Below are 144179 nucleotides of genomic sequence, written 5' to 3' on the forward strand. Positions count from 1 at the left end.
TCTGTCTTGCATTAGGGAGGGCAGTCTTTTTGTTCTCTGCAGGCCTTCAAATGATTAAATGAGGCCCACCCACATTATGGTGGGCAATCTGCTTTACACAAAGTCCACCAATTTAAATGTTACTCTCATCCAAAATACCCTCAGAGAAACACCCAGAATAATGTTTGACTAATTATCTGGGCATCCTATGGTCCAGCCAAGTTGACAGATGAAATTAACCACCACAAGTCCACTCCTTGCCAAGTTGGCACCCATATGCATCTCCTTGAACCACACTTAATCATCATATAAAGACAATAACAAAGTCATATGTATTAGGCTGTTCTTGTGTTGCTGTAAAGAAATACCAGAGACTGAATAAAAGAAAAGAGGTTTAACTGGCTCACAGTTCTGCAGGCTGTACAAGCATGGCACTAACATCACTTGGCTTCTGGTGAGGCCTCAGGCAGCTTTTACTCATGATGGAAGGCAAAGCAGGAGCAGGCATTTCACAAGGCAAAAGCAGGAGTGAGAGGGAGCGAGAGAGAGGTGGGGTAGGAGAGGTGCCACATACTTTTAAATGACCAGATCTCAAGAGAACTCACTCACTATCGCGAAAACTACCAAGCCATGAGGGATCTGCTTCCATGACCCAAACACCTCCCACCAGGCCCCACCTCCAGCACTGAGGATTACAATTCAACATGAGATTTAGGTGGAGATAGACATCCAAACTATATCATCATACTTCCACCTAAAATGATACAACTACCCTATGTACAACCAAAAATACAGCCTTTCCTCAGAAAAGGATGCAAAGTCCTTGGATGATGTTTTCTCTTCTCCTCTGTATCCCGTAACCTAAATGCTATAAAGTTAACACTACTTAAATACTATGATATAAAGTCAATACATCTTATATTACATGATAGGGAGATAACGGGAAAAAAACACAGATGTTTGCTACACATACACATATTCAAAACAATATGAGAAAATAGACATGACAGTTGTCCTCATTTCTGTAACTGGTCATGTGGTCATAGCTAGTATTCATAACTACCTTATTCCACTACCCATTCTATATTCCCATTGCTTTCAGCAAGCATCTCAGCTGGTTATAGTTCTTAACCTGCTTGGGTGGCCCAAATCTTTATTCCTGAAGTCTGGGATATTAGTAGTACTGCTATATTGGGTTGCTTTGTGTTTCCATTGACCATAATCACAGAGCATGGTAATACTAAGAGCCAGCCCTAAGGGGTCTTCCAGACATAACCTTCCTTACTTCCATTAGTAGTCCAGTTACCCCTTGGTAATCAGGATCAATCACCCCAGCCAACATTACAATGCCGTTTTTTGTCTGTTGACTCAAAGGCATACGGAACCTCAAAGGGCCTGGTGGCAGTTTTGATTTCCAGTTCAATGGAATAATTGTTGTTCCTCCTGGTGGAAGCCATCCTCCTTTTAAAAATAAGACCTCCAGGCCAGCAGAGTATAAGGTCATAGAAAGCAAAAATTTTGCTAATGGGTCATTGGGGGTAAAAGTGAGCAGTGCTACTTCCATTTCCCCCCATTGATTCCTGGACCTGTGTATCCTGGCTATGGGAGAAACCGGACCATATATTGACACTGATTCAGAGCATACCCAGCCTCCTGGAGAACCCTGCTCCAGTCCTGCAAAGTATTGCCACCTAGCTGGCACTCTAACTGACCTTCAAAAGGCCATTCCACCACTCTATCAAGCCAGCTGCTTCAGGATGGTGTGGAACATGGTAAGGCCGGTGAATCTCATGAGCCTTGTTTGATCAGAAGTAATGCTTTACGGAATACTATGATGGCAGATAAGGCATTTCGTAAGTCCACAGATGGTAGTTTTGGCAGAAGCACTGTGTGCGGGGAAGGCAAATCCATATCCAAAGTGTTTATTCCAGAAAGAACAAAATGCTGCCCCTTCTATGACGGAAGTGGTCCAATGTAGGGAACCTGCCACTAGGTATGATTACATAAAAGCTGGAATCTTACGTGATAATTTAGGGTATGTCTACTGGTAATAAAATGACACAAGAACCAATAATATTTTGAGGGAATTGACTTTTCTGTGTGCTAAACATAGGAGATTCCATAGCTGGGTCTCATTGGACTCTAAAGCTGTACATCATTTGGAGAAACTGCTGGGTCCACGACTCAACTGTTTGGTGCTGAGCTTAACTTCTTAAGACAGGTGTTACTTGAGCATTAGCCCAAGCAGATCTGTAGGTCATTTGACAGTGTATAGACACACGGGCATTTCCAAGCACTAGAGCAGGTGTAAAGTAATAAGCAAGAAAGTCTGGGCCACAGAGGGAGAAATGTCCTAAAAAGTGAGTCTCCGTCTCAAAAAAAAAAAAAAAAAAAAAAAAGTGGACAGTTTTAATGTGGTTCAATCTTATTTTACTAAAAATATTTAATACAACAGCTACTTTTTTTCCCCTTCAATTTTCAGTCCTTTGAACCTTTTGTCTAAATAATCTTGGTTTTATTACAGACAGGAATATCTTTATGGCATAATAACCTCTACCAGTACATATGCTGGTGTTAGAGTGCATGTATCAGAGGATGCTGAGGAACAAATTCTTTTTTTTTTTTTTTTTTGAGACAGGGTCTTGCTCTGTCACCCAGTCTGGAGTGCAATGGCGTGATCTCACTGCAACCTCTGCCTCCTGGCTCAAGCCATCCTCCCACCTCAGCCTCCCCAATAGCTGGGATCACGTGTGCCACCAGGCCCAGTTAATTTTTGTATTTTTTTGTAGAGACAGGGTTTCACCATGTTGCCCAGCCAGTTCTCAAACTCCTGGGCTCAAGCGATCTGCCCCCCTCAGCCTCCCAAAGTGCTGGGATTACAGGCATGGGCCACTGCACCTGGCCAAATTATTCTTTTAGTCAGTTTTTTAATCAAGAAGATTTGTAGTTTTCAGAGGAAATCCTGAATGTTATTAGCCATCCATACACCTTTCCCATATATGTATGCCATGAAAGTCAAGTGCTCAGTTTTATGGGAATGTAAATCTGGTGCCTTTCACCAACATTGAATTCATAGTTGGAGTTTCATATTTCAAATAAGTAATTAAAACCTGTTGAAATTAAATATCAACTTTCAATTGCCATAATTCAAAATAAATTATCTCATATATCTGAAAAACAGACAAGAAAAAGATGGAAAGAATAGAGTTTGCAAAAGGGATGATGACTCTGAAAGTAATAAATTAAAATGACTTTCAAAATAGATGGGAAATTAACAGAAAATAAAACTGCCTTTAAAAACATTGCCTACTTTATAAAATTTGGATTTTAATAGCCTTGCCTTATACTGGAGACAGGCCAAGCTGTGGATAATCACCAGTATTTGTCAAACAATTATTTATTGAGTACCTACTATGTGCCAGATACTATTCTAAGTTCTGGCAATATAGCAGTGCCAAGACAAAGTCCTTGTGCTTGAAGAGCTTAAAATTATAGAGGAGTGGACACAAATGAATACATGTCGAACAGTCATAAGTGCTATAAATAAAAATACAGCAAATTACAAGGGCTAGTGATTGATGAGGAGAGGGGAATATGCTGTTTTATTTTGGGTGGTCAATAAAGGCCTCTGTGCATAGGCAATATTTGAGCAGACACCTGAAAAAAGTGAGACCTGGAGTGGTGAAGATATATGGGGAAGAGCACTTTAAGCGGAGCATTTCAGCAAGGAGCATGGTACAAAGGGCTGGGGGTGGGGATGGGGGTAGGGGAAGGAACTGTGGACATACGGTCTTACAGTTAGCAAAGATAAAGGGCTTTCGTTTTTATTCCGAAGGGTTTTAGGCACAGAAATGACATAATCTGACTATGTTTTAAAAGGAGCACTAGATTGTAGGGAAACAAGGAAGAAGCAAAGAGATTGGATGTAATATTTAACAGTAGTTCTCATTTCATAGTATTTCATTCTGAGATTGACCTACCCTGTATGTTTCTGGGGAATGCTAATACTAATCGAAGTACTTTCATTTCAAAGGAACATTAAGGTATTTTGGTTTCTACATTTCTAAAATTTATATACAAACATAATACCGTCACTTATAGTGATAATTTATAGCACTGGACTAGTGTTTAGTGCAATACACTAAATGTAGTGACAAAAATTAATTCATAAAGATAAAATACAAACACCAAATAATGAGACACATGGTATTAACAACTAATTTTAATTATACTAAGTATGTAGTATCCCAGCATGTGAAAGTTTTTTTTCCCCACTGTTACCAAAATAATTTATATGGTTTGTACTGCTTAGGTTACTTTGGAAACCTGGGGTACTTGTTAAAAATGTAGTTTTCTGGGTTCTTTGTAGTATCAGAATCTCCAGGGGTTTGTGGACTGGAAATTTACATTTTAAACAAGTTTCCACATGATTCTTACACATACATGTTTAAATCAGTGACTCTCACGGGAAAGGAAGAGTATTTTAGTGACTTGACTTTTTTAAAGCTAGGTTCCACTATTTGAATACTAAGTAAAAACAAGGAAGATCATATCTTATTACTTTATCTCAAATCCATTTTTGAATAAAGAGGGATATGAATAAAAGAAAATTAAAGTTTTATTGCTCTGCCATAATTCTAAGAAAAACTGAGTTAAACTATAATAAAAATTGCAGAAGGATATGCTTTGTTAATTACGTGACAATAAAAAAGCATTAGAATGAGACCTTTACACTGAGAATGACCTCAGAAAGCTTTTTGGAACAATTTTTTTTTATTATAAGTTTTAGGGTACATGTGCACAACGTGCAGGTTTGTTACATATGTATACATGTGCCATGTTGGTGTGCTGCACCCATTAACTTGTCATTTAACATTAGGTATATCTCCTAATGCTATCCCTCCCCCCTCCCCCCACCCCACAACAGGCCCTGGTGTGTGATGTTCCCCTTCCTGTGTCCATGTGGTCTCATTGTTCAATTCCCACCCATGAGTGAGAACATGCGGTGTTTGGTTTTTTGTCCTTGTGATAGTTTGCTGAGAATGATGGTTTCCAGCTTCATCCATGTCCCTACAAAGGACATGAACTCATCCCTTTTTATGGCTGCATAGTATTCCATAGTGTATATGTGCCACATTTTCTTAATCCAGTCTATCATTGTTGGACATTTGGGTTGGTTCCAAGTCTTTGCTATTGTGAATAGTGCCACAATAAACATACGTGTGCGTCTTTCTAGCAGCATGATTTATAATCCTTTGGGCATATACCCAGTAATGGGATGGCTGGGTCAAATGGTATTTCTAGTTCTAGATCCCTGAGGAATTGCCACACTGACTTCCACAATGGTTGACCTAGTTTACAGTCCCACCAACAGTTTAAAAGTGTGGAACAACTTTCTTAGTTTACAGATGAGAAAGTTGAGATGCAAAGTTAAATAGTCAAAATGTAGCACAGTTGATTATGGATTCCTCATGACTCTTGTTTCAGAAATATTTCCATTAGTTTATCCTATTTTTTATTTCCCATGGAATTAGGTGATTATTTGGGAAAATCTTACAAACAGTGAGAATCTTTCTAAAAATTCTGAACCTAAACCAGTGTATTCAATATTATACTTTTTTAAAAAATTAAGATGTTGTTTTGTTTTATATTGAGATATTTTGGCAACTTACAGAAAGCTGAGATATTTGTAGTACGTTGTAGTACCTCGGGTATTATTATTCAGAATTATTTGTTCCCAAAACCTTTGGATGTGACTTACAATGGTTCCCTATAGGAAGAGTAGCTTTGCTGACCAATGACTGGGTTTAGCCACATGACTTGCTTGGTCAACACAAAGCAAACAGACTTGATGAGCTTTTCAATGCATTTCACAATGCTGCCACTTCTCTTGCTTTAGTGCCCTCTGCCACTAGAAGGGCATAGCCCAGGTAGGGCCTTCTCTTTCAGCCTGGGGCCTGAATAGAGTAAACCTGAACCTGAATCACATCCTGAAGTGCAGCCACAGCAATTAACCCACAGTAGCCAACAAGCCACACAATGAAAAATATAAGTTTTTGAAAGCTACTGAAACAGTTGAGGTAGTTTGTTACCCACTGTACTCTAATAAAAGCTAATACATATATGCTCCCAAATCTGGATCAAAAGTCTGGTACCTGAAACAGAAAGATTATCAAAAGTAAAAATTCTGAGGTTTTTCTGACCAAGAATCGTTATAAAAATGGGCAAATATCTTATTAATGTGCCTGCAAATACATTAGTGATAGAATGTTTTTATACAGTTTAGAGCTTGGTATATGATAGGTACATATTTGAATTATGGTCATTTTTGTTTGGAAAATAGGTATAATGAATCTACATGACAATTTCATAACGTAAAATTGCACCAACATGCACAAAGGAAATGCCACAATTTATCTGGGGATATAATTTTCAAAGCCATGGAAATAAAGGGAAACTCTTTAAAAACTTATAATCCCATAAACATACAATGCTCTTGTCAATGTATATGATTTATGTCAGATTTAAATCAGCAAAACGATTTGCTTCTTATAAAATTTTTCAAAGCTTTTCTTAATATGCTTTTCTTACATGATTATTGAATGTTTAGAAAATTTCTTTTAATTGTATTCTTATAATGTATTCGATGGCAAATAGGAATTTCATAGATTTTGAAGGACCATTTAACTACACATAATACCACCTCTGAGGGAAAGCTAGCTATAGCTTATTATGCCTCTTTTTCAGAAATTATGGGATCAATGTTTAATAACTTTATCTGGCAGAGGGGACCTGGAGCCAGTTCATATCATCTCAAAAGAGCGAAGTATATGCGTCTCATTCCAACTCAGCACTAAGTGACTTCACATTGATAGCTTGAAATCAGACAGATGGGAGTATTACATGACAAAAATTGGGAAGCACTACAAACTGGAGCTTTTTTTCTCCCAAGAGTTGGTAGCTAACCACTTATCAGTGTACCACTAGGCTTAAGAAATTCACCTTCTTTGACACTTGGTATTTTAATGTTTAAAATATTTTTTTAATGGCCCAGATGGTTTATGAGGGGAGATTTAAGGCTACGGAGAACTGAGGCTAGTGGCTTGCTACACAAGTTTAGAAGGGCTGAAGGCACCGAGGAATGTGGCCTGATGATGCTCCAGGAGCACTTTCCATTCATACTCTAGGACCCAGTAAAATGGGTGCTTCTAGAGCAGGAAATGAATAAGACTCTTGATTTTGCAAGGAGTGTACATAGATTGTAAAGCGGAAGGCACTTTGAAAGACAAAGGCAGAACCGTCCTCAATCTAAGTGTTTCTCTTTTCTGTGCACATGTCCAGACATACCCTGCTGGCAGTGAGGATAACATATGATAGGGACACACATTGTAAATTCTTTCAATTTGACAAATATTTCTGATTATTAGGACTTAAGAACATTTATTTTAGGTTTTACTGGATGGAGTTATTTTACGACTTTCAAATGAAGTTACTAGGGCTTCAACAATATTGACTCTATGTGGGGTATCTGTCAGCAAAAAACGTATCAAGTAAGAAGAATGGTGTGTCAGAATTTATGTTAGTATTAACAGTTCTCTTGCCTTGGTTGTTGTAATCTTAGCAGCAATTTATAAATATGCTATAGAAATATAACTTCCCACTAAAAAAAAGTTTAACAAAACTAGCATATATTTACTGGAGAAGAAATAAGTAATTGTAGGTGTGTATATATACATGTGTATATATATGTATGACTATACATATAATAGTGTTCACATTTAAAGTATTTATTTGTAAAGAAATGATTCTCATGATAAACTACCCATTTTCCTTCATTCTCAGACTTTAGCAAAACAGATGCTAGCAGTGAATTTTTACTATACTTTTTTTAAAAAGTTACATATTAAACATTTAAAAAATAGTCACTTGTCAGAAGTTAATCTAAAATTTCTACTTCTTTCTATTACTATACAATGGATGGTTAAAATAGTTTATGGACCAGCACAACATATAAATATTAATTAAAGCAACTTGACAGTTAAATCCTACATACAAATATTCATATTAAAATCATCAGCTGGAACAGCAGGCCCTTAAGGTATTCCCAATTACTAGGCTATGAGTTGTATTTCACAGAATTTTATGATACTAAAAGTAAATGAGTATTCTAAAAATCTAATACATTAATACAAATTGGACTCGGAAATTAAGGGTCAAAATAAAAAGTAATCAAGCTCAAAAATATTTTTAAAATTACATCACCAACGTATTAGTAACTTCCAAGGATTCTTCTTAATAAAAAACACTTTTAAAAGAAACAAAATTACAATGCATAATCTTTAACAAGAAAGTTAAAAGTTACCTTAGTGAATACTTTTCATAATACATCCTATAATGTTGTTAGTGGCATTTTCCGAACTGTGCTCTGAAAAACTAATTTCTAAGAGAAGTTGATAGGTATTCACAGAAGTCTGGGAAACAATACAAATCTTAACTCACCTTCACAGTGTCCATTAGCCTTTTAAAGTCCCTGAAGTTCAGCAGTAAAGAAACCTAAATGTCTTGATACACAACCATTTTGGGAAATTGCTCTGTGGTTGTTTATATGCCTTTTCTATACCCAGCAGCCTTACCTCAATCTGTGCCTAACTCAAAGCTATCAATGTATTTTTGTTGTCAATATATATCGACTAAACAGAAGGATGGGTGTTTTACCTTGTGTCATTCATTCCATCCTAGCTCACCAAAAGTAGTCTGGGCCTAAGAACTGTGGAACAACTGAAGAACTATAGTAATGAAGGGATTGGTTTCTACAAAAGGCAAATACATGATACTTTATGAGTAAAAGGAGGAAAACATTTTATCAAATTTTGGTTTAAGTAGCAAATCAAACTTTTAAGTAAATCTTAATTTGGAGGAATTATTGAGAAGGCAGAAATAAATAACAGAGTGAACTCAGTTTAGAGTGTAGTTGCAGACTCCTGTAATCTCAGGGTTTAAAATGCACGCAAGTTGATGTCATTTCACAGCATGTGGATGGATTGTTAAGAGTTCTGTACACAGGCAATGGCTCCTCATCTAGGCTGGTAATTTCATAGGGGCTGTGACGCAAACCTATTTACCCAAACCTTCCATTATATTCAGCGGTGTCCTGAAATGATCAATTTTGAAAGTGAACTAATGAGATACTCAAACTTATTTTATTACTCTAAAGTACCGAATACAAACAACAGAAATCATTAGATATTGAACAGCATTTTTGTGTAAATAAAATTAAAATATCTCAGTTGTCTGTACAGACAACTTCATTTGTAACAGAGACTTGTTTTATCTTTGGTATATTCTACTCTATTTATCTGATATGACTATTTTGCTCTTAAATGTTTTCCTTAAAATTTTTATAACTAATACTTCACTAATTACTTTACCAAATACATAGATTAAAATATCCCTAAATGTCTATTTTAGCAGGACCTTTTTCCTTTCAAAATGTAGTCAAATATACCTTTAACAGTATTCATATGTACAAAATTTAAGCCAAATATTCAAGCTTACAGGCAAAGATCTTGAGCACACTTACTGCTGTGCCAAAGGAATAATCTTGGCCCCGTCCCTACTTATAAAAAATATATAATAAATCATGATCTTTGATTAAAGCAAATGACTCTTAACAGAATGTGAGCTATTGCCAAAAAAATGATTCTAACAGCTATGGTTTTATACTCACAGCCTAGGTTTCTAGTAGTATGTTGTCAAAAACAGCAAATGAGGTGACGATTGGCAGTTAATGGTCATTGACAAGATTTTAAGGGTACTTAAAAAAGTTTCTCTGAAGTATCAATATCAAATGTGCTAAAGGGAGAAAAGTAGATGCAGCACTGATGTGTCAAAAATGACTTTGAAAATGAAAATTCCTGTGTCTGTAATAGGTATCCTTTAATAGCTGAAAGTAACAAATGAAAAGCCAAACATTCACTATTAAGATACATGGGGCCTGACACAGTGGCTTATGCCCGTAATCCCAGCACAACAGGAGGCCAAGGTGGGAGAATTACTTGAGCCTAGGAGTTGAAGACCAACATAGGCAACATGGCAAGACTGTGTCTCTATAAAAAATAAAAAAATTAGCCAGGCGTGGTGGTGTCTGTAGTCCCAGGTACTCGGGAGGCCGAGGTGGAAGGATCGCTTGAGCCTGGGAGATTGAGGCTGCAGTAAGCTGAGATCATGCCACTGCACTCCAGCCTGGGGCAACAGAGTGAGACCTTGTCTCAAATATGTAATACACACACATACATACATACATATATACACACATACATGGTAGCCAAATGGAATTTTTACTGACTCTTTGGTTAGTGTCATTACACTTGCACATATGAGTTTTTAGTCTTCAGTTAATTCCTGGGAAATGCCAAAAAATAAAAATACTGCCACAGAGAAATTAGTTTTTCTCTGCTACATATTGGCTCAAAATTAAGCACCTGAATATTAACTATCTACATTTTGTATTTTTAAGATCTTATTTCAAAACAATTTACATTGAGAGTATTATTCATGCTCTTAAACAGGATCTCTTTATTTCTAGACTCTGGGAAGATAATTTACCTGAGCAAAATGCAAATATAAATAATTATACAAAAATTTAAGTCAGTTGTCAAAGCTAACAATGCATCATCTGGCTTCAAAATTTAACGAACAAAGAGTCTACATAAATATCTTTCTTGTCTACACATCTTTCTTGTTATGGTAAACACTTTGTTTTTTCTAACAAAACACTGCTCTTCATTTTAAAATCTAAATGGCAAAATGAGAAAAATAACAGCGGATTAACAGGTTTGAATGTGGTTTATAAAATTAGGAATGGGCAAACATGGATTAACTGACTCGAAAATACTCTGGAACAGGGGTCACAAATTTGGTCTACGAGCCAAATCCAGCCAGCTCATAAGAATAGCTTTACATTTTCTAATGGCTGAAAAAATCTAATGGCCAACACAGTAGTATTTTGTAACACATGAAAATTATGTAAAATTCAACTTTCAGTGCTTGTGAAATTTTATTGGAACATGGCCACACTCCTTCGTTTAGGTATTGTCTATGATTGCTTTCACATTAGAATGGCAGAGTTGAACAAATGCAAAGGAGACTTAGGTGTTGCTGTCATCATTTTGCACTGCTACTTGGCACACTAAAAATTGCAGTAATGCAGTTACCAGCATTTTGAGTGCCACATATATTGTCATACCACAATATTTTTAAATTTTTTATTACTAGTGCTTACCCATAACATCAAAACAAGAGAAAAAAAGGAAAGTAGACTTGAAGTGACATTTTTAAGGCACATTAGTATATGAATTTTTAAAAATCAGATTAGATGTCAGAGTATGATGTTTAATATGCAATGTTATTATAGCTGTTCTTAAAGAATATTATGGGGAGGTCAGGTGCGGTGGTTCATGCCTGTAATCCAAGCATTTTGGGAAGCTGAAGTGGGTGGATCACTTGAGGTCAGCAGTTCAAGACCAGCCTGGACAACATGGTAAAACCCCATCTCTACTAAAAACATAAAAATTAGCTAGGCGGGGTGGCGTGTGCCTATAATCTCAGCTATTCAGGAGGCTGAGGCAGGAGAATTGCTTGAACCTGCAGGGTGGAGGTTGCAGTGACCCGAGATTGTGCCATTGCACTCCAGCCTGGGCAACAGAACGAGACTCAGTCTCAAAAAAAAAAAAACTCAAAAATGAAAATAAAGTTGCAGCCAAAGTGACTCAGATGTTAACCAAGCAAGGAAAACATTTTACTAACGATGACTAAATTGTGTTTGATTCCATCGGCTGAAGGACCGTGTCCAAAGTAAACTTAAGACTATTAAATTAAGGTGGAGTCAAGATGGCCGAATAGGAACAGCTCCGGTCTACAGCTCCCAGCCTGAGCGGCACAGAAGACAGGTGATTTCTGCATTTCCGTTTGAGGTACTGGGTTCATCTCACTAGGGAGTGCCAAACAGTGGGTGCAGGATAGTCGGTGCAGTGCACTGTGTGCAAGCCGAAGCAGGGCGAGGCATTGCCTCACTCGGGAAGCGCAAGGGGTCAGGGAGTCCCCTTTCCTAGTCAAAGAAAGGGGTGACAGACGGCACCCGGAAAATCGGGTCAGTCCCACCCTAATACTGCGCTTTTCCAACGGGCTTGGAAAATGGCACACCAGGAGATTGTGTCCCGCACCTGGCTCAGAGGGTCCTATGCCCATGGAATCTCGCTGATTGCTAGCACAGCAGTCTGAGATCGAACTGCAAGGCAGCAGTGAGGCTGGGGGAGGGGCACCCGCCATTGCCCAGGCTTGCTTAGGTAAACAAAGCAGCCAGGAAGCTCGAACTGGGTGGAGCCCACCACAGCTCAAGGAGGCCTGCCTGCCTCTGTAGGCTCCACCTCTGGGGGCAGGGCACAGACAAACAAAAAGTCAGCAGGAACCTCTGCAGACTTAAATGTCCCTGTGTGACAGCTTTGAAGAGAGTAGTGGTTCTCCCAGCACACAGCTGGAGATCTTAGAACGGACAGACTGCCTCCTAAAGTGGGTCCCTCACCCCCGAGCAGCCTAACTGGGAGGCACCCCCCAGTAGGGACAGACTGACACCTCACTTGGCCAGGTACTCCTATAGGACAAAACTTCCAGAGGAACTATCACACAGCTGAATTTGTGGTCTCATGAAAATCCACTATTCTGCAGCCACCACTGCTGACACCCAGCCAAACAGGGTGTGGAGTGGACCTCTAGCAAACTCCAACAGACCTGCAGCTGAGGGTCCTGTGTGGTAGAAGGAAAATTAACAAACAGAAAGGACATCCACACCAAAAACCCATCTGTACATCACCATCATCAAAGACCAAAAGTAGATAAAACCACAAAGATGGGGAAAAAACAGAGCAGAAAAACTGGAAACTCTAAAAAGCAGAGCACCTCTCATCCTCCAAAGGAACGCAGTTCCTCACCAGCAACGAAACAAAGCTGGATGGAGAACGACTTTGACGAGTTGAGAGAAGAAGGCTTCAGACAATCAAACTACTCCGAGCCACGGGAGGAAATTCAAAACAATAGCAAAGAAGTTAAAAACTTTGAAAAAAAATTAGACGAATGGATAACTAGAATAACCAATGGAGAGAAGGGCTTAAAGGAGCTGATGGAGCTGAAAGCCAAGTTTCGAGAACTACGCGAAGATTGCAGAAGCCTCGGGAGCTGATGCGATCAACTGGAAGAAAGAGTATCAGGGATGGAAGAATGAAATGAATGAAATGAAGCGAGAAGGGAAGTTTAGAGAAAAAAGCATAAAAAGAAATGAACAAAGCCTCCAAGAAATTTGGGACTATGTGAAAAGACCCAACCTACGTCTGACTGGTGTACCTGAAAATGACGGGGAGAATGGAACCAAGTTGGAAAACACTCTGCAAGATATTATCCAGGAGAACTTCCCCAATCTAGCAAGGCAGGCCAACATTCAGATTCAGGAAATACAGAGAACGCCACAAAGATAGTCCTAGAGAAGAGCAACTCCAAGACACATAATTGTCAGATTCACCAAAGTTGAAATGAAGGAAAAAATGTAAAGGGCGGCCAGAGAGAAAGGTCAGGTTACCCACAAAGGGAAGCTCATCAGACTAACAGCTGATCTCTTGGCAGAAACTCTACAAGCCAGAAGAGAGTGGGGGCCGATATTCAACATTCTTAAAGAAAAGAATTTTCAACCCAGAATTTCATATCCAGCCAAACTAAGCTTCACAAGTGAAGGAGAAATAAAATATTTTAGACAAGCAAATGTTGAGTGATTTTGTCACCACCAGGCCTGCCCTAAAAGAGCTCCTGAAGGAAGCACTAAACATGGAAAGGAACAACCAGTACCAGCCACTGCAAAAACATGCCAAATTGTAAAGACCATCGAGGCTAGGAAGAAACTGCATCAACTAACGAGCAAAATAACCAACTAACATCACAATGACAGGATCACATTCACACATAACAATATTAACTTTAAATGTAAATGGGCTAAATGCTCTAATTAAAAGACACAGACTGGCAAACTGGATAAGGGGTCAAGACTCATCAGTGTGCTGTATTCAGGAAACCCATCTCATGTGCAGAGACACACATAGACTCAAAATAAAGGGATGGAGGAAGATCTATCAAGCAAATGGAAAACAAAAAAAAGCAGGGGTTGCAATCCTAGTCTCTGATAAAATAGACTTTAAACCAACAAAGATCAAAAGAGACAAAGAAGGCCATTACATAATGGTAAAGGGATCAATTCAACAAGAAGAGCTAACTATCCTAAATATATATGCACCCAATACAGGAGCACCCAGATTCATAAAGCAAGTCCTGAGTGACCTACAAAGGGACTTAAACTCCCACACAATAATAATGGGAGATTTTAACACCCCACTGTCAACATTAGACAGATCAACGAGACAGAAAGTTAACAAGGATATCCAGGAATTGAACTCAGCTCTGCACAAAGTGGACCTAATAGACATCTACAGAACCCTCCACCCCAAATTAACAGAATATACATTTTTTTCAGCACCACACCACACCTATTCCAAAATTGACCACATAGTTGGAAGTAAAGCACTCCTCAGCAAATGTAAAAGAACAGAAATTATAACAAACTGTCTCTCAGACCACAGTGAAATCAAACTAGAACTCAGGATTAAGAAACTCACTCAAAATCGCTCAATTACATGGAAACTGAACAACCTGCTCCTGAATGACTACTAGGTACATAATGAAATGAAGGCAGAAATAAAGATGTTCTTTGAAACCAATGAGAACAAAGACACAATATACCAGAATCTCTGGGACACATTCAAAGCAGTGTGTAGAGGGAAATTTATAGCACTAAACGCCCACAAGAGAAAGCAGGAAAGATCCAAAATGGACACCCTAACATCACAATTAAAAGAACTAGAAAAGCAAGAGCAAACACATTCAAAAGCTAGCAGAAGGCTAGAAATAACTAAAATCAGAGCAGAACTGAAGGAAATAGAGACACAAAAAACCCTTCAAAAACTTAATGAATCCAGGAGCTGGTTTTTTGGAAAGATCAACAAAATTGATAGACCACTAGCAAGACTAATAAAGAAGAAAAGAGAGAAGAATCAAATAGATGCAATAAAAAATGAAAAAGGGGATATCACCACCGATCCCACAGAAATACAATCTACCATCAGAGAATACTACAAACACCTCTACACAAATAAACTAGAAAATCTAGAAGAAATGGATAAATTCCTCAACAAATACACCCTCCCAAGACTAAACCAGGAAGAAGTTGAATCTCTGAATAGACCAATAACAGGTTCTGAAATTGTGGCAATAATCAATAGCTTACCAACCAAAAAGAGTCCAGGACCTGATGGATTCACAGCCGAATTCTACCAGAGGTACAATGAGGAACTGGTACCATTCCTTCTGAAACTATTCCAATCAATAGAAAAAGAGGGAATCCTCCCTAACACATTTTATGAGGCCAGCATCGTCCTGATACCAAAGCCTGGCAGAGACATAACCAAAAAAGAGAATTTCAGACCAATATCCTTGATGAACATTGATGCAAAAATCCTCAATAAAATACTGGCAAACCGAATCCAGCAGCACATCAAAAAACTTATCCACCATGATCAAGTGGGCTTCATCCCTGGGATGCAAGGCTTGTTCAACATATGCAAATCAATAAATGTAATCCAGCATATACACAGAACCAAAGACAAAAACCACATGGTTATCTCAATAGATGCAGAAAAGGCCTTTGACAAAATTCAACAACCCTTCATGCTAAAAACTCTCAATAAATTAGGTATTGATGGGACATATCTCGAAATAATAAGAGCTATCTATGACAAACCCACAGCCAATATCATACTGAATGGGCAAAAACTGGAAGCATTCCCTTTGAAAACTGGCATAAGACAGGGATGCCCTCTCTCACCACTCCTATTCAACATAGTGCTGGAAGCTCTGGCCAGGGCAATCAGGCAGGAGAAGGAAATAAAGGGTATTCAACTAGGAAAAGAGGAAGTCAAATTGTCCCTGTTTGCAGATGACATGATTGTATATCTAGAAAACTCCATTGTCTCAGCCCAAAATCTCCTTAAGCTGATTAGCAACTTCAGCAAAGTCTCAGGATACAAAATCAATGTACAAAAATCACAAGCATTCTTGTACACCAATCACAGACAAACAAAGAGCCAAATCATGAGTGAACTCCCATTCACAACTGCTTCAAATAGAATAAAATACCTAGGAATCCAACTTACAAGGGATGTGAAGGACCTCTTCAAGAACTACAAACCACTGCTCGATGAAAGAAACGAGGATACGAACAAATGGAAGAACATTCCATGCTCATGGGTTGGAAGAATCAATATCGTGAAAATGGCCATACTGCCCAAGGTAATTTATAGATTCAATGCCATCCCCATCAAGCTACCAATGACTTTCTTTACAGAATTGGAAAAAACTACTTTAAAGTTCATATGGAACCAAAAAAGAGCCCGCATCGCCAAGTCAATCCTAAGCCAAAAGAACAAAGCTGGAGGCATCACGCTACCTGACTTCAAACTATACTACAAGGCTACAGTAACCAAAACAGCATGGTACTGGTACCACAACAGAGACACAGATCAATGGAACAGAACAGAGCCCTCAGAAATAATGCCGCATATCTACAACTATCTGATCTTTGACAAACCTGACAAAAACAAGAAATGGAGAAAAGATTCCCTATTTAATAAATGGTGCTGGGAAAACTGGCCAGCCATATGTAGAAAGCTGAAACTGGATCCCTTCCTTACACCTTATGCAAAAATTAATTCAAGATGGATTAAAGACTTACATGTTAGACCTAAAACCATAAAAACCCTAGAAGAAACCCTAGGCAATACCATTCAGGACATAGGCATGGGCAAGGACTTCATGTCTAAAACACCAAAAGCAATGGCAACAAAAGCCAAAATTGACAAATGGGATCTAATTAAACTAAAGAGCTTCTGCACAGCAAAAGAAACTACCATCAGAGTGAACAGGCAACCTACAGAATGGGAGAAAATTTTTGCAACCTACTCATCTGACAAAGGGCTAATATCCAGAATCTACAATGAACTCAAACAAATTTACAAGAAAAAAACAAACAACCCCATCAAAAAGTGGGCAAAGGACATGAACAGACACTTCTCAAAAGAAGACATTTATGCAGGCAAAAAACACATGAAAAAATGCTCATCATCACTGGCCATCAGAGAAATGCAAATCAAAACCACAATGAGATACCATCTCACACCAGTTAGAATGGCCATCATTAAAATGTCAAGAAACAACAGGTGCTAGAGAGGATGTGGAGAAATAGGAACACTTTTACACTGTTGGTGGGACTGTAAACTAGTTCAAACATTGTGGAAGTCAGTGTGGCGATTTCTCAGGGATCTGGAACTAGAAATACCATTTGACCCAGCCATCCCATTACTGGGTATATAACCAAAGGACTATAAATCATGCTGCTCTAAAGACACATGCACACGTATGTTTACTGCGGCACTATTCACAATAGCAAAGACCTGGAACCAACCCAAATGTCCAACAATGATAGACTGGATTAAGAAAATGTGGCACATACACACCATGGAATACTATGCAGCCATAAAAAATGATGAGTTCATGTCCTTTGTGCGGACATGGATGAAACTGGAAAACATCATTCTCAGTAAACTATCACAAGGACAACAAACCAAACACCGCATGTTGTCACTCATTGGTGGGAATTGAACAATGAGAACTCATGGACACAGGAAGGGGAACATCACACTCCGGGGACTGTTGTGGGTTGGGTGGAGGGGAGAGGGACAGCATTAGGAGATATACCTAATGCTAAATGATGAGTTAATGGGTGCAGCAAACCAACACGGCACATGGATACATATGTAACAAACCTGCACATTGTGCACATGTACCTTAAAACCTAAAGTATAATAATAAAATAAAATAAAAATATAAAAAGAGGATTAAATTAGCCTTTTGGCAAGAATGATTGCTTAAAAAATTGAGAACACTGGGAACAACATCAACAGTCAATAAAAAACAAGGCAAATGACCCTGAGTGGTTTTCCTTGGCTCTTGATGAGTCAACGGATGTTACTGATACTGCCTAGTTATTGCTTATTTGATAAGTCAATGCCAATGTTGAAGTGACTGAAATTAGTCTCTATAAATTATCTGTGTGGAACAATTACAAGCATGAATATTTTCTAAGAAGAAAACACAAATTTCATGCAACCTGAAGTAGAATCTGCTAAGATGTGTTACAACTGGTGGTGTTAAAAATGTGTGAAGCAAAATGATTACATTTGTCAAATTTATAAAGCCTGTGAAAAGGTAAGAAGGTATTTAAATCTATGGTTATTTACTGTATTATTCATCAGCAGGTTCCTTGTGGGATATATTTGACTCAATTTTGTATTACTGAACTACTAGTATCAATGGTGAACTTCATTTGCTCTCATAGTTTCTGATAGATTAAACATCAATGGTTCAGTTATCTTTTGTCAGATACAGAAGATGAATATGCTGATTTGCCCAACCACATTGGCATAATCGTGTGAATTCTATTGTGAGCTTTTGCATTCAGGGCTGATATTGACATTTTTCTGAAAAAGAAGACAAGTCCTCAACCACTATTATGGAACACTGAATGGCTTTGGAATTTAGCTTTTGCTCAAGACTTAATAAAATTTTGAAATGAATTCAAGCCAAAATTACAAGGCAAAACAAGTGTTCACATGCGAAACATAAGTCATTTTGATGACAACATTGTTTGAATTACAAGTAACAACAAGCTGCTTTACACATTCCCCGTGCTATCAAAAGGTAAGACAAAGAAGCGGGATCTCCATTCTCACACAAATATGTAGCTCACACTATAGTGCCCACAGTATTTTTTGGAGTTTGCAAATGTAAAGGCAATTTCCATTTTTCAAAATCAATTTAACAGTGCACCTGAGGAGCTTCTACCTAATCTTCAATTGGAAGTGATTAAGCTGCAATGTAATAACATGCTAAAAGGAAAATATCCAGAGAAGAAGTAACCTTCCAAGTGATGAATATGCTCAACAAAAATCATATTCTCATGGATTAATATAAGTATTTGACAATACCTATCTGCAACGAATTTCCGAAGTAAAATACATAAAATCTTATTACAGATCAGCATTAACAAATGAGTACTTATAATCAACTTTAATGACACGAAACATTAACTTTGATCCTCCCCGTAAATATTTAATTCTTTTCATTAGTAAACCCATATTACAAAAAAAATTGTTCTCAATTATTGTTTTGAATTTTGTCAATAAAATTTTCATGCAAATTTTATTTTTCTCTAGTTATTTAAGTACCTACATAACAATCTCAGTTTTACCTCTTAGCCCACAAAGCCTAAAATATTTACTATCTGGCCCTTTATAGAAAAAGCTTCCTGACCTCTGCCCTAGAGTCAGAAGCTACCCTGAACACTTAAAAGCACAGGTTTAATGCAATGCCTCAGAAGCCAGATGGCCTGGCTTTATATGTTGGCTCTGCCACTAGCAGCTGTATGATCATGAGTAAATTCTTCAATCTTTCTTTGCCTCAGTTTCCTCATCTGTAAATGGGGGTAAGTAATGGCATTTATCTTATAGGGTTGTTGTAAGAATTGAATTAGTAAATGCAAAACACAAGAAACAGTGCCAGGCACAAAGGAAGCATTCTCCTCATGTGACTACTGAACACTTGACATGCATTGTTTTGTTAAAAAATGAATTAATTCTGCTACTCAGAAAGTAGACAGAAAATATTTTGTGGCATGAAAAGGCAAAGCTGTTTCGAACAGAAAACTAATATTAACTGTAGTATAACAAAATTCATTGTCCTGTTCAGTGCAAAATGGTTATATTCCAGCATCCACACACCCTAGCATGATATATATCTCTCTCTATATAATATATATAATTATTTTATATATACATTTATTTTATTATATATAATATTATATATATTATGTATATATTATATATTATGTATATATATTTTATTATATATACATGTATATATTATATATAATATATACATATTACAATATAATATATATGTATATATGTATATATAATATATACATATATACAATATAATATATATGTGTATATATATAATATATACATATATACAATATAATATATATAATATAATATATATAATTATATATAATATATACATGTATACATAATTATATATATAATTATATATGTATATAATATATACATGTATATAATATATAATGTATACATTATATAATATATATAATGTATACATGTATATATGTATATAATACATACATGTATATAATACATGTATATAATATATATATTAAAAATCATAAATGTGGATCTATATTATATATGTATGTATAAATATATACATATGTGTATATATATAATATATACATATATCTGTATATATAATATATACATATATCTGTATATATAGTATATACATATATGTGTATATATAGTATATACATATATGTGTGTATATATAATATATACATATATAATTATATATAATATATATATCCACATTTATGTTTTTTTAGTATATAAAGAAAATCCACATATAATTCAGAAACCTCAAAACTTTACCTTTCACAAAATGTTAAAGCATCTGCTTCTAACAGTTGGAAAGCTTTTTTTATTTAGTAGTTTACCTCTTATTCTTGATTATACCCAAATTTTTATATTGGCATTATCCAGTAGTGAAAGAGACAAAAATATCAGAAGAAAAGTGGAAACACTACAATTTTTTTTAAGAGAAAGGGACTTGCTATATTGCCCAGGTTGGAGTGCAGTGGCTGTTCACAGATGCAATCATAAGTACACTGGAGTCTCAAAATCCCATCTCAAGTAATCCTCCTGCCTCCACCTCCTGTGTCGCTAGGACTACAAGTGTGTGCCACCACACCTGGCTAGAAAAACTACAAATTTTCCAGTTGAACAGTTAATCCAGAGAAATAACCAAATAGCTGGAAAAGCATGTCTCTTTCTCTAACTAGCTCTGACCATTTTGTACATACCGAACAAAACACTTGCCAGGTCACAGGCTTAATAAGACATCCTTACACGGAGGTGTAAAAAATTAACTTTTTTTTGCATAAATGCCACGATACTTTATTGCTCAGCGTTCCTTTGAAAATAAGTTAGCATGTTTCCATGTTATTCTTTTATCAATCATATTATTGACTAAAGCATATCACTGATTAACATAAGGTAAAAATAATATCATCCACTCATATTCTTGAAGAGAAGTGCTTGCAGTATTTTATGAAAACATTTGTGCACATTTTTACTTGATTTAATGGACAATTTCATATTTTTCTTTACAATCTGCAAATGTCTTAATTCTTACCATTAAAACAACTAAAAACAAAACCCAAAACCAATCCCAAAATTAAACCCCAACAAAGCACATTAATTTTAATACAGAACATATATTAAGTCACTGAGTAAAGCTCTTTTTTATGAACACTTTTGGAAAGGTTGCATTCAGTTCTAGCACAGCTCTGTTATCAATCTGCGAACAGAAGGACACATCAAGTAAAGAAAGATCTTTACAAGATTCCAGGAGTTTTCTTAAGGATGCCGGACTTACCATTCTTGTTCCTATTTAAGGGGAAAAAAAAAACAAAACAAAACACCTTAAGTATAACATTTATATAATGTGCTAACAATGAATCCATCCATGATTTATTGTTTGTAATGAACTTAAAATAACCCTTTACAAATTAAAATCATTTTTTCAAATGTGACTTCATATTGAAATGGTTGTTAAAAAAGTAAAAGTTGAATTTTCCAGCCAATTTAGCATCTAGGACCTGAATCTTGCCAATATCCTACCCACTATCTTCATTCCTACCTCCTACCCCTTCAAATCAGCTCCTCCAGACTTTCCTATTTCTTTCACCCCAGTTCAAAATGGTTTTCACCATGCATTTGATGTAAAATGTGCAAGTGCGATGTGACTTCACAAAGTATCAATTGTGTGGACAATGATAACTACTGTGACACTGCTAGCACCCCTGGCTAAAAGTAAGAAGTAACAAAATTACACAGGGTTCCTTTCTGATGAATGCAGTAAGGATTCAAGAAATCCCAGAGCTGGAAAAGATTTTCAATAGATCTGCCTGGGGTAGAACTATTCCTAAACGCTAGAATTATCAGGGATAAAGATTTCACGATATTCCTTAACCAAGAATTTAAATTAAGAAACTTAAAAAAACTAGCTTGAATTCATTATACAAATGAATTAATTTCTTTTCTCTCCTTAATAAAAACAGAGAGCGCAGCTCATGTAAATTCTCACTCTTACAAGTAGACCAAGAATTAATGGTTATAGTTTTTTACAGTTTCAACTATAAAGTTCTGTTACTGTCCTCACTATTTTATTAAAGTACATATATAATTATTCCCTATATTAACTGATCTATCTTGCATTTCCTATCAACCCAAGCAGTCTTATCAGCACAAAATTCTTATTGTATCCAAATTTTTTTTTTTCCTTACAAAAAGTCTGAGATTGGCTTTTATGTCAAGGAAACAGACATTTAAAACAAATTTATATATTGTATCCTTACCTAATATGTCCAGCTGCTGTAACCTGGTACAATTACATGCCAATTCTTCAATGTCTGTGTCACATACAGATCTGTTAGCTGTAAGAAAGAGTTTTTGCAAGTTTGGGAGCTGGCGTGCCAGTCTGGTGAAGCACCCGGTGCTGCTCTGCAGAGTTGGGCACCAGCCAAGGTCAAGTTCCTCCAGAAGTGGACACCCAGAAGCCAGTTCTGCTATTCCATTCTCAGTAATATTCTTACATCTCCACAGATCCAGGGTCCGGAGTTCTTTACACTTGGCTCCTATCATGCTAGCTATCACATCATAGTCTTCAATCTGGAAATCAAATAATTCCAATCTTTTACGTGTTATGCTCAGACATGCAAATTGTTTAGAGTAAGTCAGATTCTTAATTATAACCTATTGCTTTGCTTCCATGTAAACAAATCCACATCCTTGTTAATACAGATCTGCCCACTCACCTCACGGATCTGCCACTGTTTCATAAAACAGCCAGGAGTACTCATTTATTTAAAAATCCATTTAAGAGAACTCCAGACAGAAGATGTTAATGAATTAAATCCCAAGGCAGTCTGATGTCTTCAGTCTCTCATGAAGAATTAAAGGATTATGTGTTCTTCTTTTATGCCCACCATTTCAACCTTGCTGCTGCTACTCATTGACAGCATCTACTTTCCTCCATTTTATATATGGCTAATGTACTTTGGCAGGTATATAAGATCTCCTTGATGTGCATCTGGTAGGCTCTAAAACACTATGTGGAAATGCTGATAATACTAATAAGGATACTAGTTTTGGTTTAAATGAGGCATTTGGGGACTGCATATACAACATGAAAATAATTTAGATTACAATATGTTAATCAACTGTCAGTTATTGGAGGTGTCCAGTGCTTACCTCATGATTACAGGATAAGACTCTACTAATCAAGGATTAAACATTTCAGTTATTGGGCTTTACATGCTTTAATAATGTTTCTTTAAATAGGTTATTTTAAGAGGTTCATTTGATTTTGCTAAAATCAGATATTAAAATTATCACAAGAAATCAAAAGGAAACAAAATAGTAAACAATTACAATGATTATTTCCTTTTGTTCTTTTGTTTAATTGTATTTTCAACAAACATCTATGCACCACTCCAGATGCTAGGACCAGCAGTAAACTGAAAAAAGGAAACACTGTCCACATTTTTAGGAAAGACACACAGACTAATTAAGGAAAAAATACATTCAAAGAGTGACATATAGTGGGAAAATAATAAAACAGAGTGATGAGAGAGTGATCAGAGTGTCAGGGGTTGAGGGAAGAGGTAGTAATTGCTGAAATCTCCAGGAATAAGGTTGATGCATTCGAGGAACAAAAATGAGATCCATATAGTCCAAAGGTGGTGAGGGAGAGGGCGGGCTATGGAGGGCAGAGTCACGCAGTGGCCATGCCACTTAGACCATGAAGGAGTTAGATTTTTCTTTCAAGTACTAACGAAGTCAATGGAGGGTTCTAAGCAAAGGAGTGACATATTATTTACATAAAAACTGACAAAACCACCTCTGGCTTCTGTCTGGAGGATGGGCCTATAGTGGGGAGGAACAGAGGAGGAAGCTCATTGAAGAGGCCTGCAACAGTGTAAAGGACAGATGACAGGGACTTGGATTAAGGTGGCAATGGTGGAATGGAGAAATCCGACAGATCTGGGGCTGCATTTTTGAGTTAGAACCAAAGGCTGACAGATTAGATATAGCGGTAATGATTTCTAAGGTTCTGGATGTCAGTGTATGTATGGTGGAATCATGTGGAAGTCTATGAGAAACAGGTTTGGGGGAACATATCTCCTTAAGTGAGTATACCTGAACAATACAAAACTGTGGGTTTGATAATTAGGGCAGACAATAAGCTTATTTAGAAAAAAAAAAATTAAAAAACTTTCTGAAACCCATGATTCTGACTGTGCCCAATTTGTGCCTGGGCAATCTCAGTGGCATTTGAACAAATTCTCTACCAGCATAGAACACAGTGAGAAATTCCTTCAAGAGTTTTTTGTTGTTGTTGTGAAATTTTCACAGCACTACTCATGCCAAATTCAGAGCTGGGAAAATAAAAATGAAACTAAATACTTTTTACTGGAACAAAGGCAACCTCCTTTATTAACTATAATTCCTTCTAAATTTTAGATATTATGCAGGACTCTTTTTTCCCCAAAAATATTAGACGTATTTATTTTCTTATTCATTATCTAATTTTAAAAATAAGGCAAATGTCACAGAGGAACTATCAGCAAGAATTTAAGTGACCTGACCAGGATCACATAATTAGTAGGAAACTTAAGAAAGTAGCAGGTAGGTCTCAGGATTCTTTAATTTAGGCAACTTTAAATTACTTCAATCAGCATTATATAATAGTGGAATTTAAACTTTTAAAAGTCATTTTTAAAAGTAAAAAGAAATAGATAAAATTTGTCTCTTTCCCAATCAAGAGGAAAAATAAATATTTCTAAGTAGTCCTAAAATATGTAAAATGTTTACGGCATTGACTAGAATATTCAGGTTTATTACAGGTGAGACATTACTCTTCAGAAGTTCTTGTCACTGCAAATCTGTCTAACTGGCACTTGTGGCCAAAGATTAGTTTCAGAAAAAAAGTGACACAACTAATTTAGTATCTACATTAAACTCACCACAGAGAAAGTATGCCATAAGGTGAATACTCAGTGAAGGTATATAATAGATCACGATCACCATGGGAAAGTCAGCACAGTGCTCTATGCATGTATACTGTGAACAGTTGCTTCATAAATATCACAAATCTAAAAATTGCTATTATATTGACAGTCAACAATAAAATGTAATATGGAAAATGTAATATAGAAAAATGAGTTCAGTAGTCAGCAAGGTTTGAAAACACTGGTTTTAGCAAAGGTAAACAGTTTCTTTGTTGTAGGACACACCACTGTAAAACTCTAAGACCAGGCTGGAGTGCAGTGGTATAACCATAGCTCACTGCAGCCTCGAACTTCTGGGCTCAAGCAATCCTCCTCCATCAGCCTCCAGAGTAGTTGGGACTATAGGTGTGAGCAACCATACCTGGCTTCCTAATTTCATTAGGAATCTCCACTCCACCCCCAAATACACAGCCTTTAAAATTGATTATCCTTTAGAGCTAATTTTCCATGGGTCAACTCTGGAAAATGCTAATTTAAAATAATATAATTTCAATTATAAGCATATATATAATTCCAACATTAAAGAGTCTATGGCCAGAGGCTTGATTTTCTAAGGAATGTTGCTCCAGTTTAACAAGCAGAATAAGGTACGTTTAAGCAAAGTTAAACGGTCCTTACCAATCTAAAGAGGGCAGGCTAGCAATAAAGAAGATCCAAGTGGCAGTAACTGGCTGGTTTGTTGTGGCAGAAACTGCCATCAAATGTCACTAGGCCCATCAAGAAGAGTCACTAGAGAGACCCACAGAAGCCTATCAAATGGCTTACTATGGAAAGAATTTGACCAGAAGTGAGGAAAATCTAGTGGGCTCCCAAGACTGTTTCTAGAGACTGAGATGGCCTGAGCCCATACTTGGGGTTTAATAAGACCTAACCACAAGATTTTAAAGACCATGGGGACACGGAGATAAATATGTCATCATAAGAGGCCTACTTAGTCTACACTGCCAAATCTTGGGGCATTTCTGAAGCCACACTGAGCTCTAAGAGGTGTTCAAATGGTACTTATTTTAGGTCAGGGACCCTGTCTATTGACTCTAATAAAGTATTTCTCAAAATGTAAGGTTACTTAAAGCAAATACTCCCTAGCATACCAGAAGTTTTCTAGAATCTTGCAATTATTTTGCTTATTCAAGTCTTCCTACTAAGTGAATGCAAGGCAGAAATTGAATGGTCTGGGGATCCCCTAAACCTACACTGTTTTAGGGAACCGGGGAGGAAGTGAGGAGGAATGAATTCTTCCAGTCAGTTACACTGGAAGATTCACTTATGCTATGTGTGCACACAAACACACACATGCACACCTTCTCCACACAAGATTTCTATTGTCCTTTATGTCTCAGTATTATTTAAAAGCTATATAATTATGTGGTTTAAAGGATTTAACTCTTCCCATGAGCTCTTTCAAGGGTACATAAAATCATATTTTAAATCTGGAAGGACTAGGCTGGGCACGGTGGCTCACACCTGTAATCCCAGCACTTTGGGAGGCCAAGGCGGGCGGATCACAAGGTCAGGAGTTTAAGACCAGCCTGCCCAATATGGTGAAACCCAAGACCAGCCTGCCCAATATGGTGAAACCCAAGACCAGCCTGCCCAATATGGTGAAACCCCATCTCTACTAAAAATACAAAAAAATTAGCCAGGCGTAGTGGCACATGCCTGTAATCCCAGCTACTCGGGAGGTTGAGGCAGGAGAATTGCCTGAATCCGGGAGACGGAGATTGCAGTGAGTCAAGATCGCGCTGCTGCACTCCAGCCTGGGCAACAGAGCAAAACTCCGTCTCAAAAAAAAAAAAATCTGGAAGGACTTTGAAGCTTATCTAGTCCAACAGTCCCTAGGCTTTTATATTTCACAGACCAGTAAAATTTCCACACACAAAAAAGAGTTCCAACACAGGGTGTTAATCTTTCTGTTTTGACCACTAAGGACAGTAAAACAAACACAAAAACAAACAGATAAAATAAACCTATCTATTATCATTAAAATTTCAAGAAAAGTATCTCAGGATTTAAAAGCTAAAATGAGCTTAGTGAAAAACTTACTGAACTATTGGCATTTGGGTATGACTAACACCTTAGTTTGTGAAGAAACCTAGAGAGGTGATTAGCTTGTCGGAGACAACATCTTGCTTGAGGCAGAACTATACTCTATTCCACCACACTATACTTCTTTCCTTGCTCTCCTGGATAAATAATGTCAGTGTTTCAAAGACATACTTTCCAATTTAAGAAAAATGTTTGAAAGCAAGGGACAAAGAAGAGAACCATAAATCTGAAAAACTGTGGGTGTGTGTGGGGTAGGGTGAGTCAGGATACATTTCACCCATAGGAAGAAAAAGAGAACAAGTAACTGAGTAGTATAAAGAATTCTCAAACACTTACCATGACACAACTGCCCAAACTGAGGTGCTGAAGCTCTGAACAGAAGTTCAAAATGCTGAGCAGTGCTGTTTGCTGCCATTAGGGACCACATCAGAGGCAAATATGGAAAGTGAATGAAAGTGAAACAAAGAGAAGAGGTCAATTAGACATTAAAGGCTGTCACTGCTTTTCCTGAAATGCAGCTCAAAAGCTAGGTTACAGAGTCCACAAATGCCATTTAATGAGTCCCCGGAGGCTCCACCATTGATTGGCTTGGAGTCAAGGTAATCATTACTAGTCTCCATGTAAGTAATCACTTTGTATATGGTTTTGGATGCCCTAAAGATACCTATATTTCCTATGACCTCTCGGTTCATTTCCCAAAGGTAAGCAATTTGAAAGTCTGGCTAAGATAGAACAAGACAAGCTAAACCACTCCTCCCTCCAAAAACAAAAACAAAAAGACAAAAAACCCACAGCAGGCTGGTGACACTCCTGAAGAACGGCTGCAGCTCTGACATTCACTGATCAGCGGCAGCCTGACGGAACTGCCAATAGAGTTACCCCAAATCAGGATTGAGCTGGTGACTTTAATGTCAAAGGATTCTCTTTGCTGACAAGGATACCAACAACCACTGAGCACCTGTCAGTAGCAACATGCTGACTGAAATATATATAACATGCACTTTCTAGTCATGTTCCTTCCATTTAAGCCCATCTATCCTGTGCAATGAAAACGGTCTCACCACTAAAGAAACCCAAAGACTGCTACATAATCATGGCACCCTAAAATATTTTTTTAAACAAGTCTGCTATGAAAAATTGTGAAAAACAAAATAATGCAAGATATTCAAATTCCTAATTTTTCTTTTATCAATTGAGAAAACTATTCAAACTTACATGGCAAAATATCTTATACATTTTTAAATAGATTTAAAAATTAAGATATTATACAACTGCTGTAAAAATCTGTTCCAAGTGATCAGAAACTAAAAAATATCAGTTGAGGGAAAGGTGAAGAATGTGTCAATGAAAATGTAAAACATTTGGTCAAATCCCAGATAAAGATTCGCATTGAGAAAATAAAGTAATAAAATATTTCTCAAAATGTAAGGTTACTTAAAGCAAAAATAATAATAGTTACAACAGGCCACAGAGGACTATTATACTTAAGTCTAATTATTTCATTATTGAGCATTTCTTTGAATTTAAACAAAAAAAGTTTATATTGATTTTATACTTAAGTTTCAACATAACAACATTTACAAAACAATCCCATGTAGCTCTCAGAATGTTAACATTAGAAAGGGTATATTAAGATAATTTAATTTTCAGGTTCTTCACAATACTTAGCCATGTTAACTAATTAACAGACAGGAACATAACATTAGGTTTGTTTTTTTTTAATTACAGGACCATATCCATATTAAAAGGTTGTTTTATAAGATTTTCCCTTAAGTAAAATCCAGAGAATATTAGAATTTTTAGAAAGAATCTCATAAATTCTTGTTGGTAAGAAATTTTAAATTAAAAAAATACACATACATACAGATAAATACACACATACATATAATTCACAGAACTTGTTTGGTAATTTATTTTTAAATTACTTACTATGAAGAATCTCAAATACACAAACAACTATAGGTTCCAATATAACACCCATGTAGCCACCACTCAGTTTTATCAACTCTTAACATTTTGACATTCTTTGCTTATCTGGCTACATTGTTGTATGGCTCCATCTATTCACATACTTCCTCAGAGGTAAACTTTATCATGACTTGGTGTTTAAAACATGCTTGAAAATATGTAACTTTACAATACATTATGTATCCATAAGTAGCAAATAATACTGTTCTACATGGTTTCTCTATAAATGGTATTATGATGTGAATATACTTCTGCATCTTCTTCATCAGTGTGAGGGATCTGTCCATGTTCATACATATAGCTCTAGTCCACTAATCTTTAATGAAACTTGTTTGGTAATTTATTTTTAAATTACTTACTATGAAGAATCTCAAATATACAAGCAAGCGTAGGGTCCAAAAGAATGCCCATAATAACCATGTAGCCACCACTCAATTTATCAACTCAGTATTTTGTTTACCTCACTATATTTTTGTATCCCTCCATCCATTCACGTACTTCCTCAGAGGTAACCTTTATTATGACTTGGTGTTTAAAACATGCTTGAGGCCGGGCGCGGTGGCTCACGCTTGTAATCCCAGCACTTTGGGAGGCCGAGGCGGGCGGATCATGAGGTCAGGAGATCGAGACCACAGTGAAACCCCGTCTCTACTAAAAATACAAAAAATTAGCCGGGCGTGGTGGCGGGCGCCTGTAGTCCCAGCTACTCGGAGAGGCTGAGGCAGGAGAATGGCGTGAACCCGGGAGGCGGAGCTTGCAGTGAGCCGAGATTGCGCCACTGCACTCCAGCCTGGGCGACAGAGCGAGACTCCGTCTCAAAAAAAAAAAAAAAAAAAAAAAAAAAAAATGCTTGAAAATATACAATTTTACTATACGTTATGTATCCATAAGTAGCATATAATATTAACATTAGAAATTGTATAATATTCCATTATGCAAATATATTATAGCATACACTCTCATTTGATATTTAGTGGCTTACAATTTTCACCATTACAAAGAGTGTTAGAATAAACATTCCTTTATGTGCTTCCTTGTGCATTTATAGAAGAGTATTTCTCTAGAGAACATACCAGAAGGAGAATTTCCAGGTGTTTATGTATTCTTTGACTTTATTTGGCTTTGCAAAATAGCTCTTCTGCGTGCTTAACCTATTCTCCCATCAGTACTGTAAGACTGTTAGGTCCCCACATCTTTACCAACATACGTAGACTCTTCATCCTTTTTAATGTCTGCCTGTCTCATGAGTACAGCATGGTATAATTTGCATTAGTATGATTACTAGTGAGACTGAAGATCTTTTCATATGTTCATTGGCCATTCATATTTCCTGCTCTGTAAATTGCTTAATCACATCCTTTGCTGATTTTTCTTTCCATTGGGTTGTTTCTTCCTTCTTGCCTTCTGGAATTCTTTATTCATGCTGGATACCAATCTTTGTCAGTTATATCAGCTATAAATACCTTCTCTGAGGCATGTCTTTTCACTGTTTACTGGATTTTCTGAGATGTGAACATTTTAAATTTTAATATGACTATATTAAATGTGTCATTAATCCTTTTCCCCCTTATGTTTGTATTCTGTTGTTTTTTCCAAAAAGTTCTTCTTTAGCTAAGGAAGAATCTAAGATTCTTCTTTTTTAAAATCAGAGTTTTAGAGTCTTTCTTTTTTGCACTTAGGTTTTTAACCCAACTACAATCGATTCTTATATGGTAGGATATCAAATTTCATTTTCCCCACATTGTTCCAGTTCGATTTATTGAAGACTTCATTGTATCCACTGATTTGTAATGCTTTCTGTCACATATAAGGTTTCCATATATGCATGAGTCTACTTCTGGGTCATTTTGTTTCACTGGTCTATTTTCCATTCCCTGCACCAACATTTCTGTCTTAATTATTATAGTTCATAAGTCTTTAAATCTAGTATGGCAAATAGCTTTTCCTCATTCTTCAAACATCTCTTAGCTGCTGTTGGCCCTTTGCTCTTTCATGTGAACTTTAGAATCACCTTAAAGGTTTTAGTTTTTACCTTTTAGAAATAATACAAAAAGATTAATTTTTCTTAAATTAATCTCCCCTCCATGGTCATTAGTTAATTTACTAGCATTTTATCAATTTCTGTGTCATAATTTTTTTATACCTGATACTTCCTTACAGAATTTGTCTTTTTGTTGAGAAATATTTTTAATCATTCTTTTACTGTCTACAGGTGATAAAATCTTAACAACAAACATTTATTGAGTACTTATTAACATGTCAAGCAGCATTGCTGTAAATCCTTTATATATATAAATCCTCACAACAATCCTATTCACTCATCCATTCATTTAATAAACAGTTATTGCATGCCTATATGTGTTAGGCACTGTTTAGGCACTTGGGATGTAACAGTGAACAGAACAGTTAACAACCTATAAGGTAAATATCGTTATTTACCTATCCTATCATTATAAATGGGGAATCAGAATGACAGAAAGTTACATAACTTAGTTTAATATTTACCCTCAATCTTTTTTTAAAATAAATTTTATTGTGCATATTTGAGATTTTCCCTCAATCTAGAACGAAAGTTTAGCTAGACTTTGAATTTTCAGATGACAGTTACCTTCTTTCAACACTCTGAAAACATTACTCCATTGCTTATCAGTCTCTTACTTGATAAGAAGTCACTGTCAATCTAATTGTTTTCCTCTGCAGGTAATGTAACTTTTGTCTCTGATAGCTCTTGTCCCTTTTTGATCTCCTGCAATTACATCACAATCTGTCTAAAAATGTATTTTCATTTATTTTGTTTAAAACCCCAAGTGCCCATTTTGATCTGAAGACTCGTATCTCTCTTCATGAAAGATGATGATTCTTAACAATTCTCTCTTCAAATATTACTTTTTTTCTACCATTCCTTCCATTTTTTTCTTCAGTAACTTCTATTCAATGAACACTGGAGTATAACACTGGAGTCTCCTAGTACCAGCAGTTAGAGTTGTTTGAAAAATATGTCCACGTTATTCTATATGCTCTCCTTCCAGAGGTGGAGCTTAATTCCTCTCCCTTTGAGAGAGTGGGCTTAACTTAGCGACTCACTTTTAACAAACAGTATATTGTAGAGGTGATACAGGTCACTTTCAATATTACATTCATGATGGTTAATTTTATGTATCAGCCTTACTAGGCCATGGGGTGCCCAGATATTTAGTTAAACATAATTCTGGGTGTTTGTTTGTTTTTGAGATGGAGTCTCACTCTGTCCCCAGGCTGGAGCACAGTGGCACAATCTCAGCTCACTGCAACCTCCGACTCCCTGGTTTAAGCAATTCCCCCGCCTCAGCCTCCCGAGTGGCTGGGGTTACAGGCACGTGCCACCACGCCCAGCTAATTTTTTTTTTTTTTTGAGACGGAGTCTCGCTCTGTCGCCCAGGCTGGAGTGCAGTGGCGCGATCTCGGCTCACTGCAAGCTCCGCCTCCTGGGTTCACGCCATTCTCCTGCCTCAGCCTCTCTGAGTAGCTGGGACTACAGGCGCCCGCCACGACGCCCGGCTAATTTTTTTGTATTTTTAGTAGAGACGGGGTTTCACCGTGGTCTCGATCTCCTGACCTCGTGATCCGCCCGCCTCGGCCTCCCAAAGTGCTGGGATTACAAGCCACCGCGCCCGGCCGCTAATTTTTATATTATGCAGAGATGGGGTTTCACCATGTTGGCCAGAATGGTCTCGATCTCCTGACCTCATGATCCACCCGCCTTGGCCTCCTAAAGTGCTGAAATTACAGGTGTGAGTCGCTGCGCCCTGCCAATTCTGGGTGTTTCTGTGAGGTTGTTTTTGGGTGAGATTAACATTTAAATCAGTAGACTGAATAAAGCACATTGCCCTACCTAATGTGGGTGGGCCTCACCTGATCAGTTGAAGGCCTGAATAGAAAAAACAGGCTGACCCTCCCTCAAATAAGAGAGAATTCTTCCAAATTCAGGGAAAAAACCAATGTCTGATGGCCTTCAAACTGGGACACTGGTTTCTTCCTGAATTTGGTTGTAAACTGAAACATCAGCTCTTCCTGGGTCTTAAGCCTGCTACCTGTCAGACTACAACTACACTATCAGCTCTCCTGGGTTTCCAGCTTGCCAATTTGTCCTGCAGATTTTGAGACTCGCCAGCCTCATTATCATGTCAGCCAATTCCTTATAATAAATATCTTTATCTCCTATTGGTTCTGATTTGGAACCCTCCTAATACAATTATAAAAAGGCTGTGGCTCCTGTCTTGGCTTCCTCCCTCCCAACTTGTTCCCTTGGGGGAAGCCAGCTGCCATGTCATGAGGACACTCAGGCAGCCTATGGAGAGGCCTGTGTGGATAGAACAGGGGCCTCTGGTCACAAGCTGAAGGGGAACTGTAGCAACATCCCTGAAGTTTGGAGGCTGAGCCACCAGCCATAGTCAAGCCTTGAGATGAGTGGAACACCAGATAACAACCTGGCTGCAACCTCCTTATAGACCCTGAGCCAAAACTACCCAGCTAAACCACTCCCAGATTCCTGACCCACAGAAAATGTGTGAGATAACACATGTAGGTTGTTTTAAGCCACTAATTTTGAAGCAATTGATATATAGCAATAGATAAATAACAGAGTCACTAGTATACAGTAGGCACAATATATATTTATTAAATGAGTAGGACTGCCTTGCCTTAGGAGTAAATGAAAGAGAGAGAGAGAGAAAGATTGATTGAGATTGTGTGGGTGTGTATAAAACTTACAGCAGTGTCTGACATACCTTTTACAAATTTGAGTACAATCCTCAGACTTCTCTTCTAATTTAGCAATCCTGTGTCCAATTTAGAATTTATCACATCTATTGATTATTTCCTAATGACTATACTTTATTTGCTAGATTTCTAATCAGTTTTTTTCACAGCTATGTGTCCTTGTTTTAGTCTATTCATGTTTCAAAATTTCTAGTTCTTTTTCACAAGGTACTTTCACTTATTTATTTGAACTGCTATCTCCTGACCCCATCTTTTTTTATTCCTCCTTGTCTAAGGGTCTTGCACATTGCTCCCTTCTAGAACCAGAACTTCTGCTGAAGGTATAGAGGTCCTGCTCTGCAGTGGCACTGCGGATACTGCAGGACCAGTAGAAGGCTTAGCTCAGTTCTAACTAGGAGGCATGGCCAATGCCAAGTCACTAAATACTTTTTGGTATATCTGCCCAGAACAAAATCTCTTCTTTCTCTAAGACTTCCATCCAAACTCCTGGGTGGGGTGGCTTGGAACACTGTCACCTAGCTGATTATCCCCAGACTGGGACAATAAGATTCTCATGATACAGTTTGAGATAAATTCCCTATACAATCAGTTCTTTGAATTAAAAGAGTAAGGCCAGGTGTGGTGGCTTACACCTATAATCCTAACTCTCTGGAAGGCCAAGAAGGGAGGATAGCTTGAGCCCCGGATTTCAAAACCAGCCTGGGCAACATGGTGCGACCTCATCTCTACAAAAAATATAAATAAATAAAAATAAAAAAAATTAGCCAGGCATAGTGGCACATGCCTGTGGTCCCAGCTACTTGGGAGGCTGAGGTGGGAAGACTGCTTGAGACCAGGAGGTCAAGGCTGCAATGAGCTGTGATCATGCCACTGTATTCCAGCCTAAGCGAATGAGCAAGAACCTGTCTACAAAAGAAACAAACAAAAAAAGTAAGATAATGGTAAGAAAAAATATTTATTGTCAAGAATACTATATTAACCTGTCTGGACAGTTCTTCAGAGAAATCACAACTTTTGCTTATTGTGTATCTTAAAGATTGTAACTTTAAGGCACAGACCTAACAGCATATCCTCCTAACTCACTTTTGAACTAAAGTCGAATTATATATGTGTAGAAAACATTTGTGAAATGGTAGATACATTATTTTCTCTGGCAGAATTTCAAGTCATAGAAGAGGAATTCACAGCAAATATTTTACAGTAACTTGTATCAGTCTGTACAGTAAACTGGGAATTAAAAAATCATTTAATATTAGAACTATCATTTTTAAAATCCTCAGCTTGAAAAGGAACTAACATAGAACAAAAGAGGTTTATGTTGAATGATATAACTGATCTTTGCTGAATAAGAGATGTGAGATCAAATGCTGAGACCAAGATATTGCGAGATGGAGGTGATGGTAATGGAAAGAACAACGATGACTTTGGAAGAGATACTGTGAGGAATTAACAAGAGGTCAAATAGAGATAAATCAAAGGGCTGACAGGTAACACTGAGGTGAGTACGCACAAATTAACACAGTTTCATGGCTTTCTCCAGCAAAGCTCATCAGCGAAAGCCAGAGACTGTGGGAGTACCCAGGTTTAGTGAACATGCCTATGGAATCAGTTTACAATGTCTTTAAATCCAGTTAACCCGTTTCCTCCTAAAATATCTTTAAAATATTCTTTCTCCATGCTATCAGTATTCAGAATTAAAATGTTGTTACTGATGTCAAAGCAAAGAGAATAAACTATGGAGAAATTAACTCTTCATTTCCAGATGCAAAAGGACCTGATTTTGTAGAGACCACCAACTCAATAGTTTGGAGCAGGAGCTGGCAAACTACTGTCCACAGGCCAAATCCAGCCTACTGCCTGTTTCTGTAAATAAAGTTTTATTGGAACACAGACATACCCAGTCATTAATGTATTGTTTGTGACTGTTTTCACACTACAACAGCAGAACTGAGTAGCTGTGATAGAGCCCATAGGGCCTGCAAGGCCTAAAGTATTTACTACCTAGCCCTTCACAGAAAAAGTTTACCAGGAGAACAAAACAATTCTACTATAATGAGTATATGCAGCACTGCTACATATCTAGAACACACAAATGGATAGATCAAAGCTATATTATTAGGTGTACTGTGAAAATGGCATAGTATTTTATTTATTCAGAAATGAAAAGTGAAAACTTCTATGAACCTCTTATTTAAGACATAAAGTATCTTTCAGGTCCCCAAGTCTACACATTCTGCTGGTTAGGTCTCAAAAACTCATTCAATAGAAGTACAAGAGTAGTTCTATAAAACTAAAATATAATTAAAATAGCAGCTTTAATAGTGCAAGGCAGCAGATTCATTTTCAAATGAGTTTGTAATTTTCAAACAAAGGGCAACCTTACTTAAACAACTATGGCAAGGCATTCACTAAGGAGTGACTGGGTCCATGATAATTTCTTCTACAGAATTACCGAAACATACTCTAGGTGCATGCTGTCATCTAGCAGTAGAATACATGTTCATAAACAAAGATTTATTTTACATTCCATCTAAAATCTACCTATTAACCCTGTTCAGCAGCTTCAAAACCCAATGAATAAATTCAAGTAATAAATTCAACAACTCCCCACACATAAGAAGCATACGCTTCTTAACCTGGGACCAAACTGGAAGAGTAAACACATAATTAAATATTCAAGTGGGTCATATGACACTCAGCCATTGTGAAATGCCAAAGGTAAAGAAGTAAACAGCAAAATATTATAACAAGTTATAACTGGAGAGAAAAGCAAGAGACAAGTTCAACGTGAACAGTTTTTATTAATGCAATTAGGCAAAAACAACTGTAAAGTATGCTTATAGCATCAGGGTTCCGGACCTTCCTCTACAACTCAGAAAAGGACTATAAAGGAATTAGTCCATAAACACCATACTCCAATGATTATAACAGGAGGAAGACTGTTTCCTCCTACTTTCACAACTGCCTTCTTGTTTGTTTAGCAAGTTTATTCCCCCTAGTGTCCTTTAGTGAAGCCTCCAAATACTCAGACTACTACAGTGACTACAATGACTATTGCTAAGAAAATGATTTCACTTTGGAAGGCTGAGGTGGGCAGATCACTTGAGCTCAGGAGTTTGAGACCAGCCTAGGAACATGGCAAAACCCCATCTCTACAAAAAATACAAAAATCAGCCTGGCACGGTGGTGCATGCCTATAGTCCCAGATACTTGGGAGGTTGAGCTGGAAGGATCACTTGAACCTGGCAGGCAGAGGTTGCAGTGAGCTGAGATCACACCACTGCACTCTAGCCTGGGTGACAAAGTGACACCCTGTCTCAAAAAAAAAAAAAAAAAAAAAATGATTTCAATTTCAAAAACAGTTTTAGTTAGTGAAATGATGGATAACAGATGTGGAAGTTTGATGTATGCAGATATGAAGTGCCATTCAGTTATAAAGAATTATTATTAATGCCTTTAATTGTTATGAAGAAATTTATTAATAGATAAAAGGCATGAATTCAAATTTTCCTTGACAGCTTTTTAAGAAACGTTATCCATAAACTTCATAACTTCCCACCCTCCATACTTCTAAAGTGCTAAGCAAAACTACTTAATAAAAATAACCGATGCTTATTATACTCACATATAACTTTGAGATAGTCCAGATTTACAGCTTAGAATTATATTTATCCATACCTGTACATTTTATAATATACTGAGACCTTGTATAATCAATGTATGCAGTAATATGTTTGCTATTTTACATTAATGTAAGTTTTTAGCTGTTACTAGTTTATGACTTTTTTTGCTCAGTGTTAAGAATTGTTGGTTATCTTTAATAAAGAATGTAACCCTTAATTATAACACTCAATATAGGATTCCAAATTGGTATTCTCCATTCTAAAACATGACTCCTAGAAAGCATATTCATAAGGGACAGGTAACAAGTGTACATATTACAGACAAAGACAGCTAAAATATAGACTAGTTATATAACATGATCAGAAACAAATGTACTTTCATTGATTATACTACATTTCAAACACATCAGAGCACTATGTCAGAGTAAGGTGGTGAAATTTTATAAAAGTATATTCACTAAATGAAAATTCATAAATTTGCATAACAAATATCTCCAAAGAAATCCTAAGAACACAACCACTCAATTACTGGAGTGTAAAATACATCTATAAGTGTAAATCTTTCTCTAATTAAATTTTTTTTTGCTCCACGCTTCCAATTTCAATAAACTTGGTGAAGAAGAATATAGAATAAAAGTTGAAAGCCAGGTGCAGTGACTCATGCCTGTAATCCCAGCACTTTGGGAGGCTGAGGCTGGCAGATCACTTGAGGTCAGGAGTTCGAGACCAGCCTGGAAAATATGGTGAAACCCCATCTCTACTAAAAATATAAAAATCAGCCAGGCATGGTGGCACATGCCTGTAGTCCCAGCTACTCGGGAAGCTGGAGCAGGAGAATCGCTTGAACTACGGAGGTGGAGGTTGCAGTAAGCCAAGATCGCTCCACTGCACTATAGCCTGGGCATCACAGCGAGACTCCATCTCAAAAACAAACAAACAAAAAAAAACAACAAAAAAGTTGAAGTATTTTGAGAACTATTTAAAGTACTTGAAACTAAACATATGTAGAAATAATCACCATTTTAGAATACTTAAATTCAATTACTTTATCCAGATTTGCTATGAACCATCTACTAGAAGTTATTCTTTTATACAGTTCAAATACACAATATGGTATAGATTATATATTGATACATAATCACAACTTGAAAATAATAGTCTTTCACAACTTTAAGATCAACATTGTGGTGGGGAGTTAGAATTCTGACAGATCTCTGAAAAGAAAAGGCTAAATATCATAAATTGTAAAAATTGATAAAGTTCCTTACACTGCCTTTGAGGAAAAAGAAGAAAGTTCTCTAAACCTAACTGGAGATGTTTAATAGCTACCCTAGACGACAGACTCAGAATTTTAGCTCTAACATACAAGTTTCAGTTTAAGGTTCAGATAATTTGTCAAATTATTAAAATCCTTGTGTGTGATGAAACAAAATCTAAGACTAAATGTTCACACACCTTTGCCTTGCCCTGCAGTCTCATTTTGAAGCCTATTTTTATCACTGTATTGGATCTTTCCTACAATAATATAGTCGAATACATCTTTCCTCACAGATACTCAACTGATCAGTCGACTGATCAATTTGCATAACAACCTACAATGGATGCAGAGATTCGCAGTCAAAAAGACATGGGGCTGGATGTGGTGGCTCATGCATATAATCCAAGCACTTGGAGGCTGAGGCAGGAGGATCACTTGAGCCCAGGAGGTTGAGACCAGCCTGAGAGACACAGTGAGACCCTATCTCTACAAAAAAAAAAAAATTTAAAGACATGGCAGTTTACATATTACAGTCCTATAATTTGGCATTCCTCAGGACATGCCAACAGTGAGAGGATGGGCTAATCAGCCATCTCTAATGAATGGTGTCCTTTCCAGGTAGATTTCTTATACCTGGCTTATTGGCCACTGTCATGGTTGTGTTTGATAAGGAGTCTGCCCCCATTAAAAGATGATCTCCCCCACCACTGCACTCACAAGTTAGGCTTCTTGACTGTAACTGGACTACAATCCATTCATTCAGGGCACACAAACTCACCCCACCAAGTCGCCTATTCCCAGTGAAAGTTCTACAAGGCCAATCAGGATACAGAAATACAGCCTAGAGACACATACCAAGGACTCTAAGAAAGTTTGTTAGTTTTAACTGTGATAATTAAACTTATCAGCTATTAAAACTATTGATTCTTGATTGTGTTTAAGAACAAAGTAATTACTAATATCTTTCTGTTTTATATATTATCTAGCTATATTAACATTTCTGTTTTAAATAGACTGCATTTTAGATGACAACTAACAACATCCTGCATTAGTTAATTTAGGTGACCGAAGCCGGTTCTTTCTATTTTCTCACCCTGGTCTCAGTTACCAGCACTGGCTCTGTAAGTGAGAAGCCACCCTCTTCATTTGCCAATGAGTTTGGTCTTATAGTCTGACTTTGTTAGTTGCAATGGCTCTTTTAAAAGAAAGGCCATCCCTGCTCTACTTACCAAAATACAATAATGTATTGTTTAAATCAAGTAAGAATGCAGTAAGGAGACCACCATATACGCATGTCAGAAAACAAATTCATAGCACTAAATTAAATCACACTCTTTCAAAAGACAGTTAATATATCTTTTGTAGAAAGCCCAGCCGCTTTCATCAACAGTCAGGGTGGTGTGCAATTTTACTTATATATATGCTCTGCCAAATAAACTGGCACAGAAACAAAAAAATAGGAGAGTGTTAATATCCTACAGAAGTAAAGCTCAACTTCTTTTGTTGTCTTCTAGTTCATGAAGATAAAAGCAGAGGGGTCCTTGAAACTGTAGACACAGCTGAGTAGGCCAAGTAAACAGATGCTGAACCATACTTATGGATTACTGTCATATACTAGTCCCCCACAATACCTATAATCAGTTTTTTCACTTCTTCAGATTCTTTCAATTTATGCTCTATCATTCTTGAAGTGAGGCAATCAAAACTGGATGCAGGTGTTCCATTTATAACTCCAACTTTTAAAAAACACTCCTGGTTTTCTAGTCTGCTGCTAAGCAACAGAATAACATTCTTACTGAGCTACCTATCATGTCCCACTCTCACCCCTGACTCCAGATTTTTTTTTTTCCCCAAACAGAGAAAAGGTAAACAGGTTCAAACTTCTAACAATAGTCCAGATTGTTTTAGTACATGTGTGGAACTTATCTTAAAGACACTCTCATGCACTATGTTAAAAGTTTTTCTTATGCTATCCTACACAAGGTATATTAGTTTTCTAGGGCTGCTATAACAAAGTATCATAGACTAGGTAGTTTAACCATCAGAAATTTACTTATTTACAATTCTGGAGGCTAGAAATCTGAGATTCAGGTGTCAACACAGTTGGTTTCCTCTAAGACTTCTCTTACTGGCTTGTAGCGGGTCATCTTGTTCCATTGTCTTCACATGGTCTTCCTTGTGTGCGTGTGTGTCCTAATCTCCTCTTCCTTAAGGACACCAGTCATATTGGATTAGGCTCCACCCTAATGACCTCATTTAACCTTAATTACCTCTCTAAAAACCCTGTCTCAAAATACAGTCACATTCTTAGGTACGGGGTGGGGGGGTAGGACTTCAATGTACGAATTTTGGGGAGATACAATTCACCCCATAACACAAGTATTTGAAAGTACATTACAGATACATGCCCTTTTAGGGACAAATTATGTCTTTCACTTATAATGCCCCAGGGGTAAAGGGTTATTACGTTTTCAACTTATTTTCAAATGGTTCAATAAAACGATTATGCATATAGTAGGGGAACCTGGGTGAAAGTACATAAGAAATCTTTTTTTTTTTCAATTTCTCTGTAAGTCTGAAATTATTTCAAAATAAAAGTTTTTTTTCAAGTGTTTAAAAATCAATTTAATGAGTCAGATTTATTTTATTTTTGAGACAGGGTCTTGCTCTGTCACTCAGGCTGGAGTGCAGTGGTACAATCACAGCTCACTGCAGCCTCGACCTCCTGGGCTCAAGCGATCCTCCCACCTCAGTCTCCTGAGTGGGACTACAGGGGCATGTCCAGCTAATTTTTTAAATTTTCTGTAGAGATGGGGTCTTGCTATGCTGCTTAGGCTGGTCTTGAACTCCTGATCTCAAGTGATCCTTCTGCCTCAGCCTCCCAAAGTGCTGGGATTACAGGCATGAGCCCGTGAGCCCAGCTGAATGGGCTAGATTTTTACAGCTCTACTTTCATGAAAATATATCATCACGTAGAGTTAAAGAAGTACTTGCAATCAATGCTTTATTGTACATAATAAGAATCTTACAAAAAGAGAAGAACCAAAAAGACTGAACTTAAGTCCTTTAAATCATTATAGTACCTAATTATTTCCATGCCACGGATGGTAGAAGAAGAAACTAAGCACAACTGAAGTGTCCTTCCTGTCTAAATTCCCATCAGTTGCAGAAAGTGCTGTCTATTCAACTCTAAAAGATCCACCAAATTCAGGAGGAAAAAAAATTACCCTATTTACCAACCCATTTCACTAGTAATTCTGGGATTACACAGTAAACAGGGCATAAATCTCAGCTCAAGAGTAATTTCTTCTAAAAAGGTTTCCCAACACAGATCATCCTCCAACTAAGGACAAGCCTGTGACAATGCTAGCATATATTTGGGCTTACTGTATACCCATCCACTCTGTCTTTTATTAATGTAATAGTATCTTGTTCTTTACTAGGCATGTATTTAATGCTCTGCATCTAATGAAATTCAACAAATATATGCCACTGACTCTGCACATAGCTTACTTAGTGAATTTTCTTTGCTAAATTTATAAGACATTTGTTATTTCTCTGATGAAGTCATTTTTCATTGTAATCCTAAACACATCTAAAGAAAGAAAAAGATCTCATGAAATAAGAAACCAAGTTGAACTATATTTTACTATCTTATAAGGCTAAAAATTCTGAACAACCACTGATGCAGCGAGGGACCACATCAGCATACAAGACAATTCTGACCCTGCCACAGTTCTATTCTCCTGAGGTCTCATTCTTACTGAGTCATCAGGCCTGCTGCACGCCTGGCTATGGCTAACCACTTAAGAATACATCACCTAGCTATCAACAACACATCATTTTACATGTCAAAATTATTTTGAGGATTATCTGTCTCAATGCTGCTCTCCATTATAGTATAAAATTGAGAGCAGGCCTATATAAACTATTTACTTAAAGCAGTTAATTATGTGTTGATTCTACAAACTTTCACTTAAATGTTTCTAAATTAATTTGAATAACAAATTGTGATTTATAAATTCAGAACAACTAAGACTTCAAACTAAGCTTGTTCATAGTAAAAAGACAAAAAATCCATTTTCCTGCAGAAGATATTTATAAAACATAAACTTAATAGTTTGTATTTTTATCATGGATTATAATGTTGCATATGTTAGTTACTATGTTGTATCTCCTTACCAGCTACAAATTAGAAATAATAAGTAGTAAAGAAAATCCTTGTTTTAGATAAATAGCCAAGCTATCAGAATAACTACTAGTCTATGCTTTTATATATGTTATGATTTTAACTATAACACCAAGGCCACAAGACCTGAGTTCAAATCCTGACTCTATTGCTTGTGCCAGCAGGCAATTTATTAATCTTTTGACACCTTAATTTAATTATGTGTAAAGATGAGAATACCACCAACCCTATTTAGACTGGTGTAAAGAAATAATAATGCAAAATGTCTAGGACAGCCAACAGAATATATTCAGTAGGTTTTCCCAAACTTTGGGACTAAAAATCCAGGTCTTCAAAATCCTCAAAAGCTTTATTCACTATGCTTATGGACTTGTCTAAGTCTTGTAAAATGGCATAAATATACTATATTTATTAATGCAAATTATGTAAAGGCATGTAAAATGTAACAGTATTATATCATAAACTGGTCTCTGTGAGGTTAATATGCTATAATACAATCCATATTTTGTAATACTAATTTTTGCTTATTTTAGAATTTTGTAGGGTTCAGGAAAACAGGGTTAAAGTGGTACCAGATAATTCGTAGCCCTTTTAAAACAAAATAACCTCTCCAAGAAAACTAAAATTATTATCTTCTTTTTATTTTCACATATGTCCTTAGAGCAAGCTGAGGCATTTGTAATCAATTACTGCTCCTTCTTCAAAACAGAGTCTAGAATATGAGAATATACTGCCAGTGATTTTGTGGAACATTTAAAGAGAGACCAGTCTCCTACATCTTGTCTTCACATTCTCTGTTTGCTCTCATCCACCAACATCATTAGGTGCAAGGCAAAAGGAGTGTGCGTATCAAAGGAAGAAGGAGGTGACATAACGCTTTGCTTAAGTGACAGTGGAGGTGTTTACAGATTGACATGAGTACTAGTGCTGTAGCTTCTGTTTGTTTTCAAAGAAATCAGCTGATTATTTTGCCATCTCTCCTTTTTCTAATTTACTTACTGCCCATGTGGGACTCTGATATAGATCCCAAGAATGAGGAGATAATAAGAGAGTGAAGTATAGGTAGAAAGCAATAAGTTGGGAGGCATTAAAAGTAAACACTGCCTGGGTAAGATTTTCTAAATTTCACATTTGCCATTTATATCACTAAAATAACAGCATCTTTAATTTTAAGTCAACCATAGAGCAATGAAAACTCAGTTTTATAATTTTTTTCTACATATTCAATGTCAGAAAAATTACATAGTGTTTATGATATTTTACCAGATGAGCCAATAAAAAAATTTAATAGGAAGTAACGGAGGGTACAACTTAAATTCTATTTAATATATTCGTACAATGATTTTACATCTGTATTTAAGTAACTGAGGGAAACCAGAGCTTATGCTATCTAGACCTAGGTACGTATGTATAAATTTCCACTCTTGAGATATGAAATCTTCTTAATCCTCATAAATCACACTTAAAAAATTCGGTCATATCTATCAGTCTGAAATAAATTTAAGAAAACTGTAGACTAATACTTAGATCACATTACTATATAACATTTCAAAAACATCTCATGGGATATATTTTCACAAGCCACGATAGATATAAGATGCCTAGCATTTAATTTTTTTTGGTTTTTACCCTATTTTTCTTCTCAAAGGCTCATTTAATAATTACATTTAATAATTATGCATGCTACATTTCTTATTAAACAATCAGAAAATTTTAAATGAGGCATTTAAATCCTCCTTGCTCAGAGGATTTCAGTTTATAGTACACAGGCCCATAAAATAGTAAATGTGCCAGTAAAAAGCAGGCATGGCATAATTTCAGAATGAACAGTCCTACCCAAGAAAAGATAGCTAGCAATTTTATACCCACACAAATGGGGAGTCATTTCACCACAGACCAATGAAAACACAGGCTAATATCATCTGGCATTCAGAGACAATAATTATTTCATTTTACAAATAAAAAATCTGGAAATCTGAGACAATGTCTTCACCTAGATTACCAAGCTTATTGCTGGCAGGGCTAGAACTAGAATCAAAGTCTTCTTTCCACCCTGCCAGGTCACCTGTTAAAGTCTAGCTAAATATTTTGCCCAAAATTGAGAGTAATGCCATCTTAATTCATTCGGTGTTGCTATAAGAAAATACCTGAGGGTGGGTAGCTCACAAAGAAAAAGAGTTTATTTAGCTCACAGGTATGCAGGCTGGGAATTTCAAGGGGCATGGCACTGTCATCTGCTTGGCTTCTGGCAAGGGCTTTCCTGCTGTGTCTTCACATGGCAGAAGATCAAAGGGGAAGCAGACAGTGCAAAGAGGCCAAACACAAAGGGCATCCTTGCTTTACAACCACCTGCTCTCTTGGTAACCAAACCATTCCCACCAGAACTAATCCAGTCTCCCAAGTCACTGGTATATCATTTTGTAAAAGTAATTTGGTTATCTTTATTCACTTACTTAACAAATATTTACTGAATGGCCAATCTTTACCAAGTACCATTCTAGATTCTGGAAACATGGCAATGAAAAAGACCAAAAAGGCTTCTACCATTATATCCTAATGTGAGATGACAGAAAATAAGCAAGAGAACAAGTATCATTTCAGAGAGTGACAAGGATGTTAAAAAGGAAATAAAACTTGATGATATGAAGGAAACAAACTAGAAGGGGTGCTACATTTTATCAGTGTCCAGGAAGCCATCTCTAAAAAAATATGCAAGTTGAACACTGAGCTGAAAAAAGGGCAGCCATAATGAGCTAGACAAACATTCCAGACAGGCAAAAAAACAAAAGCCCTGCACTGGGACCAGGTCAGAACACTCAAGGAATAGAAAGAAGGCCAATATGCATGGAGCAGACGGAAAAAGTATATGACAAACAGTATGTACTACAGGGGCCCAGGCACATACTCTTTAACCTAGCAATACCACCTCTGGGACTCTATCCAACAGCAGTAATAGTAAGTATGTGTAAAACCATGCACAGGCTCATGGTGAAACCCCGTCTCTACTAAAAATACAAAAATTAGCTGGGCATGGTGGCACGTGACTGTAATCCCAGATACTCAGGAGGCTGAGGCAGGAGAATCGCTTGAACTGGCCAGGCGGAGGTTTCAGTGAGCCGAGACCACACCATTGCAATCCAGCCTGGGCGACAGAGTGAGACTCCGTCTCAAAAAAGAAAAAAAAAAACTATGCACAGAAGAATGTTAGTGCTAGGTAGTTTGTAAAAGGAAAACAACTGGAAAAACTAAATGTTGATCATTTGGAGAATATTAAATAGATTATGGTATAACACATACTATTTCAGTAAAAGAGTTAGATAATATATGCACTGACCCTGGAAACATGTCCTAGAGATATTATATGAAAAAGCAAGTAGACTAATATATATGACATGATTCCATTTTTTAATGAGACTCATTAACTATGGTATTACAAATTTTAACCCCCAAGTCTGGTCCAGGATAAATACCACTTTGCTTCCTCCCACTGCAAGCAAATGTCCTCTTACATACTATCCTCCTATCTTTCTCTAATTTATTCCCTGCCAGCATTTTGGCTTACCTCAACCAACTGCTTATTTTTTTTCCTGGGAACATAAATAGCATCACAAAAATTTTAAGAGCACAGAGAAGAACATTTCCTTATAATTTAAAAGCATATTAGGTTTGAAATAACTTCACAATGACTGAATCAGCTCTACTGATTTCAGAGTAGTCAGATGGCATAATAAACTTGATTTAAAAATAAAAAACACATTATTATGAGCAATTACAGAAAACCAAATATTCAGTTGGCTACTATAATAGCAATGATGAAAATTATGAATTATTCTCACCTCTACTTTTGTTCGATAGAGAACAAGTCGTTTAAGGCTGCATAACTTTGCAATATGGTTGAAAGCTTGAGATGGTAGCTTATCACAGGAGGAGAGATTTAAGGCCTGTAGATTTGGACACATCTCAGAAATAACTTCTAAGCAAGTTTCATTAAGAAAGTGGCTGCAAGACAATTCAAGGCGTACTAATTCAGATCCACAAACCTTCAGAAACCTGCCAAAACAACATTCCATGTGAATTTTATAAAACTAAAAGATATTTTTGCAAGAATTTTGGAATTTTAGCAACTCTAAGTAGATACATTTGAAAGAATAGATTTCTATTAGGGAAAATGTAAAATTTGTTTTGCTTAAATTCTTATTCACTGCATACTGAAATATGAATGGTTAGGCTAAAAAAATCAACTTGAGAGGACAAAATGAATTCACATCATATAAAAAGTCAGCTAATGCTAAGTGAAAAATTAAGGAAGTAGAAGATGTATTTTTCCTACTTACCTATAATTCACATCTGAGTTGGTAAAACCAAAAAACAAACAAAAAAAAACAGCAAAACATAACAAAACTCTAAACTCTTGGGAGATATTTCCCCCTCAACAGTACCCATCAAGTACTGGATAATATATTTTGAACACTGCACACAAAAGTGACAACTTTAATTAAATAACCTCAAAACAAATCAGACTAGACTCTTCCCAACTCAGAAAATGTCTATGTGGGTTTAACTACAGCACTGTTACAGTCCTTGCAGCTGTTACTATTTAGCAGCTAGACTGCTTGATATTGAAAATATTCAATTGCAGCTTCACATAAAATATATAGAAATAAACCAAGATGAAGGTCACAAAATGCTTTATCAGAGTAGTTATCACAGTATTTATCTCAGTTATGTTATAGTTGGGGGAAAAATAATCCTGTCCATGATCATCCCCTGAAAACAATCTAAAAGTAAACATGAATCTAGGAGTATTTGAATCCATGAAACTTTATCAACTAAGCAAACTGAACCCTCTTAACAGTGTACCAATTATGCCTGCCCAGGTCTCTTGACATAATCTTCCCACCAGTGTCACATCAGTAATATACTGTTAGTCAATTTATGCCACATCTTTATTCCTAAATGATTTAATGAGCTTACAAATACACATACAAAATAAAATTGACTAAATCAGATTAGTTGTGTAAATAAAGAAAGTAACACTGGTTAAAAGATGGGGTTTTTTTGCATTGTTTTACTAGTTCCTAGCAAAAGGCATTTACTCAAGTCTTAGCATTTCCTCAGCTGTAAATGCAGACTTGAAGTATGTAACAATATTCACCACACTGCCTCGTGGGATTGAAGCTGAAATACTATGCAAATGCAGTTTTTAAAGGTCAAAACACCCCATAAACATTAAGTATAAGTTAAATCTTGGCCAATTCACATTTAAACAATAAAAAAATTCAGTTGCTGCAAATTTAAATATTGTAAATAACCCAGTAGCCTGCACATCTTATTTACACCCGAACACCCGTTTATTCTAAATTCAAACTTGTATTATTTGATTTGTGACATTTCATACAACTGCACACTCCTTCCTTAAAACTGACACTCCTCACATAACTCCCTCTTGGATCTCCTCCAACCCCTCTCACTGCTGCTTCCTTTGCTAGCTGTTATTAGCCAAACTGCAGTCCACATGAAGCACATTCATTCATTCATTCAACAAATATGCCCTGAGCTTCTACTATCATCCAGGCAATAGTCTAGGCACTGGGGAGATAGCAGTGGACGAAACAAAATCTCTGCTCTCATGAAGCTTACTAATGTTTTGAAGAGAGAAGTAGATGATAACCAAATGAGTAAAGTAAGTCACAAATTTGTGAAAAGTGCCCAGGAAAAAATAAAAGCAGGGAAGGGCAATAGAAAGTGTCAAGGATGGACAGGGTAATCAGAGAAGCTTCAGAGACGTGGTGAGTAAAACCCTGAAGGAAGCGAGAGGGTGAGCAAAGCAGGTATCTGGACGAAGAGCATTCTAGGCAAAGGGAAGGGCAGTCCAGGGCAGGATAACAAGCAGAGTGAAGAACAGTGAGACGGGGGATACAGGAGGCACAAAATGATGGTGAGATGAGTAGATCAGAGATGAGGGACAGTTCACATAGTGTGTGTCACTATAATGACTCTGGCTTTATACCAGAAAGCAAACTGTTAGGAGACAATAGGAAACTTCCCAACTTGATTTAATGAATGATCGAATTTGAAAGCAAAATAAGATAAAGTCTATACCTATACTACCTTTCTGACTTTCTTTCTCTCTCTCAAGAATCCCATATTGCATATTTTTACTCTGAGCAGATTATTTGATTAATATCCTCATTATCGCTACTTAAATTGTCAAAATGTATACTACCTACCTTTTCATATCTACATCCCAAGAAGGCAGACAGAGTAGCAGACTCAATTAGCTGAACACAGCTCTTACTTCTTTCCTTAATGCTTCTCATGCAGGTTTTATTTTAATGCATAATTACATATATATATTTTTTCATCTCAACTGTGCCACTAATCATTTGAAAGGAGAACTCAGCTTGTTTACTTCCTGCAGTCAATTCATTCTACATTGCGAATACTCACAAAGTATTTTTTTATACTGAAGGTTTTATGAGAGGACCTAAGTTCAGATAAACAATCCCAGACTAGGTCTCCTGCTATGAGAAAAGGAATCTCTGGAGAGAAAAATAAATTGCTTATCATTATGAGGTGATTAATTTGCCCAAAGTAACACAAGTACATAAGAAGTAATTTACTAAATGGTAACTTGCATCCTAAAATAATTAAGATGACATGAATGATTTGAGTTTACTTATCACAAAATAAAAGGTAATAGTCCTCAGAAATTGCCTGAAGTATAAAAGGTAAGAGAAGAATTAGATACAAATATCTATGACTTCTAAATTCCTAATCTCATGTTTTTTTAGCTGACCCTCACTGAGTTTTCTAAAACAATATATTCAAGATAATTTTAATCCCAAATAACTTGGAACATTATTTAATATAGCTGATCCAAAATAAAGCCATTAAAAACAAAACTTCCTGCTTAACTGTATATGGGTACTATCCAATAAGGATAGAAAGAAAGGAAAAGAACATCTTAAAATGGTCTCTACTTTCTAGAGTTGACAATCTAAGACACAACTGTGGCCGGGTGCGGTGGCTCACGCTTGTAATCCCAGCACTTTGGGAGGCCGAGGCGGGCGGATCACGAGGTCAGGAGATCGAGACCACGGTGAAACCCCGTCTCTACTAAAAATACAAAAAATTAGCTACTCGGAGAGGTTGAGGCAGGAGAATGGCGTGAACCCGGGAGGCGGAGCTTGCAGTGGGCCGAGATCACGCCACTGCACTTCAGCCTGGGGGACAGAGCGAGACTCCATCTCAAAAAAAAAAAAAAAAAAAAAAGACACAACTGTATAAAATATAGGCAGGCAACTGAATAAATATATTAGTGGGAAATAAGCTCTTTATACCATAAAACTTTAGCTCTATGTCAAAATACCTAATAAAGTTCTCGAATCTAGAAAGCATCCAAGAATGTTTCCTAAAGGAATGAATATAAACTACTGAGAACAAGTAAGAGGAGTTTAGAGTAAAAACCTACACATAACTGAGGGGGAGATCAAGGCCATTCAGCAAATATTTGAAGAAAAATGGTAGGGAAAAAATGAACCTAAGGCTTTTTGAACAGAATGATACAATTAAGTTCTAAAGCACAAACAGGCAGGCAGGGAAAGGAACATCTAAGACTTCGGGGAACCGTATTAGAAAAGTGGAATTATAATAGATGTGATTTTAATGAGTAATGATATGCATGAACAGTACTCAAAGTAATAAATCACAAATCTGTAGCTAGAATAGGATTTTAATAACTGATTAGAAGTTTAAAGTTCTCTTTATTCCAATGTAACCTATTTCTCCACTATTCTGAATAATAAAAATTCCTAAAAAGTTATTTAAAATCCAGTTAAACAGTTCTAACTTGTGAGATAAGGCTTTTAAGCAACAAAAATAAACTGCATCAAACTTTTTCCCAAAGATTTGTTCAAAAAGCAGCTCATCAACATTGGTCTCTAGTTTTTAAATGTGCTTTTCTTCTTTAAAGTATTACAAATAAGTCTTCTTCATAGTAATGAGCATAAATAGACCATACTTATTCATAGATTATTCATTAATTATCAAGCCATGCATATTTATTGTTTATTCTGGGAATGCTGCCTACAAGCCATAATAACTATCAATTCAGCAGTCAAGTCATGGGGGCCAACAGTAGTCAGTAGGCAAAACTCCAATATGCCCCGCCCAAGAAAAGGTTCTCTCTCCCTCTTACTTTAACTTTTTCTTTTCTTAATGGGAACAGTGACTACACTTTAAGGAATGCCATCAAGATTTATGATTTTACTGGCTGAAATACTACAGTAAAATACGAGAACTTAAATTTACATATAGCTTTTTCTGATTATTCAAACTGCTCTACAGCAACCACCCTGGGTGAATTGAAAATGGAAGATAAATTGTGGGTTAGAAAGTAGATAGAAACTCTAACTTTGCAAAAGATCTTTATCCATTACTAGTATAAAAATTTTAAAAACGGCATGGGTAAGTTTTCTTCTTATAAGTGATGTTTCTTCTCAAGTGCCAGAAGCTGCATAAAGCAAGTTTTTAAAATTGATTAATATTAGCTTTATATTTTACTCATTATTATCACAGTCATATGCAGCACTCTGCCAGTGAAGCTGGACTTCAGCCATTCACGACTAATATTTTCTTTAATGTCTACATATTAGTTACTACCCTGTTACTCTGTTTATAAAAATAAGGGATATGTTTATATGTTTATCTTAATATCTTTATCTTCTCTGTAGCCTGAAGACAGGAACTATGTTATATATCTCATATGTCTCTGTATATGATCAACACCCACTACAATGCCTTGCACACAAAGGGTAAAAACAAACGTTTAATAAATTCTTAATAATGGAAAACATTGGGAAAGAGCTATGAGGGTAATTAAAATACCCTAATGGTCTACATAATGTAAAATAATGCTTACTGACACCACTTGTTCTATCTGTTTTCATATTCAGTTAGTCTTGTTTTATGATAATGTATACTCTAAATATTCACAGACTTCATTAGCTTCAGTTCTTTCTTGGTCCTATTAGCAGAGGAAAGAATTTGAAATATGTGTGTTTGGGGCAAAGGGAAGTAGAAAGGACTCAACAGTGTTTCACTGGACAGCTGCCAAATATCTAGCAATGAACCCCTTCCCCGGTTCAATTTCTGGCAGAAAAGAAACTCAGTGCATCCATGGTTTCAACATGTGCTACTAGCCATTACTGCTTGGTTTATTTTTCAATTTGATGCATAAACTATCAAGCTCAGTATTTGGAACACATTGTTACTATTTCAAACATCATTACTTCATTTAAATCTAACAATATCAAATCTTTATTTCTGGAACTGCGTCTTTATTTTTATAATCTGAGTTAAGGAAACAAGGCTCCACATACGAATTTCTAATTCATAAACCACTGTTCTAGAATATATTCACTGGGGATATGTGTAGGGATTGCTATAGTTCACTTTTCATTTTTAAAAATAGAATACAAGAGTATTCATTAATTAAAAATAACAAAATTTCTCTAAAGTTTCTACTCTTTCATTATTTAACTTCATGAAAATGCTGGGATTATATGTAACATAGAATGAGAAAAACCATGATCAAGGTTAGGAGAAAGACACCTGTTTGTATCCTAAGAAAAATTACTATGGCATTACTAAATGAATATGCACTTGTGCAAGCTTTCAAATGCTTAACAGGTGACATTTAATAGTAAGGAAACTAAATGCTTAAATAGAAAGGAGCGGAAACACCTGGGCAGGTCTGCAAGTGTGGTCGTCTATTTAGCATGCAATTGCATTTTCAACATAATTAGTTTAAATGAGCTTCTAAATCTGGGTGATGTATTGCACATGTAATTAAGATTTAATTAAAAATGTTCTATAATAAATTGTTTTCCATTTCTGACAAATCACATTAGAGAGGTAGATTTTGATTTGGAAATAGTTTTTAAAATGTGTTAATCATCTGTGCTGCAAATATGAGAAAGAAGAAACAGGAGCTCTGCTGAAAGTTACTTGGGATTTAAAAAACATGAAGGAAAGGGTATAGTTTCCCTTCATATTCATATAAAATTTAGCTGAAGAGGATAGTAAAACACTTATTTTTTATAAGCAGCAGCATTCTAAACATGACACTCAAAATATATTTCCTTTTTATTTTTGTAAGTACATGTTACATAATTTCAAACTTTTATTATGAAAACCACTACATAATAAGTATAGCCTGCTGCTGGGGGAAAAAAAAAAAAAAAAAACTTCATCAAGGCTTTGTACTAACCTGCTAAATCCTGCAACAGAGATGAAGCCTCTATTGCCAGTCCAAGATAAATTAAGCCACTGGACAAGAGTGCATCGAGACTGTAGAAATTCCAGAGAAGTGTCATCTAGTTTTGCCCAGTATGGTTGCAGATTGAGGTGGATGTATTGCAGAGGATCACAGCAATGCTGGCTCAGTAGTTTGCAAGTCTGTGCTAATCTACACAGGTCTGGTAGTGTAAGATGATTCAGAATCAGTTGAATAAGCTAAATAAGACAGAGAAACCAAGATCGTCAAGAGTGAAAAGCAGTATCATTCTATGAAACATATAACATGATCTAATAAGGAATAAAAGTGTCATACACTTTATAACAATATTGTCATATAGTAAATAAACATCCAATAGAATTATCCAAATAGAAGAAATCATACATGCATTTGACGGTAGTGCATTTCAAGATTGTTCAAAGTATACTCAGCTCATAATGCCTACTCATTTTCTTAGGTGCAAAGATACACTTTGGTCATCTATTGACTAATACAATTTGTCATACTCAGCATTACTAAACAGCTACTACGTGCCAGACACTGGCAACAGAAAAGAAAGAGTGCCCATTCTCAGAGTGCTTACAGTCCAGTGGGGATTGGTAAGGACAATGATACGTTTTAATAGCTTTGACAAAAAGAAACACAGAATGCTACTAAAGCCTAGCAGGCCTAGCTCCAAAGTGAAAGTGTACCTGTGCCACGAATACTCAGCTTTTTTTTTTAAAAAAGAAATACTTTTAAGTTCTGGGGTACATGTGCAGAACGTGCAGGTGTGTTACGTAGGTATACAAGTGCCATGGTGTTTTGCTGCATCCATCAACCCATCACCTACGTTAGGTATTTCTCCTAATGCTATCCCTCCCCTAGCCCCCCCACCCACTGACAGGCCCCAGTGTGTGATGTTCCCCTGCCTGTGTCCAGGTGTTCTCATTGTTCAACTCCCACTTGTAAGTGAGAACATGTGGTGTTTGGTTTTCTGTTCCTGTGTTAGTTTGCTGAGAATGATGGTTTCCAGCTTCATCCATGTCCCTGCAAAGGACATGAACTCATCCTTTTTTATGGCTGCATAGTATTCCATCATATATATGTGCCACATTTTCTTTATACAGTCTATCATTGATGGATATTTGGGTTGGTTCCAAGGCTTTGCTATTGTGAATAGTGCCACAATAAACATACGTGTGCATATGTCCTTATAATAGAATGATTTATAATCCTTGGGGTATATACTCAGTAATGGGATTGCTAGGTCAAATGGTATTTCTAGTTCTAGATCCTTGAGGAATCACCACACTGTCTTCCACAATAGTTGACTAATTGACACTCCCACCAACAGTGTAAAGGCATTCCTATTTCTCCACATTCTCTCCAGCATCTGTTGTTTCCTGACTTTTTAATGATCACCATTCTAACTGGCATGAGATGGTATCTCACTGTGATTTTGATTTGCATTTCTCTAATGACCAGTGATGATGAACATTTTTTCTTATGTTTGTTGGCTGCATAAATGTCTTCTTTTGAGCAGTGTCTGTTCATATCCTTTGCCCACTTTTTGATGGGATTGTTCCTTTCTTGTAAATTTGTTTAACAACTTTGTAGATTCTGGATATTAGCCCTTTGTCAGATGGATAGATCGCAATAATTTTCTCCCATTCTGTAGGTTGCCTGTTCACTCTGATGATAGTTTCTTTTGCTGGAACATTCAGCTTCAAACAGTCAGGGGCAAACCAGGTGAAAAGAGAGTCTAGTGGTAAAGACTGTGTTATGAAAGCCTCACAGAAGAGCTTGGATTTATCCTGAAAGCAATGAGGAGTCCTGAAGGGTTTTAAACTAGGGGTTTTAAACTAGAGTGACATGTTCACATTTGTGTTTCAGAAATATCACTGCGGGAGGTGCTACTGGAAGCAAGGAGGCAGGAAGAGAAACCAGCCATGGGGCTAATACAGAATTCTAGGAAATAGGAAATAAGGGGTCTGCTTAAGGCAGCTGGCAGTGATGATGGAGTAGCAAACAGATACAAGAATTATTAAGAAGGCAGAATTCAAGAGATTGTTATCTCTAATTAAAATTACCTTCTTGAACTAGTCCAAGATATATTTTTTCTTAACAGTTGGGGGCTTCTAGTTTCAAAGAACTACTGCTTAAATAGCCTATTCTGAACTAACAATTATAAAGAAAAAGATATTAAATATTTGCTAAATGTTAAAAATCTTATTTAGATGAGAGAGGGTTTTTTTTAATTTAATGTATTTATCTAGCTAAACTTTTTGTTTTGCAATTAACCTAAATGCTCTTCTTCAATTTATTTTGTTATCTAGGCTCAGTATTAATTTCAGGTCAGAATTTCACTATTTTAAGCCAAAATATCACAAAATGCAGAGTAACAACAACATGATCTTTAAAATAAGTTTAAAGAGGGTGTAGCCAGAATCTCCCTTACTCCTGATGTTTCTTAGTAATTTTCTTAGTAATTTACTGACTTTCCAACCTGCTCCTTGGCTATTAATTCTCACTTACCCATGCTGTTGAACCCAATCTCTCTCAGACACTGCAAAATCCCATTGTAGTGTTCCCTCTACCTAGCACGATTGAATAATTTTTCTTTAACAAATCTCATCATCCAGATACGCCTGTTGATGTGTAAAATATTACACAAACAAAAATCAAAAATTTCAAGTAAAAAGTAAACCCAAACATTGAAGAAAGGTCTAAAATGAGAAGTTTCTTCCTCTCTACACTCAGTTCTAACCATCCCTCTCCCCAAAGATAAGCATTGTTTTTCTGATCTCTTCCAAATAAATGTACATGAAATTCTGTTCTTGAATTTGCACTAAAAGAATGATACTATATACACCATTCAGCAACTTGTTTTTCTAATTTAATGATATATCTTGTAGATCTTTCTATATCTGCACATACAGACCCACCTCCTTCCATTTCACAGAAGTGACATAATTCAACTAGTTTCTCATTGATCTATGTCCTGCTTTTTTTCCTATTGCAAATAATACTGCAATATCATTGTGTGTATGTATTATGCATGTATGTTCATCTTGGCAAACTTTGAAAATATATCCTTATAGTAAATTACATGTATTTAAAAGTTTTGATGCAAGTGGAGAACTGCCATTCACAATGTTCACATCAATTTATATATCCATAAAAATTGTATGGAAGTACCCTTTTGTTTATATCCTAGACAACATTGTTATCAAAACGTTTTTATTCTGAAAGGCAAAAAAGGAAGAAAAGATATAACTGTTTTTGTGTTTCTTTTTTTTTTTTTTTTTTAACGACAGAAATATAACACTTTCCCAGGGGAATTGTCAATACATTTCCCTCTATCCTCTTGGCCTGTTGCTGGACTCTATTCTGTTCCATTTATCTATATGTTATTTCTCCCATATCCATATAACTAAGTTTTTTAAAGTATATGTGTTGGAATGTCGTGGACTGTATGGCTGCAAATGAGAATCAGGACTAATGCTCCTTTATCACACTTCTTTTCCAGAATTTTCCTGAGTATTTTCATATTTTTAGGCAAACTTTTCAATTTTAAAAAATTCTGTTTGCAGAATTGGGACTTCACTGAATACGCTAATTAAGGAAAACTGATATTTTTGTTGCATTTTCCTACTCTGGGGCATGTTCTAATTTTTTAGCAAAAGTAAATTATCTGCAAAGTCTAAAGTATCTGTGACTCCCCTTGACTAATTTGGCTGTATACTGGACCACCCTGAAGATCACTGGCTGAAGGAATAAAATGCAAATCTCTTGGTGAAACCCAAACAGCCCTCATGACGCAGCAGAATAGACTCTGCACTGCCAAAGACAGGGAGTCCCAATCACTGTCATCTATGTGCATGGAGCTGTGCACTGAGGCAGCCCTGAGCCTCCATCCAATTCCATCTCCTGAAGCTTCCCCTATCAAATCCTATGTTTTGGTCACACTGAAATACTGGAGTTCCCAAACAAGTCACACAGTTTTACTTCTCATCTTTGTACCTTCTCTTCCCTTTGCCTCAAGTGTCTTCTGGCCTTCATTCAAATTCTATGGGTCAAGCATTTTATCAGGTCTGGATAAAATTCAATAAACTATTTAAAATGTATTTGCTGAAATTAAATTTCTATTTTACAGTTTTTGCAAGTGGGTAAGAATCAAAGCAGCAATTCACTCTCCTCCAGATGAATTGCTCCAACTGCTGCTATAACAGACCCTCCACAGAGCCCTGAGGAGCAACACTGTCAGTATCTCATGCTCCTCTCTCTCCCCAAACCCAGCTTTTCCTTCATCTTTCCTCCCTCCTCCCAGTAAAGGCCAGTCTTGTCCAATCTGTGAAGCTCCCTTTCCATCATATGAGGTCTGGGTGGGATCCTGGTCCCATGGCTTAAAGACCAAATTACCTTGGACACAAATTCATCTTTATGTGGCAACTTTAGCTACTTCACAGGATGTGCCATAGCATTTTAACTGTAATATGTTGGAGAGGCATTACAGTTACTATTACTCTAAGACATTCAAGAGGCTATCTTATTGTTTCATGAAAGTTAAGCTATTTGTGTTATTTCCATGAAATCTGAAATACACATCAATTTGGAAGAGGGATATCTAAGTTGGTTAAAATTTGAGTCTATAAAGTTTTCTTAAAAAGAAAACTGATACACATTTTTAACCACACAGTAGTTTTCAGTGGGAGACAGAAATGCTTGGCCCTACTCTCACCCCTAGGAATATTTCAAAACTGGTGGGGAGAGGTTTTGGTGTCACATGGCCCTAGAATGCTACTAGCATTTGACATCTGGGAGCCTGGGATGCTAAATATACCTCAGAAACACCCCAGTAGGGACGCACTGAAAACAAGACTTCAGACTAGACACACAAAAAAGTATTAATAATTCCGGGCAGGACGTGGTGGCTCGCGCCTGTAATCCCTCCCACTCTGGGAGGCCAAGGTGAGCAGATCACGAGGTCAGGAGATCAAGACAATCCTGGCTAACACAGTGAAACCCCGTCTCTACTAAAAATACAAAAAAAAAAAAAAAAGTAGCCAAGCATGGTGGCAGGCACCTGTAGTCCCAGCTACTAGGGAGGCTGAGGCAGGAGAATGGCGTGAACCCAGGAGGCAGAGCTTGCAGTGAGCCGAGATGGCACCACTGCATTCCAGCCTGGGCAACAGAGCAAGACTCCATCTCAAAAAAAAAAAAAAAAGTATTAATAATTCCAAGGTAATAGCACTACCTGCCTAGACCAAAAATTACAGTTAGGAGAATATAGAATAGAGTTAGTATAGAAAAAAAAAAATGACACTTAGAGAAACTACAGATTAAATAGAATAAGCACTCATCTCACAATCTTATTAATATTCTTATTTTTAATAGCAAATCACTTTTAACATAACTAATATAAAGTTAAGCATGTATTGCCCATACTTCAACTGTAATATGAATTAAAGTGGATTGTTACTTATTACTGGTTTTTGTATTTGGTTATTATTAATTAGCAATATGAAAATATATACTTAATAGTTTATCCAGAAACACTAAAGCCAAACCAAAACAAAAGCAGTGAAATTAGTTAAAACATGATTTTGTCTAGTTTTTCCAAAATCAAAATATACAACACATCAAATTATATATACCTTACCAATGCTCAATTACCGATGCTCAGTAAACATTAATATCTAAAGATTAAAAATCTATAGTGTTATATCCAATACTGCTACTAAATATTTTTGGCTTACCTCATAAGGTAGTTTATCAAAATACCCATTATTTGGCCCTTCCCTGAGGACAGCACTGCTAAACTGTTTGTTAAGACTGTCCATTCCACAACCATCCTTTTCTTCATAGGCATCATCTTCTGTATCATTCATGTCAATAAGTGAAGACTTGAGAGAAAGCACTGGCTTGTCCTTCACACCATGTAGCACAACTGCATCTAATTCAGTGTAATAATCCAGAAGAGAACTATTTACTTCCAGTCGTATAAGATTTGTGGGGAAATTTATCTGCTTAATACAAGGTTTAAACTGGCGAGCTTGGGAAGCATTCACCTTCGTAGGTCTCTCTGACCAAAGAATCTCCCATCTGCCAAAAAAAGAAACTTCCCTATAATACAGTTTAGAATGAGCTCTACTGGTCCCCTAAGGTTATAGACCCACGCCCAATATGTCACAGTGAGAAACAAAGTCATCAAAATAAATAGAATCCAATATAAGTATTGTTCCCAAGATATAAAAAACGTTAAAAAACCAAATGCCACAGACCTTATTACTTAATTTATAAGTCCCCAAACAGTCCTTTTTTATAGATTTCACATTGATCAGTTTAAAAACTGGAACATGTAGTTAGAGGTATCCGAACAACATTACATTTTACAAGATAAGTAAACCCAAAGAATAAAACACACGAAGATGAAGCTCCCTGTGTGCATGGCTTAAACCAACTGCGGAAACTAAACTGATCATTTTGCTTCACAAAGGTCTCCTGCTTCAGCTTTTCCATTTCTGTCACTAGCCTCATATAAACACAAAACTTTCATATTATCTTTTTCTCTTTATTTTATCAAATCATTGTTTCCTCAAATTTTTCAAGAAACTGTTTCTTGTATATGCCCTTCTCCTGAATTTCCATTTTTGCTGTATTTAAGTTATCCTTATATCCTTAGTATCTAGCAAATATCTAAACACATAAAAGGGGAATAACATTCTCCTATTCCTCCAAATGAACTCCTGCTTCCCAGCCAGATTAATCATTATTTTCCATGCAATAAACTTATTTCCACCTTTATGTCTTTGCTCGTGTTATCTTCCTCCCCATGAAATGCCCAACCTACTACTATCTGCCTATCTATTCTTCAAGGCCTAACTTATATTCCATCTCCAGATAAGTCTTCTTATAAAACTATTTTCCAAAATTATTTAAAGATTCTTCGTAATAATAGTATCATCAGGTACTTAATATACTCATATGTCAGTTAACTATTTCTCTAATATTGTTTCTAAGAGAGAAAATTAGAAACATTTTAAAATACTTCAATTATCATCTTTCCTCTATTCCTAGTTATTTACTTTTGCTAGTAAAATTTTTTAATAAAGATTTTATGTCAAAGAATAAGAGTATTTTTAAGTATCTCAATACACACTACAAACTGCTTCCAAAAAAGCTTATGCCAATACTACATAAGAATGATCACTGAAAGCATTAAAAATAATCTCTAATTTCATAGTGAGCCATATCTCCTTACGATGTAATTTGTAATTCACTGATTACTAATGACACTTAATTTTTTTATATATTCATTAATCATATGAGATTTTTTCCACCAATAAATTGTTCGTTTATTTCCCTGGCCCAATGACCTACTGAGATCTAAGTAAAAATTGATAATGGCAAAGCATATAAGAAACTGAAAGAAAAAAAAAAGAAGAATGTGAAACTCAAGGGAGAAATCAGAGCCAAAACTGTAGAAGCCATCAACATATAGCTACTCCAACTGTTTTTAGGCCCAGAAGTGACCAAGAAAAGCATATAGCCACAATCTTGGAAGAGTGGAGAGGGAAGTATGGCAATTTCTACCTTTAGGAATAAAAGCAAACTCCAAAGGAATTCTAATCAACATATCACGAAGGGAATCAGGAACCACAGAATAGGGAACTTTAGCAGTAGGGACTTTTATTACAGTTTCTAGAACCTTTATAATCCCATACTTGTTGTTTTTGCTGATTCTCTCCTGAAATGTGGGAATAAAATCCACCAAACATAAACAGCCTGTGAGTATCTGTATTCAGAGGCAACATTAAAGTAGCAATGGATAAATTAGTTACACCCTATAACCAATCTTGCAAGGCAGGCAGAGTTCCAAAGAATAGAGCAGGCTGTGGCAGGTTTAATGAGGAAAGAGAAGCAGGCTGGGTATCTTCTTCTGGTGACAAGGCTGAAAAGCAAACCTGGAGTGCCATCCTGAACCTAAGAATGTCCATAGAGATTAACTGCTAAAATCAAGGATTCCTAACAAAGGAATTGATTTGAATACTCTAATGTAAATATATGCAGTAAAACAGAGCTAGCCATATAGGTGCTGGGGAACAGAAGCATGAAACATCTAAAACAATGCTGGTGAGAAAATGCATGCCTAATTTTGTGTACCTTATTTCCAAGAATCACAGAGTACATTATAGAATACATGAAGAAATTCAAATTTTAGTCTTACTTTTTTGTCGCCACTGCAAATTGACACCAGACGATGCTGGAGGAACATCTCCAAGAAACAAGGACCCCTCAAGACCCTGTGAAATAACCACCTATACTGGTTTACAGCACATGTGAACTAAACCAGCCTACTTTGTTTAGTTTCAATGGGGAGTTTTGTGAGGCTTAAGAAAAACACTGAAAGTATAATGTAGAAATAACCTCTGCCAAGTTCTTAGCAATAAATAAATATGCACACAATACAGGTCTTCATGTATAATTTGAAATGCATTATAATGTAAATCAAATTAAAAAATTATAAATATAAGCATAAAGACATTGATTAGAACATAAATATTCCATTTTAATAACGCATTAATCTACAAAAAGTCCTCTCTAGCTACCTTACAGAACATGCAAAATAGATAGGGTTAAGATGATGCTTTCAACTGACTTCCTTAACATTTCTAGCATGTTTAAACATATTAGGATTAATGCTATTTTAGCATCATTCTTGCTTCTGACTTCTATATCGCATAAAGATTATTTAGTTACACATATATGAGAAGCTGCAAAAATTATACTTAAAGTAGAATATCAGGATGGTATCTGTTTTTAGAAAGATTTAAAAATATGTCTAAATATTAAAAATTCCAAGTAAATCATTAGTTTTTATATTTTACTTTTATTTTTCATGATAACCTAAAAAGTAACAAAAAAAAAACGGCAGAAAAATTACTTATAGGTCTGTGGCAACTTGAATTAACTATGAGACCAATACAAACAGATTTTCTGCTACCTACATTAAAGTTTTTGTTTAAAATTCCCCAATAGAGCTAAAATGTATCATTTCTAAGTTAAAATGAGAAAGGTGTCTATCTTACCCAACAAGAGAATATGAAAATTTCTTTTTATTCTGGAAAACTAAAGCCAGAATAATAAAAACTAGTCAGTGAAAACAAGAAAACAAACATAAACATATGCACATGTACATACAGGTACACACACACACACATACACACACACACACATTCTGGAGAAAGCTCAACTCTTAATTCTGTAGCCCCAGGGCAGTGTTAATATGATTAAACTCCTTTAAGTCATGGATTTTGTAATATGTACATTTACATGCTTAGTATTATTCTCATACACTGTATTTATTTACTGGACATACCTGACAAACTCTAATGTACTCTTTAAGTATTTTAAATCTTGAGTATCACATGTGCAAAATTCAGCCTGGAATGTCTTTGAGACTGGGCTTACAGTCTGCATCTGGAGCATTCAATTCTGGGATAGTAACCAACACAAGCCCATTTAATGTTCTTTCTGTTGATTGTACTGGATGACTACTATGTGTCCAGTGCTCAGAAACAATAAACTACTCTCTCTATGACTGTTGACCTGCTGTTATACCACTAAGAAACTTTCTCCAGGGCAACCAGGAAGCAGTGGGTAGATGAGAGGAAGAGAGATGTTTCATTAATGGAAACCAAAGAAAGCAAGTTTTCTAACCTGTATTCAGGCTTGAAGCCAGGCAGATGAGTACAAAAAGCTTCCTTGCAACCAAAATTTATCCTAGCCAGTAAGTGTATCTAGTAGCCAGCAAAGAAAGTTATCTTGCCAACCTTGTTCCATTTCACTAGCTGAAAGTGAAGGAATAATAGGAAAACAGAAATAAAAGTAACAAGTATTCTGACAGGTCTATCTATTCACTCCCTGCCTCCCAGCCCATCTCTAATTGGAAACTAATAAACTAGCATGTGCTTAAAAAAAAATTAACCAGTGAAGAGCTTGGTCAATTCTGAGTTAAATGACAAAATCATGCTTCTTGGCCCACATGACCAAGGTCCAGGTCATGACAAATTCGTGAAATCGTTACTTAAGCAACTGGATTTGGTAGCAAATTCTATGAAAGCCTCTTTTTTTCTCCCTGCTTTCTTAATTTCAATATTTTATAGTTGGAGTGCTTTGAACACTGAAAAAAAATTCCACATCATTAAATTTCATTCCCAAATAACTTTATTCCAATTGGTTTCTTTAATCTGACCTCTATTTGTCATCTTCTTCTTCCCCTTTTCCTTGTCTCTCTCTTCCAAATGGTAACCCTGAGCTAGCCTATTTTCTGAGTCTTACATAAGCATCCATTAAGATATTATTCACAGGACTAGGGCACTCTATAAAACCTGCAACCTCCGCCTTCTGGTTTCAAGTGATTCTCCTGCCTCAGCCTCCCGAGTAGCTGGAATTACAGGTGCCCGCCACCACGCCTGGCTAATTTTTGTATTTTTAGTAGAGACAGGGTTTCACCATGTTGGCCAGGCTGGTCTCGAACTCTTGACCTTGTGATCCGCCCGCCTCGACCTCGTACCTCTTAATAAGGTACTAGGCGAGAAATGAAGAGACTTTAAGATCTGGTAGAACTACCTGTAACTTTTCCACTTCATTTACTGAACAAAGAACTGCAATCACATGAAATAGGAAAAGACTGGTTTTAAATTTAAATTTTAAATGTTCTGGGACTAAAAGAAGTCAATTTCCTGCAAATTCCTGAGCTACTCCAACACACTCTTGTTTGTTAATTCCTAAGGGAGGGATATAAAATTAAAATAATAGGCACTGTAACCCAGTGGGTTCCCAAACAGTAGTACATGATAGTTTTCCATCACTAAATGTGAGAATGCACATTTAGTATGCACCTATCACACATATATGTTCTTATAACATTTAAAGAAATCTTTATTCAAGATTCTGATCATGCTAATTTCTTGGTATAAACTGAGTTGCTAATCATTTCACAAATTTGTCATGATCTGGTCCTTTCAACTTTGTGGGCCATGAAATGTGATTTTGTCATTTAACTCAGAATTGACCAAGCTCTTCACTGGTTAATTTTTTTTGAACAGATGTATAAACTTTTATGAAATAGTGATGATAGATAAAATTGGCATTTTGTTTAACGATTTCATGTTAATTTAGCAAAGTAAATAATCTGCCAAGTCCATGAGTTCCCTAATTTTTATGATCATTATTATGTTACTAGTTTATTGTGACTGACTCCTCCCACCTGAACTCCATTCACATGCACACCCCCCACCTCATCAGTTCTATGTGCCACCCTGCAGATGGGCTTGCTTTGCTCCTAAGGGTTTACACCTATGACCTTCTTCACAGAACTACCTTGGGCTTCATCTAGGGAGTGACATGTGCCTAGAAGATTGACAGTCCCCCTTCCCACCCTTCCAGCCCATGGTCAAAGTCTGGCTGGTGCAGGAGTATAAGGGCCCAGCTCTCTAGCAACTTTGCCTCCCAGCAGACTGGGACTTCACATGATATTGCATCCTTGCTTGATTTTTCCCATCGTGCTTTCCTACTCCTTTACTAGCTTCTCCCAGAGTATTTCCATAAAAAATTTCCATAAAAAATTGCACAAGAATAGTCACCTCAAGATACTCTTCTGGGAAGCTGGATCCAAAATATCTATAAAATTCCAAAGTCTAGAAACCACTAGTTTAGATCTTAAGAATGTTACTCCCATGTCTGCAGTTGCCAACAGCTTATTCTCTGCATTCTTGGACTTTTCTCAATTCTTCAAACACCATGATCTTAGCTCACGATCTCATCTTCGAATGTGCTGTTGTCTCTCCTCCTTTCCTATCCACACTGGAGCTTCACTCAACCCTCAGGTCGCAGGTAAGTCACTTCCCCAGGGAAGCCTTCTCTGAGCCCATAGATTAGGTTCTCCCCTCTGCCAATACATGTTTTTCATGGTCCTCTTCTAGGCTGGCCTGTAAGCTCAAAAAAGAGCCATCTCTGTCTGAGATGTATTTTTAGTAGAGACAGGGTTTCACCCTGTTGGGCAGGCTGGTCTCAAACTCTTGACCTCAGGTGATCCGTCCGCCTTGGCCTCCCAAATTGCTGGGATTACAGATGTGAGCCACTGTGCATGGCAGGATCTTTTCTTATATGAGAATTGTTTTATTAGGACTCTGTCATTCTTCTTACAAAGTTATCTACTTTTTTCCAAAAATCTGAAAAGATTTAGGGAGGAGATCAATGGTACATGTAATCTGTTTTCTCCAGTCTAAAGCTTAACAGCTGCAGTGGTTCCTAGCACTTGGTTCCTAGCAGTGAACTGGCAGGGTGTTCAATAAATGTTTCTGATTGTATAAAAAATTCACCCAAATGTTAACAGTTACTGAATCTGGGCAGAAAAATTACAGATTTTTTTCATATATATTTTCCTTTTTTTTTTGTATTTTCTAGATTATTTTTAAACAATGAAACATCTATTGATTTCATAACCAGTAAAATTTAAAAAGGCTTTTTCTTATATCTTAATAATATATTGGTCATCTTTTTTTCTCTTAAAATGTAATGGTATTTTCAGTAGACTAAAGCTGATAATCAGTAAAGAAAATTAGAGATACAGGTATAAATAAAGTTTTAACTTTAATCACAATCACATACCAATAACTCTCAGTAACCCAAGAGCATGATTTGTACTTAAAATTAGTCATGCAGCTGTTAAGCTTTAGACTGGAGAAAACAGATTACATGTACCATTGATCTCCTCCCTAAATCTTTTCAGATTTTTGGAAAAAAGTAGATAACTTTGTAAGAAGAATGACAGAGTCCTAATAAAACAATTCTCATATAAGAAAAGATCCTGCCATGCACAGTGGCTCACATCTGTAATCCCAGCAATTTGGGAGGCCAAGGCGGACGGATCACCTGAGGTCAAGAGTTTGAGACCAGCCTGCCCAACAGGGTGAAACCCCGTCTCTACTAAAAATACAAAATTAGTCAGGCATGGTGGCACGCACCTGTAATCCCAGCCGCTCAGGCGGCTGAGGCAGGAGAATCTCATTAACCCGGGAAGCAGAGGTTGCAGTGAGCCAAGATCGTGCCACTACACTCCAGCCTGGGCGACAGAGTGAGACCCTGTCTCAAAACAAAACAAAAGATCCTACTCCATTTTTTCCTCTTAGGGAGAAAACAAAAATTTGATTTTAATTAAAGTATGCTGGCTTTCTGAGTTTAAAAAATGACTAATAACATTATTCGCAGTGGATTATTAGGTAGTTCTGGAAAAAAAGTAAAGATTATACCAGCAATCTCCAAGTTGAGCTGTACTCTGTATGTTTTCTGGCAGGCCCTGGAAGTATTCCCTTAGAGATGAGGGGACAGAGATATCAGAGGAGCTGCATGTTACAGAGGTAGTAGCTGACCCCTGCCCGCCTCCTCCTGCACTGGCAGCTGGCCATCCTACAGTTGAACAGGTGCCCTGATCTGCTCTCAGGCTAGAATGAGAGCGGGGATTTTTATTTATTTTGTTCACTGCTCGCTGACACATCTCTAATACCTAAAACAACACCTAGCACATGGTAGGCACTAAAATATTTAATGAATGAGTGATTTAATAAAGTGATATAAAGTCCTAGAAACTGCTAAGATCCATGAGTAATAGAAAAAATGAGCAAATAATATGATCAGATAGTTAAAGGAAAAAGAAATATAAATGGCTTTTAAACATATGAAAAGATTTCAACCTCAGAGATAATAAAAGAATTTTAACAGTTAACGAGATAACATTTTTCACCTATTAAATTGCAAAAATATTGAAATTTATTAACATACTCTGTAGGCGAGGCTTTGGCAAAACACCCATGTACATGCCCTGCTAGTGGGAATATAAATAGCAAAGACCCTTTGGAGAGAAATTTGGCATTACATATCAAAATTACAACTGTTAAAAATTAAAATTAAATGTAATTAAAAATAAACTGTTAAAACGCAAAAAAAAAATGTTAAACATTACAAAATTATCAAATTATCCTTGGTTGGGTAGCCTTCTTCTAGGAGATTTATCCCACAGATATACTTGCACACATGCGAAGTGACTTATGATAAGGTCATTCCCTGCATTAATGTTTATAACAGCAAAAGACTAGAAACAACTAAGTGCACATCAATGGGGGACTAGTTAATAAGTTGGGGTTCATACACGCTATGCATTACTTGCAACTGCAGGAAAGAATGAGGAACCTCTCTTTGTACTTACAAGAAAAGATCCAATATATACTACTGTGTGAAACAAACAAGGTACAGAACAATGTGATAAATATGCTTGCTTTTGTGTATAAAAATATAAAATTATATTTGTATTTGCTTGTGTCTGCACAAAGAAATTCTGGAAAGATACAAAATGAGCCGATAAAAGTGGTTTCTTTGAGGAAGGAATGGGTCCTAGGCACATGGAGAACAGGGTACATGTGAGACTGCATTATATTAATATTTTTTTAAATTAGGAGGTTGAATGACAAAAACGAGAGCCAAGGAGCTGTTATGCAAAATAGGCTTGTAGGGAGAATGCATGAATTACTTAAAGCAACACTGATTTTTAAATGACTATGGGTGTTGCAAAAACATTCAACTAACGTTAAACCAAATCCCCTAAGGACCTCCTCTAAGCATCACTCACAGGCCTATTGTGAGTTGTTGAAAAGTTTTAAAAGTAGTAACATGATGCCTGTTTGAAAATATTTTCAAAGTTATATTTCATACTAACGTCTCAGAATGGCCCATGTCCCTGTGAGTTCAAATTGTGCTTTTTGGTTTTGGTAAATTTTACGAGATGCAAATATCATACGCCATGAATATTATAGTATGAGGTATTACAGGTATAAAGCCTATATTAAATCTTTACATGAGTGATCTCTCTTCTCCATCAGAAAACTAAGGAAAATTTTCAAAATCAAATTCATTTAAGTTACTTAAAAGAATGCTTGCAATAAAAAAGATCTCCAATATTAAAGCAACCAAAACCTTTCTACCATATAACTTAGGTCATTAAAAAATTAGTCTTACCTTACTTCAGCTGGTGGATTTGGGGAATAAGGATTTGCAGAGCAAGCGAGAATTCTAATGACTGCTCCAGGATGATAGGTTTCTAGAACATGAACAGCTGTAGGATACACCTGTTGTTCAAAAGTAAGTTCCACATAGTCCTGGCTCTGAAAATTAGGTGGCGTCCTCTTGAATGGCAAGGAAGCACTAGGACACTGATCCCACCATGTCCCATAAGTTCGAAACACAGCTGTCTGAGTAAAGTCACCAGAACTTGGGAATACATTTGGTACACCAGCCAAATTCCACATAGTATAGGACATACTATTCTCACTTCCATAATGGGAACTGAAATCCACTACTTCTTTGGCATACTGGACTACCTCTGCATTGAGAGGGGAAGTCCGGCTGTTTGATTCTATAGTTCTATGGCTGTTCATCATTTCTCCTCTTGTAGCTGTCCTGGCTCGGCGCCGAAGGCATATATAATAAAACATGGTCAGAACTGTTAACATGGGAAAGACCGGTGACATCTAGATGTGAATTATGAAGCTTCAAAAGGTCAGGTGTCCTCGGTAAGATGCATGAACTCTTTGAAGGATGTTCTAAAAAAAAAAATGAATGGCTTGGTGAAGTAAAATAATTTAAATAAGCAGAAAAACGCATGGATAAGGTAATGAACAGGCTCTACCCTCAATGTAATTTCTCAGAATGAAACTAAAAAAACAAGTTTTAAAATACAAATGTGAAGTCTGGTATAAATAAATGTTCTAATGTATTTTTAAGAAACCTAAATATTGTTATGCATACAATATGGGAAGCAAAACTATATTATAAGGCAATGGAAGATATACAATCCAAAAAGCCGTATTTTATACAAAATTATAACCATCACTCAAGAAATACTAAGCCTTTGAATCTGAAAATTAAAATGATTTAAATGATATGGTGAACCACTAAAATACTGCTGTAAATTCAAAAGAATCTTAGGCATTGCTGTAATTTCACGTTAACAAAAATTCCCTACTGTTAATTATTACTCTCTTCCAAACATACAAAATTCAGATTTCACATTATGGGAATATAGTTCTTTGGTGCTGACAGTTAATCCAGATGAACTAAATTAACTGCCTTACACATCACAGATCACCAGACAGTGTTTAATTTATAACTCTTAGCATTATTTGTTAGGGCAGTCCATGGCTGGCTGGCATCTGGTCTGTTGCCAGCTACTCTTAGAAATCACTCACCCCAGATAGAATGGTCATAGGATACACATGGGAAATGCAAAAGTTGGCATTCATCCATGTACCCTGAAATTTGCATGCTGACTTCAGGTACAAATGCTGACATGTGACATTCTTTTACCTGTAAGACAAGAGTTTCGGAAAATATTTTTATATCCAAGTCACAAGTCAAAAAATCCAAAATTATAAATAAACAGCCACTTATTCAACCCTTCAAATCAAACAGGCCACATTTTTCTATTTTGTACACAATTTTAAATAATGTATTTTTTAAATGTTATGACAGAATATAATAAAGATTTAATAATGAACGCTATCTATAAAGAGGTTGCAAACTCACAGCTTTTGTTTCCAACTATGTTTGTATACATATTTTACTGAGGCCAAACAGTGTTTTTTAAAAATTTGATCTACTTTGTAACCTTTAACAATCAACAAGACCCCAAGAGGCATGAGCTCTCTCAGTGGCCACTCTCGTTCCCAGCCAGCTCCACTCATTTACAACATAGGCTGGGGCCCATCCTCAATGAGTAGGTAAACTTTTGTTGACAACAAGGAACTATAAAACAAACTTATTTTTGTACCTGTAAAGTCTTGAGTTTAACTTCTAAGAAGGGAGATGTACCAACTTTTCTTTTCTTTTTTTTTTTTGAGACAGAGTCTCGCTCTTGCCGCCCAGGCTGGAGTGCCCTGGCGCAATCTCGGCTCACTGTAACCTCCGCCTCCCGGTTTCAAGCGATTCTCGTGCCTCAGCCTCCTGAGTAGCTGGGACTACAGGCATATGCCATCATGCCCAGCTAATTTTTTGTATTTTTAGTAAAGATGGGGTTTTGCCATGTTGGCAAGGCTGATCTCGAACTCCTGACCTCAGGTGATCCGCCTGCCTCGGCCTCCCAAAGTGCTGGGATTACAGGTGTAAGCCACCATGCCCGGCCCCAACTTTTCTTTAATAGAGCTATGCACTAGTCTTCCAAAACTTTAGCACTAAGATTATAAAACATTATTTGCACTAAATGTCCCTTCCACTCAAAAACCTCCAATGCCTTTTTCTTAACTGCAAGATATAATCTAAATTCTTTGGTTTGGTATTTTAAGGCTCTCTTCAAGCTGGACCAACCTCTTCTTCTCTAACCCAGCAAACCCAATCAAGTTCTAACCACTCTTTGTATTTTATGTTAAGTCTCGCTTCCTCTGTAATTTCTTTTCCAACCACTTTTTTCCACATCAGTAGCCTTACTTTCTGATACCTACTGTCACTGCATTTTTATGAGATATATACCTTAGTTCCACTAGGGTTTACATTAGGAATAAATCTCTTGAAGGAGGGAATCTAGCCAAAGATCTTTATTTCTCAAAGTACACAGTACATAATAGGCACAAAATATTTGACATGTTGATAGAAAGGTGATGAGCAAACTAAAAAATTATAAAAATCTAAAATAATTTCAAATTGTATAACAGCATCCCTTTGCCTCTCAAACCCAAACAGATGCAAACACACTGAAATATTTAAAAATATAAGCACTGAAACACTACTTAAATAACTGAACTTGAAACACCTGCAGAGAATCCACAGTAGTAAGAAGCTAAGAAGAAAGTTGGTTGGGTGTGGTGGCTCATGCCTGTAATCCCAGCACTTTGGGAGCTAAGGCAGGTGGATCACCTGAGGTCAGGAGTTTGAGAGCAGCTTGACCAACATGGAGAAACCCCGTCTCTACTAAAAATATAAAATTAGCCAGGCATGGTGGCACATGACTGTAATCTCAGCTACTCGGGAGAGTGAGGCAGGAGAATCGCTTGAACCCGAGAGGTGGAGGTTGCAGTGAGCCAAGATCGTGCCACTGCACTCCAGCCTGGGTGTGCCATTGCACTCCAGCCTGGGCAACAAGAGCAAAACTCCATCTCAAAAAAAAAAAAAAAGAAAGAAAGAAAAGAAAAGAAGAAAGAGAGACAGAGAAAGAAAGAAAGAAAGAAAGAAAGAAAGAAAGAAAGAAAGAAAGAAAGAAAGAAAGAAGAGAAAGAAAGTCAACGAGCAGAAAAAAGAAAGTCAATGAGCAGAGGTCAGAGGTGAAGCTAATACGACTCATGGAACCAGTTACAGGCCATAATGATTACAAGGGGACTCCCTAACACCCATTCAGAGACGTTATTTCAAGACACAGGTCACAGTTGGAAGGACCTTCATAATGCCAAAACTCTGAAAGGATCACCCTATTCATGAAACCAGGACTATAAAAACTTAGCTCACTGGCCAGGAAGCCCAAGTAGGTATGACATCAACTAAGGGAATGGGGGGAAAGTCACCAGAGGAAATCAGAACCATATTAGGCATGAACCATGCATAGAGTCTGGGCCTAAATTCACATAACATTCATGGTTTAGAATCCCACCCTATCCTCATGCCAAAAACTGAAAAAAGAAAAGTAGTCCTGAACTGGTAAAACTTTAGGACCTGGTAAGAGCAAATGTGAAAACTCTTTGCAGGAATGCTTCCAAAACACACAACAGACTAAACATTTACTAATAATGCAACACAGTAAAAAGTTACAGACCAGAATAGAAAATGAACCATGATGAGAGATAGTCAGTGGACTCACCAAATGGAGGGATTTGCAACACAAGAACAAGAAATAACAGAATAATCAGAATAAGACTTTTTCCAAAGAAGGGCAACAAAGCATATATTAAAATAAATAGGCTGGGCATGATGGCTCACGCCTATAATCCCAGCACTTTGGCAGGCCGAGGTGGGAGAATCACTTGAGCCCGGCGGGGCCGAAGTTGCAGTGAGCCGAGATTGCACCACTGCACTCCAGCCTGAGCCAGACCCTGTCTCAAACAAATAAATAAATAAGGTGTTTCTGTAGCACACACTTATTGGATGTACTCATGAGTCAATGAACCAGATTCACCTCAGGACATATAATAGCAAGTACTGAAGTATGTCATGTCATAATTGGGGGAAAAATAACTACCTGTTATATTACTTCTTTATTCAAACATTTCACCTACCACAAGTATAAATTTGTCAAATTAAAAAATATATATAACCAACCAAAAAGAGTCCAGGACCTGATGGATTCACAGCCGAATTCTACCAGAGGTACAAGGAGGAACTGGTACCATTCCTTCTGAAACTATTCCAATCGATAGAAAAAGAGGGAATCCTCCCTAACACATTTTATGAGGCCAGCATCGTCCTGATACCAAAGCCTGGCAGAGACACAACCAAAAAAGTGAATTTCAGACCAATATCCTTGATGAACATTGATGCAAAAATCCTCAATAAAATCCTGGCAAACCGAATCCAGCAGCACATCAAAAAGCTTATCCACCATGATCAAGTCAGCTTCGTCCCTGAGATGCAAGGCTGGTTCAACATACGCAAATCAATAAATGTAATCCAGCATATAAACAGAACCAAAGACAAAAACCACATGATTATCTCAATAGATGCAGAAAAGGCCTTTGACAAAATTCAACAACCCTTCATGCTAAAAACTCTCAATAAATTAGGTATTGATGGGATGTATCTCAAAATAATAAGGGCTATCTATGACAAACCCACAGCCAATATCATACTGAATGGGCAAAAACTGGAAGCATTCCCTTTGAAAACTGGCACAAGACAGGGATGCCCTCTCTCACCGCTCCTATTCAACATAGTGCTGGAAGCTCTGGCCAGGGCAATCAGGCAGGAGAAGGAAATAAAGGGTATTCAATTAGGAAAAGAGGAAGTCAAATTGTCCCTGTTTGCAGATGACATGATTGTACATCTAGGAAACCCCATCGTCTCAGCCCAAAATCTCGTTAAGCTGATTAGCAACTTCAGCAAAGTCTCAGGATACAAAATCAATGTACAAAAATCACAAGCATTCTTGTACACCAATCACAGACAAACAGAGAGCCAAATCATGAGTGAACTCCCATTCACAATTGGTTCAAAGAGAATAAAATACCTAGGAATCCAACTTACAAGGGATGTGAAGGACCTCTTCAAGGAGAACTACAAACCACTGCTCAATGAAATAAAAGAGGATACAAACAAATGGAAGAACATTCCATGCTCATGGGTTGGAAGAATCAATATCGTGAAAATGGCCATACTGCCCAAGGTAATTTATAGATTCAATGCCATCCCCATCAAGCTACCAATGACTTTCTTCACAGAACTGGAAAAAACTACTTTAAAGTTCATATGGAACCAAAAAAGAGCCCGCATCGCCAAGTCAATCCTAAGCCAAAAGAACAAAGCTGGAGGCATCACGCTACCTGACTTCAAACTATACTACAAGGCTACAGTAACCAAAACAGCATGGTACTGGTACCACAACAGAGACGTAGATCAATGGAACAGAACAGAGCCCTCAGAAATAATGCCACATATCTACAACTATCTGATCTTTGACAAACCTGACAAAAACAAGAAATGGGGAAAGGATTCCCTATTTAATAAATGGTGCTGGGAAAACTGGCTAGCCATATGTAGAAAGCTGAAACTGGATCCCTTCCTTACACCTTATACAAAAATTAATTCAAGATGGATTAATGACTTACATGTTAGACCTAAAACCATAAAAACCCTAGAAGAAAACCTAGGCAATACCATTCAGGACATAGGCATGGGCAAGGACTTCATGTCTAAAACACCAAAAGCAATGGCAACAAAAGCCAAAATTGACAAATGGGATCTAATTAAACTAAAGAGCTTCTGCACAGCAAAAGAAACTACCATCAGAGTGAACAGGCAACCTATAGAATGGGAGAAAATTTTTGCAACCTACTCATCTGACAAAGGGCTAATATCCAGAATCTACAATGAACTCAAACAAATTTACAAGAAAAAAACAAACAGCCCCATCAAAAAGTGGGCAAAGGACATGAACAGACACTTCTCAAAAGACATTTATGCAACCAAAAAACACATGCAAAAATGCTCATCATCACTGGCCATCAGAGAAATGCAAATCAAAACCACAACGAGATACCATCTCACACCAGTTAGAATGGCCATCATTAAAAAGTCAGGAAACAACAGGTGCTGGAGAGGATGTGGAGAAATAGGAACACTTTTACACTGTTGGTGGGACTGTAAACTAGTTCAACCATTGTGGAAGTCAGTGTGTGACGATTCCTCAGGGATCCAGAACTAGAAATACCATTTGACCCAGCCATCCCATTACTGGGTATACACCCAAAGGACTATAAATCATGATGCTCTAAAGACACATGCACACGTATGTTTATTGCAGCACTATTCACAATAGCAAAGACTTCGAACCAACCCAAATGTCCAACAACGATAGACTGGATTAAGAAAATGTGGCACATATACACCATGGAATACTATGCAGCCATAAAAAATGATGAGTTCATGTCCTTTGTAGGGACATGGATGAAACTGGAAAACATCATTCTCAGTAAACTATCGCAAGGACAAAAAACCAAACACCGCATGTTCTCACTCATAGGTGGGAACTGAACAATGAGAACTCATGGACACAGGAAGGGGAACATCACACTCCAGGGACTGTTGTGGGGTGGGGGGAGGCAGGAGGGACAACATTAGGAGATATACCTAATGCTAAATGACGAGTTAATGGGTGCAACAAACCAACATGGCACATGGATACATATGTAACAAATCTGCACATTGTGCACACGTACCCTAAAACCTAAAGTATAATAATAAAAATATATATATATATATTTAAGGCTGAGGGTGGAGGATAACTTGAGCCCAGAAGTTCAAGGCTGAGGTGAGTCATGATCGTGTCACTGCACTCCAGCCTGGACCACAGAGCAAGACCCTGTCTCAAAAACAGACAGACAACTTTTTGCAACTCAAGTCTCAATCCTTAACGAAAAAATTGAAATGGTACAAATCTTTTACCATATACACTTTGTTTCAAAATAGGGCTGCAGATAAGAACCAATTTCCAAAGAAGTTATTTGAGTCTCCTCTTTTCAAAAAGAAAAAGAATTAACAAATAAGTTCAACTGCAAAAATAAAATTTAGGAAATAAAGAACAACCTATAACTCATATTCAAATCAATTGACAAATCAATTGACAAATTTAGAAGACTATGGATGTGTTATTCCTAGAAACCATCAAGGGAAGGACAGAAAACCATCTGCCACAGTGGACGAAGAAGTTGACTGCTTAATCTCTGGACATCACTTCTCACTCCACGGTCTATAAATTGCTTCAACTAAGCTCCTCCCCCTTTCTTTATAAAACTGTGTTGTGCATTTTTGGCAAAAAGATTTTAGACAAATTGTAAAAGTCAAATTCTGTTTGACACACCAAGCCACAAACTTTGAAACTGTTTCTCAGCTTTTACCATTGTAGATTATAAGATAATATCAAAAGCAGCAAGACTGTCATATGGGCAATATTATGTTTAAGCTGTGTTAAAGTTAAGCAAAATTTTGCATTGAGGCAACATATGTAAAAGTGAGTTATAAACTGTAAATATATGTGTTATACGTTCAAACTTCTTCAATACAGAAATGTAAAATGGATGCTTTAGTTTTTTTCAACTATGGATAAAAATAATATTTAATCCTAATTTTTTCAGGAAATAAAGTTAAATATGGCAAAAGAAACTTTTAAAGGAAGGAAATGCAGAGTCTGATATACCGAAAAAGCAAATATATTTATTCTTTTTCTAGCAGTGCTATTCTGAAAATGTTATAGAAGTTAAAACCTGTTTTTGAAAATAAGCAAGGCATAGAAATAAAAAAGAGAAATGTACAAACCCATTGCTAACGTCCTTCATTGATTCTAAACTCCTTTCCAATCTACTAAGACGACACATAAAAGTGTTTTAGGGGTGGGGAAGAACATATGGAGAAGAAAGGATAGCTCTCTCCACTCTTCCCTCCGAAATGAAGCTGAAAAAGGGAATGGAGCCATTGTCTCAGGACTCATGTGGAGAGCAAGCACCAAAGCAGAAGTCCAAATTGTCCAGGCGCTGTCTGGACTTTTGCCAAGGCATGGAAGCAATTTGTGGTAACCAATGAATATCCCAATGGGCAATGAACCAAGTGTAAAAGATACAATAACTCTATTTTATGAGAAGAATGAGATTCAAAGATAAAATTACTTTTCCCACCTGGTACAGATAAATAAATATTAGTCAACAACACTTAATTTGTCCAAAAGAGTGATTATAAAATGGACTTTCTAGGAGACATTTTCTTTTCTTGTTCATTCAAAAAGCTATTTTAATTTTAAGGACTCACAACATATAAAAATATTATTTTCCATTTAGAATAAGTCAGAATTAGGGTGATCTTCATTTCATTTGTTGCTTAATCCAATCACTGATAAGCAATGACTATGAAGTGAGAAATTCTCTACACTGAACATTTATACTAGCACAATCAAGGAATACCAAAACAACATCCATTTTAACTTGTATCATGAGACTTTCATACTCCTTGGGAAACAACTTGCTTTTATACAACATGATTTTATTATAATACAACTTAGGTCTCAACCACATCTTCCATATTACAAAATGCTTAACAAACTTAAATAATACAATTACAGAGAAAGCAGTAACAGTGGAAAAGAGAAATTAAGAGGTACAGACAAGGGAGAACATATGTTTACTACTGAGATTTGAAGTGAGATGGGGAATCGATGAGGCGGAGAGAAGCAGGATGGCAGGAGCTGCCGAGAAGTCGGCTTGTACTTTGAAGGGAAAAAGAGGAAGGAAAAGGACTGTTAATAAAATAACAAAGGGAGCAACTGAATGAACCAGAGCCAGGACAGTGTAAAGGCTAGGTTCACAGTGAGATGAAAGAACCTGAAAACAAGTTTAAAACTTAAAACAGGATTCTCAACTTATACTAAAGTGAAAAAACATGGAAAAAGACAAAAAGGACAGGCAATAAGGCACAGGCATACATAGAAGGCAAATTGTAACACAATATTTACTTGCAAAACAGCCCACAGAGACAAGTCAATGAAGTCATAGAAAAAAAAAAGTAAGTTTAGACAGCTTTGCTACATAGTACCAAAATGTAATTAGAATGCTCAATGTGGTAATGAATCAAGAAAAAAGGCCGACCCTTAAATGCTTACTATTTCTGAATCCTGCTGAAACTGATCAAGACATACTATTTTGAGGAAGGACTTTTCTGGTTGAATCTAGAAATCAAAACATAGAGGAATGAAAGAAAGCATCAATGGAGAAAAGAGGGGGATGATAATGTGAATTTGATGTAGCATCTGAAATTCCTATCAGCTCTCTTTCCTGGCTGGCCCCCTCTAGCTTTTACATGAACTTGTGCTCTTATGCCCCCTCTTGCCTCTGGTAACTTCTCAGTCTCCTCCCAGGTTTTCTTCTTCCTAATTCTTCTCATATACACAGAGGTACCATTAAAGGAAGGCTGTCTTTTTGATAACATGATATACAAGAACATTCAATCTAACTTTGAGCCCGCCTTCCCCTTCCCTTTCATGTCCACACCCACCACCCTTGCTGTAGAGCCACCAGAACCTCCACCATGCCCTCAGCAGCACTCCTGCTTTCATGCCTCAGCATCCTGAAATCTTCAGCTGAGGCTGGATGGCTCTGGAATGCCCCCTCTCTTCCACTGCTTAGCACTCTCTTACTCATCCTTCAAGGTCAGGTTCATACTTTATCTACCATGCACCTTTCCTCTGCTCTTATATGTTCGTATTATTTGCTATTTCTTACATGCTGAAATATTTCTCTATCTGAATAGACTATGAATTCCTCAAGTTCGGAGAACATGCCTTAATTATAACTATACCCTTAGGGCCTAGCACATGCCAATATATGCTCAATAAACATTTGTTGTTTTACGGAGACTGGAAGAGTAGATGGCATAAGAGAATTAAAATAAATAAGTTTAAAATAAACACAGAGATGAAACCAGCAACTCTTCCTAAGGCACATGTAAACCAAAAAATGACGCAAGAAATGTTCCATATCTTGATACAGACAAAAAGAGAGTGGAAATGGGTAATAAAAACTGAAACGCAATAGGTAAGAATCAAATGTATGAACTTCTTTGAAGCCATCCAAGAAGGAATAGTACATATATTGAAATTTTACTGTTCAAAGAGAATGAAAAAAGTAGTAACTTCTGTTAGTACAAAAGCAGCTTCTGAATACATAAAAGAGTCTTGACTCTGGTCACAAAGAAACTCTGATTGAAATTAAAGAAAGATTCATGAAAGAGATGATTAGAGAGGTAAAAGAAAGCTATTTTCTCAAATACAATGATGTTTTTGCACTCCAAATCTATGTTAAAACGGTACATTGATTATGGAGAACTGGAAAAACTATGGCTGAAAAAGAATTTCTTAAAGAGATAACCTATAAGTTAAGAGAGAAGAGACGGAGAATCGCTTGAACCCGGGAGGCGGAGGTTGCAGTGAGCCAAGATCGCACCACTGCACTCCAGCCTGAGCAACAGAGCGAGACTCCGTCTCAAAAAAAAAGAGAGAGACAGAAGAGACAAGCCGTAACATAAGAGCAAAGGTAACAAGACAGCTTAATATTGTTCTCATATTAGATGTGATATAAAGGAGCATTAGAAAAAGCTCCCCTTTTTCTTCATCATAATTATTGATATTCTAATTGTACTAGATCTTAAAAAACTAACATTGAAAAAATGTAACAGTGTCAGCACGGAAACTACTCAGGATGGTGTCTTAAGGCTTTATGTGCCTCTCTCTTCCTCTAAGTAAATTCTTCCCCAGTTAAAACATTTTTATTATGACTGTATTTTTTAATCAATAAGGCCCCAAAGTAGAAAAAATAGGTGGCGTTCTTACCTGAAACATATGGATCAAGAGGAAGACTGGAGACTCCTATCCAGCTTCAAAGCTTCTTGAAAATCCAAGCGAATGAAGCAAATGGAGAAGGCAAGGGAACCAGACCAGGAAGAAAAATCTAAAAGCAGAGCAAAAATCTTGAAAACCAGAGGTAAACAGTACCACTCTCTTCGAGGAATCAAGGTAGATCTCAAAAGTCTGGAATACATTAGACTCTGCAAAAACCTCTGGTGAGTTAATGAATAAAGGGCAGGAACTAAGCAAGAGGTACCCAAGAAGTCAAGTAGGAATGAATTTATCAGAAAACAAGAGATAAGATTTAGAACCAATTTAAACTACAAATTAATAAAGGTTAGTTCTGCAGAATATGTTCTTTCTTTCCTAGACTTTCTTTAACAAGCGTATCTAAACTTCTGAAATATTTCATAACTGATCTTTAGTAGGAAGAAAAGCAGAAAAAGGAATTGAAGGAATCTTTTTTTTTTTTAAAGTAGAGCTATAGGATGAGTGGAATGGTTTTTTTTTTTCTTTTCTGATATAATGGATCTGGAAACCCTCTTCCTGCCCAAGATGCTATCTCATAAAGTGACAAGAAAGGATATGTTTCTAATTACACAGGTACGATGATACAACATAACTTAGAAATAGATCCCACTGTTATATTACCTATATATTACCTTTTTCTTCAGTGTTTAACGATGGGTAAGAATAAGCCACCTGAATGAGAAGAACTGTGACTCTGGAATAACCCTAAATCTTTAGCAGATATGCAATGATATTTAACTAAAATATTAAAAATTGGAGATATCTAGTCGAGGATAAATTTAAGGAACTTACTGAAGAAAGAAAAAATGATATTTTGTTTATTAAAGTCACACTAATTATGTGAATTTACTTTAGCCAAATACTAGCCATATATTTTTGTACATTAACATAGAGAACATTTTACCTAGAAAAAAATATAGTGGATTTACACCCTGCCTAACAAAAATCCAAGGACAATACGACTGTCATAGCTTGCCATTATAGCTAAAATAGCAACTAATTAAAATGGTGTAATACTGTTAAATTAACGTTAGTATAAAACGTGCCCCACTTTAAGCATATAATTTGATGAGTTTTGACAATGACAAAAACCAACATAACCACCACCAAAATCAAGATACAGAATATTACCACTAGCCTAAAAGGTTCCCTGGTCAATCACCTATCCACAACCTTTGCCAGGCAAAAACTGATCTGCTTTCTGTCACTACAAACCAGATTGTCCTTTATTCCAGAATTATATGAAAGTGAAATAATATAGTATGTATGGCTAACCCTTAACACAGGTTTGAACTGTGTTGGTCCACTTATATGTGCCTTTTCTTCCGTCTCTGCGATCTCTCAGACAGCAAGACTGACCCATCCTCTTCCTCCCTCTTAGCCTATTTAACATGACGACAATGAGGATGAAGACCTTTATGATGACCTATTTCCACTTAATAGAGGGTAAATATATTTTCTCTTTCTCATGACTTTCTTAATATTTTCTTTCTCTAGAGCCTATTTCATTGTAAGAATACAGTATACAATACATATAACATATAAAACATATATTAACTAACTGTATATGTTATCACAACCATAGGCTGTTCAGTGATAGTTAAGCTTATGGGGAGTAAAAAATTATAGCTGGATCAACTGCATGGGGGATCGGCACCCTTAACCTTCGTGTTGTTTAAGGATGAACTGTATTATTTTGTGCCTAGCTTATTTGGTTCAGCCTATCTTCCAGATTTCCCCATGATGCTATGTGTAAGAGTAGTTCAGTTCCTTTTTATTCTGAATCAAATCCCATTATACAGTTGACCCTTGAACAATGTATGGGATTGGGGCACTGACCCCCCATGCAGTAAAAAATCTGAATATAGGCTGGCATAGTGGCTCATGCCTGTAATCCCAGCACTTTGGGAAGCTGAGGCAGGTGGATCACCAGAGGTGAGGAGTTTGAGACCAGCCTGGCCAATAGGGAAAAACCCTGTCTCTACTAAAAATACAAAAATTAAATGGTTGTGGTGGCACACACCTATAATCCCAACTACTCAGGAGGCTGAGGCAGGAGAATCGCTTGAGCCTCGGAGGCAGAGGTTGCAGTGAGCCGAGATTGTGCCACTGCACTCCAGCCTGGGTGACTTCGTCTCAAAAAAAAAAAAAAAAAATCTGAATATAACTTTTGAACCACCCAAAACTTTACTAATAGCCTACTGTCAACCAGAAGGCTTACCAATAACATAAACAGTTGATTAACATATTTTGTAAGTTATATAATTTATTCTTACAATAAAGTAAGCTAGAGAAAAGTATTGTCAAGAAAATCATAAGGAAGAGAAAATATATTGACTACTCATTAAGTGAAAGTGAATCACCACAAAGGTCTTCAATCTGATCTTCATGTTGAGTACGCTGAGGAGGGAGGACGAAGAGGAGGGGTGGTCCTTGCCATTTCAGGGTACAGGTGAAAGTGATGGAGGAGGTGTAAAAAGAGGTAGGAGAGGCAGGCACACTCAGTGCAATTTTGTGGAATATACTATAAATTCTGCCTGACTTTTTGCTATTTTACTTCTCCAAAAATATCTCTATACAGTACCAATCCTTCTTCCACCATTTGCTTTAGTTTCAGTGTCCATGTCATAGAAGGGTACATGTTGTAAAAGAAGTCAAAACTGTCCAGAATAATTGGAACTTTCTGCCAAATTGTCTAATGTCAATTTGTTTTTTGGCACTGCCTCTTTTATGTCTTCTTCCTCGTCATCTGGCACTAATTCAGAAACACTCGTCTCCACCAAGTCGTTTTCTGTTAACTCCTCTGGTGTGGAGTCTATTAGCTCTTGAATTTCTCGAAGATCCATATCTTGAAACCCTTCATCCTCCTCCCCCTGCACCCCCCTTTTTTTTTTTGCCCTATCTACAATCTCTTTCGTGATTTCCTTGATTGGTTCTGTCATATATCCTGTGAAGTCATGTACACTATTGGTACAGTCTTCTTTAGTTTTCTTATTGTTTGAGTCTTGATGGCCTTCACAGTTTTTTTCTGTAACAATGGCATATTCAATGCTGTGATCCTTCCAAACTTACAGGTTCTCTCTGTTGAGGTTCTCATTCATAGAGTTCACAGTTCTTTCCACAGAGTACCATGTATAATAAGCCTTACAGTTCCTTACGACCCCTGATCTGGAGGCTGAATTAGGGACACTGCATGTGGGGACAAGTGGAATACACTTCGACACCTTCAGTGTTAAACTCGTGGAGTTCTGGGTGGCCAGGGACATTGTCTGATACCAAAAGAACTTTAAAAGGCAGTCTCTTATAGCAAGGTATTAATACTTCCTGACTTCAGGGACAAAGCATTGATGAAATCAATCAAGAAAAAGAATTCTGATTGTCCAGGCCTTCTTGTTACATAACGAAAAGACTGATAACTGGCATTTACCTTTTCCCTTTAAGGCTGGGGGTTAGTAGCTTTACAAATAAGCAAAGTCTTGATCATACACCCAGATACATTTGCACAAAACACCAGAGTTAGTCTTTCCCTTCCTGCCTTAAATCCGGGTGCTTGCTTTACTTCTTTAATAATAAATGTCTTTTGTGGCTTTTTTTTTTTCCAGAATAGGGCACTTTCTCTGCATTCAAAACCTGATTGAGGCTGGGCGCAGCGGCTCATGCCTGTAATCCCAGGACTTTGGGAGGCCAAGGCAGAAGGATTGCTTGAGACCAGGAGTTCAAGACCAGCCTAAGAAACACAGGGAGACCCTACCTCTACAAAAATAAAAAATAAAAAAAATCAGCTAAGTGTGGTGGTGTGCACCTGTAATCCTAGCTACTTGGGAGCACTGTTTCCACCTCAGGAGGCTGGGGCTACAGTAAGCTGTGATCACACCATTGCACTCCAGCCTGGGTGACAGAGCAAGACCTTGCCTCAAAAAAAAAAAAAAAAGAAAGAAAAGAGAAGAGAAAGGAAAAGACAAGACAAGACAGGAGGGAGGGAGATGAAACGAAAACGAGAGAGAGAAGGAATCCCATTTTAAAATATCCTTTCTCCTCAGATATCCTTTCTCCTCAATTATTTTAATGGTATCTGGGAAATCATCTTGAACAGTAGCAGCTGCTTTCTTGTTATCTTAACATTTGTAAAGCCAAACTTCTTTCTACAATTATCAAACCATCCTTTGCTGGCATTAAATTCTCTAGCTTTAGATCCCTCACCTTCCTTTTGCTTTAAGCTGTCATACATTAACTTCACTTTCTCTCAAATCATATTAGAGTCTACAAGTATGCCTTTCTTATAGCAATCCTGCACCCACATAAGAGCTGCATTTTCAATATGAGATAAAGTGGTATTTCATAAAAAGTGCAAGGTTTTGCACCTGCTGGTATAGTTGTAGCAAAAGCTACATAAATTCTCTTTTCTTTTTTCACAGTGGTCCTTTTGCTGGATTCATTTATCTTGAAATGACAGGTAACCATAGCTGCAGACTGTAATCTACGGTACATAACAAGCAATTCCATTTTTGCTTGTAATGTCATGACTTCTCTCTGCTTCTTGGAATCACTTCTGACATTACCAGTGGCACTTTCTAAGGGTCCCATGGTGTTATTCAAAGTTTATGGTATTACACTAAGCACGATGAAAAATACATGAGAATCACAAGAAATCACTTCTTACTGTAATACACAATTTACTAGACAGACAAACGGCTCATGTGTAGATGATTAGCTTCACACAGCACTGGAAGCTGATACCTGCAATATTTGAGCTCACTGCAATAGCAACTGGAGGTGATTATGAAATTATTACAGTAGTACAGTATGTACCACAGCTAATTTTATGCAGTTATAATTTAATACTGAATTTACATTTGTTTACATTTCTCTCAACTGCAAATGGAAGCATGTACATTCTGTAAGTGTGTGACTATGTTTTGATAAAGTTTAATTTTTTATAATACATTTGTGTGCTATTCATGGCAGTAAATTATAAAATAGACTAGTATCTACATATATTTCATTTATTTGTGAAATACCTTTTTTTGATATTTCTAGGCTACACAATTTGCAAGTTTTTTCAAATTGTTGCAAATGTCCAAAATTTTTCTATATTTATTGAAAAAAACTGCATATAAGCATACCTTCACAGTCCAAACCATGTTGTTCAAGGGTCAGCTACATAGGTATATCAATTCAGTTGTTGCTAAACATTTGGCTTGTTTCTAGTATCAAGCTATTTCCAAAGTGGCTGTAGCATTTTACATTCTGACATTAACATATGAGAGTTCCAGTTGCTCCACATCCTCATCAATAGTTAATATTGTCAATCTTCATCCATTTTAGTGGGTGGGTGGTGATACCCTGTGGTTTTAATTTGAATTTCTTAATTGATTAATGACATGGAACATCTTTTCACGTGCTTATTTGCCATTTGTATCTTCTTCAGTGCAGTGTCTATTTTCTAATACATTTTGTTTTCTTATTATGGAGTTGTAAGAGTTCTTTATACACACTAGATACAAATTCTTTGTTAGATGTTTTTGCAAATGTTTTCTCCCAGTCTGTGCTTGCCTTTTCATCTACTTGAAAATATCTTTTTTCCTCCTATGGGATACTTGTACATGTCCTAGCAAACATATTACTGAAGAGCAAGATCAAGTACAGTTTCAAAAGAGTAAACCCTGAGAAAGTATTTCATCTTAGACCTGGGAAGTATTTGCTCTTAAGGGAAGACCTGGGAAGACTTAATTACAAATTAATCAAATTTTAAGATACCAAATTAGATTCTGCAAACATTTCTAGTGGGAATGCAAAATCATATAGCCACTTTGAAAAACAGTTTCACGGTTTATTATAAAGGTCCATCCACCCTTACCAAACCATCCAGCAATCTCATTCCAAGGTATTTACTCAAGTGTACTGAAAACCTACATTCAACCAAAAACCTATATACAAATGTTTACAGCAGATTTATTCATAATTGTTCCAACTTGGAAACATCCAAGATGTCCTTGACAGATGCATGTACAGTGTTACATCCATACAATGAGTTACTACTCAGGAAAAAAAAAAAAAGAAATAACTACCAATCCTGGCAATAATATAGATGAATCTTAAAATGCATTTTGTTAAGTGACAGAGGTCTGATGCAAAAACTACATATTGCATGATTTCATTTATGTGATACTTTGGAAAAGGCAAATAGGAAAGGCAGATAAGTCAGTGATTGCCCAGGGTTAAGGGAAGAAAGAGAAATTGACTAAAGTAACTACAAAGGGGCCATACAAGGAATTTTTAGGATGATGTAACTGTTCTGTGTGCTTTTTTTTTCAGTCAAAACCAGTCAAGCTGTAAATCCGATACTCTAGTATTGATTTGGTTATGCACATGCTGGCTTACTTGTCTGTTCTCTTTAAAGATATGTACTAGTTGGCATGTTCTGCCCACTTATTCTGCCCAGGGCAAAGCCTGCTCACACAGCCCCAACCACTCATCTTGCCTTAGGAAACTACCTGTCTGGAAAAGAGAACAGTGACCTTCATGACATGCAATATTTCAGACCAGGACCAAGATGGTCAACATAGATCTGCATTTATATGTCTGAATAGACTCAATCATTTTAAAGACAGGGAAACAAGTTAAACAATTACAGCAAATGGCATTCAGGAAAAGTTAATGCCAAAATTAGGACAACAGTTTTTTTAAGAAATCATTGTTTAGTGTTAATTAACAGGTTATAGGATCCATGAAATAAGCACAAACTTAAAAAAAATTCTTAGGAGAGGTGGTGACTGAAATAAATTGAAAATTAAGAGACAAATAAATGACCTAGAGCACATATACAAGAAACCTAACATCTATATAAGATAAAGACTGAAGCTGATTTAAGTTCAAGGAAATTCTAAAGGAAAAAAGAAAATAGCTCAAACTCTTATTCACACAGAAAAAACAAAATAAAATAAAAATATTCTAGATATGCAAGTATACTTGCCATAAGTCTTCCTGAAACTATTACTTAAAAATGTATGCCAGTTAAAAAAAAAAAAAAAAAACAGAATTAAATACTTCAAAAACAGGGAAGACATACTATTCAAGTAACCAGTGACCTCATAGTTAAATCTAAGTGATATGATACTAGTAAAATTGTAAAAAATGGTTGAAAAAAAAACAAACAAACAAACAGAAGAACTACTGATATGGTTTGCAACTGTGTCAGCACCCAAATCTAACGCTGAAATGTAATCCCCAGTGCTGGAGGTGGGGCCTGGAAGGAGGTGATTGGATCATGGGGGTGGTTTCTAATGGTTTAGCACTATGCCCCTAGTGGTGTTCTCATAAGAGTTCTGAAGAGATCTTTTTGTTTCAAAGTATGTAGTGCATCCCCCACTCTCTTCCTTCTGCTCCTGCCATGTAAGACCCTTGCTCCTGCTTTGCCTGCCACAATGATTGTAAGTTTCCTGAGGCCTCCACAGAAGCCTAGCAGATGACAGCACCATGCTTCCTGTACAGCCTGTGGAACTGTAAGCCAATTAAACCTCTTTACTTTATAAATTACCCAGTCTCAGGTATTTCTTTATAGCAATGTGGGAACAGAATATTACAACTACAGAAAAGAAATCAAATCAATAAAACCAAGAATGTAAAGAAGGCAAGAGATCAAGATCTCAACTTATTAATGGGAAGAATGAGGGCAAAAAAAGAGTCAGTTATAGATGGTTTCAGAATTTCCAAACTTGTAGGAGAGGGGAAAAAATAGTTAATATGACTAGGTTAAATTGTCCTATTAAGAGATAAACCCAATTTTGTACAAGGTAACCTTGTGATGGAACTGTTGTATATTTTGACTGTGGTGGTGTTCACAGGAATCTACATAAAATTACTTACAACTAAACAGGCACAGGGATGGGTACATGTAAAACTGGTGAAATCTGAATAAGGTCTATAGACTGTATCAATGTCAATTTCTTGAGTATAATATTGTACTGTAGTTATGCAAGGTGTTACCATAGGTGGAAACTGGGTGAATGTACACAGGATCTAGATCTCTTTGTATTCTTCCTTACAACTGTATATGAATCTACAATGATCTTTTTAAAAGTTTTATAAAATGTAAAGCAAAAAAAAAAAAAGGACAAACTTCCAGGCCAGGCACAGTGGCTCACACCTGTAACCCCAGCACTTTGGGAGGCCAAGGTGGGTGGATCACTTGAGCCCAGGAGTCTGAGACCAGCCTGGGCAACATGGTGAAGCCCCATCTCTACAAAAAACACAAAAATTAGCCAGGTATGGTGGCGTGCACCTGCAGTCCAGGCTACTTGAGAGGCTGAGGCAGAAGGATCACATAAGTCCAGGAGATGGAGGTTGCAGTGAGCCAAAATTACACCACTGCACTCCAGCAGGGGTGACAGAGCAAAACTCTAAAAAAGAAAAAAAAAAAAAAGACAAACTTCCAAATTGAGAAGGGGGAAGATTTCAGGGAGAAATAAAAGTCCAGCTCAGTTACCTGAATGTTTGATGTTTATGAAAGGCAAGTAAAGCAAAATGGTGTAAAATGACTGAAAATAAACATATGGGCAAAAAGACCTATCAGGTACACACAAAACTGACAGAGAGGCAAGAGTCATATAAGACAATGTAGACTCCCAGCCAAAAAATCACTAAACAGGGCAAAAAAGATACTTTATATTCTTTAAGATAAAATCCACTAAGAACAATTACACATTTTATCTTTAAGGCTGAATTCAACCAAAATCATAATCACAGTAAACATCTAATATACTTTGCTTACTAATTTGTCGGCTTTGAGAAAAACAACAAATTAAGGATATAGTATCTTACAGCAAATGTGTCAAATCAAACAACAGGGAAAGGACAGTTTATCAAAATAAACGTTTTAGGAAAATGTCCAGCAATTTGGAAAAATAAATTTGTAATAGTATGCCATAGCAACCATTTTTAAAAATCTATATCTGTGATAACAGAATGTGTACAAAGAGTATTTTAATAATCTTGTGGAAACCCACAGGCCATAAAGGAAAACAGCAGAACTGGCAACATAAATATTAAAGATTTTTATAAAACAAAAGCCCCAAGAAACACTAAAGAATAGACTATGAGAAAATACTAGCAAATGGTGAACCAAATCATTAATAGCCACAATATGTAAAGAGCTATTACAAATCAATTAGAAAAGAGGAACATTTCAACAGAAACTTAAGCAAAGGATATGATCATGCAAGTAAAAACAAATACAAATGACCAACAAACATAAGATAGTCAACCCCATCAATAAGCAAAGAAATGCAATACTAAAACAATAAAATAGCATTTTTCATCCACAAAATTACTAAATATAAAAAATAATCATTTCATCTTAGCAGGTCTCTCAAGTTTCTGCATGTCATATAAGTAGAGGCACTGATGGCCTTTATTTTTTATTTTTTCAATGGTGTTTATACAGCAAATAGCCTTGGCAGATAAAGAGATGTCTCCCTCTGGTACAGAGGGCAGGTTTGTTTACCATGCAGGAAAATAAAGATAATGTCTCCCTCTCTGGCAAAGATCAGACAGGTTTATTTGCAGCCTAAACTAAGGAATCCTCTCCTGTAACATAACCTACTTCACCTGCTAGTGTCACTGGGCTCTTGTCACATCACCCTGTGGAAATCAGGGCTCCAGCAAATCAGCATAAGATGATCCTCTGGCTACCGTTACTGTTGTGCTTTGTCTCTGAGTCAGGAGTCTCCTATTTTCTGCCAGTTTCCATGAAACTGTTAGCTTGTAAGTAGGGTATGATCTCAGATCCTTGACAATTCTTGGCAATGTGATATGGCAAAAGCAGCATTTTAACAAATTGTATAAATTTACTCTTACCAACAACTTTTGAGGAGCACTTTGGCAGAATCTCCCATAATTTAACACTTACGTGTAGCCTCTGACCTAGCAATTCCATATCTTAGGAAATAAACTAACATGCAAACATCACAGTATACAGAATAAACACAAAAATGATCCTTGCAGTTCTGTTTGTAATAAATGTGGAATAATGCCAACAGGGAATTGGCTAAATAACTTTTGGGTTATTCCTACAATGAAATACCAAAAAGACTTACAAAAAAGACAAGATACTATTATATGCACTGACACAAAAGGATGTTCATTAATTATTATTAAGTGGAAGCTATAGAAAATTATAGATGGTACACTGCCATTTATGAAACAAAAGTAGACTTAAATATATTTATTTTTAAAATCTGCAAGCAGTGATCATCTTTATGGAACAAGGTTACTGGGTAGGTGGGCACACAGCACTTTCACTTCCTCCTTTAAGGATTTCTGTATTGCTTGATCTTTTTTAAAGAATGCATACATTTATTTCATGAGCTAATAAGGTTTTAAGTGTCCATTGTAACAACATTTTAAAATTTATTATATTTTAGATATCCAGTTGGGATGGTAAAATACAAATGGATATGAGGATGTCCTAGGGAACACTTCTACAGCCATTCATCTCTTAGATAACCATTTTTCTCTTAGAAACCAGGTACAGAACATCCTAAATCACAGGTGATGGGGAGAGACACACTACAGTTACTATGACACGGTGCAAAGTCAAAAGGCATGCAGATATTTAATCAGGCTGCTTCTCTATGTAACTGTAAGGAGCAACTCTAGTCGCAAGTTCTGAGTGAGCAACAGAAGGGATTTATTTACTAACAGTTAATGATTCAACTGACCATGGAAAAAGCAAGCTAAAATAAACGAATCTCAATAACTGGCAGGAAAATTTTAAAGGGGGGAGAGAGGCAAGAGGTAAAGAAAGGGAATCAACTTGCCCCTACTAAATGTGTTCATTTCAAAAATATTTAGTGATGTCTGCAATATGCCAGGCATCGTTCAAATCCCTAGATATTAAAACACATTATAAACCTAGAGCAATAAGAGCATCACAGAAGCCAGGATCACCACAGGGAGCCAAAGAATACTAGACGACCGTTCAGAAAGTCCCAAGAATACACGGGAATTTAGGGCCTATGGTATTTACAGGACTGATCAGCAGGGAAAAATAGAATTCAACAAATGATGATGGAGTCACTAACAAAATTATAAAGTTGGAGCCTTCTTATCTCACATTAAATATGAATAAGATCATTAACAATACTAGAAGAAAACGGAGGTGGATATTTATATACAATTCATGTAGATAAAGGCCTTTTTTAAAGGACACTGAGTTAGATCCGCGAAGTTAAGATCGAGAATGTTAACCACAGCAAAATTAAGAGGATGAGACTAACACAGTAAAGAAACAAGGGGCAGTTTTTGTTAACTGACCATATGTGCAAGTATCATATGTACCACTGTACAGAGTACTATAATTGCATTATTTCATCATGGCGTGAGTAAAGAAATCCATCTTACAATGAGCTGATTTATCTGATTTTCAAATAACAGAAGGGAAGAGTTTGAAAATGCAGAGTTCAGAAAAGCCAACTTTTGGCGCAGAAGTTTAAAACAAAGTTAGTACTCAGAACATAAGTGTGGAAAGAAGAATCCAATTCAAGGAACTTTCAGAGTGCCTACTAGAGCATAATGCACATTTCCCTCAAGTCCTTAATCTGATAAAGGACTATTGGAGCGTTGATGACTCTGGATGAATCTCTCTCTACTCAACCAACAGATACAATATGCGGTACAGGATAATGGAGGCAGGAAGTGAGCCTGAAAGAAAAAAATATATACCTATACCTGAATTTAAGAAACTGAGGAGTGCACGCAAGAAGCAGAAAAGGCAGCTTGTGTCTGCACACAGACCAAACCAAGCAGAGATCCCTGCACCTGGTGGTAATGTGCCCTCCGGAGCACAAAGCCAGACGGGCATCCTGCCAACGCAACTACCTGACCACAGGCTTATACCATCTTCACCTTCTATAATAGCTATTTGTATACTGTATTTCAATCTGTGAATGCAACTCGAAGGTTTGTGGCAATGATTACTGGGAAATCAAGGAAATCCAAAACCACCCATTATAAATATGTTGACAAGGAGGCCAAGTAGATGGTCATCATCACACTCTAGGGGCACCCCTAAACCTAAACACAGAAACAAGGTTGTAGCTGGGCACCTTGTAGCAGTCCTGAAGAAAGAAAACAGGCCTGGTTAGGCAAAAACCATTGGATGTCAGGGAAATCAAGGCAGCAGGCACAGGAATCACAAGCACAGGCGGGCATGTGGCCGACGCGTGGCTGCCGGGGCAGCACCGATCGCGGGTGTGGGGAGACCCGCAGTCCCCCGCGGTGTAAACCCTGAGCCACGCACACGTCCGGACGACGCCTCACAGCCTGCAGGCAGACTGTAGCGTAGAAACAGCCCGAGGCACGTCAGCAGTTCTCAGGGGCCCCAGCAAGCCCCGCAAGCGTGAAGCGGAGACGCAGGGGCGCGGGCGGGGAGGGGCGCGGGCGGGGAGGGGCGGGCAGCGGGGGCCTCTGCCAGGCGTCCAGACTCTCCAAAGCGCGGAGCTGTGCGCTGGCTCGGCCCCGGCCCCGCCCCCGCCCCGGCGCCAAAGGAAGAAAACAGACCCACGGGAGGGAGAAGTAAAGGAAGGGCCGTACCCTGCAGGGTCCGGGAGAGGCGCGCGCTGCGGGCTTCACCAGCGACCAGGCACCGCGAGAAGGCCTGGGTGCGGGGGCGGCTCCCCGACTCTCTGGCTATGGCACAACCGCCGCAAGGCCGGCCCAGCGCGACCCGGAAGGAAGACGCCGAGGCCGCGAGGCGCTGCGACGCCGGGGAGGCGGGGCGGGGCCGGGGAGGCGGGGCGGGGCCTGGAGGGAGGCGAGGCGGGGCCTGGAGGGAGGCGAGGCGGGGCCTGGAGGGAGGCCGGGCGGGGCCAGAAGCAAAGCCGGGCGTTCCTCCCGTGGGAGGTGCTCTGGGTCCTATGGACAGCCCGCTCCCAGGCCAGGGGGAGGACCTTCCTGCTGGCTTCCCCGCTCCAGTGGTGCCCGTGTAAAGGGCCTAGGTCATACACAGCGGGTAGTGTCTACAAATCCTCTTCGGAATAATCCCCTCCTAGTACCGGCTGGCCATGTGTAGTGTGGTCCTACCAGGACTTCTTCAGTCCAGACTTGGTGGATCAGGTGATACATAGGTAATGCGGCTGGTACGCATACGCAGAGGAAAAGTATAATATACATTATGTGCGCTCTGCAGGTGTAATTCACATAGTTTACAAACCTCCTCTGCCCTGCATACAAATCCTGCCTGCAGGCTCATTTCCATACCAAAGTTCAGAAGCCTCTGACCATTACCTCTGATGAAGAAGATGGTCTGGCAGTCGCTCTTACTCATTTTGATTTATTTTTGGTAGGTTCAGTATGGCACTTTTTTTTTTTTTTTTCAGACGGAGTCTCACTCTGTCGCCAGGCTGGAGTGCAGTGGCGCGATCTCGGCTCACTGCAACCTCCACCTCCCAGGTTCAAGCGATTCTCCTGCCTCAGCCTCCCGAGTAGCTGGGACTACAAGGGCGCCAAGCTAGTATTTTGTATTTTTAGTAGAGACGGGGTTTCACCATATTGGCTAGGATGGTCTTGATCTCCTGACCTTGTGATCCACCTGCCTTAGCCTCCTAAAGTGCTGGGATTACAGCCGTGAGCCACTGCGCCCAGCCTTGGCACTTTTTTTAGTTTTCATCATATTTATCTTTTTACAAAATATCCACTAAGATGAAAAATATTTAATAAAATGCTGAACTACACATTATTTGCTGTCTGAATGCTCCAATGAGGCAAACCAGTAAGGATATTTACTTATATATGAACAGAATCAATATATGATATGCAGTATATATTGTATACAAAAAAATTAAAATTTTTATTTTCTTCAACTTTTTGATGCATAATAGCTGTACATATTTTCATGGTATACGTGATAATTTGATTCATTTCTGTAATCAAATCAGCATAACTGGGTTACTCATCCCCTTAAATATTTATCTTTTCTTTGTGCTAGGAACATTCAGATTGTTCTCTTCTAGCTATTTTGACATGTACTATTGATTAATGTTAACTGTAGTCACCCTACTGATCTATGGAACACTGGGTCTTCTTTCTTCTAAGTGTATGTTTCTTCTAAGTGTATGTTTACCTCCCCTTGCTCCCCCACGGCCCACCCCCCCAATACTTCTCAGTCTCTGAGATCCACTTTCTGAACTCCCACATATGAGTGAGAATATGCATTATTTGTCTTTCTGTGCTTGGCTTATTTCACTCATCATAATGACCTCCAGTTCTATCCATGTTTGTTGCAAATAAAAGGATTTTGTGGAGGGTTTTATGACTGAATAATATTCCGTTGTGTATATGTACCCCATTTTCTTTATCCATTCATCTGTTGCATGGACACTTAGGTCAATTCTAAATCTTGGCTATCGTAAATAGTGCTGCAATAAACATAGAAGTGCAGATATCTCTTCGATATATTTATTTTCTTTCTGTTGGATCTATACCCAATAGTAGAATTGCTGGATCGTATAGTAGTTCTATTTTTAGTTTTTTTGAAGAATCTTCAGACAGTTTTTCACAGTGGCTCTAGTAATATTCATTCCCGCCAACAGTGCACACGGGTTCCCCTTTCTCCACATTCTCACCAGTATCTCTTGTTCCCTGTTTTTTTTTTTTTTTTTCGATAAAAGCCATTCTCACTAGGGTGAGATATCTCATTGTTTTGATTTGCGTTTATCTGATGATTAGTGATACGGAGCATTTTTTCATATACCTGTTGGCCATTTGTATGTATTCCTTTGAGAAATGCCTGTTCAGATCTTTTGCCCATTTTTTAATTGGATTATTTGTTTTTGTTTTTGTTTTCCTATTGAGTTGTTTGAGCTCCTTATATAAAATATTCTGATTATTAACCCCTCATTAAATAAATAGTTTGCAAATATTTTCTCCCATTCTGTGGGTTGTCTCTTCACTTGATTGTTTCCTTTGCTATGCAGAAGGTTTTTAGCTCAATGTTATCCCATTTGTCTATTTTCACTTTTGTTGCCTATGTGTTTCAGATCTTAACCAAAAAGATGAGATCTTGCCCAGACTTACGTCACGGAGACTTTTCCCTATGCTTTCTTCTAGAACTTTCATAGTTTTGGGTCTTAAATTTAAGGCTTTAATCCATTTTGATTTGACTTTTCTATATGGTGAGAGATAAGGTTCTAATTTCATTTTTCTGCATGTGGACATTAGTTTTTGCCAACACTATTGAACAGACTGTCCTTTCTCCATTGTGTGTTCTTGGCACCTTTTGTAAAAAATAGCAATTGACCATAGATGTGTGACTTTATTTCTGGCCTCTATATTCTGTTCCATTGGTTAATGTGTCTGTTTTTATGCCACTACCATGCTGTTTTGATTGATACAGCTTTGTAATATATTTTGAAGTGAGGTATTGTGATGACTTCAGCTTTGTTCTTTTTGCTCAACATTGTTTTCTCTATCCAGTATTTTCTGTGGTTCCATACAAATTTTAGGATTTTTTTTTTTCTATTTCTGGGAAGAACATCATTGATATATTGTTAGAGATTGCTTTGAATATGTAGATTGCTTTGGGTAGGTATGGGCATTTTAACTATTCCTCCAATCCATAAACACAGAATATCGTTCCATTTTTTGCATCTTCTCTAATTTCTTTCATCAAGATTTTATTGTTTGAGTGTACAGATCTTCCACTTCCTTGGTTAAATTTATTCCTAAGTATTTTATTTTATGGATTGTTTTTGTAGCCATTGTAAGTGGAATTGTTTTCTTGATGTCTTTTTCAAATAGTGTGCTTTTTGTGTATAGAAATGCTACTGATTTTTGTATGTTGATTTTATATCCTGCAAACTTACTAAATTTATTAGTTATAATAGTTTTTTTAGTAAAGTCTTTAGGTTTTTCTATATATAAGGTCATGTCATCTGCAAACAAGGACCATTTAACTTCTATAAAATATGGATGCCTTATTTTTTTTCTTACCTAACTGCTCTGGCTAGGACTGCCAGTACTATGTTGAATAGAAGTGAGAAAGTGGGAATCCTTGTCTTATTCCGGTTCTTAGAGGAAAAGCATTCAACTTTTGTCTATTCAGTAGATTAGCTGTTGGGGGCTTGTCATATATGTCCTTTATTGTATTGAAGTACATTCCTTTTATACCTAATTCATTGAGCTTTTATCAGAGAAAAATAATGAATTGTGTCAAATGTTTTTCTGTATCTATTGAAATGATCAATGTGGTTTTTGTCCTTCATTCTGTTAAAGTGATGTATCACATTTATTAATTTGCTTTATGTTGAATCATTCTTGCATGTCTGCCATGAATCCTTCTTGACCATGGTTAGTGATCTCTTTTGTTGAAGATTTTTGCATTTATATTCATCAGGGATACTGGCCTATAAGCTTTCTTTTTTGTTGTGTCCTTGCCTGATTTTGCTATCAGGGTAATGCCTGCCCCATAGAATAACCTTGGCAGTATTTCCTCCTCTTCAATTTTTTGGAAGAGTTTGAGAAGAATTACAATTTGTTATTTAAATGTTTGGCAGAACTAAAGCCATCATGCCCTGGGCTTTTCTTTAATAGGAGACCTTTTATACTAATTCAATCTGCCACTTGTTACTGATCTGTTCACATTTTCTATAGCTTTATGATTCAGTATTGGTAGGTTGTATGTGTCCAGAAATTTATCCATTTCGTTTGGGTTACCAAATTTGTTGGCATATCATTTTTCCTAATAGTTTCTTATGATCTTTATATTCCTCTGGTATCAGTTGTAATCTCTCCTTTTTGATCTCTGATTTTGTTTATTTGGGTCATTTCTTATTTTTTCTTAGTCTGGCTAACGGTTTGTTGATTTTACTTATCTTTTCAAAAAATCTAATATGATATTTTGAATGAGATCCTGGAACAGAAAAAGGACGTTAGTAGAAAAACTAGTGAAATTAGAATGAAGAGTAGAATTTATTTAATAATAACACACCAATGCTGGTTTCTTAGTTGTAATAAACATACTATTGTAACATAAACTCTTAACAATAAGGGGAAACTAGATGAGTGATATATGGAACTCTCTGTATTGTCATTGCAATTCTTCTGTAAATGTCAGTCTATTCACTGCCACTTTTCTGTAAATCTAAATCTATTGTAAAATTAAAACTAGATTAAAAAATAAATTAATATAATAAGTAAATAAGACTGATCTGTTTATGGTTGCTGGTGAGACTTCATTGATTTGATAAGCATCAACTCAATGCTCAAATTCAGTCTAACAGTGGTTTCTTAATCCTAGATAACTTCTAAATAAGTTTTTATTTAAGTATAAAGTATATTCAGAAAAGAACACAAAAGATGAGTGTACACACCCTTGTATTCACCATTCAGATAAAAAAGTAGATAATCACCAGTACTCAGAAACCTCCCAGATTCTCTCCTAAATCTCTTCTCCTTACTCCTGCCCAAAGGTAACCTGAATTCTAACACCAGAGATTAATTTTCCTAAGCTTTGTCCTTTAGGTAGATGGGATCATACATTACACACTTTTGAGTCTGACTGCTTTCTCACAACATTAGCTTTGTGAGGGTTATTCATGTTGTCAAGTGTAGTGATAGTTTCTTGAGTTTCTATTATATTATAAATATACCATAATTTATTTATCTATTCTACTCTTGATAGACATTGAGCTGTTTTTAGTTTTGATTATTGTAAGCAATGCTGCTATTAACATTCTTGTTCTTATCTTTTGGGTGCCTATCTGTTGCATTTCCCTCCATACATTTTCATCTCTTCAGTGTTTAAGCGATGTGGAAGTTGGTGCTATTATTTATTTAGTTTTTTTGTTTAGCTTTGTTTGTAATGGTGCTTTAAGTACTGCTTAGAAATAAAAAGTTCTTATTTAAAGAAAGGAAAAGCCTAGGGGAATGTTAGATTTCTGTGACTAGATGGAATTTTGGTCATCATTGCTCAATCTACCCTTCCTCCAACTTCACATCTCAAGGGCCATGTTGCTGCCATGCTTTGTTTGCTGGGCAGGCAAGCAAAGTGAGACCAAAAAAAAAAAAAAAAAAAGGGCGATGCTTATCAGTTAGTGATGGCCCTGATTTAATGGGTGAACTAATGCCTCGTTATTAAATGGAATGTTCTTTGGAAATGAATAGCATCCCACGCTGTAACAGCACTATCACAAATAAAGAAAGTCCCAACAAGGCTTAATTGTGCATAAAGTCACCAACTCAGCAAGCTGATTATGATCTATTCTATGTGAGCTTCAAAAGTTGCAATGTTCTACTCAAATGGGGAGGCGGGCAAAAAAAAGCAGCAGGTTCAAAATTCTTCTTTGTCCCTAACTCTTGAAACACTCACCATCATCCCCTTTACTATTTTCAAGTAATTTTTCTTTATCTTAAAATAAAATGTCTACCAATTATTAACTTTCACGACTGTAAGTATGCATGACAATGTCAGAGGGTAGAGAATCAGAACATTGCAGAGGGCCAAAAATGTCTTCACAATAAGTTCCCTTTGGTTTTCTATCACTGGTTTCTAAGAAAGTTCTTCTCTCAAGTCAAGGCCTCTCAGAAAATGCAACTCCATACGTTTTCTACATAACTCCGCTAAAATAATTTATCCTTCTGTGAAATCTTAGGTTAACTAGTTTGCTGGAAAGTAGAGTTCAGTCAATCATATTAGTTCAAGATTTTTAATATCCCAGTGGCCAAGGAGCATGAATAGTAGCCAGTAGGACTAATTTTGGAGTCTACTTTTTTCTTTAACCTCTTATCGTCCATAAAAAGGTTTCACTTAGTATTTATTAATCTAGAAATAGTCATAGTTTTTAAGAAGAAAACCATAATTTTATTGTATTTACTTATTTTATTTTGTTATTTATTTATTTTATTTATTTATTTATTTATTGAGATGAAGGCTTACTTTGTCTCCCAGGCTAGAGTGCAATGGCATGATCTCAGCTTACTGCAACCTCCGCCTCCCAGGTTCCAGTGATTCTCCTGTCTCAGCCTCCCAAGTAGCTGGGGTTATAGGCGTGTACCACCACACTCAGCTAATTATTTGTATTTTTAGTAGAGACAGGGTTTCACCATGTTGGCCAGGCTGGTCTCAAACTCCTGACCTCAAGTGATCCACCCACCTCTGCCTCTCAAAGTGCGGGAATTACAGGCATGAGCCACCACACCCAACCTATTTATTTATTTATTTTTGAGACAGAGTCTTGCTCTGTTGCCCAGGCTGGAGTGCAGTGGCGTGATCTCGGCTCACTGCAGCCTCTGCCTCCTGGGTTCAAGCGATTCTCATCCCTCAGCCTCCCGTGTAGCTGGGATTACAGCCGTGCACTACCACACTTCACTAATTTTTGTTTTTTCAGTAGAGACGGGGTTTCACCATGTTGGCCAGGCAGGTCTCAAACTCCCGTCGTCAAGTAATCTGCCTGCCTGGGCCTCCCAAAGTGCTGGGATTACAGGGGTGAGCCACCACCCCCGGCCCGAAAACTCGAATTTCAAGTAAGAAGCCCAAATCCATGGAGTCCAAATGCTTTTTTTTATAGACGAGAAAACTGAGGCTTAGAGAGACAAAGCGAATTCCCCAAATCAGAGTGACAGAGCTGTCAATGAAATCTAGTTCTGTGACTTTAAATCCAGAAATTTGGGTTTTTTTAATGATATCATATTTCCTTACACTTCAATAAACTTAACTAAATATGCTCCCATATTACCATAACCTTGAAGTAGCTGAATATAATAGAAGGAAAAATTGAACTTGGAAGTAGGAAGACCTGCTATCCAGCTCTGCCATTTTAGTAGTTCTGTGATCCTAGATAAGTTGCGACTTCTCTGAGTTTTCTCGTTTTTATGAAACGTTCCTAACTCACAGGTACTGGAGAGATTTAAAAGAGATCATATATATGAAAGTACTTTGTGAGCTACAAGGTAGTATGCAAATGTGTGAATTTTATTAATATTTATTAAAACACGTGGAAGATCAGTAATTGAGCCTTTCCAACACAAAACGTCAGAATAGAACCTTCAAGTTCATTCTAGTCTAACCCTTTTAATTGTCACCAGAGGAAAGAAAAGCCTAGAAAGACTGGATGACTTACCCAAAGATTTGTGACAAGTTGCTTGCAAAGCGAAGACTTGAATGTAGGTCTCTTAACTTGCAGCTTCCACTGAACAATTTCTAATATCCTTAATAAGTGAATACCAATTACAAGATTATTTAAAATAATATGATAAAACTTAAAACTGAATTTACACAGGCCTACAAGCAATATCTTGAAATATATTTAAAAAACAAAAGCCTCTCTAATTTGTTCTGTTAATGCTGTTTTGATTTGATTTGTCCCTTTTTCTGTAGCCTGGCCTATATACTAAAAAACTTAGCATTAATCAAGATTGTCAGTGGTCAGGAGTAATGCAGGAGAAATGCTACCTAGAGACAAAGGACCAAAGAGCCCTCTTCCTGAGGTAACTTTACACCTACCAACAGCTAGGAAAATGAACCTTACGGCCAGGGCCTTGGGTAAGCTCAACTGAGGCCACAATTCCTTTCCTCCCTACTTTTTCCTTTTTTTAAGTGGAGATGCTTTTGGAAGAGCTCCTGTGTATCTGTATTAGGCAGGTGCCTGTGGTCCCTTCATACAGTGACATGGTAATCTATAGAAAAACAAGGATTTTCTGTCCATACAGGTAACTCAAAAGCGACAAGTGATTATCTGAGAGTTTCAATATGAATGTTCCATATAATTCAAGGTCTTCAACGTCTTGCAATTATTTTGCCCTCCGTGGAAGACTTGAGGGGGCTGGATTATCCAGATAAACTCTGGAGTTTTTGTATACATGGATTTTTTATATACATTTTATACATGCCCTTGCACAACTGTTAATGTTCCTTCCCCATGTTAACACGACCTGTGAATTTAAAACAAAAAATGGAAGATAATGCTTTCCTGGGTTACCCATCTCCTTTGAAACATACAAAAGTGTATCCTGTTTTTGTTATTGAGCCATAAATATATTTCCCCTTATACTTAATGTTTAAGTAATATAATGTACATAGTAAATACAAATGACTCAAGAATAATTTGTGTATTTCAAAATTAAATAATTATAATAATTAATGAGACTTTATTATAAAGTTTTCCCCAAACCCAGTACCCTTCAATAATGCATTTCCTTCATCTGGCAGCCCTGTATCTCTCCTGAATAATTTGTGAAAGGAAAAAGGTAATCTGATAAGAGGCTCCCTAAAAGCGCATCTTTAAATATCATCCTTTGTGATACTATAACTGTTAAGGGGTTTCTTGGTCAGATTCTTCAGTGCCTTGTTGGGAAAAATTCCTCTGTTTCAGAGTCATTTAAAAAGAAATAAAGAAAATGATTTTTAAAATATGCTTTCCCTTTTTTTCTTCTGGTTATACGTTCGTAGAAGGTCTCTAGAATTTTGAGGTGCAAATGCCTTTGCCTCTTTAATGTGCTGATCAAAAATGTGACCAAGCATTAGAGAATTGCAAATCAAAACCACAATGAGATGCCATCTCATGCCAGTTAGAATGACGATCATTAAAAAGTCAGGAAACAACAGATGCTGGAGAGGATGTGGAGAAATAGGAACACTTCTACACTGTTGGTGGGAGTGTAAATTAGTTCAAACATTGTGGAAGACAGTGTGGTGATTCCTCAAGGATCTGGAACCAGAAATACCATTTGACCCAGCAATCCCATTACTGGGTACATAACCAAAGGATTATAAATCATTCTACTAAAAAGACCACATGCACATGTATGTTTATTGCAGCACTATTCACAATAGCAAAGACTTGGAACCAACCCAAATGCCCATCAATGATAGACTGGATAAAGAAAATGTGGCACATATACACCATGGAATACTATGCAGCCATAAAAAAGGATGAGTTCATGTCCTTTGCAGGGACATGGGTGAAGCTGGAAACCATCATTCGCAGCAAACTAACACAGGAACAGAAAACCAACACCACATATTCTCACCTATAAGTGGGAGTTGAACAATAAGAACACCTGGACACAGGGAGGGGAACATCATGGGGCCTGTCAGGGGGTGGGGGGGTTGGGGGGGATAGCATTAGGAGAAATAGCTAATGCAAATGACGGGTTGATGGTTGCAGCAAACCACCATGGTATATGTATACCTATGTAACAAACCTGCACGTTCTGCACATGTATCCCAGAACTTCAAGTATAATAATAAAAAAAAATGTGACCAAGGATAAATCTCCTTATTATACATCATTCTTGTACTATTTTTTTCTTGCTTATCATTTCAGCCTTTAATGGTAAGAAATTTGATTGCTTTAGAGTAGGGGTCTTTTCCTCCAAAACAGATGACTCACAAAGCAAGCCACCAGGATTATAAAAGGATGATAATCCAGGAAGGGCTACAGGCAGCATTTTTCCTTCCGCCTGACTCTTGGCCTCTTGCCCTTTGAGAATGCCTGTGGCTGCCAGGGCAGTATAAACAAATTGGAGCTGGATCAGACAAGATTTAACGATGGTCAGTGTGATGGATCCATTATGGAACCAAGCACTTTACTATTTACTAAGTAGATTGCTATTCATATACTGTTGGACCATTTTATAGGATGAGAGGTCTTGAGCTAATTTCATATTTGTATGTTCTATTTCCCTAAAAATGAATATTCTTCCATAGCCACTAGTGCAGCTAGAAGGGAATCCTAATGCAATTACTTAAAAAAAAAAAAAAAAACTCTTTAGGGGACTAACACAAGTATTCGAAACTCAGAAGAGTAGAGTTTTGAGCTACTTTCTTTGAAGGTAGCATTTTGAGGGTAGGAGAGGCCATTTTTTGACAATAACATTATTAGTATTTCATTCACTCACTAATAAGAATTTATGTTTACTTAAACTAAAAGTTAGATCTTACATATAAATTGTGTTTGGTATGATATTCTATTCTAATTTGTCTGTGCCTCCAACTGCCATCATAGGTATCTAAGCAGGCATTCTTTTACATAAAATGCCTGATAAATACCATTTGCAGTAAAGTAATAAAAGTCCTATAGGCCACTGCTTCTCAAACTTTAATGTGCTTATGAATCTTCTGGAGATCATGTTAAAATGCGGATTCTGATTCTGGGTGGGGCCTGAGTTCTGAATAACAAGCTCCCAGGTGATACAGATGTCACCGAACCCAGAACTACACCCTGAGTAGAAAGTTGTAGGCCATTCCACTTGCAGAATATTTTATCTGAACTACGAAGACTGACCATGAACAGGTACTAAAATTACAAAGCAATGCCTTAACTTTAGCTGGAGACATGGGCAAAGCAAATGGATAGAATCTTGTTAAACATCTGTGTTGACTCATTTGGACAGTTTTTGGACTTCCTTGGGAATGGGGAGAGGTATCCCGTCTTCTGTTTCCATTTTACTGTAAAGGCAGGTGCAAGATAAAAACCTAGGAGGTGATGGCACAAGTGGGCATTCCTTTCATTTCAGAAGACTAAATACTTGGCCCTTCTTGCAAGTAATTGAGCAACCCAGTAACCAATATCAGCAGAATTTGGGAGACAGAATTTTGGCATTACCAAGAATACATGAGCTTCATCAGTTTAACTTTCTATATGTAAAAATTCTAAACCAGTAACGTCACGTCTCCAGCTGCTGTTGCATTTCGGCCTGCCTTTGTTTTCACCAAGTGTGAGTGCAGCACAATGCCACAGAAATGAGGGCATAAGAAAAACATCAGATTTATTATTCATAGCAACAGCTCCAAGTCCAGACAGCTCCAAAGTAAATCTGAGCAAGGACTTGCTGTGACTTTGTGACCAAAGACTTAATGTTCTCATATCATTAGCGGGCTCTGGCACTTTATCATATCTGTAATACTGACTAACTACCAGTAATTGCTGATTTATGGGCAAAGTTTTCTCAGCCTTGTTTTCTTCAGGACTCTAACAGACCTTCATCTTCTGAAAACACGTTGAATCAGTAAGTTCACGTTCTCTTTGAGCTTTGCTGTTTTTATATCTAAATAGAGGACATCTTGCTCTTTTACCTGTTGCTGTCAACACTTTACTTGCCTTAAGTTATCTGTTTGAAAAAAACAGCCACACTTCTGCGCATTCACAGAGGGCAATTAATGGGAATAAGGCATGTGGGGAATAAATTTTATTGTTCTATAATTTTCAAAAGCTCTTTACTTAAGTGCAATAAAATAATGATACAACCAAGAATGATTTCTAAACAGCATCTAGTCCTCGGTGACAAATAGGTTTCACTTCCAGTGCCATACGATAGAGAAATGTAAGTAGATGTGCCTTTTATTTTCTAATCCAGTTCTAATACCAACCATAGCTTCTATTCCATTTTCTTCTTTCCTTTTTTCTTTTCTTTCCTTTTCTTTTCCCCATTATCTGGCATCCTCTATGTAAGATAAAAGTATCAACCAGGCACCAAAATTAAATCTGAGGAAGGATTATACCAAGAGCCTAGGACAACTCTACCAACTTCACCTTACCTTCAAACTTCTCCTACCTCTTGTTTTATCATTAACCAGCACCAGGGGCTCCCCAGAACACATCCATGGCAACTGTTGTTCTCCAGCATATTCAAAGGGACACGTATTGCCTTGGGTGCTTTGTAACTCATTCCACACTCATGAATGACCACATTATAGCAAACTTAAACCATACTATAGAATGTTTGTTGCCCATCCACAGCTCACAATACTGGGAAACATAGCCATGTCTCAGGTTCTCATCTATATCCTTTTCCAGGAAAACTCCTGTCAGATGTCTCCTCCATCACTTTTCACCCTTCATTAGCATTAGGAGGGAAGCAGAGGCTGGTGACAGCATCATCTGGGACCTTACAATAACTTGGAACTGTCCAAGCATAGAAATATATGTTTTCCTACTTATTTCTGGATTCAGGAGAGTGTTAATTGCAGCCAAGATGTCTAGAGCTGATTTAGGTCTCTCTCTGGCAGTGTGACCTTGGCTGAATTACTTCACCTTCTAGATATTTTGTCAAGTGTGGATAATGGTATCTGCTCTTAAATGTGGTTAATCAAAGAAAATGTGCAAAAGAACTATGCTCTCTCCACAGGAAAGGTTCTAGTCTATATCAAACAGAGATTATTAAGACACTGATATTTTCAAGCTGAGTTAAGTGTAATTGAATTTTCCACAGTAAATGTACATGTTCAGTGATTCTGTTATTGGTGGGCTGATTCTTGATATGTTAATGAAGACCAATGTATAGTTTTCTTGATTAACCTGTGGCTTGGGACTTGTTACTTCAAGCACCAATCAAGGTTCAGATTTTTTAAAGCATTTCATCCAATATATCAATTAATCATCTTAGGAATTAGTGCAAAATTAGCACATATCTCTGTTTATGGAAAGAGATGGTTATGTTAGCTGGAATGCTGAAACTGAAAAAAAATCTCAAATATCAAATAATTGATATTAATATAATTGAATGGAAGATGTATATTATATTGTTAGTGAGATATAATTCATAAATGTGTACTTGTTCTAAATAAGTATTTTATGTGGTTTATCTCACTTCCAAAATAGACACTATTCCATATATCTAGCAATTATTTTGAGATAGCAAAATGCTAATACATTTTTAAAATTAAAGTAGGAACTATAGTAAAGTATTGAAATTTCTTTCTTGCTCTTTCTTATAATATTTGCTATCACTTTTGATGTTCAAATTTTCACATTTAGCTGCTATAAGGGTTTATTAATTTGTAATCAGACCTGAATAATTAGTATAAACTTCCAGTTACTATCCAGTTACTATCTAGTGTTTGTTAAAACACTAGATGTGTGTCTTAACTTGCCATCACTCAAATTCCTTGGTTTTTCCCAGGTAGGCCCTTCAGACCCTTTTCAAATTTATACACAAAGTTAAGTCCAAATGCTGGGAACAATACTTTATAGAAATGCTGAAGGAAATGACACATCAATATATATTGTATGAAATATACATGTGCACTCACACACACACACATATACATGAACACACACCCCTAGTCTCAAGTCAAGGCCTCTCATCAGTTTAAAATACCTAAAGCTTATCATAATATATAACATATAAACCTTATTATAATATTGTAACCTAATTATAATATTTTACCATTCCTTTTCAGTTAGAAATTTAACTCAAATTTAACTCAACAAATTTGTTTTGATTATTTATTATGTGAAAGGCAGTATGCTAAATGTTGTAGGATAAATAAAGACTAACAAGGACCTCACTATCAAGCCAAGGACATAATCCATGTGTACAAATAACCCACAAGAAGAGGGTTTAAAAGTATCATGAATAAAATCCTATGGGAGCATAAAATAAGACAAGATTGCCACTAGGACAAGCTTTTTAAAGGAGTTGGCTTATTGAACTGAGCTTAAAAAAAATAGGTACAATTTCTAGGATTTCCTAACAAAGACAGTAGTAGCATGACCAAAAGCATTCAGGTGTACTGTGGTTTGAATTTTGTCCCCTCCAAAACTCATGTTGAAATTTAATTGCCATTGTAACAGTATTAAGAGGTGGGACTTTTAAGAGGTGATTAGGCCATGAGGACTCCACCCTTATGTATGAGACTGGTGCGGTTATCACAGGATGACTTCAGTCCTCTCTTGGCCCTTCCTCCTTCCACCACGAGATGACACAGCAAGAAGGCCCTCACCAGATGCTAGAACCTTGATATTGGACTTCTCAGCCTCCAGAGCTGTCAGCCAATAAATTTCTCTTCATTATAATTACCCAGTCTTGCAAAAAACAGACTAAGACAAAGAGAGAAAAAGGCTGGAAGTATTTTGGGATTGGTGATTAGAGAGGGATTATGGAAAAAACAGTAAAGCATCTCCTTCCTCAAAGTGTTCTGTCCAGAATTTCACCTGCTTTCATCAAGACTGTGAAAATACTTTTTGAGTACAGATTGGTATGTGAAGAAATTCTAAATCAGAAAATGATTTTCTAAGGAGCACATACACAATAATTTTAATTCTTTAAATTGCCTAGGACAACTGACGATTGCATTCACTAACATTATAAACATTTACTGGGAGTCTACAGAGTACTCAGAAAAATGGAAAAGCGAGTCATCTGGTAATGCTATGTTGGTAACCATCTGACAAACTCAGTATACAGAGAAGATGTCTGGGAAGGCAGAAGAGGTCACTGGGGTAAGAGTCTCTCAGCTGAGAATGCAAGTGCAGGCACTAGGCATTACTTTGTACTCCAGTTGAAACCCACTAGGGAGGGGAAGTGGCAGTTTTAGATTAAAAAAAAATTGAGAACATAATCCTAAAATGGAGGGGCCTCTCTGAATTACCTTAAGTAATTGAATTGTTACCATAATTCATTCAATTATTCAGGCCATGGGTGATCTATAAACCAATCTAAACGTTTCTTCTCCTCTTACTCCTCACATTCAACTGGTCTCTAAGTCTTGCCCTTTTGCCTTTTAAATATTACTTGGATCTGACCCTTCTGACCTCTAACTTATTTCCCTTCTGTTATAACTGGTTTCCCTGCCTTCATGCTTTCTTCCTTCTAATCTATGCCTCACATTGCTGTCAGAGTTGTATGTATGAAGTGCAAAATGGATTGGTGCAAAAGTAATTGCAAAACCATGATTCCTTTTGCGCCAACCTAATACACAAATGGTTAAAACTCTTCAATAGCCTCCCATGATCTACAAGATCTGGCCCTGAATTCTATATATGGTACATAATATCCATGACACATTGTTCTCTGCTCCCTGCCTCTGTCTCTAGATTCACCTCTACCTAGTCATCCTGTGGTCAGCCATATAGAATTATCATGAAAATAAACCCATACTCTGGAATTTACCAGGCAATAACTTTGTGCAATAGAAATTTTCAAGACAGATCTTCACTGGATTAACGAAGAGTACCTCTGTGTGCCTCAGGGTATTTTTCAAGCAAAAGAAAAAAAGTTAAAAAAAGAAAAACCTCAATCCAAACCTTCTAAATTCATTTTGAAAAAGCTTACCTAGTGTAATTCCACAGAGAAAAATCCTTCAAATGGAGTCTTTGAAATATTTGAAATCTATATTTTATTCTAAATATTTGTTTTATGTATTTATAAATATTTTCTTCTAGTTAACAAGTATATTTTGTATTTTCCTTGCATTTGCTTCTGTGATTAACATTGATATTTTTATAGTATGAACAGAATCAGAACTCTAATTTGTAAGATTGTATAAATAGGAAAAAAAGAATTTGCCTAAGCATGACTTGACTTCTAACTATTGTACAAGAACCAATTATGCTGTCAGAAGTGCCCTATACACAAACTTAGAAATGAAAAGGGAACCAAGAGACTATTAAAAGAACTCCAAGAAAATACTTTGCACAACTCTATATTAATAAAATCTTAAAGAAATGAACAGTAGTTTAAGAAAATATAAATTACCAAAATTGGCCCTTGAAGAGGTAGAAAACCTAAATAAATCAATTTTCATGGAAAAAATAAAGTTGTCACAGAACTACTCCTCAAAAATGTGCAGGACCCAGATGGTTTTACAGATGAATTATTTCAAACTTTCCAGGAACAAATTGTTTCTATGCTATATAAACTGGTCCAGAACATAGATAAAGAAAGAAACTGTCTCTATTCTTTATATGAAGTCAGCATCCATCTAACAAAGGAAGCACAAACTTCAGAACAATCGCCCTTAAAAGAACTGACTCAAAACTCCTAAACAAAAGATACACTTAATTACTTTAAATATTTTTAAATGTTAGAGAATGACCTAGTAAATTAATTTCAGAAATGCAAGGTTAATTTGATAGTAGAAAATTTATTAATAGATCAAAAGAGAAAAATCATATCACCATCCTGTGATACAAAAAGGTCATTTGTTTTGACGAACTAGGAAGATGCACGCATATTCCATGTTTGCCATAACTATCATCTACTTTTAAGATGGGTATGAAGTGGTTAAACAATAAAACCCTGAGACTCCACAAAGCATCATAAACTCCAAACATTCTGTACAGTGGAGGAATTTGTTTTGGTCTAATCCTATTTATTCCTTTCTCTCAGAAATGGAGAATGGGTTGCAAAGTGCTTCCCATAGCACTGCCCTGGAGCAGAGAGGGTATAGAGTACAGGGAGACAAGGTAGGGAGCAGAAAACACTGCACAGATATAAAAACCCCACTCCTAGGAAAACAAGCAGCTACAGCAGGCATTTTGCTGAACGTGTTGTCAGGGAGAAACACAGCTGATAGAGAAGCAAATACTGATAGAAAGACTTCCCATGCTCTGGAACTGACAACAACAGCTCTGGTATGAAGTGATGATCTGTAATACACAGACTATAGAGAACCTGAAGAGTGTGGGACACAGAAAAAAAAATCAATAAGCCAGTTCAATAGAAGAAGAGTAGCCAACTAGAACAGGACAGAAACCATTACCTTAGCTACACCTGGAACCATACTGGGTATGCACTGCAGTTTTGAATATTTATTGATAGTTAAGTTTGTTGTACAACCTGTAGGGTAAGGAAGGAGGAGTGTGCTTGTTATGTTACAAAAGTCCATGAAGACTTAAGGGCCTGCAGGATGTTCAGCCACTTTTTAAGGAGAGTCTACTAAACTGTTTTATCCCCGCTCACAAGCTGGCATGAGATATGCCTCCAGCTTCAAGCAAAGCAACTCTGCCACTTTAGCAACTGCAGATTGGAGAAGAGTTTGATATAGGAACCAAAGGCAACTTAATGGTGGAGCCAAACCTTGTTCAACTGGAGCATTCCTTCTTGACTGGTGGCAAATCCACACAATCGTTTCTTATGAGAACAAAGATGTCCTGAGCAAGGGTGAGACGCAGTCCTGCTTATTGAGAGAGCAAGCCCGGATTTGAAATATAATAAGGATATGCTCTTCAGTATCATTACTATACACCTCCACAGATGTACACCTTCCCTCACACTGCCCTTTTTAGCTTCTCCTGGTACTTTCTCTACCCGTCCTTGCTCTTAGAGGAAAACAGGTACAACGTCTACATGGATTCTCTTTAAAAAATAAAGAAGTCAAAGCAGAAGAAAGAACAATAATCCCTAGATAGTTGTGAGTGGCATGAGAATGTGTCATGTAAAGGTAGCATGGAATAAACAAATAACTGAGAGAGTAAGATAATGGATGGTGAAGGTTCAGGATCAGAGACAGAGAGAGAGAGAAAAAACAAGAGAGAGAGACAGAGAGAGACACACACAGAGAGAGAGACAGAGATCTTGAATAAAAGACTGATAAGCTCCTAGGAATTTCAGGCTAAACAGTAGAAGAGGAGGAGGATGATTTAAGATGAGTTCCTGTGTACTAAGTATCTCACCCTTCAAATTTTGAGACAGACTCAAATAAAGATCAGAATTCTTGACTGGGCCAGATATATCAAAATGCAACATGTATTTAAATGTTTATGGATGTTTCCATTAGGATCTGAGCGCACTGAGCGTTGGGATATAATAACAAAAGCACAATTCTAGTCCCAGTCTTCCTGCTGTAGACCTGGCTCTGACATTGATAGATCTTGGGCAAGTTACTCACTTCTCTGACCTTCAGTTTATTCATTTGTAAAATGACCAGTCTCAGCTAGATGATAAGTGCAGAATTGTAGTCCCTTACTCCTCTAAAATCCATATTACATTGATAGTAGAATACCTTTGTGATGCTGATATGAGGAGCTGGATTTACTAACAGGAAGTGCTCTGGCCAGATTTTATTATTTGAAGTAATGTATCATGGATATAGCCAGATATGGGCAATAATAAGATAGATACAAATATGATTTTGTTGTACCCTCTTCTCCTAACCAGTATTTCAAGCTTAAATAAAAATATAACTAATGAATGAAAAAATAGTGAATTTAATTTCTATGACTTTGAAATATATATTGTAGCCAATTTTAAGGGATAGTATGGAAAACACATACACACACATACATACACACACATAGGTCCTGAATTGGTTGCCTCAAAAACAGAACTCTAGGTAAGCATTCACACAGGTCTCCTCCAGTCACTCCAGAGGCACTGACTGCTCTCCACCATCCACAATTCAGAAAGGGCTGACTTAACTCATTTTGCCATTCCACACCAAAAGAGGGAGATAGATTCAAATGTGTACAGAATTTTTAAAAATAATTTTCCTTTCTGTAGTTCCTCTTATGATCTACATGTTGGTAGAGTATTTTACTAATTACACTGAGAATTATGCCACTTCAAGTACTGCTAGCGTAGATTTCTACTGTTTTTGCCTAACACTCATTCACCTTCCTCTAGTGACAGCACCTGCACTTTCTTTTCTTTAAATTCATTTAAAAAAATTTTTCGAGACAGGTTCTTGTTCTGTCACCCAGGCTGGAGTGCAGTGGCACCCTCATGGCTCACTGAAGTCTCAAACTCCCAGGCCCAAGTGATCCTCCCACTTCGGCCTCCCAAAGAGCTGGAACTACAGGTTTGCACCACCATGCCCGACCAATTTATTTATTATTTATTTTCTTGTAGAGATAGGGTTTTCCTGTGTTGCCCAGGCTGGTCTTGAATTCCTAGGCTCAAATGATCTTCCCCACTCAGCCTCCCAAAGTACCGAGATTACAGGCATGAGCCACCATACTTGGCCCACCTGCACTTTCTTTAGGGAAAATTCACTGAAGAAATTCAGATGGGGCTTACCCCATCCCAATAGCTCTGGGTTGGCCACTTGAATCAGGATTGGCCCAGCAGAGCACCGTGTCCCTCTGGCCAGTGACTGGTTCGTCAGAGTCAGTGAGTGTTAGACTTAGGTCTCTTGAAGAAGTTATTGGGAAACAGATGCTGTTTTTTTCACTGGAATTCTTAAACAGGACGATATAAACATTGAATTGGAAGTAACCATCCTATGGAGACAGTCAGTCTGAGAATAAAGTCCAATGAGGAGCCTGGAGAATGAGATCCAGTTAGGTCCCCCGACTTCTCTGCAACATCTGATAGTCAATCAACTCTCCTTCCTGAGACTCTCACTTCTTTGACTTCACATCATATATATAGCCAAATATAGTTACAGTATTGGAGATATAGAGTTTATAATGATATATAATAGTATACTATACGTATTATATATTATATATAACATAATATATATAATTGATATAATCTATTTTATTATAGATAATATATGTTATATATAATAGTATAATGATATATACTATATATAATTATATATTGATTATATGTAATGATATATAATATATCATTATATATATTTAGGCCTTGGATAGAGAATTATATATCATATGGCCTAAATGTAAGTATTCTCCAAGGTTTTTCATCAGGTTTTATTCTCACTCTATTCTCTTTTGGTAATATCATCTTCCATTTTAAATCAAAAACATTCACTGTGTTTCCGCTCTGCTAAGCATGACAGTTAAAAAAAAAAAAAAACAAAACTACATAATATCTGAGTAGCAGTTACCCATGTGGAGAAGCAATGGAAAGGTATTCCAGGCACAGAGGAGAGTATGCACAAACACCAAGAGATGTGAAATAGTGTGATACATGTGGGGAACCACAAAGAGCCCAAAGTAGCTACGGCATAAGACTGGGTGGGAAATGACAGATTTCAGCTGACAAGTTGATCATTTTACCCTCTTTTCATCATAGATGGCAGAGCAGTTTGTCCTTATGGGAATAGATAATTATTCTGAATTTGGATTTGCTTTCCCTACCCACATTTGACACCTGATGCCTTTGCCATAAACTCTTTTCATTGACTCATTGAGTACATTATAACCCTCATTTCCTTCTACAAAACATTTTCACCAACCAAGAAACTCACTTCATGTTAACAGGGTTGATATGAGCCATTGGCATTTCCCCATTATCCTAAAGAGGCTGCCTGTATGGAACAGAGCATGGCCTATTGAGGACTTGGATATGTCCCAGCTGGTTGTACTTTTGAGGATAATGCCCAAAGCAGATGTCACTTTCTAATGTTTTCACTCTTTGATCTCCTGACTGTCCCATAAATTAGAGGAAAACTATGGCATTAAGCTAACAGTAGATGATGAAAATAGTTTATAATGTAATAAACATAAATTTGACTGAAAAGATATTTGAAATCTAAGTATGTGATTACTTTTTAAAAAATAATTTGTTGGTTTGTGTGCATATGCATCTGTATCAAGAGTCAAAAAAACTAATATAATTATGGTTTATTACAGTTAGAAGATACAGATAAAATCAACAAAGGGAAAAAAGACATAGCGCAAATTTCAAGAAACACCAGGCACAAGCTTCTAGGTGTCCTCTCCCAGTGGAGTTGCACAAAGACACACTTAATTCTCCCAGCAACAATAGGCGACAACAAATATGAAGTGTTGTCAAACAAGCAACTCAACTAAGTCTTGGGTTCAGGGTTTTTACTGGGGGTCAGTCATTGTCTTAGTCTGTTCAGGCTGCTATCACAAGATGCCATAAACTGAGTGGCTTATTGTCTTAGTCCATTTTGTGTTGTTATAACAGAATACCTGAGGCTGGGTAATTTATTTGAAAAAAACAGGTTTTTTTATCTCATGACTCTGGTGGCTGGAAAGTTCAAGTGCATGGTGCCAGCCTCTGCTCAGCTTTTGGTGATGGCCATGTGCTGTGCTGTATCAAGGCATGGTGGGTAAGCAGAAAGGCAAGTGGAATGTGCAAAGAGAGACTAAACAAGTCACTTCATAACAACTCATTCTTGAGAGAACAGATCCATTCCCGAGAGAGTGAGAACTCAGTCACTTACTTCAAATATTAATAGGCATTAATCTATTCATGAGGAATCTACCCGGATAACCCAAACACCTCCCACTAGGCTCTACCTCCCAACACTGCCACACTGGCAATTAAACTTCCAACATGACTTTTGGTGGGGACAAACCATAGCACTTATAAACAACAGAAATTTATTTCTCACAGTTCAGGAGGCTGGGAAGGTCAAGATCAGGGCACTGGTAGATTCGGTATCTGGAGAAGGGCCATTTTCTAGTTCATAATATCTTTATAGACAGTACCAGGCATGGTGGCTCACGCCTGTAATGCCAGCACTTTGGGAAGCCAAGGCAGGCGGATCACGAGGTCAGGAGATCAAGACCATCCTGGCTAACACAGTGAAACCCCGTCTCTACTAAAGATACAAAAAAATTAGCTGGGCATTGTGGCAGATGCCTGTAGTCCCAGCTACTTGGGAGGCTGAGGCAGGAGAATGGCGTGAACCTGGGAGGCGGAGCTTGCAGTGAGCTGAGATCGCACCACTGCACTCCAGCCTGGGGGACAGAGCGAGACTCCATCTCACAAAAAAAAAAAAAAAAAAGAAAAGTTTATAAACTCTGATGATGGATTAATATAATACAGTGTATTAAGAAGTAAAAAACAAAAGTTAAAGATGTGTTTCAATTTTTAATTCTTGTCTAAAGTACCAAAGACACATGATTGGAGCACCACGGGTAAATAATATTATTCATCCTAATAAGAAACTTCTCTTTGAATTTTTAGTGTATGATTAAATTATTTTCTTCCATTTGGCACAAGATTCTCATTACACTTAGAACCATTATCCCCATTGGGAAAAGAAGTTTTCTTGCCCAGAATTAAGCTGATTGCCAAATTACCATTTGTGCTGACAATGTATAAGTGCCATAGCTTTTGTTTCTAAGTTACTCTTGCTCCCTGATGAATGATTTAGTTTGTGTAACTGTTTAACGCACCAAGTTTTAAAGCCTAGTCATAACTTTTAGTTCAAGACGTTTGACCTTTTTATCCACATTTAAATATCTGAAAAACACTTGGAAACCTCAGCTGAAAGATCAAACAAAATTCTGTCACCAAGGTTCCTGACCTTTCTACATTTCTGAGAAAAGGAATTAAGACTTCAGGCTTTCTTAATACACATTTGAAACCAAGTTCATTGATTGAGGGCTTTCTGTTCTGCATTTGTCTCCTTGGCTGCAGCTAATGTCAGTGTGAAATCTGTGGCCCTCCATCTATTATTTTCTCTTTTTTTCTCCAACTTCTATAAAGTTCAAGTGACTTTCAGTGGAGTAAATGAGTGAAAAAAATACAAGTCCAGATTCTGTATAGGTCTGAGTAGTAAAATGGTCAGGATCTTAAATTAAAATGCTAAAATATCAATAATCCTAAAACTGACTTCTAGAGAGAGGGTTTACTTGAATCTGAAACCTCATTCTTGTTTACATTTGGTAAAACTGAATATTTTCTATTTCTTCATGTATTCAGTGAATGATTGCTTGTTGGGGCCTACTCTGTGCCAGGTACTCGGTATACCTCAGTGAACAAAACTAAGACTTTTCACTCATGAAGCTTTCACCAGAGTGGTGATATAAAAAAACAAGCATGACAAATAAGTACCTCTATGGTAGGTGAGGAGGTGATTGGTGCTCTGAGAAGAAGAAAATGTAGAGCAGGGTAGGAAGGAATAAAGAGAGTAGGGTGGGTGGAGGTGCTGCTGTTTTAAAGGTGGAGATCAAGCCAACCTCCTGGAGGTGAGAAAGGAGCACAAACCTGAAGGATGTGAAGGAAATGCCAGAAAGAAAGAGCATTCCAGGCAGAGGGAACAGCAGGGCAAAGACTCTACTGTGGGTCGTTGCCTAGAATGTTCCAGAAACAGGAGGCCAGTGTGAGTGGTGTGGAGCAGGCCAGGAGGATAGTGGAAGGAGAGGCAGTCAGGGCAGCACCATGGAGGATCAGATCAGCAGGGCTTTGGGAGCCCTTGTAAGGACTCTGGCTCTACTCTTTGAATAGTCTGTTTTTATGTTAATGACTTTCTTTTGTTTGTTTAGCAGAGGATGTAGGCTGTTGCAAGCATAGGCAATTATTAGGTACTCAAACATACCTGTTGACAAACTCAAGACCCATTTAACAGATTAAATAGAATGATAGCTGTACATTGATGGCATAGTATCATCATTATTGATTTGCCGGTCATTCTCTCTCCAGATTGAATTTCTCCAGGATAGGAATGGAAACTTAGTTATCTCTGTATCACTAGTGCCTGATAGGACATAAACACAGTGCCTCACATTTTATCACTTTAGTTTTTAATGTCTCATGTCATTCCTTTATTACGTCACATGCATTATTCTTTTTTTGTGGAGTACATACTTCCTGAAGTCCAAGATTATCTACATTAGTGACCATAGCTATTCAATCTTCTTTTTCTTTTCATTGTCAGATGAATTTTCTTCTAGTTAAGCTTTTATTTTCAGCATCCCTCCAAGACATTCATGTCTATTTCTACCTCTATGCCTTTACACATTCCTCTTGCACTACATTTTGTACCTTTTTTTAGTAGCAAAATCCTCTCCCTTGCTAATGTCTACCTCAAGGCTCATCCATCTCCAATGATGTTTTTCCCAACATCACCTACTCTTTTTTGTTCATTTACTCAGTGCCTTCCATTTTATCACTTTAGTTTTTGCTGTCTTATGTCACTCCTTTATCATATCACACACATTATTCTTTTCTTGTGGAGTACGTACTTCCTGAAGTCCAAGATTACCTACATTAGTGATCATTTGCAGAGTGTTTATGTCCAAGCAGGCACTAATTTTACAGAGATACTAAGCTTCCCTTCCTATCCTGGAGAAATCCAATCTGGAGAGACAATGACTGGCAAATCAGTAATGATGATACTATGCCATCTATGTACAGCTATGATTCTGATAGTGACAACACCCTAAACAGAGAGGAAAAAGGAACCAGTATGTATTAAATGCCAGTTACTGAGGATATTCTCACATGTTACCTCATTTAATCCCTGCAATAGTCTGGCAGATAGAGGTTACAAACCTCATTTTAGAAGATGAGGAAATTGAGGTCCAGAGAGGTAAAGTGGTTTGTCCATGATTGCTAAGATGGATATAATCAGTCCTGGGAAGTAAGTAGGTAGACCTTTGATTTTTGCTTAACCACACAATTCTTCCACTTTCCTATTATCCTTTACCAGTCCAAAGAACACAGCAACTAAGAAATATGTTTTATGTCATCCAGACAAAATAGCAATTTATTTCATTTGCCTTAATGTTGCCTTTCAAATATCAGAGGATATCCATAGTATAGATATATTTCTTTATTTTATAAACTTCAATCTTTTCTCTCTTCAGAAATTGACATAAAAAAGAAATGTAATTTTAGCTCTATTTTTCTCTTATAGTTTCTATTATCTGTTTGTTTAAAGATCAGTTGTGAAACAAAACTGTCAAATTCAAATTCTAACTCTGCCTTTTATTCACTATAAGTAACTCAATTTAGTGGCTTTAGGTCACTTTATTTGTAAAATAGAGATACCAATATGAGGACCCCGCCAGAATTAATATTTTTTAAATATCTGCTACTATGTAACTGAAAAATACCATTTTAGTGAACAGAATTACAGATTTCTTTGCAGGCATACAAAAGACTATAGGATATATGCTTTAATTGATTAGGTGGTTTCTCAAGTAACTTATGGAAATAAAGACCATCAATAAGAGAACAAACAAAGGCTCTTTACTCAGGACTTGCTATAATATATCGAAGGAGTCAGCCACCATCACTTACATTTTGGCAAAGATTCACAGGCAGGCAGAAGAATGGGAAAGCTTTATAGTTGAGGAAAAAAAAAAAAAAACAAAACCTTTAGGTATGCCCTGATTGGAGGTTGTTGGCATGGGGAAGCTGTAGGCAGACTAACTAAAAGTGGGACATCCCACGTGATTGGTTAAGGGTTCAAATTTGGCTTTCTCTGGTTGGTCCCGAGTTGGGAGCAAGAACAAAAACTATGAAGCTCTCTGTTACTAATCAAATCCTGGCCATTTGGGGCCGATTGTTACAAAGGTTATTATTTGGCTTCCAGAATCAATTGCTAGAGATGGTGGTCTTACTTCCTACAAATCTGACTTACAGCAGACTGGCTTCCATGCTGGTTATTGCAGATAATGAGTTAGTTTCCTGGACTGATTGCTGCACACTGTGGGCCTGAGTTCTATTTTTATACACAGCCTGGCTAATGCCTGTTTGTATATTCAGTCTCCCACTGTAGATCTATCAGCAGTTGACTTAGCAGGTCTGTATGATTTACAAAACTTTATGTGTGCTAATGTATTGTTATTTTTAAATTTTGTTCTGGAATAACTAGAACTCAAGGTGCTATACATGAAACTATATGGAACTTCTGAAAAATGAAATAACTTTAAAAAATCTTTATGACAAAAATCATAGCCACCAACGCAGAAAAGGTAACTCAGGTATGTTAAAGAGAGTCATAAGAATCCTACCAACATTGTAGTGTTAGTAACTATTCTCTTGGCCACTTCACATGAAGGTGGCCAGAAACACAGAGTGGACATTTGTTCTTCACTGGATAATTCCTGACTAGTGATGCTTCTCTCTCCCATGCTCAGTTCTCATTGTTGGGGTGAGGTGAGGCTCTCTCCTGGCCCTAGGGTGTAGTCCCAGGCCTAAGCCAATCAGTACATCATATTTTATGACCACAATGATTGGTTCAAATAAACTCATGACCTAACCCGGTCCAAAAAAGTAAATTTCAGGATTTTTAATGAGAATGCTGCAACTAATATTCTCACATTTTCCTGTTGGGCATGAGCCAGGAAGACTGTAACTCCAAGGACAATTGGCAGCCATCTTGCATAAATGAAAAGAATGTAAGTCTGAGAATAAGATCAACATAAATAAAGCATAGTCCAGCAATAAAGAAAGAGGAACCAGACCAGGTGCAGTGGCTCACGCCTGTAATCCCAGCACTTTGGGAGGCCGAGGCGGGCGGATCACGAGGTCAGGAGATCGGGACAATCCTGGCTAACACGGTGAAACCCCATCTTTACTAAAAATACAAAAAATTAGCCGGGCGAGGTGGTGGGCGCCTGTAGTCCCAGCTACTCGGGAGGCTGAGGCAGGAGAATGGCGTGAACACTGGGGGGCAGAGCCTGCAGTGAGCCGAGATAGCGCCACTGCACTCCAGCCTGGGTGACAGAGTGAGACTCTGTCTCAAAAAAAAAAGAAAGAGGAACCAGAGAGCAACTGATGACATCATTTGAATCTGAGTATTTTCTATTTATAGCTTCATAGTCTTTTCTTAATTATAAAATGAAACATAGCAAAGCATAAAGACAATACAAAGTGGGCAAAAGTAGCAAATAATCTCAATGCTCATAATCCTATCATCCAAATGTGACCAAGGTAACATTTCAGAGGGCAGAATTTCAATAGGCAGAGTCAATTAGATGAAGACACTCTTATAGCTGGAAAATGAAGGCTGTGTTTGGGGCATAAACCAGAAGAGTAACACCATGTCATACTTATCATCAATAGCAATACACAGAAATTACCACACAAGACGAAACCATTTCTTCAGCAAAAGCCCTGTGACAAAGATGATTATTTCTTTAAGGAGCAGCTTTAACCACAGACCAAAAGACAGGGTTTGACTATGGACAGTGTAAGAAAAATAGCTGGTCTAGTCCAGGTTTGACTAGACAAATTCATACATGGAATCCCACTGTCAATGAAAAACTGCAAAGTTGATAGCTGAAGCCAAAGCAAATGCCATTGATCTGAAACGGTATGCCCTCAGGAAGCTTTCCATCAAGAAATGTACTTCTCAGATCATACAGAAAATGAAATAGGTAGCCAGGTACATAGTGTGATTTCAGGACTACAAGTTTTCAGAAAAGTGCTTTCACTTTGGACCTTTTATATTCCCTTCTACTTAAGCCAAAATCTCCCACCCCAGAGCAATTTTAGTGAGTTAGAGAACAAATCCTAGTGCATTTGTTTTATATATATATATATATACATATATATATATCCTCTAAAAGAAATGAAATTTGACTGAGCCAGTGTTATATAAGTGAGCCAGAGACAGGTCTTGTTTATTAGCCTAGAATGGCTCCAATGTTACTTCCTCACAGTAGGCTGGAACCATTAGCCCAAAGCCAACAGCAAACCCAAATTCCCTCACATCCATTAAATATAGTCCAAATAAACATATTTTTAGCCATTCAGAGCCTACCTACTTATATACTCCATGAAACTGCACCCAACATCTGCTTGCCATAGATAAGACAAAGCCTGTAGCTATAAAAGATGCCAAAACTCTGTTGCCTTTCAGAGTTCTCTGACCTAGAAACACTCCACCTTGTTGCTGAGCAACATCACTTAGACCTGGAAGCCCCCTCTCTGATTTTCCCCTCTTGCTTGTGAGTTTCCCTGCCCTATACCGTTTTTTAGGTGGTGGCCTCTTGCTGCTGTTACTGGAAGGGCTCTCGCTAGAAGGGACTTCCCCTCTCATGCAGCCCTATCAAGGCACTACCCAGTAACTTTATTTTATGTTACTACTTCCCATGATCCCATCTCTGAACTTACCAGAGCCAGCTGAGTCCAGACTTTCTTAATTCATTTGTGCCATCTCGTACAGAAGAAATTTGTTCTCAAAACCTTGTTAATGAAATAAATTTCATTGTACATTAATATTAATATACTTCTCCTGCTCATCCAAGTTCTGAACTGACTGAGAGATAAAAGAGTCAACGGGATAACGATCAAATTCCGATGGAACTACTGAAGACCATGGCATTCCTGTGGGCTTCCTAATGCTGCACCCAGAATTAGGCAGATTTACACTCAGTGTCAGGAGGAGCTGAAGATCCAACCTTCCCCCTCCAGGGGCAGATCAGAGCTCATGCTTTCTCCAGGCAGATTTACCCCAAAGTGATAGTCAGAGAAAAGGTTAGTCTTTTCCCAAGTGCACCAGGCCCAGAAACCACTGAGTGATGGGGACAACATAGGCCGAGGATTTCCTAATGGACTGCCCCCCACGCACATGGAAGGAAGCAGGAGCATTAGGAATAAGTGTTATCCCCTAACAATTATATTCTCTTTTGTGATTACAACTTATCATAAAAATAGAAATGTTTCTATGGACAAAGTTCAAATCCAAGATGATATGATTTTACTTAAGAACCACCAAACTTTTATAATCATATATTTAAAGGAGGGATGCTATTTTCCTTCTGATAAAATGCATATTTAAATACTCAAATTACATCAGTGAAGGCTACTAAATGTATTTTTATGTTTTGAATAATAATACACAAGCCAAAAAATACGTCAGCTTAACTGAATGAAACACAATGGCCTGAAAAACCTTTCGTTTCCATGAAAATTTCATATTGTATTCTATGCTAGGAAAACAAACCACAGTTTTAGGTTTGTTTAGAATCTTTTCCAGTGATTGCAGTTACTTCTGGCTTTTGAAAATGAACAGTTCCATTGCAGTTCAAAGAATGAAGAGGCACCAAACTCCAGCAGTGGTGACAGCCTAAAATATAGCAACAAAGGAGAGGAGAGCATGTGTGGGAACACATCGCCCTAAGTGTCTCCCAGGCAAGTTGTCATATGATGTTTATCAAGTGACAACCTCGATTACAAATTCTGTAAGCTCACATATCTGCCTGGCATGCTTCTGTATTATGAGGTATACTTGTAAATATCAACCAGGCTGAAATGAAGCATATAAAACTAAAGTCGCAGGAAACAAGAAGGGAAAAGTTTTGAGCACATGAGAACAAGGGGTTATGTAAGGGTGCTGTGGCTTTAACTGTAAGCCCTGAAACCCTGAGCGTGTTGTGACACTGTTGTGACATTTAAGAAGAGTTACACCAGACAATTTAGATTTCACTGTGACATATGCTGTATAAATTCTTTAATGTTTAGCTTATCTTGCACTAAACAGCAGAAGAATACTTAGTAAGTGCAAGTAGGTCAACATCACTTTAATTTGCATTATCAGTTCAGAAGAACATTTTACACTATATGTGTTGTGATAAAACACTGTGTCATTTCTGTCACCCAATGCAGAGTATTTTTAGGTCTTTGCACATTATGTGTAGAGATATTTGGTATTGCCTTTAATGTAACTTGCCATCTGTGTTCTAGTTTCTAAGCATTGGCAGAAGCGAGCTAAAAGCATTGGCCAAACTTCAAGGGGTTAAGATTTTTGCTAACAAATATGGACTATTTGATATGAAAACCATCATTGTTTGATATGTCAAATAAAACATTTGTCAATCAAAAGTCTTTAAGCACTGGGCTATGTGACATTTACTCTTTTATAAACCAACAAAGTCCCTGGTGGCATGCCTTTTTTCCTCTCATTTAAATAGTGGTAGGAGAACAAATCATACTTCAGGGCAAGTTGATAACTGCCAGTCACGATTCCTGCCTTGTTTACTATAATGAGGAGGGTAATAAATGCATCTGACCATTTCGGCTGGCATTTGCATAGATGAATGATTTGTCCAGTCAGTCGCTCTCCAGTGATTTGGGTCTTTTTGTCAGCACAAAGAGCATTCAGTCTCTCTGGAATTTACAGCAGCCAAGCTCTCATTAGCAAACATCCTTTACCATGAATGATTCAAATAATTACCACTGAAATAATAAACTGTTTCACAAAAACATTTTATTTGATGGTTCCAAACATCAACTTTTCTGAATTGTTGACATTCAAATAAGCCAGAGAGCTTCATTGTTAAGGAACAATGGCACTCTTGTTAAAGGGTGGGCATTGTTTTACCTCCAATAGACCTTTAAACTTGGCTGGCTATCAAATGCGTCCCTCAAACTGCCAGCCAACATTGTGGGTAATCAGAGGGCATGTACCAGATGGAGCAGTTAAAACTTTATATATTCAAACTCCAGGAAATATTCTTTAGATTTTCTTTTGAGGTTGCAAACCTAGAACTCCAGATTAATTAGCAGCTGCTACTTTGTATCTTTTTTGCACCTATTGGAGCCAAAAAATACTAAATGTCCTCACTTATACTGAGCTATTCAAGTGTGAGTGCTTTGCTGTAATGGTATTCTATGTGTATAATTAAGTGTTATTTGATATAGTTTTAGAGTTCGAAGAAATGAGCAAGCAACAATTATACCTTATTATGATCTTCTCTAGTGCATAGCCATAGGGTTGCTCTCAGTGCATTACCAAATGCATAGCACCAACCAGGCAGCAGTTCCTGTTATCAACTTTTTTCACCCTTTGCGCCATGCATAATTTAGAGAGTTTTATTAATTTTGAAGTGGTTTAATGTATGCGCATGTTCTAAAGATCTAGGTAGATTGTATGACTAAGTTTAGCTTTCATAGAGCAATTGTTTATGCATGTAAATGTCTGAAAAATATTTTCCCTCAAATCTTAGAAAGCTATGGTTTCATTTAAATAGATTAACTGGCACATTGCACCTTCTTCCTTACCTGCAAGGAAAAATTCAGGAAGGGAACGAGTGGAATATATTTCTGTGCTTTGCAAATTTCCTCATTACTTTGCTTTCACTTTCAAATTTAGACACGTTATATATAGCAAGAATGGAAAACTGTCAACAATACTGAAATACCTTGATGTTCATACAAAATTACAACACGATACAGGAAAATCATGATTGTTGGCAAGCAAAATTTTTAAATGTTAACTTTGCAGACTATCTCAAAGATATTAATAATACCAAGTAGATTATATAGACTCAATAGCCTCACTCTTGTAGAAGTCAAGAATGTCAAAATTACCCTTTAAGATGTGCCTGATACAGACGGCCACTTAAAACAGCATGCAATTCCTGAAGCTTCCATTTCTATCTCACAAAGATAGATGCAAATTAGAAACATAATTTGTCAAACTTAAAATAATTTACTTTCCTTTATTGGGACATTGTGTCCAAATTCTCAAGTTTCTCCTTTGCTACTAGCTCAGAGCCTTTTACTCCAAATGGTTGGTGGCTTTTTTGTTTTTCCTTCCGGATGCTGCCTGTCCTGGCTGGTAATCATAGGCAAGATTACAGAGCACACTTTTCATTTTGTTATTTGGCTTGTGAAATCAAAGGTCAAGAGATGATGAAGAAACCCCAAAATAGCCCAGGATTGGCAGATTTTCCCCTAAGTTTTCTAACAGAATTTGGTGCTTATGAAAGTAAGGGAATAAAGAACTGGCTATAGCCATAAATCATGAAGGCAAGAGCTTTCTAAGTTTTGCACAGTTTCACTGCCTAGTGCCCAGAGGCCCAGAAAAGAAAAGTGAGGCATCCTACCATTAATAGTGCCATCCCCACGGTCTCAGGGCCGTGGGTATGTGAGGTCAGCTTTCTGACATCAGCCCATCATTCATGATTGGAGATGTTGACAAAGAATAAGTACAGCCTTAACTCTTTAGCTGTGATACTTTTCAGACATGACTTGATATACTAGGGATATAGAATCACAGAATATTAGTGCCAAAAGCGACATCAGGATCACAGTAAGCAGCAGAACTTGTTGTACTCAAATTGTGTCTCTTGACAGCTCAGGCAGAGGTCACTCTCTTAGTTAGACCATCACGATATGCCCTAAAGGCCCAAACCTTATTTGTGATTACCTTTTTCATTACAAGTTTACCCAGACAGGCATATGCTCTATACATGTACAGACTTTCTTTAGTCTTAATAAAAATGATGACACTCTGTGTCATCAGCTGACGAAAGTGAATCTTGGCCAACAGGCCTTTTCATGGCCATGTCACTCTAGGTGCTTGGACAAGAATCACACGTGGTAGTGTTGTTAGTTCTTCCCCAAAGTCCTTCAGGTTTAAAGCAGAGGTTTTGTTTTTCTAACAAATATTCTGGAAACTGCTACTATCAAGTTGCTAAGATGTTTTTAACCCCAGATCTTCAACTCATGTAGAAAAAGTATTGTCTTCAGTTCCATTTGGAGGGGAGAGGAGATAGACCAGTAGTTCCTTGTGAAACAGTTAATGCAGTCTCTTGAGTTGTCTCAGAATATTGATGTGTTTGATGTTGTGGTTTGGTTGTAAGATTTAGGCATATATTTTGTCTTTAATAAGTGCTTTTATAATATTGAATTTTGCATTAAGTTGTGTTATGGGGCTGAATTGTGTCCCCTAAAATTCATATGTTGAATCCCCAGTATTTGTGCACTGTAGTACAAATGCAGAATGTGACTGTATTTGGAGATAGAACCTTTAAAGAGATGATTAAGTTAAAATGAGGCTGTTAAAATGGGCCTTAATCCAATCTGTCTGGTGTCCTTATAAGAAGAAGAAATTTAAACACAAAAGGAGAGATATCAGGGATACGAGTGTGCACATAAAAAACCATGTGAAGAGGCAGCAAGAGGGGAAGTAGGCATCCATAAGCCTAGGAGAGAGGTCTCAGGGGAAACCAATGATGCTGGCAGCCTAATCTTAGACTTCTAGCTGCCAGGATGCTGAGAAAATAAATTTCAGTTGTTTAAGCCATCCAGCCTTTTCTTATGGCAGCCCTAGCAAACTAATACACGATTCTTAAACGTATAACTTTCTCTAACCTCTGAAATAACCCTTGTTGGGCCCTCTACCTGAAATATGCTTCCTCTCCCTCTCCCTTTTGCCTGGCTAGCTCCTACTCATCTTTCACATCTCAGTTTAGACAGTGCCTCCTCCAGGAAGACTCCCTTCACTACATAGCCTAAGCCCGGTGCCCTTCCTATGACAATGGCATGTCATGACACTTACATGGTGCTAAGCAGGAAACCTGAATTCACACTCCGGTAAGCAGCAGCCAAGCATAATAGGTTTGGCATTTGACCTTGCTTTGCCCCATTTTAATGGAAAAAATGCAATGTTACAACTCTCAGTGACATTGTCAGCTTGCTCCTCTGTAAGGAAAGCAAAAAAATTCCAAGTACATGTGTGCTGCACTAGCTTTGGTAAAGTATTTCTTTAGTCAGGACTGGTTTAAAAAAAAAGAGTATAAACCAAAGAGAGTTAGGGTAGGCAAGAGAAGTTTCAACCAAAATGTTGGCATAATGTAAACCCGCAAGTGGGAACAGTGTAAGTGAGGGAAATTTGGGGAAGCTTTCTGTTAGAATACATACACAATGGAAAATCACCAACTTTAGAAATAGAATAAATAGTAATATAAAAGTAAAATTGTTAAAGTCCTGGACTTATGCACTTAAACTTGCAAGATTCCATGCCATACTGACTGTTATCTACTAGAGGCACATATATATCTATACAGAAATACACACATATGTACATATAGACATATGCTCACTCACATATCCATGTACACATATACATGTACATGTACATGTACATACATATGCACACACAGCTGAGGGAGAGGCTAACTGGACACTCCCAAGAAGAAGCTGTTGCTCATCAACATTTTATCTAGTAATATGTATTTGTTTTGTTCAGCCTTGATTAGCTGCTTTGAGGCTACATTTTTTTTTTTTTTTTTGAGACGGAGTCTTTCTCTGTCCCCCAGGCTGGAGTGCAGTGGCGCGATCTCGGCTCACCACAACCTCCACCTCCTGGGTTCACGCCATTCTCCTGCCTCAGCCTCCCGAGTAGCTGGGACCACAGGCGCCCGCCAACACGCCCGGCTAATTTTTTGTATTTTTTAGTAGAGACGGGGTTTCACTGTGTTAGCCAGGATGGTCTCGATCTCCTGACCTCGTGATCCGCCCGCCTCGGCCTCCCAAAGTGCTGGGATTACAGGCTTGAGCCACCGCGCCCGGCCTTGAGGCTACATTTTCATATCCAATCTGATGTGGAAAGTCTCCCAATTGGGCAGCACTTAAATAAAGCAAGGAATTCATCTACTAGAACTACCTCTCTATCCAAGAGTTCCCGGTGTGTAGTAACTGATTCTGCTGCATTCACAGTGCCTATTGGCATGGAAACTTGAACTTAGAAAATGCTCAATAAATACTGTCTTTGAAGTGAAATGAACTAAATGAAGGAGAAAGAGTACAATCAAGAAAGAGAGGACGACAAGAGCAAGCTTTCTTGTTTTTGTTCATTCTTCTACTACTTGCTTTAAACCCAACAGGTTCCAGTATTTACATTCATTCTCTTAGTACTTGATCTTCTCCTAAATGACCATGTTTATAGTATTTCTTTTTCATTTGGAAAGAGATGGGTTTGAATCCAACTTTTCAGAGTTTGAACGGCAAAGTCTGCCTTTCCTAGCTTAATAAATATACAACTACATCCCTTCTGATAACTTCTGTTTGACTCTAAATAGTCATCATGAAATAATTATAGATGCTTTCTTCTGTTATGTGAAATAATTGCCTCTCCCACCCCCACCCCTGAACTTATTCACTAAGCTCTAATCATCACAAAAAATTTATTTATGCAAGGAAATAGCAAGTTATTCACTCAGCTCATTTTATTCACCATTGTCTTCTGATTTCTTCACACTACTTAATTTAGCACGTCAAGGTGAAACGATTAGTTTATCTCACCTTGACACGGCTATAGTCCACTGACAAAACACGTTTGTGACATTCTTGTTGGATACTTTCTCTCTAGTAATAGCTATCTCCTGAATTACCATTGGTTGGTATTTCCAAGTCAGAATAAGTATGTGACCAGCAGGTAAATCTGGCTGATAATAAATCAGAACAAATAAGGGCATCAAAGAAAATGCATTCCCTTAAGACCACTATGCATGATAAGGCATTGTTTCAGATCAACATCTGGTTTTACTCTTCATGATGATAAGAAAAGCCCAATTAACACCCACAGTTTAAAAAGATGCAACTTTTTATTTATCTAAGACTCTACTGCTAAAAACCTTGCCAGATTTACAATTCTAAAGACAACAGCTTTTTGTAAATGTGTTTTATTTGCAGTTATAATATCTATAGTTAAATCAGTTCATTAAAAATAGAGTTGTAAACTATCTCCCAAGCTGCCATATTTGAGGGTTTAAAACAAAAAAAAAAAGATGTAGATTATATTCTTACACTGCATTTAAGTAGAACTGTGAAGTCATCTAGTATATAAAACAATGTCCTTAGATAGGAAAACATTCTTAATTAAGATGGAGGTTAGGACTATATAATTTTATATTACACAACTAGTCACTCAACTCACTGTCCCTAAAGCACTTTACCATGGTGGGATTCACTACACTTAGCTTTTAAAGAGTTGTTACCTGTCTAGGTCTCAGGGCAAATGAGCAACAGTACATAGTCAATGAAAAAACTGACACCTTCTTAAGACCAGAAATAACTACATAACGCGCTAGCTGTAAAGCCTTCCGTCTGGGTGATAGCAGGCTGTATTTTGCCTTTTGAATTATATTATTTCTTACAGTCTGTTTGGCTTAATTCTTTTCACAAGAACGCTAAAGAAATTTTTTCTTTTAATAAGAGCTGAAAAAGTCCTAGATTTTCCCAGAGGCTGTGTTATGTGTGAGGGTGCCCAGGCAGGGGCAGGAGCGCTGGACTGAGAGCTGGGACATCTGGATCCCACTTTGCTAATTGTGATTGGAGTTTGCCTCTTAATCGCTCTCTACCTTTATGTCTTCATTGTTAAAATAGGAATACTAATAGACGCCCTGCCTGCATAGATGTTATGAAGATCAAATGAATTAATAAATGGGAGAGTGCTTTGGAAAAGTTAAAAGTGCCACTCAAGCGTTAGTTATTCCTATTTGGCTTTCATATTCTTTGGAAACCCCATTTATAATAAGGCTTTCCTGGAAAAGTAGCTGTGTCTTGAAATCCCATGAAAGCTTTGTCTTTGTATTATCTCTTATGGGTTCCTTTGGAAGTTCAGCAAGTTTCTCTGTTCCCTACTGTGCTGTGCATACATTGCTCAGAACGATTCCAGGGCCAGCCCTGAAATGGGCAGCCTGCTCTGCACATGGTCTGCTCAGTGAGGGCTGGTGCTATGGTGTCGAAATTAAAAACACATATGCTGTTTATAGTGTTTTTCCAATACATTTTCAATAGAACATTTTGAAATGACAGAAATGCACAAAGAAAGAAAAAATATAAACTACCCTTAATCCAACTACCCAAACACAAACATTGTTAACATTTTAATATACCTCATGTATATCCTTCTGGCTTCTTTCCCACGTACATATAGCACACGTTGTATATTTGACAATATACGTGTTATTATGAACTGAATGCTTGTGTACTCTCCAGATTCAAATATTGAAGCCCTAAGCCCCAGTGTATTTGGAGATAGGGCCTGTAGAAGATAGTTAATATTAAATGAGGTCAAAAGGGCAAGGCCCTAACCTGATAGGACTAATGTTTTTATAAGAAGAGATACCAGAGAACTCCCTGCCACATCCCCTCCCAAGCCATGTGAGGTCACAGCAAGAAGGCAGCCACCTGTGAGCCAGGCAGACAGCCCTCACCAGGAACCAGATCAACTGACACTTTGATCTTGGACTTCCAGCCTCCAGAACTACCAGAAATAAATTTATGTTGTTTAAGCCACCCAGTTGATGGTATTTGTTATGCCAGCCCAGCCCAAGCAGACTAATACACACATATTAATACACTTCTACATCATTTAGGGTTTTTTTGCTTAATACATTGTGAACATTTCTCCGCGCATTGACAGTTCTACAGTGTGATTTGAATTACTTTAAAATATAGCAAAATATGGATACAATCTAATTTTTTTTAACAATTCTCTACTGTTGGACATTTAGATGACTATAATTTTGGGCTATTTTAGTAATGCTGTGATAAACATCCTTGGATATTTATCTCTTTGTATAGCTTTCATTCCTCAAGGTAGAAGTGCGGGATTAAAAATAATGAATACTTTTAGACTTTTTATATTTATTAAAATGTCCTCCAGAAAGACTGTATGACTTCAAACCCCTCCGATAGCTATTTGAGGTTGCCTATTTTCAAGAACTCTCACCAACAACAGGCACTATCACTGTAAATGATATTTATCAATTTGAAGGCAAAAAGGTATCTCATTGCTATTTTAATTTGTATTTTTAATTACTAAGCTATTGAATTATTCATATATGTTTGTTTGGAATTTATTCTGTAGGGATAGAAAGGAAAGAATCTCCCTCTTAACATATTACTACAATTATAAACAATTTTATTATTAAAATTTTAATTTTCTAATATGTTAGATACTTACTTTGTTTTATGAGACACACCAAATATAATCACCAATCCTGTGATTTTCAACAACACACTGACATAACCTCTCTGCTTTGCCTTTCATAATTCTGAGAAAACCCCAGAAATATAAAAATGTTTAAGGTTTCATGGAAGCCAGAATTTAAAAATTTTAAAATTTAAAAATAAGTGAGTTTAATTTTATTACCTGAGTGCTTTTTTCTCTAGCTTTAATTATCTATTACTCTTCATCATGGCACATAATAGATGAAAAATAAATATTTGTAACATGACTGAATGGATTAACAGGGGAATCATCTACTGTTTTCTCAAGTAGAAACAAGTAACAGCCAGCTCTATTCTAAACCACTTTAAATTAATGACTATCATCCCCTCCATGTCTATCCCTCATGTAATCCTCCTTTACATTCTCCTCTGTAATGTTAAACTTGACTTTTTTCCTCCAAGATCTCCTGAAAGACCACATTACTAACCAACAATGAGTGGCTAAAGGTTCCAGGGATTGCTCTTCCAATTCTCTAACTCAATGACCAAGGCTTTGGCTCAGTTTCAAGTAACAAGGGGGAAAATTAGGGAAAGTGTATACGGTTCACAATTTCTCCAAGTCAGGTGGAGAACAAATGGCATGTAAAGCTCTCTATTTATTCTTTTGTTTAATCAGTAATTGACATAGAAAATTTTCCATAAATTGGCTTTGGAAAACTCATTTTTTTTCAGTATATTACCCCAGGAGGCTTTTTGATCTTTATTTTCTTTGACTGTGACTAACCTTGATCTACCCTTCACTTTTGTCCATTCCCAGTGAAAATATATTTTTATAAAATTAACATCTATTTTTTGGTCATTTGTAAAGAAGTAAGTACCGAGAGAGCTGTCATAATGTTTCTGATACAGTTAAAAAAGAGTTAAAAGAAATTTCCTTCAAAAAGACCAGTACAAAAGTACTCCTACATGTACTAGGCTTTCAGATGCCTCAAATATTTTCATGAATGAAAGCCCTTTTGGTTATTTTCATTATAGAAGAAATTCTTTTATGGAAAATTCAAACTAACAAAGGAAGCTCAGATTGCAATTCTAATATTTTTTAGCAGAGTTGACCAAACATGAGTCCTAAATTGACGTATTATGAAACACAATAAATAAGGTTTCAAAGGCTGGCTTAACACTGCAAAGCTTTTTTGAAACAGACCTCTCTTTTATGTATCTATCTTTCTCGAGTTCATGGATCATGAGAGGACATGGAATTTGGAGGCCTCTGGTTATTCTTACAATAGTCACAGCTACTGGGGAGCTGAGCAGTGAGAGTCAGTCACTTCCCGTAGAATCATCTGCAGTAAATTGTCCTCATTGCCAGCTTGGAAGTGGAAGAGGCTTTATATTGCACGACCTGGCAGAGTTATTAAAAGACTACATCGGCATTGTGAAAGGTTAATTGCTAATAGATAAACAGTTCAACTCAAACAATTTCTGTTGAATTCTTACTCTGTCCAACACACAAAGATGGTAGTGTTGACAGCTGTAGCATGGGCGGGGGTGATGGTGATGGAGGTTGAGGTGGTGGTATGTGTGCGTCTGTGAGGGGGAGAGAGTTACAAAAAGGAATGACCTAGTCCCTGACCTCAAGTATGGTCAATGCTCTAATGGAGGCATGGCCAAAGGCTGTGGGAGCAAAGGGGCAGGAGACATCTATTCTAAAAGATGAGGAAGCGGTATGGATCACCCAGGAGCTCAGTGGTTCTCGTTTCAGAGTACAAGAGATCAAAATTAAACTCAGTGGAGTGGATCAAGAGGCAGAGGACAATTTTAGAAAGAAAGAGGTCTTGTAGGTAGCCAAAGGAGTATAGCTAAGACAGATTAAGAATTAGTCAATGAAAGAGACAGACAGACAGACAGACAGAAAAAGAACAAGAATCTGGGCCAGCCCAAAACATTCATATAGGTAGATTATTATACCTTAGAACCTGAAAGGAGTTACGGCTAAACTTCTGGAGAATGTTTGCTCTAAACTAGAATGTTTGGAGAATGTTTGCTCTAAACTAGAGTGTAAGCTCCATGGGGGTAGCCAATTTTTTTGTTTTCTTTATTGCCCCCATCCCCCAAAAAGCACCTGGCACTAGTAAGCCACAAAAATATCAGCAGAAAGAATATACGAACATATGGGATGGAAGACTTACAGAGCCAGAAGGGAGGCCTGTGTTCCAGAAGCTGGGGTTTGAGGAAATGCCTCCCCTCCTCCCCTAAAGATGTCAGGTGGTAGCATAAATTGTGAACAGTAAACTGAAAAATGTGAAAGATATAATAAGATACTAATTAGAAATATTTTTTATTCCCTGGAATTGGCATCTAGGACCCAAGACTGAAACTAAAGAGGAATCAATTACCTCATATTATAAAGAGATCAGAAAACAATTAAAAACAAATACCTCCTCAGAGCTTATTAAGAATTGGCCAAACAACAGGGAGGGAGAATTCAAAGGAATAACTGGAGTCATAAGTTATCAACTCAACGGGGAACACTGTGAGTTTTCTTTCTATTTCTTCTTTCCTAACAGTTTCCAAATTAGGAAGAAGGCTTTAAGAGGATTGCTTGTAGAGATTGTCTGTCAAAAGAAGAGACTGGCCTCTCACTCTCTGGTTGAACATGTACTTATGTTACTCGCAGTGCCTTTTTGAGTAGAAAGAACAGAGAGAGATGGCAAGGTGAGGAGAAGACTACACAAGTGGCCTTACTCCCACCATTTGGTCTAGCAAAGATGGCTGGGTTCTCCATGGATCAAATGGACACAAAGGACATAATTAGCTGAACTTAAGTCAAGAGTGAGAGGACACTGGAATCAAGACATAGTGGGGTGTATTCCTAGAGAAGAAAGTAGGGGCATTGGAAGAGATGAGCCAAGTGAGCCTCAAAAGTCAGGGCACGGTGCAATGGGAGATGCAACATCCCTGCAAAGTTTCCTAAAGAGCAAGAACCCTCAGTGTCGAACACCTGGAACACCTTCATCTCATGAGAGAGACAGGATGTGGATACCTGCTACCCAGAGGGTCATTCCTGGCCCAGAAAGCAGAGACAGCTGACAGGCCCATGGCTACACCCAGGTAAATAAGAGATTCTGTTCCCTTTCCATTGTCCTCCTCCTTGTGCAAACCTGTGAGAGGAAAACGGGAAGAAGCCAAGTCCCTCTATCAAAGCTAGGCTGATGCCAGGCTGATGCTGGGGAGAGAAGAAGAAGTGAACACTAAATCAGATGTAAGACTGAAGTTTCAATTAGAATAGACTTTTTAATTGAAAGAGACTGTTGACAATGTTCTTATGGAATGATGAGAAAGGAAAATATTTCAGATTGTAGTTAAAAGCTGTGATTTGAAAGGGGAAAAATGATTATGTTTCTACTCTATCAATACCAGACTGCTCCACAATTGATTATAGGTATAACCATGGTCTTTTACCACTAAAGAATCAATGAGGCTCTCAGCTAGGAGGCTAGGGTGGTGTTGCTATTCTAATGCTGCCCAAAAGCCTTATCTTTCATTATACTGATTCTGCCTCATCTATTTGACATGTCAATGGTTCATCCAACAAATATTTATTGAACATATACTACTATGAACAAGGCATTCGTCTAGGCACTGGATAGACAAAGGCAAACAAGACAGCCACTAACTCTGCCTTGCATCACAGATCCACACCATAACTTGCTGGGCTGGCAATTTCTTTGTATAGAAAATTATACACTAATTGCACTGAGATTGCTCCTTCAACGTCTGCAATGGTTCAAAGTCTAGCTTTTAAAATGCAAAGACTTTTTGCCTTGTAGACATTGGGGCATTTGTACCAATTTTTAAAATTCCTTTTTGCAACTACATAGTTCCCAGCAATGACGATAGGCTGGATTAGGGCTTGGCAAACTTTTCCTGTAAAGGGCAGTATAGGAGATAGGAAATACTTTAGGTCTTTCAGGCCATGCAGTCTCTGTCACAACTACTCAGCTCTGCCTGTGTACCATAAAAGTGGCCAGAGGCAATATGAATAAATGGATGTAGATGTGTTCTACTCAAATTTTACTTATGGCCACTAAAATGTGAAGTTCATGTGATTTTCATAGGTTGTGAAATATTATTCTCTTTTGGAATGATTTTCAACCATTAAAGAATGTATGTACAAACTATTCATAGCTTGTGGGTTATAAAAGAACAGAGAAACAATTGGATTTGGCTTACAAACCATAATCTGCTGGTCCTTTAACTAGAGGCATGACCCTTTATATGCAAATTTATTTGCAAATGCCTCCTACAAAATCCTGCTTTTTGTTAGATTTATGAGTTTCTCGTGTCCCTGAATGTCTGTGGTGCCCATGACAAGAATGGAATTATAACTCTTCAGGTTTTAGGTTTTACATGTTTTCTGTGTTGACTGTGATTTGGAAGATTCTCTTGCCCCATTACTCAGAAGTTCTTCCTCTCTGGAATATCTCCCTCTGCTGTTACTGCTTGTATTAAAAGTGATCTCCTCACATGAGTGTTCTGCTGTTTCAAGCTAAATGGCATTTCCTGGAGTGAGCCATGTTCCTTCCCACCTCTAGGCTTTGCCTGTACTGTTCTTTGACCTGAAATGTTCCCCTAGTGGTTGGCACCCTTCCTTTACTAGGCTAACTCCTTGGGGGATCTGTAATCCGTTTAAATGTTAATTCCTCAGAGAAGCATCGGATCATAATTATTTTTGTAATGTTTTGATTGATGGCTGCCTTCTCTTCTAGACGGTAGCCTTCCCAAAGGTAAGCAACCCTGGCTCTTCAGCTCACCATTGCCTTCCAGTGCCAGGTGTGGTACTAGATATAGAGTCACAGTCTGGTAGTCAGGAGGGCCAGGGAGTTGAAACACTAGTATCAGCATCTTCTGACTATATCACCTCCCTAAGCCTGTCTATTCATCTGTAAAGTGGGATTAAAAGTATACTGACTCCATAGAGTTATGAACATTTAATGAGATAATATGAATATAGTACGTGGCTTAGTGTCTGAGATACAAGTTATTATTCGTAAAATGATCAATTGTTTTTATGATTGTCATTCAGTGAATATTTGCTGAACTGAATTAATAATGAGAGCCATTAATATTGGGTGCCTACTCTGTGACAAGTACTGTTGAAACAGCTTTACATGCACTATTTCATTTCATCTTTTCTACCACCCAGGGAGGAGGGTACTACTCTCAACTCTATTTTGCTGATAAGGGAGATGAAGCACAAAGAGGTTAAGTAACCTGCTCAGTCACACTATAATTAAATATGTAATTAAAAAGTGAAGGAGTTTCTCAGATTATGACACATATTATTGGTTTCCAACGGGTTTATTATAAATGCTTTTTTATCTTTCATACTCTCTTTTCTGGCCAAAACAAAATCATTAGCAAACAGCATAACCTTATATGAAAACATTTATTTTATATAGGTCTGTACTAAAAATAGATAATTTTAAAAAGCATGATCAAACTGATGTACCCTCTTCTGTGGTCACAGATATTATTTCCCATAATTCAATAAAGTGTGGCATTTGCATCAAGGTCATTTTGTTATTTGTCTAAATTTGGACACAGGCAAATTTAGAAGACACCTTAAAATCTGCCAACTTTGAAGTGCATAAACACCACAGCATTGATGTAAATATAAGTCAGCTAAAATATATCAAAGTAGGAATTCTAGGAAAAGGCTGATTGAGGAAAAAATTATAGACATCTATATTTGGCTATATTCACACCGATCTATGTAAATAAGCAACTATCTACTCGTATTCATAAATATTTAATTCAGCAATATTATAAATTTGGATTCTTACCTGTGAGTAGGTCTGACATAAAGCTCACCCACTAATTTAACTTTAAAAAATAATTCTTTAGGCAAGTAGCCCACTTAAAGCATTTTATCCAGAAAGCAATAATTTTTCCAGTTACTTTAACAATACACTGAACAGTATTTCTTTCTAAGGTAAAGTATATAGAGAGATTCAATAGGCAGAAAGGTTATGAGCTCAAGGCTCTTGAGTTATACTCACCTGAATTCAAATCCTGACGTGACTTAGTCAAGATATTTAAACTACCTAAGCCTCAGTGTTTCCATCTGTAAATGGGATAATAATAGTATCTACCTCATAGGGCTGTTGTAACTGTTTAGCTGATGTCTGTGATAGGCTCAATACAGGCTAAGGATTACAGTTGTTAATTTACATTTAAAAAAACACTTCTGGGCTGGGTGCAGTGGTGCATACCTGTAATCCTGGCACTTTGGGAGGCTGAGGCGGGTGGATCACTTGAGGTTGGGAGTTCAAGACCAGCCTGGCCAACATGGTGAAACCCCGTCTCTACTAAAAATACAAAAATTAGCTAGGTGTGGTTGTGGGCACCTGTAATCCCACCTACTCGGAAGGCTGAGGCAGGAGAATTGCTTGAACCCAGGCAGCGGAGGTTGCAGTGAGCCAAGATCGTGCCATTGCACTCCAGCCTGGGAGACAAAGTGAGACTCTGCCTCAAAAACAAACAAACAAAAAACACTTCCAGACATCTTTATGGATGGCTTCTGAATAGCACCTGGTAGATATTTAAAATATCATTGTTGAATTGAAATGAAATTCAAAAGGTAAAGGGTTTAGTATTAAACAGCAGAGCCTTTGTATGGGTTGCCATTGAGTCTTCCCTAAACACATCAAAGTGTAGGTTGCATAAGACTCACCTGGGGAATCTTTTTAAAAATCAAGATTCTGGTGCTCTGAATCTCCTGAATCAGTCAGTAGGTCGGGTAGTAGGCTATGCGTGCATATTTTTAAAAGCCCTTATGAGGATTCTGATGGATAGTCAGATTTGGGAACATTACCTGAAATGCACTTTCAATTCAGTAAAAATTTTCCCCAGCATTTCTGTTAGCCAGATGAGCCTTCAATAGATGGTAACCCCATCCCAAGTGTTCCTGGATAAAGAATGTCCATATCACAGCATCTACAGCCTCATTACAGAAGTGTCCTTTTTTAACTCTCTAAAGCTTTGGCCAATATGAGGAAGTCCCAGAACAGCATGAGAGAAACCAGAGGGAAGAGTACCTGACCCTGAGTGTTTTCCAAGGTGTTGGTACCTTCACCCCAGGGATCAGTTGCTCCTCCCCACCAGAGAGTGGGAACAAGTGGCATAGAAGTAAGATAAAGCAAAACTCTCTCACATCCTCATTGGATTTCTGTTCTTCTGTATGTCCCTGCGCCATCCGGTACAAATCAAAAGCGGTCAATACATACTCATTGACTAATTATCATAAGCTTAGAGTCAACCTCCCATCATATCAGCAAAATACATATCACCTATGGGATGTGAATTTCGCAAGTGAGGTTTAATTAATATGCATCTTCATTGAATCCTGTGAAAAAATGCATACATTTTATTTTCTCCTGCCTTCATGTCTCCTCCTTTTGTAACCACGTGTTTCAATCGCCTCTCACGTGTTCTCCTTGGTGAAAGTACCCTATTCTCTCCTGCTCTCTGACACCTTCAGGCCTGCCATGGAGTCTCATGCTATGGGATATAAATAACTGAAAAACATTCATCTCTGTGGTGGCAGAGAAGCTGCTGCCACATTTTTTTTTTTTTTCCTGGAAACCTGCCTTTGGTGTGACAGTATTCTACAGCAGTTTGAAACATTTTCACAAAACATTTCTGAGTGAAGCAGGGAGAGGGGATGAGGAAGTTAAGATACTGCTGTGGCCTTCACACATCAGTTTATAACTTGCCTAAATATTTATTTATCATCATGTCAACAGGGCTTAAACATGAGCCAATAATTCATTTCAATCCAGATCTGTATTCTGAAGGGTTCTTTTTAGGAAAAAAAAAAATTGCTCTGTGCTTCTAAACTTTTACTCCTTTATCGCTGGGAAAATATCTATTATTTACTTAACTTAGTGGTTTTTTTTTTTTTTTAAGAAACTGTGACAAAGATGTAAATTCCAACTGAGCAGGCAGAGTGTGTCTTTGCCCACAATTTTATCTCCCTGCTTAGCACAATGACTGGCAATAGTAGGGGCTTCAAAATATATATATTTTGGCACATGCCTGTAGTCTCAGCTACTCAGGAGGCTGAGGTGGGAGGATGGCTTGAGCCCAGGATTTCGACATTGCAATGTGCTATGATCGCACCATTGCACTCCAGCCTAAGTAACAGAATGAGACCCGGTCTCTTAAAAAAAAAGAAACAATAACAATATAATATAAATATATTATGTTATAGTATCATCAATGAAAACCCATTTTAGAAAGGAGGTGTTCCACGGTGACAGATCTATGCAAGCATATCCCCAAAGAAAAAAGTAGCTGAGAAGCTGAAGAAAGAGGCTGACAAATCTGGTTTCTCAAAGAGAAACATTTAATAGGGACTTACCAACAGACACGATGTCTCAGTGGCTGGGAGACATTGTGTTTTTGGTGAAATATGTGCAGGTGGTCGTGTTGCATACTTTTGAAACTCATGATCACTGGGGAGTAAGCATCTTCATGAAGAGTTGTCCGTGCTACAGGTATTCTTTACGAAGGGTTATCTATGCTATGAGCATGATTTGAAGATCTTGCTGCAGAATACCGTGGCATGCAGGGATGAAACATCGGTCATCATGGCCGTTCTGCTTCCAGTTTGCATCACTGTTGCCATGCAACAGGCTGTTTTCCTACAGGAGGTTTGGAGGCTAAAGAAGACAACTTCTTCCTGGTCTTGGGAGGCTACAGGAGGTTTGGAGGCTAATGGAAGGTTTGGAGGCTAGTGAAAGACCATTTTGGGGGAGAAAGAATGCCAGACAGATGGGAAATTCTTTTCTGCCAGCACATATGCACATACACACTTGGCGGGGGGTTGGGGAGAGAAAGAGAGAGCCCATAATGAGATAAAGAGGATAATATGGTATTTGTCAGTGAAAGGAATTATGTCCCCCTTCCCCTCCTTGCCTAAGACATTAAGGGGAGTATAGATAATGTATATGCACTTCAAATAGAAGTTCCTGGAGTGGCTCCCCCAGTGCTCTAAGGATGAAGTCTTAACTTAGCATGGTTTGTAAGGCCTGACATGATCTAGCTCCTGCCTGCTTGTCTAACTTCAGTCTCATCCCCACCATTCTATTCTAGCCATATTGAATTTCTTTCAGAGTCTCTTGCCTATGGGCCTTGGCATATGCTGTACCATCTGCCAGGAACATGTTCCACCTCTTCACTGGCCAATTCCCTTTTATCCTTGAGGTGTCTGCTTAAGTGTCATTTCTTCCAAGAAGTCTTCCCAGGCCTTTGGGTTGGGTTCCCTTCCTATATTTCCCCATTATGGCACCTCCTATATTGCATTGTAACCGCTTGAGTAGTTGCCTCTGCTGAGACTGTGAGCTCCAGGGCACAGTGACCATGCCTGTGTTGTTCATCACTGTGTCTTCAGCATTAAGCACAGTCCAAAACACAGTCAATAAATGTTTGTAAAATAAATGAAGAAAACAATAGGGGAAGGGAAGATACCTGTAGCCTGAGCTGACTCAGTTGCTGTTGTCTTGGTTTTCCTGGCTCTTGTAAGACACACTAAGTGGAGTCCCAGAAGATGTGAGAAGGCAAACACTGAAGCAATTGAGTCCAAAATTATGTTTAGGAAAGAAAAGAAAAACTAAATAAATGAAGTCAATAGGTTTTCAAAAGCAAAGACTGTTTGTAGTTAATATACTCATCACTAGTTATACTTGCTATTAAGGAATTATTAATTAAAATTATCATTTAATATTAGATAACATTCCATTTTTCAATTTTTTAGTTATAAAATTTATTTATTTTTAATCAACCAAAAAAATTGCACACACATTATATACAGCGTGATGTTATGAAACATGCACATACTATGGAATGGCCAAACTGTGCCAATCCACATATGCATCACCTCACATGCTAGTCATGTTTTTATGGTGAGAACACTTAAAATCCACTCTCCTAGTGATTTTCAAGAACACTATACAATGTTACTAATTAAAGTCACCATGTTTAATGATAAAATTTTTTTTTAAATTTAATTTTATTATTATTATACTTTAAGTTTTAGGGTACATGTGCACAATGTGCAGGTTTGTTACATATGTATACATGTGCCATTTTGGTGTGCTGCACCCATTAACTCATCATTTAGCGTTAGGTATATCTCCTAATGCTATCCCTCCCCTCTCCCCCCACCCCACAACAGTCCCTCGAGTGTGATGTTCCCCTTCCTGTGTCCATGTGGTCTCATTGTTCAATTCCCACCTATGAGTGAGAACATGTGGTGTTTGGTTTTTTGTCCTTGCAATAGTTTGCCGAGAATGATGGTTTCCAGTTTCATCCATGTCCCTACAAAGGACATGAACTCATCATTTTTTATGGCTGCATAGTATTCCAGGGTGTATATATGCCACATTTTCTTAATCCTGTCTATCGTTGTTGGACATTTGGGTTGGTTCCAACTCTTTGCTATTGTGAATAGTGCCGCAATAAACATACGTGTGCATGTGTCTTTATAGCAGCATGATTAATAATCCTTTGGGTATATAACCAGTAATGGGATGGCTGGGTCAAACGGTATTTCTAGTTCTGGATCCCTGAGGAATCGCCACACTGACTTCCACAATGGTTGAACTAGTTTACAGTCCCACCAACAGTGTAAAAGTGTTCCTATTTCTCCACATCCTCTCCAGCACCTGTTGTTTCCTGACTTTTTAATGATGGCCATTCTAACTGGTGTGAGATGGTATCTCATTGTGGTTTTGATTTGCATTTCTCTGATGGCCAGTGATGATGAGCATTTTTTCATGTGTTTTTTGGCTGCATAAATGTCTTCTTTTGAGAAGTGTCTGTTCATATCCTTTGCCCACTTTTTGATGGGGTTGTCTGTTTTTTTCTTGTAAATTTGTTTGAGGTTGTTGTAGATTCTGGATATTAGCCCTTTGTCAGATGAGTAGGTCGTGAAAATTTTCTCCCATTTTGTAGGTTGCCTGTTCACTCTGATGGTAGTTTCTTTTGCTGTGCAGAAGCTCTTCAGTTTAATTAGATCCCATTTGTCAATTTTGGCTTTTGTTGCCATTGCTTTTGGTGTTTTAGACATGAAGTCCTTGCCCATGCCTATGTCCTGAATGGTATTGCCTAGGTTTTCTTCTAGGGTTTTTATGGTTTTAGGTCTAACATGTAAGTCTTTAAGCCATCTTGAATTAATTTTTGTATAAGGTGTAAGGAAGGGATCCAGTTTCAGCTTTCTACATATGGCTAGCCAGTTTTCCCAGCACCATTTATTAAATAGGGAATCATTTCCCCCTTTGCTTGTTTTTGTCAGGTTTGTCAAAGATCAGATGGTTGTAGATATGCGGTATTCTTGATAAGGGCTCTGTTCTGTTCCATTGATCTATATCTCTGTTTTGGTACCAGTACCATGCTGTTTTGGTTACTGTAGCCTTGTAGTATAGTTTGAAGTCAGGTAGCGTGATGCCTCTGGCTTTGTTCTTTTGGCTTAGGATTGACTTGGCGATGCGGGCTCTTTTTTGGTTCCATATGAACTTTAAAGTAGTTTTTTCCAATTCTATGAAGAAAGTCATTGGTAGCTTGATGGGGATGGCATTGAATCTATAAACTACCTTGGGCAGTATGGCCATTTTCACGATATTGATTCTTCCAACCCATGAGCATGGAATGTTCTTCCATTTGTTTGTATCCTCTTTTATTTCATTGAGCAGTGGTTTGTAGTTCTCCTTGAAGAGGTCCTTCACATCCCTTGTAAGTTGGATTCCTAGGTATTTTATTCTCTTTGAAGCAATTCTGAATGGGAGTTCACTCATGATTTGGCTCTCTGTTTGTCTGTTTTTGGTGTATAAGAATGCTTGTGATTTTTGTACATTGATTTTGTATCCTGAGACTTTGCGAAGTTGCTTATCAGCTTAAGGAGATTTTGGGCTGAGACAATGGGGTTTTCTCGATATACAATCATGACATCTGCAAACAGGGACAACTTGACTTCCTCTTTTCCTAATTGAATACCCTTTATTTCCTTCTCCTGCCTGATTGCCCTGGCCAGAACTTCCAACACTATTTTGAATAGGAGTGGTGAGAGAGGGCATCCCTGTCTTGTGCCAGTTTTCAAAGGGAATGCTTCCAGTTTTTGCCCATTCAGTATGATATTGGCTATGGGTTTGTCATAGATAGCTCTTATTATTTTGAGATACGTCCCATCAATAACTAATTTATTGAGAGTTTTTAGCATGAAGGGCTGTTGAATTTTGTCAAAGGCCTTTTCTGCATCTATTGAGATAATCATGTCGTTTTTGTCTTTGGTTCTGTTTATATGCTGGATTACATTTATTGATTTGCGTATGTTGAACCAGCCTTGCATCTCAGGGACGAAGCCCACTTGATCATGGTGGATAAGCTTTTTGATGTGCTGCTGGATTCGGTTTGCCAGTATTTTATTGAGGATTTTTGCATCAATGTTCATCAAGGATATTGGTCTAAAATTCTCTTTTTTGGTTGTGTCTCTGCCAGGCTTTGGTATCAGGATGATGCTGGCCTCATAAAATGAGATAGGGAAGATTACCTCTTTTTCTATTGATTGGAATACTTTCAGAAGAAATGGTACCAGCTCCTCCTTGTACCTCTGGTAGAATTCGGCTGTGAATCCATCTGGTCCTGGACTTTTTTTGGTTGGTAAGCTATTGATTATTGCCACAATTTCAGAGCCTCTTATTGGTCTATTCAGAGATTCAGCTTCTTCCTGGTTTAGTCTTGGGAGAGTGTTTGTGTCAAGGAATTTATCCATTTCTTCTAGATTTTCTAGTTTATTTGCATAGAGGCGTTTGTAGTATTCTCTGATGGTAGTTTGTATTTCTGTGGGATCAGTGGTGATATCCCCTTTATCATTTTTTATTGTGTCTATTTGATTCTTTTCTCTTTTCTTCTTTATTACTCTTGCTAGCGGTCTATCAATTTTGTTGATCTTTTCAAAAAACCAGCTCCTGGATTCATTAATTTTTTGAAGTCTCTATTTCCTTCAGTTCTGCTCTGATTTTAGTTATTTCTTGCCTTCTGCTAGCTTTTGAATGTGTTTGCTCTTGCTTTTCTAGTTCTTTTAATTGTGATGTTAGGGTGTCAATTTTCGATCTTTCCTGCATTCTCTTGTGGGCATTTAGTGTCATAAATTTCCCTCTACACACTGCTTTGAATGTGTCCCAGAGATTCTGGTATGTTGTGTCTTTGTTCTCGTTGGTTTCAAAGAACATCTTTATTTCTGCATTCATTTTGTTATGTACCCAGTAGTCATTCAGGAGCAGGTTGTTCAGTTTCCATGTAGTTGCGCGGTTTTGAATGAGTTTCTTCATGCTGAGTTCTAGTTTGATTGCACTGTGGTCTGAAAGACTGTTATAATTTCTGTTCTTTTACATTTGCTGAGGAGTGCTTTACTTCCAACTATGTGGTCAATTTTGGAATAGGTGTGGTGTGGTGCTGAAAAAAATGTATATTCTGTTGATTTGGGGTGGAGAGTTCTGTAGATGTCTATTAGGACCACTTGGTGCAGAGCTGAGTTCAATTCCTGGGTATCCTTGTTAATTTTCTGTCTCGTTGATCTGTCTAATGTTGACAGTGGGGTGTTAAAGTCTCCTATTATTATTGTGTGGGAGTCTAAGTCTCTTTGTAGGGCACTAAGGACTTGCTTTATGAATCTGGGTGCTCCTGTATTGGGTGCATATATATTTAGGATAGTTAGCTCTTCCTGTTCAATTGATCCCTTTACCATTATATAATGGCCTTCTTTGTCTCTTTTGATCTTTGTTGGTTTAAAGTCTGTTTTATCAGAGATTAGGATTGCAACATCTGCCTTTTTTTGTTTTCCATTTGCTTAGTAGATCTTCCTCCATCCCTTTATTTTGACCCTATGTGTGTCTCTGCACATGAGATGGGTTTCCTGAATACAGCACACTGATGGGTCTTGACTCTTTATCCAATTTGCCAGTCTGTGTCTTTTAATTGGAGCATTTAGCCCATGCACATTTAAAGTTAATATTGTTATGTGTGAATTTGGTCCTGTCATTATGATGTTAGCTGGTTATTTTGCTTTTTAGTTGATGCAGTTTCTTCCTAGCCTTGATCGTCTTTACATTTTGGCATGTTTTTGCAGTGGCTGGTACCAGTTGCTCCTTTCCATGTTTAGTGCTTCCTTCAGGAGATCTTTTAGGGCAGGCCTGGTGGTGACACAATCTCTCAGCATTTGCTTGTCTGTAAAGTATTTTATTTCTCCTTCACTTATGAAGCTTAGTTTGGCTGGATATGAAATTCTGGGTTGAAAATTCTGAATGTTGAATATTGGCCCCCATTGTCTTCTGGTTTGTAGAGTTTCTGCCGAGAGATCCGCTGTTAGTCTGATGGGCTTCCCTTTGTGGGTAACCCGACCTTT

The 144179-nt window shown here is 37.3% G+C and overlaps 1 protein-coding gene across 6 annotated transcripts; it reads right to left on the minus strand.

Moving 5' to 3' along the window:
• Nucleotides 1-21188: 21188 nt before the first annotated feature.
• FBXL4 (F-box and leucine rich repeat protein 4) lies at nucleotides 21189-92500 on the minus strand. Of its 6 annotated transcripts, none has more exons than XM_055259536.2 (10): nucleotides 92279-92500; nucleotides 79643-79760; nucleotides 69825-69942; nucleotides 68596-69179; nucleotides 59277-59622; nucleotides 53509-53753; nucleotides 47072-47285; nucleotides 27776-27847; nucleotides 22679-22991; nucleotides 21189-21707 (listed from the first exon to the last, which is right to left on the minus strand). In XM_055259536.2, the coding sequence occupies exons 4-10, from the start codon at nucleotides 69105-69107 to the stop codon at nucleotides 21544-21546; spliced, it is 1866 nt and encodes a 621-aa protein (XP_055115511.2). In that variant the 5' UTR covers nucleotides 69108-69179; nucleotides 69825-69942; nucleotides 79643-79760; nucleotides 92279-92500; the 3' UTR covers nucleotides 21189-21543. The 6 variants fall into 6 exon arrangements, with proteins under 6 accessions (XP_055115511.2, XP_063475826.1, XP_063475831.1 ...); XM_063619756.1 differs by having other exon boundaries at nucleotides 91792-92455; XM_063619761.1 differs by having other exon boundaries at nucleotides 47072-47234; nucleotides 92279-92424.
• Between the last annotated feature and the right edge of the window lie 51679 nt (nucleotides 92501-144179).

The sequence above is a fragment of the Symphalangus syndactylus genome, chromosome 2 (genome assembly GCF_028878055.3).
Source record: "Symphalangus syndactylus isolate Jambi chromosome 2, NHGRI_mSymSyn1-v2.1_pri, whole genome shotgun sequence".
Taxonomy (NCBI): domain Eukaryota; kingdom Metazoa; phylum Chordata; class Mammalia; order Primates; family Hylobatidae; genus Symphalangus; species Symphalangus syndactylus.

Bases quoted from the DNA above. Each gene is read 5' to 3' on its own strand.
- FBXL4 (XM_055259536.2), bottom strand. From the start codon at position 69,107: ATGTCACCGGTCTTTCCCATGTTAACAGTTCTGACCATGTTTTATTAT. The intron at 27,848-47,071 runs GTGAGAATAATT...CCCTAATGGCAG, and splicing joins TCTATCGAACAAAAGTAGAG to CAAACAGCACTGCTCAGCAT. The intron at 21,708-22,678 runs GTAAGGATACAA...CCCCTTAAATAG, and splicing joins ACAGCAGCTGGACATATTAG to GAACAAGAATGGTAAGTCCG.